Here is a 113,807-nt window from a genome sequence, read left to right on the forward strand (position 1 = left end):
TCCGGCAGAACCAGCGTTGATTGGCCGAATGCTGTACTCTGTATGGCATTCGGCCAATCAACGCTGGTCAATGCATTCCTATGGGAAAAAGTCAGCTCCCGCATATCGCAAGCTGACAGGGATCCCGACCAGATAGAGCCCCAAAGAGCTGTTTCAGTAACATTCCCACTTAAATAAAGGTAATCCCTAGCTAACCCTGCCTGTACACCTGTCCCTGTCTCACAGTCCCATGTTCACAGTCTCATATGACCCGGATATTAAAGCCACTATTCGTATAAATTGGAGGTCACCTGATTTCAGCAGCCAATGGGTTTTTTAAATTTTTTCAATGCCCCCGTTGTCATAGTTCCTGTCCCACCTCCCCTGCACAGTTATTGGTGCAAAAAAAGCACCAGGGAAGGTGGGAGGGGACACAAATCTTTAGTGCGTTTGCCTCGTGGTGTTCGATTGTCATCGAATACCTCGAACGACCTGATATTCGATCAAATATCAATTCGATTGAACGCCATTCGCTCATCTCTAGTTTTTATGTTTTTCTTACACTTGGCTGAGAGATTATCAGTCAGGGCCCAGTCCATGGTCAGAAATCCCCAGACCATAAGGGTCCATTCACACGGAGGAAAATGGTGAGGAATTTGGTGTGGAATTTCAGTGCTGAAAAAAAAGCCTACCATTGACTTCAATGGGTTCCTTTTTCTGCTAGCTACCTGGGGCCTTAGTCTTAAGGTGGTGTAACTGCGCATTTTAGAGGGAATGCCACCGTGAAACTGTGAAATCTGCAGGCAGAAAAAGGAACCCACTGAGGTCAATGGGAGGCTTTTTTTCAGCACTGAAATGCCACACCAAATTCCTCACCATTTTCCTCCGTGTGAGTGGACCCTAACAGTCATTCTCTTCCTTCCTGGTTTCAGCAGCAACCACTGGTCAAGTAGCAATTACACCAGTACCACCACCCACAGTGGAATAACTACTACTACCCCCATCTGGGAAGCTGTATTGGTTGTTTGCTACCTCAGTAACGTTACATCATTTGGTTCATCTGCACAGCTGCCTCCATAATCGTTCCTGTGCTTAATATCAGAGTCCATCTGACCACCATTACCCCGGCTGATGAGTGTGTGTCCTGGGGGAGCTACCACCACACACCACAGGCCCCCTCCGACCTTGCCCCAGCTTGGTGGAAGGCTGGAGTGTCTTGTGTTGACAATACAGCTTCTGCTACTCCCATCCTCTAGTTCACCCCTGTGAGTTGTATGCAGCACATTTGTTTTTGTTTTTTACTGGTGCATTTGAATAGGGTTAGAGAAACATTCACCTATATTTTATGCTGATTGTTGTCAGATTTGATGCAAATCAATGTCAAATCCTGAAAATGTGAACAGACCCTAAGTTCATCAGCATTTGTTTTCAAAATTTCACAAAAACCTGACAAATCTACAATATAAAACAACAAATTTTAGCCAACCAATGTAATGAAAGTGAGAGTTATCCAAAGTTCAACCAGAAAATCAATAGCAGGCTTTATTATCTAATAGAAAGAGATTAGATCATATAGACCACAATCTGGCTCTGACAAGACTGGCATCTGTCCCTAACAGGCAGAAATGACATTTTTTTTAGCTGGCCATGTGATTCTATACTGAGGCATCATGGGATTGATAGCAGAGCATAAAGACAGAAAAATTGAAAACCAAGATGGAGACTGATCAGTAACTGAGGCGTAGCTGGACTGCAGGGATATAGGTACAATGGGCAGCTTTATAATGCCTTATATGCCAATTTTCTTTATTTGGACCACCCTTGTCACTTTTCCGAAAAGGAAGGGGTGAGGGTGTGAGCAGAGGCCACGGTCATCCGGTTCACCAGCTTTATTAAAATTTGCACCAGAAATCTGGCACAAATGTTGCAGTAAATTTTCGCCAGTTCTGAACTGGCATAGATTTCCCTCCAGGAGGCGCAGTCTCTGCTAGTGATGGGGTTATGATAATGCCAGTCTTCCTAAATTTTCCCCATCATATATAACAGAAGAGCAAAGTGTGATACTCAATTAGGTGAGGGATGGAAAAAAAAGCATTTTTGCTGGACTGTTTCTAACTAATTTGCTCTGTGGTTCCTTTCTCCTTGCAAGAAGTCAAGTCAATAGAAGAAAAGTTCCTGGCATGCCTTCTGTGGATTAAAGGGGGTTTCCAGGACCAGAATATTTGTGATCTCTCCTCATTATATTAAAAACAGCTGTGAAATCACTTTATCCCTTTAATGTTAGCTTGAAATAAACAGATGAAGGATCAGCCATATCATGGTAATATATTATAATTTTATGATATCTGTCACTGCTTGGGATACAACCATTCAATAATACTATAATCTGCTATGTGTTTGGGGCATTTGTCTAAATCAGAAGTTGTATCTTTCACAAACACTGGATTATGCTCGAAGATATGATAATTCAAAATGTAACGTAGTAGTAGCAGGACATTACTGTAATGTGTAATTCTGTGGAGCAATAGGCAAATGGAACTATTACATTGGGTAACATGTATGAGGGATTAAAGGGGCTCTGGAAAAAATCATTTTTAACTAAGTACATCCTATGCTATTCCACACCTACCTTTAGTATGTAAATTGCCTCAGTGGTTTCTAAATAAGTCCGTTTTATTAATATGCTAATGAGCTTCCAGCCAGCACAGGAAGTTCCCAGCAGCCTCCTCTCTCCCATTATCTCCTATGTGCATGTGCAAACAGGAAGCTGAGTTATCAGCAGCAGTAGCCTGTGCATAGGAAACAATAGCAAAGAGGGTGCAGCACGATGTATCGTGCACCAGTCTAATTAGCATATGAATAAAAACGGACTTATTCAGAAACCACTGAGGCAATTTACGTACTCAAGGTAGGTGTGGAATAGACTTTCTAAAGGCTATGCAAGGATGTGATTAGTTAAAAATGACTTTTATCAATGATAGAGCCCCTTTAATAAAACCTCAAGGTTTTTATTTAAATAATACCTTAAAATGTAGGTCCCATTTAATTCAGCGGGTGTATGGTGAACAGTTCTGTAATATGCTATGCAAGTAAGCATGAATAATAAATAATAATTAATTTACTTTATTAACCTATCAAACTTTTGTTTAATAGAAAAGAGCATGTAAATCTGTAACTAAGGCTAGGGTCACATCTGCGCTCCATCACCATTCGGGGATTCTTTCCCCTATTCCACTTGAAAAATGCGGAAAGAGAAGTCCCGCAGGCAAGAATTTTCTGTCCGCATTTTTGGGCAGAAACTCGGTGGACCCCATTATAGTCTATAGTTTTTTTTAAGTGGATTGGGTTTCCATTTCTCGAGTCCCCAAGCAGACCAGACGTATGGAAACTTCAACGCAGATGTGAACCAAGCATAAGTATTGCCAGGGAGACGCTGTCTGTAGACCTACTTTTTAGTTATACTATACTATATACTGTATACTACTTTACTACTAAACAGTTATTTTGGGGAATGTCTATTGCTTTGATCTATTTTTATTAAAATTTTTAAGAGAGGTAAAACTTTGGCTCTTTTGATTTATTTCTCGCTGCAGCATTCAATGTTTGGATTTTTTTTTTCAAAGTTTATAGATCGGGTGTTTTCTCACAGAGAATTTTTTAAACTTTTATATGTGTTCTAGGGAAAGGGGGATGATTCGAATTTTAAATTTTTTAAAATATATATATATATATATATTTTTATGTGTATTTTTTTTTAACTGTAATGCATTGCAAAATGCCAGCAGTTCTGTTACAGACTGCACAGAGCATCCTGTAATTGAACAAAATGCAAAACAAACCTGGGAGTCTTGAATAGGCTCCCTGCTGTCATAGTAAAGGATCGCCAGCCCTAGACTCATTACCCATTACCAGGGCTCAGTAACTGAAAATAATATGCACAGAGAGATAAAAAGAATATATGTGACCAGGAGCAGCGACTTCCTCATCATCATGACCACAGAGCTGTTGTAATGGACAGTATTTGACAAATGGAACAAGATAGGTAAACCAATGTTTTGGGTAAAATACTTCAGTTACTTTAAGCTCACATATGATTCTGGAAATGGGAATACTATTTACTTTGAGGAAAACTGGGCATAAATTCTATATTTTCAGGGAACACTATGTAACACAGTGTAAACTATTTATTTGCACGACTTGTGTATAAATGTAATATTTTCAGGAGATACTATGTAGAAATGTCTAACATGTATAAACTGCAGTGAAACCTCTCCAAAAAGGCAATCTCTTTGAACTTGTCCCAGAACAGATGTTATTATTATTATTCCTCTTGACCATATATGTGTGTTATGAGATCAACATCTTCTCAACACAGCATGATTTTGTGAGATTGTATGAGTATATAGGTCTATGTGAGAAAAACATGGCTGGAAGAAGTGGTGATGGTGGTCTGGGCTAAATGGCACAGGAAAGAGAAGGCTGAATTCAGAGATGGTATAAGTGGGAATCATAGAAATGTAGTATGCCTGGCAGTTTTACATTGTTTTTACATTTCCAGCATTGGCGTAACTACCAGGGTAGCAGCGATAGCGGATGCCACAGGGCCCGGGACTTTAGGGGGCCCGGCAACAGCCGCTACCTCTGGATTTTTTTTTTTACAATTAGGCCATTACCTGCCTAACTCCGGCAGGTAACGGGCCCTATTTACTTATCCATCCTGGCTCCTGCTCATGGCTGCCATCACTTCCCCTTCTGCAAAGGCTGCTGTGAGCAGTTGGTGTGCGGTAAGTGAGGCCGTGAGCCGATAAACAGTATCATTATAGTCGGGGGGGGGGGGGGGGGTCGTCTTTACAGACCCACAAGTATAATGATCGGAGGCTCATGAAAAACAGTGTTGCTTACCTCTCATGGCTCCAGGCAGGCTTCAGGCCTACTTGTATGACATCCCTGACGTCACATGGCCCGAGGCATGCTACCTTATGTGTCGCGACGTAAGCCCTGGGTCATGTGATTGTCTCGTCCGTCATTTAAGATGGCTGACATCAGCAGGGACCACACCGAAGCCAAGGAGAGGTAAGTAACAGTGTTTTTTTATGTTTGTATCCTCCCCTGAGTCTCCAATTATTATACTCTAGGGTCTGAAAAGACCACTATGGGTTAGTACTGAGTGCAGGGTTCACTATGGGGCATAATATTGAATGCAGGGGCCACTGTGGGGCATAATAATGTTTTCAGGGGCCACTATGGGGCATCTTACCATGTACAGGGGCCATTATGGGGCATAATAGTGCCCCATAATAATAATAGTGCATGTAGTAGGAATGCAGGGGGGGGGAGGAGGGTTGGTTGGGGTCTTCGGCAGGGGTCAGTTGTTGGGGGGGGGCCATGTCAAAAGTTCTCCACGGGGGCCCTTCCATTCCTAGTTACGGCACTGATTTCCAGACCACAATTGGCTTCAAGTTAAAGTTATATTAGTTGTTGACTGTAGAATGTTGGCTATGTAAAGATTATATGGCTACACTATTAATGTCTGCATGGTTTTGAATGTTTCCAAGAAATTGACAGAATTAGACATATGCTGCCACTTACATATTTGACTATAAAACATAACAAAACGAAAATAATGTAAGTTCAGACTGCAATGTGGGAGATTTTGACCTGTTATTAAAAATATTTAAAGCATAAGTACATTTTTATTTTCTTTTTTCCTAAATCTATAGTGCAGGTGATGGGAATAACCTTTCCCCCTACGCCCAACCAGCAGCACAACTGGGGTATTTCTGCCCTTGTGAGCTGTTAGGACAGGTGGAACTTTTAATTAACTAACAGCTTTAACCCCCTATAAGAGGCCGCAAGACCTCCTCCCCCCTGGATCAAGGAGGCCATCACCTGCTCCCTGCGTGCTCAAAACCTTCCGGTACCTGAGTTTGTTTGTGCCCACGCCACCAGGGCAGTGGTGACATCCTGGGCAGAAAGGCGTTCCCTTTCTTTGGAACAGATATGTGCCGCTGCTTCCTGGAGTTCACAGCTGACCTTTGCCAGGCACTACAGGCTGGATTGGCGTGCGGCGGATTCCACAGCATTTGGACAATCTGTCTTGGCATCAGCCTGCCAGGATCACCCACCCTAGGGTAATAGTGATACTTGCTAAATCCCCAGTTGTGCTGCTGTTGGGCGTAGGGGGAATGGAAGATTATGAATGATAATCTGTTTTCCCTTAGCCCAAACAGCAGCACAAGGCTCCCTCCCAGATCCTTGTTATTGTATATTTTGTATTTTGTATACTTGGTACTAACACAGGGGGGAGGAGGTCTTGCGGCCTCTTATGGGGGGTTAAAGCTGTTAGTTAATTAAAAGTTCCACCTGTCCTAACAGCTCATAGGGGCAGAAATACCCCAGTTGTGCTGCTGTTTGGGCTAAGGGAAAACAGATTATCATTCATAATCTTCCATTATTAACTGTGTCTTTCACTTGCATCTTTAATTCTTATTTCAGAGATTTTGTAGCTACTCCTATATAATCAGATATGCCGATATGTCTATAGTGCAGTTGTATCGCTGCCTCAAGGAGCTCCCTCTTCCTTCCACTTTTCATAGAATTCACAGATTTGATCAGTGGCAGAAGGAGGTAAATAAGATTTGTTTTTTGTAAATAATATAAATTACAAAGTTTATCATCTTTATTTGCACAAGGGAGTTATTAAATCAAACAAACAAACAAACAAACAAACAAAATAAACATTTAGTTCCGGACACATAACTTTTGGGATAACATTTTGTCCTTTCTGGTTAAGCAATCATTGGCGGTAAACCAAGGTTTGGATTACTTATCTTCTATAATTACAATGTGGTTCAGATTAAATTTACTTGCTGAGCTGTTTGGGATTGTGGAGATGTGTAAAGGGATTTTCTGGGAATTCACATGTATGTAAGTCAACATTAGTTTATGAACTAATACGGATGTTAAAGGGAAACTTGAAAGAACTAGGTTATATGGAATATTTTTAGATGCTTGGTAATGCTGCACAAATGGAGTGTAATTTAAAGCTTCTGTTTCCTAATCCATATCCTAAGAATATGAAGCAGGACTTCCCACCAACCATGTGTCATATACATTGTCAAATAATATTGCGTGAATAATATGTGTGACTTAGCCCTATATCAGGGATACTCAAATGGTTGAACATGGCTCGAACCCGGACCGCAGCTGTCAGCTGTTTGGACCCCCGCCTCGTGGCACGTTCATTAAGACAGTGACTGGGAGAAACCTTCACCATGTAATGTTCTTTTGGGCCCCCACACACTGTATAATACTACTTAGTGCCCTCACCCACCGTATGATGCCCCTTAGTGCCCCCACCCACCATATGGAGTTCTGCTTCAGTGAATAAGAAAGTGACCACTGGCAGTTCAGAAGCAGGTCACATGGGTAAGTGCAGGGCAATATATCTACTGAATACAACAGCTAGTAAATTTAATATTTAACTTATACCCCTACACGAAGCCAGCAATGTAGAAACAAAGGTGGGCAGTAAAAAAGTGTAGAGCTAATTTAACCCTTTAAGGATGAAGGTTAGTTCAAACATTAATACTGGACATCTTTTTTCATAGTTTTCTTCTCCACCTTCAAAAATTCCTAACTTTTTATTTTTCTGTCAACATAGTTAAGTGAGGGATTATACTTTGTGTGACATTGTACTTTATATGGCATTATTTTGGGGTATATATTATGTTTTGATTAGCTTTTATTAACTTTTCGGAGGTTCTATGTGAATAAACCAACAATTCTATCATTATTAACTTTTTAAACTTTTCATTATTTGTTTATTGTTTAAACTTTTTCTTTAACTTCCTGGCTGCTATGTCAAACTCTTGGACCCCACCTTCTCATCGTGTGGAGTTCTTAGAGTGTATGGGGGTCAATCAGATGCCATGATTGCTATTGTTCATGGCATCTAAAGGGGTTTTCTTAGTTCCTCTAGTACCACCAACAAGTTCAGCCCCAGTCCCCAGTGGATGCTCTATAAGAGCTGTACGTCCACTAACTGCAGGCTTTTGAATTTAACCTGTTCTACCTCAGAAAACACAACCTTTATTTTGTTTCTCATTACTTGCCTCCTGAGTCTTATTTCTGCATAACCATCATTGGAACTTCAACCACCATCAGGCTCAAGGAGGCCTAAAACTATTAAGATGTGTTCTGGGGGAAAACACTACTACTTTGCCACCAGCAAACACCGTGCAGGACCCTTCAGTATTGTGGCGCCTACGAGGAGAATTAGAGGATCTAGTACAAATTCTTGCCACCATCTTCATTACTACTTCCATCCTCTTGGCCTCCTCCAATGGTTTGCTGCTTGATAAGGCTGTACTAACACAGCTCACCTATACAGTTACCTGGTTTCCTTCTTCCAGAATAGTCTGGATCATGCTTCTCTAGATGTAGGTTATACGCCTGCACCTGTTCTTGGCCTTATAACCTCCTGACAGTCTTAAACACTTACTCCTCAGGGTTTGCCCTGAGCAGCAGTCACTTAAATAGCCCTAATTCTGGAGCCGTGGGGGCTAGAGTTGCGATCTTGATAACATTGTTTTAAATGGAGCTGTACATACTCTCAGCTTTCACTGCAAACAGTGTGCAACATTTATCCCCTTTAGATGCTGTGGTCAATGCTGATCACAGCACTTAAGTGGTATTACAGAAAAAAAATAAAGTAGGCTATTTTTTCCTTTGTTAATGAAAATAAAATAAAAACCATGCCATTGGTAAATGTGTGATATCTCCTTAATTAAGATTAGTATATTATTTATTCTACATAATAAATGCCATAAATCATAAAATTCCTATGGCAGAATTGACGTTTTATGTTCACCTCACCTCTCAAAAACAAAAACTAATAAAAACTGATCAAAAGATCTTATATACCCAAAATTGCAAGGTCTGATGAAGCTACATTGGGATAAAATTTATTTTATGTAAGTGGGAATGCAGGAGAGGGTTAAAATGTTGTTGGGTTAAGGTGAAGATGGGTTAGTTCGTTATATGGTTGGGCCCCAGCGTTTTTTGCCAGTTATATTTTTTAAGCCATGAAATTTGTTAAAGGTTAAAGGGCCAGTATTCACTATATGTCCCTGGTCAGCCAATGCCAGGGTGTCCTAGGTATTTTAAAAATCATTTACATAGGTTTTTTTTTTGTTTGTTTTTTTTTTAACAGTAAAGCCCTTTTGGTTCCTGTTAGTTTCAATGTGCTTGTTCCTGTTCTTCCTGCTTACAACATGGCTGGTGTTCGTGACCTGTCTACTTCCAGTCCTGACCTATGCCTGTTCTATGCTTATAAAAAGAAGTCTATCAGTCTGCCACCATTGACCCTAGTTTGTCCTTGATACTACAGCTTGATGTGCTGCACTCCTATGTGTCAGCTGTTGCTAATACAGACTACATTTCTTGGTGTAGCCCTACACTACATCTGCTGGTAATGTCATTGATCTACATTAGAGATGAGCGAACACTAAAATGTTCGAGGTTCGAAATTCGATTCGAACAGCCGCTCACTGTTCGAGTGGGTTTCGAACCCCATTATAGTCTATGGGGAACATATACTCGTTAAGGGGGAAACCCAAATCCGTGTCTGGAGGGTCACCAAGTCCACTATGACACCCCAGGAAATGATACCAACACCCTGGAATGACACTGGGACAGCAGGGGAAGCATGTCTGGGGGCATAAAAGTCACTTTATTTCATGGAAATCCCTGTCAGTTTGCGATTTTCGCAAGCTAACTTTTCCCCATAGAAATGCATTGGCCAGTGCTGATTGGACAGAGTACGGAACTCGACCAATCAGCGCTGGCTCTGCTGGAGGAGGCGGAGTCTAAGATCGCTCCACACCAGTCTCCATTCAGGTCCGACCTTAGACTCCGCCTCCTCCGGCAGAGCCAGTGCTGATTGGCCGAAGGCTGGCCAATGCATTCCTATGCGAATGCAGAGACTTAGCAGTGCTGAGCCAGTTCTGCTCAACTACACATCTGATGCACACTCGGCACTGCTACATCTGATGTAGCAATCTGATGTAGCAGAGCCGAGGATGCACTAGAACCCCTGTGCAAACTCAGTTCACGCTAATAGAATGCATTGGCCAGCGCTGATTGGCCAGAGTACGGAACTCGACCAATCAGCGCTGGCTCTGCTGGAGGAGGCGGAGTCTAAGATCGCTCCACACCAGTCTCCATTCTGGTCCGACCTTAGACTCCGCCTCCTCCAGCAGAGCCAGCGCTGATTGGCCAATTCCGTACTCTGGCCAATCAGTGCTGGCCAATGCATTCTATTGGCGTGATGAAGCAGTGCTGAATGTGTGTGTTTAGCTCAACTACACCGGTGGAGTAGTTGAGCTAAGCACACAGATTCAGCTCTGCTTCAATCAGCGCTGGCCAATGCATTCTATTAGCTTGATGAAGCAGTGTGCACAAGGGTTCAAGCGCACACTCGGCTCTGATGTAGCAGAGCTGAGGCTGCACAAGGGTGGAGTAGTTGAGCTAAGCACACAGATTCAGCTCTGCTTCAATCAGCACTGGCCAATGCATTCTATTGGCATGATGAAGCAGTGCTGAATGTGTGTGTTTAGCTCAACTACGCCGGTGGAGTAGTTGAGCTAAGCACACAGATTCAGCTCTGCTTCAATCAGCACTGGCCAATGCATTCTATTGGCGTGATGAAGCAGTGCTGAATGTGTGTGCTTAGCTCAACTACGCCGGTGGCGTAGTTGAGCTAAGCACACAGATTCAGCTCTGCTTCAATCAGCGCTGGCCAATGCATTCTATTGGCGTGATGAAGCAGTGCTGAATGTGTGTGTTTAGCTCAACTACGCCGGTGGAGTAGTTGAGCTAAACACACACATTCAGCACTGCTTCATCACGCCAATAGAATGCACTGGCCAGCGCTGATTGGCCAGAGTACGGAATTCGGCCAATCAGCGCTGGCTCTGCTGGAGGAGCCTGAGTCTAAGGTCGGACCAGAATGGAGACTGGTGTGGAGCGATCTTAGACTCCGCCTCCTCCAGCAGAGCCAGCGCTGATTGGCCAAAGTACGGAATTCGGCCAATCAGCGCTGGCCAATGCATCCCTATGGGAAAAAGTTTATCTCACAAAAATCACAATTACACACCCGATAGAGCCCCAAAAAGTTATTTTTAATAACATTCCCCCCTAAATAAAGGTTATCCCTAGCTATCCCTGCCTGTACAGCTATTCCTGTCTCATAGTCACAAAGTTCACATTCTCATATGACCCGGATTTGAAATCCACTATTCGTCTAAAATGGAGGTCACCTGATTTCGGCAGCCAATGACTTTTTCCAATTTTTTTCAATGCCCCCGGTGTCGTCGTTCCTGTCCCACCTCCCCTGCGCTGTTATTGGTGCAAAAAAGGCGCCAGGGAAGGTGGGAGGGGAATCGAATTTTGGCGCACTTTGCAACGCGGTGTTCGATTCGAACATGGCGAACACCCTGATATCCGATCGAACATGTGTTCGATAGAACACTGTTCGCTCATCTCTAATCTACATCTTTTGTTGGCCGTCAGCATACAAGCAGCTATCTTGCTGTATGTAAATAAGAACATGATTTACGTCCCTGTATATCATCACTGTCGACAGCTATTCTGCAGAAAGGTTATTTCCACATATTGATGATTTGCCAGCGACACATCTGCATTCTGCACCTCAGAGAGAAATGTCTCTGCAAGTTCTCCTCGCTGGATACAGGTGTTAAAGCCATGGAGGAAATCCAACAAGAAACTTTTTGTCTCCATGCCATGTTTTCTATTCAGCCAGACCTCTGTTTATTGTAGAATTTCCAGTTAACAGGAATCACTCACAATTTTAAACCCTCTTCATAAGTTCAGTAAAATGAAGATAAAAGGAGAAAGAAGATGTCTCCTTACCCGTCACCTCTTCTCTGCAAAAATGATGATAGATATGAAAATCATTTATTTTTATTGTTTTCCATGCTGTACTCTAAACACTAGATGAGCCCAAGATATAATAAATGTCTGTATACTATGGACTTCTCATACAGGGATGATTGTCAGACACTGAGTTGAACCTCCCACATGACTACCTAGCAGAGGTGTAGCTAGGGGTTCTGCACGGGAAGGGGGGGAGGTAAATATATTCAAGTGGGCCCCCTACCAAGTAATACCAATATTATCTCTTTACAGTGACCGTATAGTGCAACGGTTCTCAACCTGTGGGTCGCGACCCCGCCGGGGGTCGAATGACCAAAACACAGGGGTCGCCTAAAGCCATCAGAAAAGACATATTTCCGATGGCTTTAGCAGCTGAGAAGCCGCACTACTGTTTGCAGCAGGGTAGATCCTAGTGGGCTGAAGGACCTGTGTGATCGGACTCTGTGGGCGGAGCTATTCAGTACAGTGCCGAGTTACACAGGAAGAGCAAGCTGCAGTGAATGGAGACTAGAAGGTAAATTGGAGAGAAGAGACAGCAAATGTAAGGAAGAGGGGAAAGGGGGTTCAGGCTGTGTGTGAGTGTGATAGGGGGGTTCAAGCTGTGTGTGAGCAATGGGCCCCCCCCCGTTCAGCAGATTTTGTGGAAGAGAGCTTTTGTGATTAATCGCTATGTTTAAATGATGTTTAATTTGTAGCAATGAGAATACATAATGCATATCAGGTATTTACATTCCGAATCATAACTGTAGCAAAATTAAGGCCCGTTCACACAGGCACAGAGGGGGCAGATTATGGCGCGAAATCTACGTCATAATCCGCCCCCTCACAATGGAGGTCTATTTACACAGCCAGGCTTGTTTTTTTGCGTGAGCGGCATGCTGCCGCTCACGGAAAAAAATAAGCGGGCTGCCCTTCAGGCGGATTCCGCGGCTCGGTGAGCTGTGGCGTCCACCTGGCAGCAGCAACCTCCGGAGTCGGCCCATTAATTTGAGCCGACTCCGGGGGGGAAGCCGTGACAGTCGTGGCAAGCGTGTTTTGACCAGAGAGTGATGCGGCTCCCCGCGTCACTCTCAGTGCCTAAATCCGCTATAAATCCGCTATAACGTCCCCTTTGTGAACTAGCCCTTACAGTTATGAAGTAGCCATCAAAATTATTTTTTGGTTTGGGGTCACCGCAACATGAGGAACTGTATTGCGGGGTCACGGCATTAGAAAGGTTGAGAACCACTGGTATAGTGGAATATACCCAGAGTTCTGCAGACAGTTTAAGTAAATACATCACAGGAAATGTTGTGACTTACAGGTGACGTCTCTCATTGTAATCTGCCACATTTCTTGTCTCTTCCATCTGGGCCGTTTCTTCAGCTGCAACTTGTCTCTGCAAAGTTTGCAAAACAAATATATTTTGCTCCTTATTTTCCAGACACCTGACCTTCGTTTCTATGCCTATGCAAAGTCCCCATACCGCTGCTACCCCAATGATAAAATACATGATACACTAATTTCCTGTAGACAAATGATATCCTCATATGTATATTGACAATGCCCCTAGTGTGGTCCATTAAAGGGATTGTTTGGGATCAGACATATTAAAGCAGGTAGCAGGACAGAGTTATATATAAAAATGCACTGACACTTACCTGCATCCTCCCCTCTGTTCCTGCACAGGGCCTGCCATCACCTTCACTGCACTCTCTGTATCTGGAGTGGCTGCAACAGTGATGTCAAGTAGAGATGAGCGAACACTGTTCGGATCAGCCGATCTGAACAGCACGCTCACATAGAAATGAATGGAAGCACCTGTGACGCCGGCCACCCCTTAAAACAATAATGCACCAGTCTCCCCTAATAATACTCCTATATGCCTGCTTAAATCAATAATGCCCCTCTGCCCCCTAATTAATAGGGGGACACCTAGTAGCAGGAACTTTACAGAGGGTTTTCAGGAAAAATACAACACCATCACACACTCTTTAAAATTTAACTAATTTCTCTGAAAATTTATCAAATATTTTTAGTTACTTATTTTTGCAAAAATGTTAAACTTTTAATTGTCTACAAATTTAGACATATTTTTTTCCAGGATTTTGGAGCTGATTTTGAGGTGGAATCTGTCTCAGATTCAGGGACAAATTCCACCATGTGAACATACCCTAAGGGTTGGTTCACATCTGTGTTTATATTCTGTCCAGGGGAGTCTGCAAGGAGACCCCCTGAATGGAATACCAAACTCAATTGCAAGCGGTGTGCAGTTAAAGCACACTGACCCCATAGACTATAATGGGGTCTGTGTGCTTTACCACTAGATCTCCGCACAGAACATGCAGACAGGAAAGTAGTTCACAATCTACTTTCCTGTCTGTATGATTCGTGCGCAGGGTTGGACTGGCCCGCCGGGGGACTGGGGAATCCCCCGGTAGGCCCCAGCCTGGACTATTAAGACCTCATTATGGGGCCTTTATGGGGCCCTACCGGACCTCCACTGCCTTTTTTTTAATAGACAGTGGAGGTTCGGTAAGGCATCTGCCCAGGGCTGGTGTCAGCACACGGGCAAGTCACTGTGAGGTATGAAGGGAGAGAGACTCCGTGCTGTAGAGCTTGGACTGAAGGACCTGCGATGATGTCATATGTGGGCGGAGCTACACGAATCATACAGAACAGTGTTACACAGGAAGATGAATCGGCCGGTAACAGTCTGATGGAAGGAGGAGAGAAGAGACAGCATGGGTGAGTAACAGGGGAGACATGGGGGGCAGGCTGTGTGAGCAAGAGGGGAGACATGGGGGGCAGGCAGTGTGAGCAAGAAGGGGGGAATGGGGGGTTCAGGCTCTGGGGGGATGGGCACTGTGAGCATATAATACTGTGGGGGGTGTCACTGGTGAGCACATAATACTGTATGGTGGTCACTATGGAGCACGTAATTCTGTTTGGGGGCCTCTGTGGTGCACATAATACTGTATGGTGGTCACTATGGAGCACGTAATTCTGTTTGGGGGCCTCTGTGGTGCACATAATACTGTATGGGGGTCACTATGGAGCACGTAATACTGTTTGGGGGCCTCTGTGGTGCACATAATACTGTATGGGGGTCGCTATGGAGCACGTAATACTGTTTGGGGGCCTCTGTGGTGCACATAATACTGTATGGGGGTCACTATGGAGCACATAATACTGTTTGGGGGCCCCTGTGGAGCACGTTATGCTGTCCCAGTATTGCTTACATGTGGGGCATTGCGCTGCTTTCTCACCGTATTCTTGATAGCTGCAGTTGTGGGTACTAAAGCTGTATCTCTTTCAGGTATCTGAGATATTGCTTTAGCGCCCATAACCGCCACTATCAAGAATTCGCTCTAGTAAGGGGATAGGGGACCACGGACAAAAGTTTGTACCCAGGCCCACAAAACATTAGTTACACCAATGGCGACTGCTCGGGGCTTGGGCACCGCCATTAATATATCTTATTTTTAACTAGATCGACTGTGCTGATACACAGACGTCCTGCACTTGGATGTAAAGTGAGCACCTCCGTTCATCAGGATCGCAGGAAGGTGAGTATAACTGTTTTTTGGTTTGTTTTTTTTTTAGCTTAGTTTTGAGTATTTTAATAGTACAAGGGGTTGTTTGGAGGGGGAAATTATAATTATAAGGAGGGGGCATTATGAACATAAGGGGGGTCACTTATGTAAGGGTTATTAGGGGACATTAGGAATACAAGGGGAGGTTATATTAGGAGGCATTATGAACATAAGGGGGTGGTCATTGATATTAGGGGTCATTAGGGGTGCAGTATTTATGTCAGGGGGAATCAGGGGCATACTATGAGGGACAATTAATTTAATGAAAGTGGCACTTGGGCTTTATTAAGACTAAGGCCTCACGTTGCAAACTGCAACAAAATAGCGCTGCAGGAAAAACCGCAGCAGCAACGCATTGTGTTTTTTTCCCGCAGCGCTTTTCACTTTCTGCTTCCATTACACCTATAGGGAAACCTTCAGTGTTTTCGTAGGTATAAGTGATATTCCGGCGATCTCCAAAACCCCAACGGTTTTGGAAATCGCAGCATGTTCACTGTACATAATTTTCCACAATGTGTGGATGGGACTTGCTAGAATCCAATTCACATTGCAGGAACTGTCGGGTAAAATAAGATACATGCTGTAATTTCCAAAGCAGTCTTGGTTTTAGAGTTAGACATTGCAGCATGCCTACGGAAATTGAAGCAGAAAATACAGAGGAAAGCTCTGTAAACTTTCTGTGCAAAGGGCTGCAGGAAGAAACGTGATGCGTCATGGACGCGGTTTTTCCCACAGCGCTTTTTTGCTGCAGGACACCACGTGGGGCCTTAGGCTTAAGGAGTTTTCGAGTTCATTTATATTGATGATCTATCCTCAGAATAAATCATCAATTAGAGATAAGTGATCCACTGATCAGCTGTATGAAGGGGCCATGGTGCCTGTGTATATCACATGTTGTCTATTTACAGTATAGTGACCGTGTGGTGTAATTACAGTCTTGTCACATAGACGCTTATAGGACAAGGCTGTAGTTACATGACATCGCCACTATGAGATGTACGACACTGTGTAAGCAGATGCCACGATTCACTCAAACAGCTGATTCATCCCTCATTTTTACACCTCAGCCACGGAGGTGTAAAAATTAAAATAAAAAAAACAACAACACACTCGCCTGTCCCCAGCACCCTGTTGTCCTCCGCCTCTGTCTGTTCGGTCTCATGGCAACACCTCATTTCTGGAAATTCTGTACCCAATTCGTCTTAGTGGTCACATGAGGTGCAGGACTCCCAGCAAGAAGGTACCGGCACGAGACTGAATAGACACTGGCGGAGGACAACGGGTTGCTGAGGACAGGCGGGTATGCTTTTTTATTTTAAACCTCCAGCCTGGCACATGGGTTGCTCCAATTCCTGGACAATATCTTTAAAGGATTTATCCATGTTTCTAATATTTATGGCCTGTCCTTATAAGGAGGGGGCATTATAGACATAAGGGGAGTCACTTATATAATGGTTATTAGGGGACATTAGGAATACAAGGGGAGGTTATATTAGGAGGCATTATGAACATAATACATATTACATCTGTGGGAATCTGACAAACCAGGACCGCTGTAGATGAGTTTTTTCATTACAGTGCGGCTACAGGTAATGGTGACAATTCTAGGAGCCACGCTGCTCTCTTGCCATACCGGATGTAGCAGTGGGTTTAGGTAGTGTAGTGGTGCACATCGTATGGCAGGCGAGCAGCCAGCTCCTGATATTACCTTTAGCCATCCTGTCTCTGTACAACTCATCTACAGGGGTCCTGGCGGTGGGCCCCTAAAAACAATTCCACTGGTGGGCCCTAGACACCCCAGTCCGACCCTGTTCGTGCGGGCAGCATGCGGCAAGCACATGGACCCCATTAGAGGTTTTACTGCACAAGCGCTTGCAATTGCGTTTGGTATTCCGTTCAGGGGGTCCCATGCAGACTCCCCCGAATGGAATACCAACGCAGATGTGAATGAAGGGTAACTCTTAGCATTTTTATTTACGTGTTACAATGATCTAATATTTATACACATGCTAGTGCTATGACTAAGGGGCTCATTCCTTGAAATGCGTAAGCCAAACTAGATCTGATATGTATTGTTTTATGTTTTGTTTTTTGTCTTTTTTGTCATGTGTTTTTTTTTTATTTTTCTCTTCCTTTTGTCTTCTTTGGGATTTTTTGACATGCATGTTTGTGATATCTATTTATATTAGTATTAAAAGTTAAGTTTTATAATTTTTTAACAAGTCTTCATGGTGCTGGAATATTTTTATTGTTTGTGCTTGGTATAAAAAAACTAAATTAACAAATGTAATAAACCGCATAGAAATTGAAAGCAAATTTGGGGTCAGTTCACACTGAGTTTTTTGGCAAGGATTTTGAATCTGAATCTGCCTCAAAACCAGCCTCCAAAAAAAGCTTAACAATAGAACTCTATGTGCCAAATTTCATCCATTGTAAAAATGATATCATCCGCATAAAGGGATATCAAGTGGGAGTGGCCTCCCACTTCTACACCATACACAGCTGAGTCCTCTCTAATTGCTTGAGCCAGGGGTTTCATCGATAGAACAAATATCAATGGAGACAATGGACACCCTTTACGGGTTCCGTTGGTGATGCTAAATAAATCAGAAAAAGTGCCATTGGTAAATACTTTAGCTGAGGGGTTTGAATACAAAACTTCAATTGATCCCATAATGGTCCCACAAAAGCCCATCCTATGTAACACTGAGAAGGCATACGACCAACAAATGCGGTCAAATGCCTTCTCGGTGTCCAAGGCCAGTATCACCGCCTCTGTTTTGTCCAGAGTGATTTGGTGGACCAGGTTAAGGACCCGTCTGGTGTTTTCAAATGGTTGACGTCCTTTCACAAAGTCTACTTGACCATAGTTAGAATAGGAAAACAGTCTGACAGTCTGGTGGCTAACAATTTGGCGTACATTTTCAGATGTACATTTAACAAAGAGATAGGTCTAAAGTTTTGGGGAACAGAGGGTTCCTTGCCAGGTTTAGGCAAGGTGACTATTAAAGCCTCCTGGTTCTCTCTAGGGAGTTTTTTGGAGTCAATGGTGAAGGAGAGAAAAGCTATTAAAGGACCAGACAAGAAAGGGGAGAATGTTTTGTAGTATTCATTAGTCAGGCAGTCAGGACCAGGAGATTTACGAGAGGGTAATGATTTAAGTACCGTAGCCAGTTTGGTTGGGGTTTTAGGGGCATTGAGATCCTCCAGCTGTGCAGGTGTTAAAGTGGGTAGATTTACAGAGCTAAGAAAAGACTCAATCATGTCTTGGGTAGAGACAGTCATGGAGGATCCTTCGCTAGGTTATACAGGTCCTCGTAAAAAGTTTTAAATCTATTCACAATTCCTTTTGGATCATACAGTTTATGAGATCCAGTCTTATCCAATAGGAACGGTATCCTGGATTTGTTATGTTTCTGTTTCAAGCGAGATGCCAGTACTTTACCAACATTATTAGACTGAGAGTAATACATAGCTTTGGTTCTACGCAAATTTTTCTCATACTGATTACTGATGCAAAAGACATTGCAGTGTATCTATAGCTTTGATCTGTTGTAAAAGGAGAGCAGTTTTAGCGAGCCTGCGTTTTTTTTTCAACATGACCAAGACAAATCAAGGTACCCCTTATAAATGCCTTGTGGGCATTCCATAAGGTTGCGGGGTCCGAAACAGAATAAGAATTAAATTGAAGAAAAACTCTCCCAGGTTGCTCTCTCTATTTTTTTTCAGTGTGGGGGTTGGATAAGAGGTAGTCGCTACATCTGCAAACATAATCTCTACTCCTGTCATATCTCTCGCAAGGGTAAGAGTGATAGCTGCATGGTCGGACCATGTGATTTGCGATATCTCTGATTTCATTACTAAAGGTAAAGTAGCTTGGTCAGTAAGTAAGAGATCTATGCGGGAGTAGCTATTATGTACCGAAGAGAAATACGTATAGTCTCTTTCAGACACATGATGAATACGCCATACATAATACATGTCAATGTACCACAAAGTATGAGTGAAATCAGGGTAGCGTGAAGTACACCGAGAGGAGGTGTCAATTTGAGGGTTGGGGGCAACATTAAAATCACCCAATAGTAATACACAGCCTTGTCATTTTTTCTTAACTATTTTCATAAGTTTGTTAAAAAAGGCTTTTTGATGTTGGTTTGGAGTATACGTTATATTGTTCAATAAACAGACAGCTATTACAAACCGACCTTGGGGGTCCGAGTAAATGTCTAAGGGTTGGAAGGCCACATTATCTCTAATGTCTAAAAGGACTCCCCTACTTTTAGAAGAATAATGAGAGTGGAAAATGTGCGGGCAAGCAGGATGTTTAACACGTATAGCATCTTTCGTAATCAAATGAGTTTCCTGAATTGCCAGAATGTCACAGTGTTGGTCTGGAACCTCACGCCACAAAGTAGCACATTTTTGAGGAGAGTTCAACCACATAGGTACATCTTAAGTAACACCCTCCTTCCTTTGGAAACTCACACCAACTTTCCCCAACACTTAATTGCTGGACAAAGAAAAAGTATTTAAATAATAACAGTGGTGCAAATCCAGATTTTTGGAGTAAATGATTAAATTTCCCAACAGTTCTAAAAATATGTTCCACAATTATTTCAATAAGAATACAATTGTTTAAATACATTGACATGTCGGGATTGAATTTATCACAGAACATCAGATCTTGATGAAGGAATAGTCTTCTAAACAAGGTCTAGTGGACTGGTTTTAGGTATAACCATGTGAAAATTAATTGACAAATACAATCACCTCATTTTTTTTTTTATTTAAAACAGCAGATTCACATTATGATGAATTGTCATTTTCATAATTTCTATTGTAACATTGCAAACTGTTCAGCATTTTGAAATGTTTAACTACAATTTCATTGGGGAGATTTATGAAACTGTCTAAAATTGTCCACAGCAACTTATCACATCACAGATTTCATTTTCTCAATGCTGTTAAAAAATGAAAGCTGCACTGTGATTGGTTGCTGTGGGCAAACAAAATATGCCACTATCCAGATGTGCCATTTGTGAAGAGGTCAGTGCCGAGGCTTGTGATTGGCTGCAGCCATGGGGCCTGTAAACAGAAGACTGGACCTGCCGCAGTTGGAAAAGGAGCTCTGGTGACAAAACAGTCATGTTTTTTTAATTTTACTATTCCTATCAGCAGCATTATTAAGTTGTTTAAAAAATGAGTTTGAACACCCCTTTTATTCCAAGTTAAAGATGTTTATCATGAAATTCAAAATTAATAGGATTGGTTCTCCTGTTCAGATGCCTGATCTACCAGACCAAAAGTGGCCACAAACTGTTATGCTTCTTTTTCCTTTGTGGTTGTTTTGCAGGGACTATCAAACCTTACTGGTGGGTTCCCCACAGATTATGCCTAATTGTTAGGGGTTTCAGTGGTGGGATACTGTTAATGGCTTTTTACCACTTTCACCATCCTTCATTCTGGTGCAGTTAGAATTATTTCTCTAGCCTCCAAAGTTCCTAACAAATTAGTGCCATTAGTTTTGGCACCCAATATGGTACTCAGGCTGCTCCAGCTCAGGACTACCCATCTGGGTCTAATTAGCATATTGTGTACTGAAATTAACAGCAATGATTGCTTAGGAACAGGGAGACTAATAAAAAGAATCCAGCTGTGCCAGAATTAAAGTAGTGGCCTCTACTGAAGGATGCAAAGTATTGGAGTTGGTGGCGGTGATGAAAGGTCCTCTTTAAATGATCACTGTCACTTAAGGGGGACCTTTCACCTTCTCCAGCAAGTCCAGCTCTTTACATCAACTAATAGTCACTGTTCCACTGATTCCAGCACAGTAGGATTTTTTTTTTCTCTAGCCCTCACTCTTCCCAAGCAATCAATGATGTTAATTTTATTGTGTGTTATGCATTTAATCGTGTGTACTGTCAGGAGGGCGGTGTCAGGCAGTAACAGACAAGGGGTGTGATTCTGAGCTCTGACATTGGCTGCCTCTGATTGGAGCTCTGAATCACACCCCCTGCCTGGCACCGCCCTTCTGACATTACAGAGCCTAAATAGCACATCATACACCAAAACTAACTGCACTTGTTTCTCAGGAATGGTGGGGGCTAGAAAAAAATTCCAACTGTACTGGATTAAGAACTAGAATTGGAGATGTTGAAAGGTCCTCTTTGAAGTTATAGTAGTATTGCTGGCCACTGCCACTAGAGGTATCACTTCCTTCTAACATAATGTCCACTGTCTGTTGTCAAGATAAATTCTTCTCTAGCAATGGAGACACTGAGACAGAGTACAGGGAGTAAGTTTTTCTTAATGGCTGCCTCTTTGATCATTTTTTCCTCTCTGTTAAAATACATAAGACAACAACAGGAAGTATTTCAGATGAGGTCAGCTTCTCATTGACCAAACATTGAAGTGCAGTGATGGCACCTGGCCGCTATACATGGGATGGAGCTTTCTACTACTGGCTCTTTATTATGTATAGGGTTCTAACGATAACCCATGAAAACAAGCCTGGGCAACCCCTTTATTACATATTGTCATAGTCCTGAGATAGTGAATTACATAGTGAGTTATCTATTCTGGAACAAATACAACTATGCTATATACATCTATGGAAAAATAATAATTCATCTGCATTCAAACTATATTTTTGCTTATTTTTAACTTTCTCTAGAACTCATACTGAATTCAAATACACAACTGATCTAATACAGAAAAAAATCTGTTATCGGGATTGTGCTCTACACAATATAAGGCTTGCTGACTAGGCTTAGGGTCATTTATCCTATAGTACCCCAATGATGGTACAGAAAATAAAATCCTTGATAATTGTTCAAAATTCTTCAAAAGAGAATATTTTTGAAACCTATAAGAAAAGTGTGAGGACACAGTCAGGTACACTCGCATTCACACATTAATAAATCGTCCTCTAATATCAAGATGCATTTTGGACCAGAACATAGAACACAAATGAAATCACTTGCTAAACATTTTACAATGTCATGCTGGTTTTAGTAGTCTTTGTTTTGCCGTATAGGGTTATGTCGCAATTGTACAACACTGGATGTGAAGAAAAATTCCTAGAAGACTAAGTCATATCGCGGTCAGCATTCTTAGGTCCGAACATTCCTTTTTTTATCAGAAGTGCTGGTAGTTTCATCTTTTTCTTTGTTACCTGTAAAAAAATAAAAGTTGAAATATGTTTTCTATTTGATTTAAAGGGGGTGTCCAGTTTCAACAAATAAATGTTATTTTTTGTACAATAAAAAGTTATATAATTTCCAATCTACCTTCTTTATCAATGTGTCACAGTTTTCTAGATCTCTGCTTGCTGTCATTCTGTGTTTACTTCCAGTGTTTAAAAATCAGTCCATGGTCATTTGATGTACAGTCCATGGTCATGTGATGTGCAGTCCATGGTCATGTGATATACAGTCCATGGTCATGTGACGTTCTAGTCACAGCACAGTAATCAGACATCTGTCTGGTGATGAGTAATGAATAATCCTCCTATCCTGATCCTCTTTTCCTATCAGATAAACCCTCTGATGATGGCCAATACTCATCTTGCTACTTGCTAAATATATACAGTGCCTTGCAAAAGTATTCATACCACTTGTATTTTTTTTTTACTTTTTCACATTTTGTCACCTTACCACCACAAACTTAAATGTATTTATTAAGATTTTAAGCCATAGACCAACACGAAGTAGCAGATAATTGTGATATGGAAGGAAAATGATACAAGGCCTATCAAAATTTTAATCAAATAAAAATCTGAAAAGTGTGACATGCAAAAGTATTTGACCTCCCTATATCAATACTTTGTAGAGCCACCTTTCACTGCAATTATAGCTGCAAGTCTTTTTGGGTATGTATCTACCAGCTTTGCGCTTCTAAAGACTGAGATTTTTGCCCATTCTTCTTTGCAAAATAGCTCAAGCTCAGCCAGATTGGATGGAGAGCGTCTGTGAACCGCAATTGTCATGTCTTGCCACAGACGCTCAATGGGATTTAGGTCTGGACTGTGACTGGGCCATTCTAACACATGACTATTCTTTCATCTATACCATTCCTCTGTAGTTTTGGCTGTATGATAAAGAACAGTAGAAAAATATATTATTCTCGGGCGTGTTAAAAACGTACATGATGTAGATTATAGTGCAGGTAATCTTCTTACCAATGGCTGTATCTGGAGTCATTAGGTGAGCCATGTGACTGACACTCTAACTCTCCAACTGACAAAGCATCTTCCTCTATGTGTGGACAGGAAGTCAGTTTCTGTTTTTGTTCCTTTTAGATTCACATTGAAGCCGTCATAGGAATATATGGAGAAACTGACTTCTTGTCCACACATGAGAAACTGTGAAAGTTGGAGAGCCTAAATGTTGCCTACATAACTGAGGACCAGAAGGGATTGGATAAATCAGGGATAAATTAAATATTTGCCTCTTCTACTCCAGTTTTGTCATACTTATAATACATCTCCCAACTGTATACAGTATTTTGGATGCCTTTAAGAAGGTCATTTTACTGCCCTGCCAGCGCTCACTCCTGCTCTTTATTCCACCTCCCATTAATTCCTTTATATGAAATACTCACCATTTACTTGCAATTAGTCTTTCAATAATGTAATACTTGTGGGAAACTCATTTAATGTCTCAGGAGAAAGCGGCTTGATTTTCATTTTATCTTCTTTTGATCTACATTAGGAGTTCAGAAAGAGAAAACAAGTCAGTGTAGAAGAAATTGTTTGTCCCCTGAAATCTTATTTAACCCCCCCCCTATTTTAAAATAAAGCCATAAAAACAGCGGGATTGGTTCAAATCCAGTGTGTGCCCAGTATCGCTTGCCTCAAGGTTGCGAGCGTACTGCCATTGAGAAAAATGGCGCCGAAGCGTGCGCAGTAGCCAATCCCGCCGGAAGAAGAGGACGATGAAGCCGGGGAAGAACCAGGACCGGAGGACGTCGCCGAAAGAAGAAGAAAGGAGAGGAAGGCATGCCAGAAGATGATGTTGGACCATGCATGACCGCCCACCGTGCACAATAAGTATAATTTGCACATATGTTTTTATGGTTTTATTTTAAAATGGAGGGGGGGGTTTAAAATACCATTAGCGGTGCCTGAATAGCCTTTTTAAAGGCTATTCACACATATGTGGGGCTCATACAGCATAATTTTGCTGATAGAGCCCCTTTAACATAGCAAAAAGTGGAAAAAGTAAAAGGGTCTGACAACTTCCCAAATGCATTGTATTTGAGTTTTGACGTTCAATACAGAAAGTCAACAATGAGATAAAGTTATGGGAGCATTCACACTACCGTCGGTGACCGACAGGTAGTGTCCGCTCCTAGTGTCCGCTCAAAATCTGGCACGGACATTAGGAGCGGACACTAGCTGTGTCCGTGACACCTGTCACTCACTTAAATGGATTCTTCTTTGCATGATTATTATTATTATTATTATTAAACAATAATAACAATGATATAGCTTTAACTTGCATTTGTGGATTGTACAACAAACTGTGTTCACAAACACAGAGTGATTTTGATTACCAAATCATGCCTGTTATAATGCACTGCTGCCTGGGCTTATAGAACATAAGCATCCAATATTGACCATTAGCTTTCCCTTGTGCACATTGATTTATCCAGATTGACCATGACTCTTTGATGATATTATGTACTGTAGGTATTGAGATATTCAAAGTCTTTGAAATTTAAAATTTTTCACAGATTGGTGAACCTCTGACCATTTTTGCTTCCGAGAGACTCTGCCTTTCTTCTCTTGTTATGCACAGCCACGTGACAGTTGAAAATTGGCTCACCATTCATTAGTGCCCCTTACTCTTCCAGACTTTTGTTAACCCTGTTGCAACTTTCTTTGTTGCTATATGTTGCTGCCTTAAATTTCTAAATGAGTTAATGTTTTTTTAATTCTGAGATGTGTTCTATGTACTGTGAAGTAGAACTTTTTTCTATTGGGCTTGTACATGGTATGCACATTTATCTGATATCTATCTCTAGTGGGGTCAGTAATTGGCTTGCAGTGGTTATGTGGACATGTCATTGCTGCAGCACAGACCAGTATCGAGCTCTGGAATGGTAGTACTGGAATTTTAGGGGATTTATTAATTGACTATGGGGTCATTTATTATATCGCACAATTTTTTACTATGTAACAAAACCCTTTTCACTATATACAGTGTATCAAATTATAAGAAAATAATAATACTCACGTTAATCTTTTCTTTCTGTTATTGTTGAAAGGTGCACAATTTGCTTTCAGCTCAGGTGAAGGATATTTGTTTAATGACACTGTAAAGAAACCGACATACAGGTATATAGATGTAAGAATTATAAAAGGTGATAAAGCTGACACAAATATTCCACTGATATGTACATGCATGTTTTATCTTATAATATCCTAAATAAAATCACAAAGCTAAGCTTTGGACAATAGGTAAATTAACAATTCTAGTTTCTAGTCTTGAGACAAATTCAGCGCAGATTTTGAGGCTGTGAAACTGCAATACCAAGCACAGTGACTGTACTGTGCAATGTCCACTGATCTGCTTGGCAAGCAGCGAAGAGGACGCGGGGCTTTGTGTGAACGCTGCAGTCTCTTCAGACAGTTTATCAGTGGGGGTGTCAGGTGTCAGACCCCTATGTATCTTATGTTGATGACCAATCATAAGGATTGCTCATCAATATCAGAGTCCCAGAAAACTTCTTCATAGATATCTAGAGGCAATACATTATTGCAGGTCCTCCAGAGTGATGTGCTTTTTGTAGCTGTATAGAGAGATGCAGTAGGAGACTCTTGGTGTGTGAACGTAGGGTCCCAACCCATGACACACTCTACTTCCTTAAGTGCTTTTTGTAGCTGTTATCCATCCTGCCTAATATATGGGGGTCCTATATAAAAAATACTCCCTCTATTAACCTTTCCTGACATCCGCAGTACTATTACGGCGCATGCCGGGTGTGTAACTATGGTGACCGCCCGGGAGCCTGGCGGCCGCCATAGCCGCCGGGTGTCTACTGCTTTACGCAGTAGACAGTCGGCGCTAATGTCTCCGATCAGTCCCCGGACCAATCAGAGACATTAACTCCTCCGGCGCCGGAGGCGCCATTTTCCCGGTGGCGCCGCCATATTGCCAGTGATCACTGGCCCCTGGAGCATGCTCCAGGGCCGACGTCACATTTCCATAACAGCCAGGAGCCTTGTAAATGCTCCCGGCCGGTCTGCTTTCTCGTTCTTTTGCAGGTTGGTCTATGCAGCCTGCAAAAGAAATGATGATTTTTTGCAATGCATTGCAATGTATTAGCATTGTAATGCATTGCATTAGTGATCAGACCCCCTAGGGGGTCTAATAAATGCAACAACAAAAAAAAAAGTTAAAAAAAATATAAAAATTATTAAAAAGTCGCTGTATCAAGGTGTCTGCTGATTATTCTGGGTGCCTGCAGTCTCTTGTGAAGGGCACTGTATTAAGGTGTCTGCTGATTATTCTGGATGACTGCGGTCTCTTGTGAAGAGCGCTTTATCAAGGTGTATGCTGATTATTTTCTGTATTTCTGCAGACAAGCTCAGAAAAGTTTTAGTTCCAATATTTCAGCATATGGTGGTTTTCACTTGACACAAGTACACTGCACCATTAGATTCTTTGCCCAGCTGGCATGGTTACATAACCAGCAGGCTTAATATATAGAATATATAGTGCTTATAGTATTACTGCATATCATAATCCCCACCAACTTGATAGTAAAATGGCGACTGGGAATAAATTCACTCACTTTTATAATATATAATATACTGAGGAGAGAACAAGTGTGTTAGTTTTCTCAAACGTCAAACTACAGTGGGGCAAAAAAGTATTTAGTCAGTCACCAATAGTGCAAGTTCCACCACTTAAAAAGATGAGAGGCGTCTGTAATTTACATCATAGGTAGACCTCAACTATGAGAGACAAAATGAGAAAACAAATCCAGAAAATCACATTGTCTGATTTTGTAAGAATTTATTTGCAAATTATGGTGGAAAATAAGTATTTGGTCAGTAACAAAATTTCATCTCAATACTTTGTTATATATCCTTTGTTGGCAATGACAGAGGTCAAACGTTTTCTGTAAGTCTTCACAAGGTTGGCACACACTGTTGTTGGTATGTTGGCCCATTCCTCCATGCAGATCTCCTCTAGAGCAGTGATGTTTTGGGGCTGTCGCTTGGCAACACGGACTTTCAACCCCCTCCAAAGGTTTTCTATAGGGTTGAGATCTGGAGACTGGCTAGGCCACTCCAGGACCTTGAAATGCTTCTTACAAAGCCACTCCTTTGTTGCCCTGGCGGTGTGCTTTGGATCATTGTCATGTTGAAAGACCCAGCCACGTTTCATCTTCAATGCCCTTGCTGATGGAAGGAGGTTTGCACTCAAAATCTCATGATACATGGCCCCATTCATTCTTTCATGTACCCGGATCAGTCGTCCTGGCCCCTTTGCAGAGAAACAGCCCCAAAGCATGATGTTTCCACCCCCATGCTTTACAGTAGGTGTGGTGTTTGATGGATGCAACTCAGTATTCTTTTTCCTCCAAACACGAAAAGTTGTGTTTCTACCAAACAGTTCTAGTTTGGTTTCATCAGACCATAGGACATTCTCCCAATACTCTTCTGGATCATCCAAATGCTCTCTAGCAAACTTCAGACGGGCCCAGACATGTACTGGCTTAAGCAGTGGGACATGTCTGGCACTGCAGGATCTGAGTCCCTGGCGTCGTCGTGTGTTACTGATGGTAGGCTTTGTTACATTGGTCCCAGCTCTCTGCAGTTCATTCACTAGGTCCCCCCGCGTTGTTCTGGGATTTTTGCTCACCGTTCTTGTGATCATTTTGACCCCACGGGGTGAGATTTTGCGTGGAGCCCCAGAGCGAGGGAGATTATCAGTGGTCTTGTATGTCTTCCATTTTCTAATTATTGCTCCCACAGTTGATTTCTTCAATCCAAGCTGGTTGCCTATTAGAGATTCAGTCTTCCCAGCCTGGTGCAGGGCTACAATTTTGTTTCTAGTGTCCTTTGACAGCTCTGTGGTCTTCACCATAGTGGAGTTTGGAGTCTGACTGTTTGAGGGTGTGCACTGGTGTCTTTTTATACTGATAACAAGTTTAAACAGGTGCCATTACTACAGGTAATGAGTGGAGGAAAGAGGAGACTCTTAAAGAAGAAGTTACAGGTTTGTGAGAGCCAGAATTCATGATTGCTTGTAGGTGACCAAATACTTATTTTCCACCATAATTTGCAAATAAATTCTTACAAAATCAGACAATGTGATTTTCTGGATCTGTTTTCTCATTTTGTCTCTCATAGTTGAGGTCTACCTATGATGTAAATTACAGACGCCTCTCATCTTTTTAAGTGGTGGAACTTGCACTATTGGTGACTGACTAAATACTTTTTTGCCCCACTGTATATGGATGTATTATATGGATGTATTATATGGATGTATTTTAAGCACTTACATTTAACAGCATTCAGAAATGCTTGGGTAAATCTTCTGGCATATTCAAAATTTGGCTTGTGAACTTGCCCAAGATGAAGCAGATGCTGGTCTGTGGGAGTGCTTGGAAGTTGCAGCAGTTCAGTAGCATCATATATTTTACCAATGAAAAGTACATAAAGGGCAAAACCTTTACACTTGGCTTCCAATGAAGCTTCCCTCAGAGTCTGTTTATCCCACTCGCTTGTCTCTCCAGATAATATCATGATAATGGCCTTATTCTTTTTTAGATCTGATGTTTTGTACATGATGTTGTCAAGCATCCATTTCAATGAAAGCCCAAAGACAGGTGGATCTCTGAGACGATGGGTGTTGTTCTGGAGGTGTTTCTTCATAAGCTCTGTATCACTATATGTTGAGAAATCAAACTCAAGGTATGGCTTTCCTTCATTGTCTGGGCTGAAGCCTGGGGCTGCACTACTGACTACGGCCACTCGAGCACCAGTGTTTGGAATATCAAGCCAATCAATTACTGTACCGATTAATTTTCTTGATGCTTCATACTCATCGTATTTCATATGATAAGAGCTATCCAGGAGAAAGCCGACATCCATAGGTGCCTTTTTCATCACAGAATTACTTTCTGCACAGAATACGTCTGGTTTACATGTATCTAAAACCAGAAACAAAACAGAACACATAATGTAGGAAAGCTGTCATGAGACAATAGTTGCATAACAGTGACAAAGTCAAACTGAACAAAAATCTATAAACAATAGAGATGAGCGAACACTAAAATGTCCGAGGTTCGAAATCCGATTCGAACAGCCGCTCACTGTTCGACTGTTCGAACGGATTTCGAACCCCATTATAATTTATGGGGGGAAATGCTCGTTTCAGGGGTAGGCAACATTTGATAAAATTATACTTACCAAGTCCACGAGTGACGGTCGGGCTGGATCCTCCGTGAAGTCTTCTCCTGGTGCAGCGTCCCTGCGTCTTCTTCGGCTGGAATTCACTCTGCCTAGGCATTGGGGCCTAGGCAGAGTCGACTGCGCATGTGAGGGCATGCCCGCGCATGTGCAGTCGGCTCTGCCTAGGCCGGATGCCTAGGCAGAGTGAATTCCAGCCGGAAGACGCCGCGGGGACGCTGCACGGAGAAGACTTCTAAAGGTAAGAGAAGAACCAGCGTTGATTGGCAGAATGTATAGCATTCTGCCAATCAACACCACAGCTACCACAACCGTCTGGTCAATCACATTCCACTATACCACACTTTTGGTTCCACAGTATTGGCATCAACAAAAACAAAGTTACAATGAAATAGGTTCCCACATGAAAAAAACGATGCCAATGCCATATCGATTTCACATTTGTTCTAATTTTTGACAGTTTTTTGTCATGACTCAACTAGGCATACAGCCACAAACTTGTCTCTGAAAGAACAAGACTGCAGCACTTAAAAAGTGATCAAAATGGCTATGTGTTCTGTATAACCATTGCGTTTTGCAATATAACTGTGATGAGTGTCTAAAAAAAACACAGGCAAGCTTGTTTCCCCCCCAAAAAATGTAATTTTGGGACCATTTTAAATATTAAAATGAGTAAAAGCGAGTGTCAGCTTAGTGTATGGCTAAATTCTATGTTTGTATCCACTGCTTAGAGTGTTAGAAACAGGGTGGATAGATTTCTAGGAGCCCTGACAGTGACATACTGTTTGTCCATCTCTAAATCTTCATCTTCAACAATTATCCTCAACAGGATTTCTAGGTCTAAAGTTACTGTGACTAAAGGTATATAGAGTAGACGGAGTGGAAACTAGCAAAATTCTCATAGCTTTGTACTAGTACTTCAGGTGTGTTGTGTGTCCTCGTATGTTGATCTCAAGTGTAGAATCCATAAACTGTGACAAAGCTGACCACAAATGCCTCTGGTGAATGCTAGGAGACACTGTATGATAGAGGTATTCTCAATGATATGTCATCCAACTGAACATGTCAAAAATTAGAGGCACAATACAGTACAGAGGTATAGTAGTATGGCCTCATATACACACATACATGGCCTTGTACATAATTAAATGAGTTTCTAGGAATTGGACAAATTAGAAAGAAGACCGGGAAGGTGAAACATAAAAAAAATTATACTCACCTGTCCCAAGCACTCCTTTGTCCATCAACACTGTAAAGGCCCCGGCGATGGATCCTTTCCTGTGGCAATTGAGGCCAATCAGTTATGTGTAGTGCAGGATTTGCAGTGGCAATGGATCTGTCACGAGGGCCTTTCCAGACAATGATTGCCCTCAGTGGTGACATGTGGCACAGGCCTTGTGGCAAGGGAATGCACGGTGTGCACCTGTACAGACAGTGGTGGTGGACTGTGGAGCGCTGAGAACATGATTTTTTTTTCGTTTATGTTTCACCTTCCCTGATCTCCATCCTCTTTAGTTCTTATTTGTTATATTTTAATTGCGCATCTTACAATGAGCGTGATTTCATCATTTTACTTAGTATATAAATCTTAAAGGGGCTCTATCAGCAAAATTATGTTGATAGAGCCCCACATATGCGTGATAAGGCTATTCAGGCACCACTAAAGTTATATTAAAGGGATTCTACCATTAACACACTTTTTTTTGTAGATAAGACGTCGGAATAGCCTTTAGAAAGGCTATTCGTCTCTTACCTTTAGATGTGATCTCTGTCGCGCCTTTCCTTAGAAATACTGGTTTTTACCAGTATGCAAATTAGTTCTCTCGCAGTGATGGGGGTGGGCCCCAGCACTGGAAATGCAATGGGGGCGTCCCCACTGCTGCTCGAGAACACGATCCTGCAACGCCTCTATCTTCTGCTGGATCCTCCCCTTCTTTCTTCAGCATCACCTCCGACGCCTGCGCAGTTGGCTCTGCCAGTGAGACACTAGTAGAGCCGACTGCGCATGCCGGCCGGCGGCTATAGTTCCGAGGCCACAATTGCATGCATGCTCAGTCAGCTCTACTAGTGTCTCACTGGCAGAGCCAACTGCGCAGGCGTCAGAGGTGATGCCGAAGAAAGATGAAGAAAGAAGGGGTGGATCCAGCAGAAGATAGAGGCGTCGCTGGAGCGGGTTTTCGAGCAGCAGTGGGGACGCCCCCATCGCATTTCCAGCACTGGAGGACGCCCCCATCGCTGCGAGAGAACTAACCGGTATTGCTAAAGAACGGCGCAGCGGAGATCACATCTAAAGGTAAGAGACGAATAGCCTTTCTAAAGGCTATTCCGACGTCTTATCTATAAAAAGAAGTGTTTTAATGGTAGAATCCCTTCAAACTATCCCCCCCCCCATTTTAAAATGAAACCCTAAAAAAAGAATACGGTAATCTTATCTATCGTACACAGTGAGCGGACATTCAGGGTACGACGTCATCTTCAGCCATGCCTCCTCTTCAAGCAATGTGCAATCCGCGAACTGCCACTGATAAAAAATGGCCCGGGTGCATGCGCAGTAGCATGCTGCTACTGCTACTACTACTGCTACTGCGCATGCTACTGGCTAGCTAATGTGACTTACATACGTTTGATTTAATAACAAAGAAAAAAAAACAATAATTTGTGTCTCTAAAAATGAATACAATGTACCCTAGGCATAATTCTGCTGTGATGCATTGTGGGTTCTCACTTCTTACCATAACAAAGGGTACACTTCATTAAAGTTTGTACTTGTGATTTGTAATCCACATTGGCAGTGATCTCAGTCAACCGAAATGTCCCCGAGTCATCAATCTGTTGAAAAATCAAAAAGTTGTTTACAAAACTTTTAGGGTGCATGCACACTACGTAACGCCGGGCGTGTATGAGAGCCGTACACGCCGGCGTTACAGCAGGGCTGCCGAACACTTCCCATTCACTTCAATGGGAGCGCTCGTAAACGCCGCTGTTACGAGCGCTCCCATTGAAGTGAATGGGAAGTGTTCGGCAGTCTGCCGTAATGCCGGCGTGTACGGCTCTCATACACGCCCGGCGTTACGTAGTGTGCATGCACCCTTATATCAGTTTCTTTGTAATACCCCACAAAATAACAGTTTTTTTCTTTTTATTTGTGCAAAATGATCTGAGCTGATTTGGAACAGTTTTCAGTTTTTTGAACCAGGTTATATGTACATGATAAGTACATAACCCTTATATACATTATATGCATCAATGGCACAAGATAAGCTCATATGTACATATATTATTATTATTATTATTATTATTATTATTATTATTATTATGAGTAAAAAGTGTACACCTTATTACATAAATGCTATTGTATCACGCATAAGCACAAAAACACACATAAACAGCCATAGATGGTAACTTGTAAATACCAAAAAGAAGAAAGTACCCAGGTTTTTTCCACGGCCTCCACCTTGAGCCCTAATGTATGTTTCGCCCTTGCTTTGTTAGAGGGCTACACTATCTCCATCATGCGACACCATATGCAATGAGATTTGATCCTATCAAAGCCACCACCTATCTGAGGAGCAAGAGCAGTGCTCCAGGGAGATGAAGGTCCACCTGTTTTACACCAACTCCATGTCTTGCATATGACTTCAAAGTTGTTTTTCTCCAAATCTAATATTGTGATATCCTAGCAAAACCTTTGATGGGCTACAACTCACAACGCAACCAACACTACATGTAGACACATTTGTAATATGTCTTTATGGAACAATATTATGAAATCATATGGGGGGCACTTATAAGTAGGTCCTTTCACTTTATTGTCCAGATTGAAGGGTTCTCTTTCCTGGGTTGGGGGACCTATAAGCAACTCATCTCAGCACAGCTACAACATGTGAACACTGTCCTACTATAGAACCCATTTGACAAATGAACTTTTGGGTAAATGCATGCATATTGCTATCACAAAATACAAACTGGATACTGAAAGACTGGCAAAAACATGCATCACCCAATTACACACTGAATGGTCAAATTCTATACTTCATTACATTGTTATTTGGAATCATTTCCTGTTTTATATCAGTTTTGAACACTAATCATTAAAATATGCCATCAATTTTAGATCCTGACAGTTGGACCCTTGCAGATCAGCTGTTTGAACTCCCAGCATTGTTTATTTGCTGATTATATTCTTGATAACATTAGTTGTAGGTACAATAGCTGTACCCTTTTCAAGTCTATGGGATACCACTGCAGCATCTATAATCACTGCACTGCAGGTATGTGGTAGGGGGCTCTGACTGCCATGACAGACCGCCATGGCAAAAGCAGAGGCTGAAAATGTCAATAATAGCTAAAGTGGCAGTGTTGGGCAGCAGCTCCAGTCAAGAGCAGGACACTTACCGCTGTCTACAGGCAGATTTGGCATGTTGGGAGTGCTCCCAATACACTTATATTGACTGATTTGCAAAGGGGCAGACATACCATTGGTGCAACCTGCACAACCTTGCACAGGGGCCCAGGAATTCAGAGGCCCTATCGCCTTAACAGCAGGATCTAATGTCTATTATCAATGTACATGTTATAGAGATGTAAGGGTTTGCTGTATGCTGAGATATTGGAAAATAATGGACCCATAAGTGTGCTTGCATTGGGGACTTCAGCTGCCCACTCCTGGATTTGCTCATCCATAATAAGGCACTGATCTCTGCATTGCTACATTGGTTTGTGGAAACAAATTTATGTTTCTGCTCCTATTAAAGGCCAGAAAAAGTCATTATTATTGGTTTGAAAGACATGCCAGACCTGAAAGACTCCTTTAAAATTTTTATATACCGGTATGTATAGAAATATATAAAATTGTGAAATTTGCAATAAAATGTATTCTTACTGAAAAGGCTCGTTTCATTGCAGGTGCTGGAGTGAATGAAATAACGGCAGGTATGATGCCAAGGGCATTGTATTCCATGACGGCTGTGCTGATCGCAGCAGGGTCATCCGTACGGCCATTGCTGAAGAACAACGCAATTCTTCTTACAGTCGCTCCTTGTAGAGATCTCTTGAAGACATTTCTAGCTACAAATCTCATGCTTCTTCCAATATTGCGACCTTCATTAGTACTTTCCAAGGATATATTCTTCACTGCATTTAGTAATTTTTCTTTGCTTTGGAAGTCAGAAAACCTCACTAGATACTTGGGATATTGGTTATAGGACATCACAGCCACTCTTGCCCCAACAGGACAGTTATTTCCTCTAATAGTAATGTTACTTATTAAATATGTGACAATGTCTATCATTTTATTGTAGACATCTGGTTTGACATCCTTTGACATGTCCAATGCAAAGACCAATTCCGTTGGATACACAGGGCAGGTGGTTTGCCCTAAAATGGTAAAAGGTTATAACATTGTCAGGTTAGAGATACAAAAGAGAAGCTTGCCTTAATTTGCTCAATTAATTTGTGCCTAAATGAATTTGTTAATTTAATATTCCAATGGCAGATATTCTATCATCGACCAGCATGACCAATGCTTAATAGAAGTGTAAACAGTACATGTGATAAGGTCAGAGGCCATGTTGATGGCCAATTGACCAATAATCCTGGGTAACTGTCATCGTCTTAATTAATAAGACTAAGTGCTAGCAGCAAGGAAATGACACCAGACACACAATTTTGGTGTTAGTCCCTCTCTCAGCCGAGTAGGAAATACACTGACATGCTTTATTAAAGCAACATGGGGTTAATATAGCAGCAGAGAAAGGAAGAGTAATAACTAGAGATGAGCGAGTACTGTTCGGATCAGCCGATCCGAACAGCATGCTCGCATAGAAATGAATGGACGTAGCTGGCACACGGGGGGTTAAGTGGCCGGCCGCCGTCAAAGCGGAAGTACCAGGTGCATCCATTCATTTCTATGGAGCGTGCTGTTCGGATCGGCTGATCCGAACAGTACTCGCTCATCTCTAGTGATAACAACAATGTAAGTCTTGTGTTTGTTCCTGATTGGTTTAATACATCTTAATCACACATAGAAAGAAAGTTTAAGCAGTTCCATATATAGACAGCTACTCCCGGTCTTGCGTGGTATCTCTAAGGAGCCGTCTTCTGGCAGTGAGCTAAATACGTGTCTTTCTTTCACGCAAAGAATCTAACTCTGAAGTGCAGGCACCATCTTGTCACATAACATTATTCTAGTTTCAGGCATAAGCAACCACATCTAGCATTTAGGATAACAATGTTTTTCATATATTGCATGATAACAACCTTCACACATGTAGAGTTTAAGAAACTAGTTGCTGGAGATAACAATTTATGCTGCACATTTATAACATACAGTCCTATGAAAAAGTTTGGGCACCCCTATTAATCTTAATCATTTTTAGTTCTAAATATTTTGGTGTTTGCAACAGCCATTTCAGTTTGATATATCTAATAACTGATGGACACAGTAATATTTCAGGATTGAAATGAGGTTTATTGTACTAACAGAAAATGCGCAATATGCATTAAACCAAAATTTGACCGGTGCAAAAATATGGGCACCTCAACAGAAAAGTGACATTAATATTTAGTACATCCTCCTTTTGCAAAGATAACAGCCTCTAGTCGCTTCCTGTAGCTTTTAATCAGTTCCTGGATCCTGGATGAAGGTATTTTGGACCATTTCTTTCTACAAAACAATTCAAGTTCAGTTAAGTTTGATGGTCGCCGAACATGGACAGCCCGCTCTCAAATGATCTGAAAACAAAGATTGTTCAACATAGTTGTTCAGGGGAAGGATACAAAACGTTGTCTCAGAGATTTAACCTGTCAGTTTCCACTGTGAGGAACATAGTAAGGAAATGGAAGACCACAGGGACAGTTCTTGTTAAGCCCAGAAGTGGCAGGCCAAGAAAAATATCAGAAAGGCAGAGAAGAAGAATGGTGAGAACAGTCAAGGACAATCCACAGACCACCTCCAAAGAGCTGCAGCATCATCTTGCTGCAGATGGTGTCACTGTGCATCGGTCAACTATACAGCGCACTTTGCACAAATAGAAGCTGTATGGGAGAGTGATGAGAAAGAAGCCGTTTCTGCACGTACGCCACAAATAGAGTTGCCTGAGGTATGAAAAAGCACATTTGGACAAGGCAGCTTCATTTTGGAAACAAAAATTGAGTTGTTTGGTTATAAAAAAAGGCGTTATGCATGGCGTCCAAAAAGAAACAGCATTCCAAAAAAAACACATGCTACCCACTGTAAAATTTGGTGGAGGTTCCATCATGCTTTGGGGCTGTGTGGACAATGCCGGCATCGGGAATCTTGTTGAAGTTGAGGGTCGCATGGATTCCACTCAGTGTCAGCAGATTCTTGAGAATAATGTTCAAGAATCAGTGACGAAGTTGAAGTTACGCCGGGGATAGATATTTCAGCAAGACAATGATCCAAAACACCGCTCCAAATCCTCAGGCATTCATGCAGAGGAACAATTACAATGTTCTGGAATGGCCATCCCAGTCCCCAGACCTGAATATCATTGAACATCTGTGGGATGATTTGAAGCGGGCTGTCCATGCTCGGCGACCATCTAACTTAACTGAACTTGAATTGTTTGTCCAAAATACCTTTATCCAGGATCCAGGAACTGATTAAAAGCTACAGGAAGCGACTAGAGGCTGTTATCTTTGCAAAAGGAGGATGTACTAAATATTAATGTCACTTTTCTGTTGAGGTGCCCATACTTTTGCACCGGTCAAATTTTGGTTTAATGCATATTGCGCATTTTCTGTTAGTACAATAAACCTCATTTCAATCCTGAAATATTACTGTGTCCATCAGTTATTAGATATATCAAACTGAAATGGCTGTTGCAAATACCAAAATATTTAGAACTAAAAATGATTAAGATTAATAGGGGTGCCCAAACTTTTTCATAGGACTGTACATATGTGGTAAAGAACACTAAAATTCTTACCTTGACAACAGGCTGAAAAAAACAAACAAATAGTATTAGTGTTAAAAAATAGACGTGTGTTTCACGCAAGTTACATTTATACTATTATGATACAAGTACTGGGCTATAATATTATTTAACATAATGAACAGCAAAGTCAACAGGAACATTCTGGCTACATGCAGTTGGCTCACAAATGCTTTCCCCTACATAGTTTCATAAATGAATAGTACAGGTTAATATATGAAACTTTGTAATATATCCTATTAAATAAATGTGTTTTCTTCTCCACTTTTCAGCCAGTTACTTTCTCCATATGAAGAGAGGAGGGAGGATAGAAAAGACATTCAAATAATTGCTGCTGCCTCCCTCTGCTCTTCCTTGCTTTTTTAGCACTGCTAGGTTGTACTAGTGCACAGAATAAGGCAATAAGTCAATTAACCAGCTAGCAGGAGAATCCTGCTCAACCTCTCCCTATTCCATGAGTTGTATGTGTGAGGCTGAATATGGAGAGATATAATGCAAACAAGCAGAGAAAGGTGCTCTTCTGAGTGTATGGAGAAAGTCAACTTTCTCCATACACTCAGAAGAGCACCGTTGTACTGATGAAGGTCATGTTTTGACCGAAATGTTTGTTTGGATGTCTTTAATAAATAAATTTCTTCTATATGAATATGGCGGAGAGATGCCTTTTCTAAGCACCTGAAGCTTATCATACCGAGTGACAGATCATTATACCCGTGTTGTGCTCAACTCTCATGATGACGTTTTTTTGCTCTTCTGTGATGTCATAAACCCGGGGGTGACAGCTGAGGCCTGTGATTGGGCCACCAGCAGTCAAATAGGCACACTGAGCATCATGACTGCTGAGGTCCAGGCGTAGTGCAGAGCCCGAGCTGATGATTGCACAGAAGAGCGCCAAACATCAACAGGAAAGGCGCAAGAAGGCCAAAAAGAGATATCAAAAGGTTAGTATGAGTGTTTTTTTTTAATCTTCACCTCCCCTGGACCACCTTCTACTATGCTCTGAGGTCTATAGTCAGGCTGACTGACAATAGTAAATCCAGCCATCACAGCACAGGTAAGTAATTGCCTGTGAGATCAGGGGAGGAGGGTCTATCATCAGCATCCCCAGAACCAGGTAAGTAAATTAATACTCCATGAAAAACCCCTTTAAAGAATAGAAAAAAAAAATAGTTATGCATTTTGTCTACCAACTGTATCTGGTATTGCACCATAACTCTATTTACTTCGAATGGCTGAGAACAAACAAGTTGATATGAATGTGCTGACAACCCAAAGAACAGACTGCGGTAATAGTTCATTGTGTCCCGAACAAAAAGTCTGTTAGATGAGACTCAGCTGACCCACACAAAGCTGAACTAAGAGTGCGGACAGCAGGTTGGCAGTCATGTCACAATATTCTCATTTTCAGATAAAAATCAGATGTTAAATATACATTTAGGTGGCAAACATATAAACAACAACTTTTTTGGATGTTGATTTTACTTATGAGAAATATTAGTAATATGAGATATTTAATAAAGGGATCATACTTACGACAAGTTTTACGGATGTAGTCAATTAGGTCACACGGCTATACAACAAATAAAAGAAGAAGTGTTGACTTATAGATGAAGTCTTTATTTAAAGGGGCTCTATCATTGAGAAAAGTCATTTTTAGCTAAGCACATCCTTGCATGGCCTTTGGAAAGGCTATTTCACACCTACCTTTTGTATGTAAATTTCCTCAGTAGATTTTGAATTAGTCTGTTTTTATTCACTTGCCAATGAGCTTAGACCGTGCATCGGAAGTGTCTGTGTGCACTGTCTTCTCTATGTGTATGTACAGCAGAGACAAGTCATCAGCACAGCAGCCTCTGCTATGCATACACATAGAGTAGACAGTACACAGACACTTCCGGTGCATGGTCTAAGCTCATTGGCAAGTAAATAAAAACGGACTTATTCAAAATCTACTGAGGAAATTTACATACAAAAGGTAGGTGTGAAATAAACTTTCTAAAGGCAAGGTTGTGCTTATCTAAAAATGACTTTTCCCAATGAAAGAGCCTCTTTAATACATTTAGTAATAGTAGAAGCATGTTTTGGGCCTAAAACCTTATGGTTTATTGATAATATGTGTGGATTCAATATAAGTGAATGTATACGGCACTAGGAGTGAGGAGTATTTTGGGTACTTTAATAGGGTTCCATTTCAGATATCTTCAAAGAATTGTATCTTTTTGATTGATTTAGGATTATTTGGATCATCTTGTATTGCTTCTCAATGGCTATTTCATTAATATTGTAGATTTCAATTACACTGCACAGAGTATAAGAAGGTTGACTGGGCTGAAACATCACTATCTCCTCTATAATTGATGTATTTCTTAAATAAATAAAATAGGTCATGATCCTAAATATCTTACATGGTGCACTGAAGTTTATTCTTTGATGTGTAGATTCAAATCACCTGATTTGATATGCCAATATATGTGTATATATAGTACTGTATGTGAGCATTGAATCATTAATGGATGATGGTCTGAATCTACACTAGGTAACTCCGACCATGTCATGCTCTGAATGATATACTGTACATATGTGTACACACATAAATGGCTCCAGTTATGGAAATCATTACTTTTTCCCATAGTTAACCCCTTCCAAACCTCTCTCACATACAAATGTGTCCACCCATAGTTTAGCTTGAATTTGGTGAAGGACTCCTTTTTCTCATGAAACAAATTTTACACATTTAACAACATGCTAACAAAACACCTTTGTAGTCTGCAACAAACAGCATAGTCACTAGTCACTGAACTCTAAATTTTAACCCATAAGGCTGGTCTTACATGACTGTAGTTTTACACCCAACCAAACAGTAACATTAGGATAAAAAATTATGGCAAAATTGTCTAGACATAAATGTTAAAAATAAAAAAAAATGTAGCTAGAAAAAAACCATGATATTACTTTAACTGAATAAACTTAGATTAACATTAGACAGTACATTTGTTATATAGTACTTACAGATTGATCAATTTGGCCAGAAGTTCCTTTTTGTCCCTAGAAGAGAAAAAAATGGTGAGATATATAATAAACTGAAGATTATTCAAAGTGCAAACAACTACTCAATACTGTTCTTCAATCTGTACCATGTTAAGAAACATTATATATTCTGAGTTAGATGCTTAGGCCTTATCTAAAGTCATGACTACATTAGACATGGCATCTCTGCCCGCTAGTGTCTGGTTATTTTGGTACTTCTCGCCATATAGCACAATAACAATGCTGCAGTCATTTATATTTAGAGTCCTGAGTTATTCTCATTAATATACTGTATATGTGGGAGAATATCTGTAACTATTACAATATCTGTTCACATAAGTATAACACTACACATACAGCATTGTACATAATATGGCATAATCCAATGACTCCATGACAATGTAATGTTAGTCTTACCCTCCTGCCACGAGCTCCTGGTAAACCTGGATCTCCTACAGCACCTTGTTTTCCATGTATCTGTGGTAAAATAGTCACATCATTTAAGAAATGTGAATAAATGTGAACACAGACAGTATTTCTATAGTGAAGGTTTTATAATCTCAGTAAGGGGTAAACTGCAAGTGCCACACTTATAAAGTTACTGTATTATTATTATTATTATTTATTTATATAGCATCATTAATTCCATGGTGCTTTACATTTGGGGGTTACATACAGTACACAGAATACACAGGTAGATATAATACTAACAATGACTGACTGGCACAGTGGGGTAGAGGGCCCTGCCCGCGAGGGCTTACAATCTATGAGGGAAGGGGGGGTAGAGACAGAAGGAGAGGGGGAGACCGTACAGATGGCAGTGCGGTGATAGTGTTATTGGAGGTTGTAGGCCTTCCTGAATAGGTGAGTCTTCAGGGCCTTCTTGAAGCCTGTGATTGTGGGGGTCAGTCTTATGTGTCGTGGTAAGGAGTTCCAGAGTATGGGGGATGCACGGGAGAAATCTTGGAGGCGGTTGTGTGAGGAGCGGATGAGAGCAGAGCGGAGTAGGAGGTCGTTGGAGGATCTGAGGTTACGTGTGGGCAGGTAGCGGGAGATTAGTTCAGAGATATATGGAGGGGACAGGTTGTGGATCGCTTTGCATGTTAGCGTTAGTAGCTTGAACTCAATTCGCTGGGCTATAGGTAGCCAGTGGAGGGACTGGCAGAGGGGAGCAGCCGATGAGGATCGGGGGGTGAGGGTGTTGGCTGGGAGGCCATGGAGAAGGGTGTTGCAGTAGTCTAGGCGGGAGATTATGAGGGCTTGGACAAGCATCTTGGTAGTTTCAGGGGTGAGGAAGGGGCGAATTCGGTGGATGTTCTTGAGCTGGAGGCGGCAGGAGGTGTTGAGGGCTTGAATATGTGGCTTGAAGGATAGGTCAGAGTCCAGGGTTACCCCAAGGCATCGGGCCTGTGGGACAGGGGTAATTGTGGTTTCATTAACTTTGATAGATGGTTCAGGTGGAGGGGCCATACAGGATAGGCTGAAGATGATAAACTCTGTTTTCTCCATGTTGAGTTTGAGAAAGCGGGAGGAGAGGAAGGAGGCTACGGCCGCTAAACAATCTGGAATTCTGGCCAGCAGGGAGTTAATGTCTGGTCCAGAGATGTATATTTGGGTGTCATCGGCATAACGGTGTATAACTGTATATAACTGTATATTGCCATACGTTGTGTTGTAAAGTACTGATCAGAATATTAATGTGATCGAAATGTAATAATGATGTAATTATTAGAGATGAGCTAACACTGTTCGGAACAGCCGTTCCGAACAGCACGCTCCCATAAAAATTAATGGACGTAGCCGGCACGCGGGGGGTTAAGCGACCGGCCGCCGGCAAAGTGTACGTGCCAGCTACTTCCATTCATTTCTATGGGAGCATTCTGTTCTGAATGGCTAATCCGAACAGTGTTCGCTCATCTCTAGTAATTATAGATATATTGTATTACTTATGTTACTAATGTCATTATTTTCCTGCTGCTCAGTAGCTGCAGTCTGAGCAGTGTCGCCATACCCGTGTTACACCAGGTATGACATTTCTGGATACCATCTTGAAGGAGAAGGTATCAGTCTGGAGACACTATTTTCCTGATGCCCCAGATTTGACTTGGCAGTGGATATTGTGGCACAGTGTCTGTAGGTGGGTTATTCATACACAAATGTTTCCACAATTAACTTATCTCCAATTTGTTTAAATATTTAATCAACATGACTTGATAACAAAAAAGTTGAAAGGCTGCAATTCACCCTCCCCCACTAGGTGGTCACAAATAGACAAAAAAAGCATTACACTAGGGGTGTAATGATCGTGGTCAAGTTTTTTGGTGACAGAATATAAAGTGCAAAATATTGACTCTAACTCAAGATATGACACAGTGCTTTTTTTTTTTTTAGTTAGCTGAATATAATTGAATCAATGGGAGACAGATTTCGGGTGTTTTTGGAGATGATGTTGAGACAGAAAAGATATCAAAATCAGCATCAATAGGTCAGAGTGAGCTCACACTTAATGTTTCTGTGTGTCTCTACTCTCACTGCTGCTCACTCCTCTCTCCCCTACTCTCCATAGACTTCTATTTGAGCTGTAATATGACACCTGCAGGATGTTGTGTCCACTAACAAAACAGAATTCAGGCAAGTTTGCAATGTGTAAATCATTTTTGCAGGCAGGAAGTTTCTCATATATGCTTGTACTTTTGATTTATGCAAAGTTTGCTGAAAAGGAAGTAACCATTTAACACTTACACTGTTTCCTGGTTCTCCTTTGTGTCCATGCTCTCCTTCTACACCAGGGTCTCCTTGCTCTCCCTGAAGATGTTTCGAAAATAACATAAGTATCACCTTTTTCATATTAACACAATATATTTACAACATTCCAAAATAAATACAGGATTCTCTAAGATGTTCATAAGGAGTTAATATATAAGTTTATACAGCCACATATACAAAAGTATTGAGTAATGGTTTGGAATTGCAAGTGGATACTACGAATAAGAGCATTGTCAATCAATGGTTCTACATTTAGTGAGTATTCGCTGATTGGAGAAGAACACCAACTGCATGTCCTCCTCAAAAGGGAACGGGACTCGCAAACAATCATTGTATGAAATATTCATCGACTTATATATGAAATCCCTTTTTTCAATAAAAGCTGATGTGACAATCTTTGGACAATGTGATACACAGTCCATGGTCACGTAACGTACAGTCCATGGTCATGTGATGGACACAAAGGCGCGCAACTTGTTATAGTCACAGCACAGTAATCAGACATCTGCCTGGTAATGAGCTGTTCACCGGTGTGTACATCACATGATCATGGACCTTAAATCACATGACCATGGTCAGAATTTTAGACACTAGAAGTAACAGAATGAATGGCAGCAAGCAAAGATTTAGAAAACTGTGAGGAATTGATACTGAAAATATATTGGAAAATTGTACAACTTTTTATTATACAATCAATAATAATTGTCTCTCAATATTGATCTATAAATGGACAACCCCTTGAAGCTCTGAATGAACTACAGTTTATTATAAATATAAAGAATTTAACATTTCTTAAGAATAGACAGCATGTCATATGAAGGTATCTAGAAAGATGGCGTACCTTGATACCAATATCTCCTTGCTGTCCTCGTTGCCCCTAATGACAAAGCAAAACATTTTTATTAACATTTAGAGTACTCTCACTGTTATTTACACTTAAAGGGGTTGTCCACTTTCAGACCAATAGACCAATGCTATTGTTTTCAAAATAAAAAGTTGTACAGTTTTCCAATACTCTTTCTGTATTAATTCCTCACAGTTTGAGAATTGGGACAGAAAGTATATTGGAAAATTGTACAACTTTATTATACAAACAATAGCATTGTTCTTTCAATATTGTTCTGAAAGTGGCCAACCCCTTTAGGTTTTTATTCATTTTGTAAACAAAGGATATGATACAGATTCAATGAAAGTATACAAAAACTGGTAAAAATAGAGGTGATTAATGAACATAAATGTCAATTTGTTAAGCTATTAGCAATTATTTCAGCTCTGTGTCTCCTTCATAGTTTTCCCTGCACAGCATCACTTCTGGCCATCTATATAGAAGGCACAAGGGAGACAAACAATATAGTAAATAATAAAATAACATATAGTATGCATCTTTAAAATGAATCCAAGGTCATTTTTATAGCCCTAATGGACCCTGAGATACGGGGCTCCAAATTGTTTACCTTCAGAGTCAGGCCAGGATTATACTGCAAGTATACTGTGACTCAGGAGTGCTACAATTGGCTTTAATGAGATAAATATAGAGAGATGAGTGAAATAGTTCAAATTGAGCGGGGGGTTTGCTAGAAATTTTGAAAAACATTTCAGGTGAAGCAGAACCCAAGATTTTTGCACTTGCTACCAATCAATCATTATTATAGTCTAAGGCAGGGGTGGGCATTAATTTTCCCATGGGGCCACATAAGAAATTGAAACTATGCTAGAGGGCCACGCCGCCCAATCCCAATCATCTTTTCATGTGCCCCACACAGTGTAATCCTCCTACAGTCACCCGTAGACTATATATCTTCACATTATAATGTTCCCTTCCCCACAGTATTAAGTCCCTCTCCTGGTGCCCCAGTTTAACCTGTGGGAAACTAGAGGGGACATTAAAATCGGGAAGCTGGAAGCAGACATTAAACCGTAGGGGTAGCTGGAGGGTGACATTAAACTGGGGGCAACTAGAGGCAGACAGGTCCCCCTCCAGCTACCTTCATGGTTTAATGCCCCCTCCAGTTGTCCCCAGTTTAATGTACCCCCAGTTTAAGTGCCCCCTTCATCTACCCCCAGTTTCATGTCCCCCCTCCATTTCTCCCTCAGTTTCATATCCCCCTTCATCTGCCCCATTTCATGTCCCCCTCCATCTGTCCCCAGTTTCATGCCCCCCCCTCCATCTGCCATCTCTGCCCCAGAATAACATTCCCCTTCCATCTCTGCCCCTAGGTTACTGAGACACACACATACAGACAGACAGACACATATAGACACACACACATACACACACATTCTCCACCCTGCATCTCACATTCCCCTCTCAGAACCATAGGACCTTAGGACCCACACCACATGTCTCCATCTTCTTGCACTGTCCTGCTGTCACTAAGACACGCCTCCCTAGACACGCCTCCCTAGTCAAGCTATGCGGGCCAGACTGAATCAGTCAGAGGGCCAGATATGGCCCGCGGGCCGTGCTTTGCCCAGGTCTGGTCTAAGGTCTCTAGGGTATAATAAGTAGAGGCCTGGAGGAAGTGTGGAAACAAACAAACACTAATACTCACTTTTCCTCACCTCTGCCAAGTTCAACACCCCACATGACTGCTGATTAGAGATGAGCGAACAGTAAAATGTTCGGATTCGTTTTGAGTAGCCCCTCAATATTCGACTACTCGAATTGAATATCGAACCCTATTATACTCTATGGGGGGAAAATGCTCGTTTCAGGGGTAGGCAACGTTCGATCAAATTACACTTACCAAGTCCACGAGTGAGGGTCGGGCTGGATCCTCCGAGAAGTCTTCTCCGTGCAGCATCCCCGCGGCGTCTTCCAGCTCTGAATTCACTCTGCCAGGCATCGGGCCTGGGCAGAGCCGACTGCGCATGCCCACACTACAAGCGAGCAAGAATCTGCACGGAGAAGACTTCTAAAGGTAGGTGAAGAACCAGCGTTGATTGGCCGACTGTATAGCATTCGGCCAATCAATGCTGGTTCTGCATCGAACTTTTCCATTCGAATAGTGAGTGGTACTCGATCGAGTACGAGTATTTCGAATGCTGTAGTATTCGATCGAATACCTACTCGATCGAATACTACTCGCTCATCTCTACTGCTGATGTGACCCACAAGACCACTGAGACCCAATCCTAAGCCTAGGCAATGATCTGGTGCCAGTGATCTCACTTGGTATATCGGAAGGTAAGAGAAGACCAGACTCCATGACATAGAGCTAGAGAGGTGAGGAAAGGTGAGTAACAATGTTTGGGCAGTTTTCCACACCTCTCCCAAATCTCTGTTTATTATACTCTGTCTAAGGAATTCTTTGAGTATTTTACTAACATGGTCTGAACTGAAACTTGTGGAAATCCTTGCTAATATTAGTGAAACGAATCTCACAAGGTTCACCCATCATTAGTTAAATACGCTGTTGCAACAAACCTTACCTTGACAAAACCTTGCAAAACTCAAGATCTGTATAACCATAGCACAAATAAAATCACATACCTGTAGGTGAGGGTCTTCACATTCATGTCATGCAAGATCGACAAACTCACCTTCTTTCCTTTTTGGCCAGGTTCTCCATAGCCATCTAGACCATTTTCACCCTAGTAAAATATAGTTATATGAAAAGATTTTACTATAGAAGTTACTATAAAATGTGTCTCTCATGCACTCAGTTGATTATGAGCTTAAATGTAGTAATACACACATATATATATATATATACAGTCCTATGAAAAAGTTTGGGCACCCCTATTAATCTTAATCATTTTTAGTTCTAAATATTTTGGTGTTTATAACAGCCATTTCAGTTTGATATATCTAATAACTGATGGACACAGTAATATTTCAGGATTGAAATGAGGTTTATTGTACTAACAGAAAATGTGCAATATGCATTAAACCAAAATTTGACCGGTGCAAAAGTATGGGCACCTCAACAGAAAAGTGACATTAATATTTAGTAGATCCTCCTTTTGCAAAGATAACAGCCTCTAGTCGCTTCCTGTAGCTTTTAATCAGTTCCTGGATCCTGGATAAAGGTATTTTGGACAAACAATTCAAGTTCAGTTAAGTTTGATGGTCGCCGAGCATGGACAGCCCGCTTCAAATCATCCCACAGATGTTCAATGATATTCAGGTCTGGGGACTGGGATGGCCATTCCAGAACATTGTAATTGTTCCTCTGCATGAATGCCTGAGGATTTGGAGCGGTGTTTTGGATCATTGTCTTGCTGAAATATCCATCCCCGGCGTAACTTCAACTTCGTCACTGATTCTTGAACATTATTCTCAAGAATCTGCTGATACCGAGTGGAATTCATGCGACTCTCAACTTTAACAAGATTCCCGATGCCGGCATTGGCCACACAGCCCCAAAGCATGATGGAACCTCCACCAAATTTTACAGTGGGTAGCATGTGTTTTTCTTGGAATGCTGTTTCTTTTTGGACGCCATGCATAACGCCTTTTTTTTATAACCAAACAACTCAATTTTTGTATCCAAAATGAAGCTGCCTTGTCCAAATGTGCTTTTTCATACCTCAGGCAACTCTATTTGTGGCGTACGTGCAGAAACGGCTTCTTTCTCATCACTCTCCCATACAGCTTCTATTTGTGCAAAGTGCGCTGTATAGTTGACCGATGCACAGTGACACCATCTACAGTAAGATGATGCTGCAGCTCTTTGGAGGTGGTCTGTGGATTGTCCTTGACTGTTCTCACCATTCTTCTTCTCTGCCTTTCTGATATTTTTCTTGGCCTGCCACTTCTGGGCTTAACAAGAACTGTCCCTGTGGTCTTCCATTTCCTTACTATGTTCCTCACAGTGGAAATTGACAGGTTAAATCTCTGAGACAACTTTTTGTATCCTTCCCCTGAACAACTATGTTGAACAATCTTTGTTTTCAGATCATTTGAGAGTTGTTTTGAGTAGCCCATGATGCCACTCTTCAGAGGAGATTCAAATAGGAGATCAACTTGCAATTGGCCACCTTAAATACCTTTTCTTATGATTGGATACATCTGGCTATGAAGTTCAAAGCTCACTGAGGTTACAAAACCAATTTTGTGCTTCAGTAAGTCAGTAAAAAGTAGTTAGGGGAATTCAAATCAATAAAATGATAAGGGTGCCCATACTTTTGCACCGGTCAAATTTTGGTTTAATGCATATTGCACATTTTCTGTTAGTACAATAAACCTCATTTCAATCCTGAAATATTACTGTGTCCATCAGTTATTAGATATATCAAACTGAAATGGCTGTTGCAAACACCAAAATATTTAGAACAAAAAATGATTAAGATTAATAGGGGTGCCCAAACTTTTTCATAGGACTGTATATACACACACACACACACACACACACACACACACACACACACACACACACACACACACGCACACACTGTATTACAGTACCTGGAGTCCTCTCAGTCCGACTTCCCCAGGCTCTCCTTTCTGTCCAGGAACTCCAGGTTCCCCCTGTACAGAACAAAATGTGTTTGTTGGCAGTATTAGAATTTAATGAGACTTATGCAATGTCCTTATAATATATCTAATCTTTACAGGGTGTACTATATGGATTAGAGATGAGCGAACAGTGTTCTATCGAACTCATGTTCGATCGGATATTAGGCTGTTCGGCATGTTCGAATCGAATCGAACACCGCGTGGTAAAGTGCGCCATTACTCGATTCCCCTCCCACCTTCCCTGGCGCCTTTTTTGCTCCAATAACAGCGCAGGGTAGGTGGGACAGGAACTACGACACCGGTGACGTTGAAAAAAGTAGGCAAAACCCATTGGCTGCTGAAAACATGTGACCTCTAATTTAAAAGAACAGCGACGCCCAGCTTCGCGTCATTCTGAGCTTGCAATTCACCGGGGACGGAGGTTTCCGTCCAGTTAGCTAGGGGTTAGATTCTGGGTAGGCAGGGACAGGCTAGGATAGGAAGGAGAAGACAACCAACAGCTCTTATAAGAGCTAAATTCCAGGGAGAAGCTTGTCAGTGTAACGTGGCACTGACGGGCTCAATCGCCACAACCCAGCTTTCCCAGGATCCTGAATGGAATACACTGACAGTGTATTCCCGTATATCCCATATATACACCCCAAATCCCCGTTCCAACGGTGTGCCCCCCCACCTTCACCCCAGAAATACCCTGAAAGTCCCCTAGCAATAGAATTGGGGCTATATACACCCACTATTTTTGCTACTGCCATATAGTGCCATTGTCTGACTGGGAATTCAAAGAATATATTGGGGTTATAAATACCCTCATTTCTTGCTACTGGTATATAGTGCCATTGTCTGACTGGGAATTCAAAGAATATATTGGGGTTACAAATACCCTCATTTCTTGCTACTGCCATATAGTGCCAGTTTCTGACTGGTAATTCAAAGAATATATTGGGGTTACGTGCACCCACAATTTTTGCTACTGGTTTATAGTGGCATTGTCTGACTGGGAATTCAAAGAATATATTGGGGTTACAAATACCCTCATTTCTTGCTACTGCCATATAGTGCCAGTTTCTGACTGGTAATTCAAAGAATATATTGGGGTTACGTGCACCCACAATTTTTGCTACTGGTATATAGTGCCATTGTCTGACTGGGAATTCAAAGAATATATTGGGGTTACAAATACCCTCATTTCTTGCTACTGCCATATAGTGCCAGTTTCTGACTGGTAATTCAAAGAATATATTGGGGTTATAAATACCCTCATTTCTTGCTACTGCCATATAGTGCCAGTTTCTGACTGGGAATTCAAAGACTATATTGGGGTTATAAATACCCTCATTTCTTGCTACTGGTATATAGTGCCATTGTCTGACTGGGAATTCAAAGAATATATTGGGGTTATAAATACCCTCATTTCTTGCTACTGGTATATAGTGCCATTGTCTGACTGGGAATTCAAAGAATATATTGGGGTTACAAATACCCTCATTTCTTGCTACTGCCATATAGTGCCAGTTTCTGACTGGTAATTCAAAGAATATATTGGGGTTACGTGCACCCACAATTTTTGCTACTGGTATATAGTGCCATTGTCTGACTGGGAATTCAAAGAATATATTGGGGTTACAAATACCCTCATTTCTTGCTACTGGTATATAGTGCCATTGTCTGACTGGGAATTCAAAGAATATATTGGGGTTACAAATACCCTCATTTCTTGCTACTGCCATATAGTGCCAGTTTCTGACTGGTAATTCAAAGAATATATTGGGGTTACGTGCACCCACAATTTTTGCTACTGGTTTATAGTGGCATTGTCTGACTGGGAATTCAAAGAATATATTGGGGTTACAAATACCCTCATTTCTTGCTACTGCCATATAGTGCCAGTTTCTGACTGGTAATTCAAAGAATATATTGGGGTTACGTGCACCCACAATTTTTGCTACTGGTATATAGTGCCATTGTCTGACTGGGAATTCAAAGAATATATTGGGGTTACAAATACCCTCATTTCTTGCTACTGCCATATAGTGCCAGTTTCTGACTGGTAATTCAAAGAATATATTGGGGTTATAAATACCCTCATTTCTTGCTACTGCCATATAGTGCCAGTTTCTGACTGGGAATTCAAAGAATATATTGGGGTTATAAATACCCTCATTTCTTGCTACTGGTATATAGTGCCATTGTCTGACTGGGAATTCAAAGAATATATTGGGGTTATAAATACCCTCATTTCTTGCTACTGGTATATAGTGCCATTGTCTGACTGGGAATTCAAAGAATATATTGGGGTTACAAATACCCTCATTTCTTGCTACTGCCATATAGTGCCAGTTTCTGACTGGTAATTCAAAGAATATATTGGGGTTACGTGCACCCACAATTTTTGCTACTGGTATATAGTGCCATTGTCTGACTGGGAATTCAAAGAATATATTGGGGTTACAAATACCCTCATTTCTTACTACTGCCATATAGTGCTAGTTTCTGACTGGTAATTCAAAGAATATATTGGGGTTTTAAATACCCTCATTTCTTGCTACTGCCATATAGTGCCAGTTTCTGACTGGTAATTCAAAGAATATATTGGGGTTATAAATACCCTCATTTCTTGCTACTGGTATATAGTGCCATTGTCTGACTGGGAATTCAAAGAATATATTGGGGTTATAAATACCCAAATTTCTTGCTACTGGTATATAGTGCCATTGTCTGACTGGGAATTCAAAGAATATATTGGGGTTACAAATACCCTCATTTCTTGCTACTGGTATATAGTGCCATTGTCTGACTGGGAATTCAAAGAATATATTGGGGTTACAAATACCCTCATTTCTTGCTACTGGTATATAGTGCCATTGTCTGACTGGGAATTCAAAGAATATATTGGGGTTACAAATACCCTCATTTCTTGCTACTGGTATATAGTGCCATTGTCTGACTGGGAATTCAAAGAATATATTGGGGTTACAAATACCCTCATTTCTTGCTACTGCCATATAGTGCCAGTTTCTGACTGGTAATTCAAAGAATATATTGGGGTTACGTGCACCCACAATTTTTGCTACTGGTATATAGTGCCATTGTCTGACTGGTAATTCAAAGAATATATTGGGGTTATAAATACCCTCATTTCTTGCTACTGGTATATAGTGCCATTGTCTGACTGGGAATTCAAAGAATATATTGGGGTTACAAATACCCTCATTTCTTGCTACTGCCATATAGTGCCAGTTTCTGACTGGTAATTCAAAGAATATATTGGGGTTACGTGCACCCACAATTTTTGCTACTGGTATATAGTGCCAGTTTCTAACTGGGAATTCAAAATGCGCAAGGCTCCCGGAAAGGGACGTGGACGAGGCCGTGGGCGAGGTCGGGGGAATGGTTCTGGGGAGCAAGGTAGCAGTGAAGCCACAGGGCGTCCCGTGCCTACTCCTGTGGGGCAGCAAGCATTGCGCCACTCCACAGTGCCAGGGTTTCTTGCCACATTAACTAAACTGCAGGGTACAAACCTTAGTAGGCCCGAGAACCAGGAACAGGTCTTGCAATGGCTGTCAGAGAACGCTTACAGCACATTGTCCAGCAGCCAGTCAGTCTCTGCCTCCTCTCCTCCTATTACCCAACAGTCTTGTCCGCCTTCCTCCCAAAATTCCCAAGCTTCACAGAACAATAACCCCAACTGTCCCTGCTCCCCAGAGCTGTTCTCCGCTCCTTTCATTGTCCCTCAACCTGCCTCTCCACGTCACGATTCCACGAACCTAACAGAGGAGCATCTGTGTGCTCAAACACTAGAGTCTCCTCCATCTCCGTTCGATTTGGTGGTGGATGACCAGCAACCCACCCTCATCGACGATGATGTGACGCAGTTGCCGTCAGGGCATCCAGTTGACCGGCGCATTGTGCGGGAGGAGGAGATGAGACAGGAGTTGGAAGAGGAAGTGGTGGATGATGAGGACACTGACCCGACCTGGACAGGGGGGATGTCAAGCGGGGAAAGTAGTGTGGATGTTGAGGCAGGTGCAGCACCAAAAAGGGTAGCTAGAGGCAGAGGCAGAGGTCAGCAGCTTAGGCGAAGCCAGGCCACATCCGGAATCTCCCAAGATGTTCCAGTTCGTACCCAGCCCCGAAAAACTCCCACCTCGAGGGCACGTTTCTCGAAGGTGTGGAGTTTTTTCAAGGAATGCGCCGAGGACAGATATAGTGTTGTCTGCACAATTTGCCTCTCGAAATTGATTAGGGGCTCTGAGAAGAGCAACCTGTCCACCACTTCAATGCGCCGTCATTTGGAATCCAAGCACTGGAATCAGTGGCAGGCAGCAACGGCAGGACAAAGGCCGCCTGCCGTTCACGCCACTGCCACTGCCTCTGCCACTGCCTCTGCCTCTGCCACTGCCACTGCTGACTGTGCTGGCGATGCACTCCAGAGGACGAGCCAGGACACCACTTCATCTGCCTCCGCCACTTTGTTGACTTCTCCCTCATCCTCCCCTGTTCCTGTCTTATCTCCTTCTCCTGCACCATCAAAGGCACCATCAGGCGCTTCTTTACAATAACCCACCATCTCTCAGACATTGGAGCGGCGGCAGAAATACACTGCTAACCACCCACACGCGCAAGCCTTGAACGCCAACATCGCTAAACTGCTGGCCCAGGAGATGTTGGCGTTCCGGCTTGTTGAAACTCCCGCCTTCCTGGACCTGATGGCAACTACGGCACCTCGCTATGCCGTCCCTAGCCATCACTACTTCTCCCGGTGTGCCGTCCCCGCCTTGCACCAGCACGTGTCACTCAACATCAGGCGGGCCCTTAGTTCCGCGCTTTGCACAAAGGTCCACTTGACCACCGACGCGTGGACAAGTGCATGCAGACAGGGACGCTACATTTCACTGACGGCACACTGGGTGAATGTAGTTGAGGCTGGGACTGCTTCCCAAACTGGCCCGGTGTACCTCGTCTCCCCGCCTAACATTCCTGGCAGGGACACGAGAAGAACACCCCCCTCCTCCTCCTCCGCCACCGCCTCCTCCTCCGCCACCGCCTCCTCCTCCGCTGTTAGATTGACCCCAGCTACGAGTTGTAAACGTTGCAGCACTGGCGTTGGTAGACGTCAGCAGGCTGTGCTGAAGCTGATCAGCTTGGGGAACAGACAGCACACTGCCTCCGAGGTGAGGGATGCCCTCCTCGATGAGACGGCAATATGGTTTGAGCCGCTGCACCTGGGCCCAGGCATGGTCGTTTGTGATAACGGCCGGAACCTGGTAGCAGCTCTGGAGCTTGCCGGACTCCAACATGTTCCATGCCTGGCCCACGTCTTCAACCTAGTGGTGCAACGTTTCCTAAAGAGCTACCCCAATGTTCCAGAGCTACTGGTGAAAGTGCGGCGCATGTGCGCCCACTTTCGCAGGTCGACAGTAGCCGCTGCTAGCTTAAAATCTCTCCAGCAATGCCTGCATGTGCCACAACACCGGCTTTTGTGCGACGTCCCCACACGCTGGAACTCAACGTTTCAGATGTTGAATAGAGTGGTTGAGCAGCAGAGACCTTTGATGGAATACCAGCTACAAAACCCTAGGGTGCCACAAAGTCAGCTGCCTCAGTTTCACATCCATGAGTGGCCATGGATGAGAGACCTTTGTGACATCCTACGGGTCTTTGAGGAGTCCACAAGGAGGGTGAGCTCTGAGGATGCGATGGTGAGCCTTACAATCCCGCTCTTGTGTGTTCTGAGAGAATCCCTGATTGACATCAGGGATAACTCAGATCACACAGAGGAGTTAGGGATAGCATCCGATCCGTCACAGCTGGAGAGTAGGTCCACACATCTGTCCGCTTCATCGCGTTTAATGGAGGAGGAGGAGGAGGAGGAAGAAGAGTTGTCCGATGATGTGATGGTGATACAGGAGGCTTCCGGGCAACTTCAAATCGTCCCATTGTTGCAGCGCGGATGGGTAGACATGGAGGATGAGGAGGAAATGGAGATTGAACTTTCCGGTGGGGCCAGAGGAGTCATGCCAACTAACACTGTGGCAGACATGGCTGAGTTCATGTTGGGGTGCTTTACAACCGACAAGCGTATTGTCAAAATCATGGAGGACAACCAGTACTGGATCTTTGCTATCCTTGACCCCCGGTATAAAAACAACATCTCGTCTTTTATTCCGGTAGAGGGGAGGGCCAATCGCATCAATGCTTGCCACAGGCAATTGGTGCAGAATATGATGGAGATGTTTCCAGCATGTGACGTTGGCGGCAGGGAGGGTAGTTCCTCCAGTAGGCAACCAAGTTCTCACCGGTCCACACAAACGAGGGGCACACTGTCTAAGGTCTGGGACACCTTGATGGCACCCCCTCGCCAAAGTGCCGCCACGGAGGGTCCTAGTGTCACCAGGCGTGAGAAGTATAGGCGCATGTTGCGGGAATACCTTTCCGACCACAGCCCTGTCCTCTCTGACCCCTCTGCGCCCTACACGTATTGGGTGTCGAAGTTGGACCTGTGGCTTGAACTTGCCCTATATGCCTTGGAGGTGCTGTCCTGTCCTGCCGCCAGCGTCCTATCTGAGAGGGTGTTCAGTGCAGCCGGTGGCATCATCACTGACAAGCGCACCCGTCTGTCAGCTGAGAGTGCCGACCGGCTCACTTTGATAAAAATGAACCACCACTGGATAGAGCCTTCATTTTTGTGCCCACCTGTGTAAAGCACCCCAACATGAAACTCCATGTCTGTACTCAACCTCTCCAATTCCTCCGCATCCTCATACTCATCCACCATAAGCGTTGCACAATTCTGCTAATACTAGGCTCCCTCCACCCTGATTTCCCCCAACTCTGCTGGTTAGAGGCTCCCTCCACCCTGATTTCCACCAACTCTGCTGGTTAGAGGCTCCCTCCACCCTGCTTTCCCACAACTCTGCTGGTTAGAGGCTCCCTCCACCCTGCTTTCCCACAACTCTGCTGGTTAGAGGCTCCCTCCACCCTGCTTTCCCACAACTCTGCTGGTTAGAGGCTCCCTCCACCCTGATTTCCACCAACTCTGCTGGTTAGAGGCTCCCTCCACCCTGATTTCCACCAACTCTGCTGGTTAGAGGCTCCCTCCACCCTGCTTTCTCACAACTCTGCTGGTTAGAGGCTCCCTCCACCCTGATTTCCACCAACTCTGCTGGTTAGAGGCTCCCTCCACCCTGTTTTCCCACAACTCTGCTGGTTAGAGGCTCCCTCCACCATGAATTGGTCCAAACTGGGCTGTTTAGAGGCTCCCTCCACCATGAATTGGTCCAAACTGGGGTTTTTAGAGGCTCCCTCCACCATGAATTGGTCCAAACTGGGGTTTTTAGAGGCTCCCTCCACCATGAATTTGCCCAAACTGGGCTGTTTAGAGGCTCCCTCCATCATGAATTGGTCCAAACTGGGGTTTTAGAGGCTCCCTCCACCATGAATTGGTCCAAACTGGGGTTTTTAGAGGCTCCCTCCACCATGAATTTGCCCAAACTGGGGTGTTTAGAGGCTCCCTCCACCATGAATTTGCCCAAACTCTGCTGGTTAGAGGCTCAATCCACCCTGATTTTCAAAACAAATGTTGGTGCCAACCTCAACTTACTATAAGGGCCAAATTCACTGCTGGTGACAAGCTCTCCTCACTGCAAGTGCCAAATACACATGTTTCAAGGTGTTTTCCTACTGTCAGAGAGGTGGTATTGAGTGTGTAAAGTGTGTAGTTGTTAGGCTGTGATGTTGGGGTAATAGAGGGTCTTTGGTGTGTTAGATGCCCCCAGACATGCTTCCCCTGCTGTCCCAGTGTCATTCCAGAGGTGTTGGCATCATTTCCTGGGGTGTCATAGTGGACTTGGTGACCCTCCAGACACGGATTTGGGTTTCCCCCTTAACGAGTATCTGTTCCCCATAGACTATAATGGGGTTCGAAACCCGTTCGAACACACGAACATTGAGCGGCTGTTCGAATCGAATTTCGAACCTCGAACATTTTAGTGTTCGCTCATCTCTAATATGGATGTGACATAACATGCACAATGAATACTAATACTATAAAAAAAGAATAGCAGGATATATAATAGCAGTAGATGATAAAAAATGTAAAATACATTAATTTTATTTCTATACATGTCCATAACTTTGGATGTTTTGGCATATTTTTCATCTGATTTAACTTTATTTTTTATTTTTTTCAGGATACAAGGGGCCCATGGTATAGCAAGTAAGCCACTTTTAGTCTAAAGCCCTACGTTGTGAAAACGCAGCTTTTTTTGTTGTAGATTTTGCAGTGTTCTTTTTTTTTTAGCCAAAGCCAAGGGTGGATGGAGCAGAAGGTAGAAATATAAGAACTTCTTACATATTTTCCATTCCCTTTATAGCAACTCTTGGCTTTAGCTCAAAAAAATGCAAAACAAATTCAGTGTTTTTGTAACATGGGACCTCAACCTTATGCTAGCCTTTATCTTTGTTGTTAGCTAATCATTAACCTATTCACTAATGTAAACTTGGCTGAAATATTTCTGTTATCCATGACCTCCATAGACCACAAGGAATCTTAGATATAAACCCTTAACCCTTTGAATATTATATTGAAGGGAAGAACATTATAGTAAAGGTCAATCCAGCTATTTGCTGTTACGATATACTTACTCAAATTATTAGAATTGGGTGCCTAGCAATAAAACAGTGTATTGATACAGTAATATGGAACAAACCTTTATTCCTTTTGGTCCAGGACTGCCTGGGTCTCCTTTACTGCCTGGAATGCCAAAGGGACCCTGTGTAAAAAGTGTTGTGTGAAAATTATATACATGTATTTATATATATACATAAGATATAATTTATTTAAAATGAATTATATCCGACTTTACCGGGATGCCATCTGGACCACTTCTTCCATTTTCTCCCTTGATTCCTGGGATCCCTTTATCTCCCTGTAGGGTCAGTAGACTGATTTTACTAACTACATACATATACATATACTAAATAAGAAAGCCACAATAGATGAACATATTTTTGTAAAGAATCAACACATAATCAACACATATAACCCATACATAGGATACATGGTAATTGTCTGCCAGGGGTCTCACTGGTGATTATGAGAATGGTGTCCAATGTTTGAATTAGGCAATGGACATGCATGCACACTGCTTCTACCTTATATAGCTAAGACCCCACTAGGTGGCAGGTAAATCCATTCCACAACATTATTGACAGGTAAATGAATAATTTACTGCAACCCATTTTCCTTAAAGCAAAATAATGATATAATATTCCATCCTAATATGCACACTATATCCATCAGCCCCTTGCAATTTTAATGGATTATCAATGCGCATTTACAATTGCAACACGAATAAGACAGGAGATAATGTCCCCCAATTCTTGTCATCAGTAGGTATCCCAGAGGTGGGACCCCTAACAATCACCCACGTATCATGTATCTGGAGGACAGGCGATAACTGTTGCTTATGGGAAAACCGTGTTCATAGTAATGAAGTAATCTGTTTTCTTAGGAACCACTCTCAGCATCTCACATCATTTTGGAGCATTGTTGGCCAATTCTGTTAGATTTATTGCACCTGTTCAATGATGTTTGTGGGTATTCCTTTATGTCCTCCCAGCTAAAGCTCCATCTAGCACAGCAGCCACATAGAAAGTGTATAGACTTTATTCAGCACATGAAATAAAGACCACAAGGAGTGTGGTTAACCTGTACTGTAGATGCCTACATGTTTTGGAGACACATTAGGTGTCCTTAATCTTGGTATTCTTATATGCACAGCTCTGATAACATAGAATCTCAGTGGGGTTCTTCCTTCTTTAGCCATATGTTGATGTGCTGGTATAAAGTGATATTTTTACAAATATTTTAAGTGTCTCTTGAACTGTGAAAACTTCAGCATCAGAAGCAGAAATAATTGAATGTGAACAGATCAATTACTGGTATATGAAATTTTTTTAGATTAAATATACACAAAGCAGTCATACAGCCGGTCATACTAGATAAGATTACATATTTCTTGTAAATGCATATCAGGAAAGAAGATGAAGGCGAGCCAAAGCTCTTAAATGATTCTTTTTGGCAGACATAAAGCATTTTCTGAGCAGTAATTAAAATACAGGGTATTGGAACTGGTTGACATTCTATAGTGATACATACAGTTAAAGGGATCCTATCATTTAAACTCAATTTTTTCTGCCTATCACGCAGGAATAGCCTTAAGAAAGGTCTTGCAAATGTATTATTGTAGTATTGTGGCCGGCAGGCATGCGCAGTCGGCTTTGCCCTAGGTCCGAGGCCTAGAAGTTTGAAGCCACCGCCGGAAGAAGACGCAAAGAAAACCCGTTCCTGAAGAAGATGGAGGCGGTGCTGTAGAGTTTTCTCGCAGCATTGGGGACGCCTCCAGTACTGTTTGAGTGCTGGGGACCGCCTTCAGTGCTGCGAGAGAACTCATTTGCATACTGACGAAAAACAGATTATATACCGAACGGCGGCACGGAGAAGACATCTACAGGTAGAAGGCTATTCCTATATCATAGGCAGAAAAAACTGAGTTTAAATAATAGGATCCCTTTAAACTCCTAGGAACCTGAAGAGCCATCTTACATAGCTATAGTTACAAACAAACTCAGATAGGTTTTGCTTTATTTAAGTAACCTTATGATTTCATATTATTCCATATTCACACCACATTTGGGGTGTATATATTGTGGGGGACGTAACTCGGTAGCTGCAAAGGTGAGGACTCGAATAGTCAAAGACAGGAGCACGAAATATGCAGCAAACTGGTTTATTTAGAAAAAAAACCAGGAAAATAAATAAACCTTGACTTACTGCACAATATGAGCAAAACAAAATACAACCTTAAGTTCCGTAACAAAAAAAAAATCCTGCTCATCTGAGTGATTATCTAAACAGAAGTGATAAACTAACTATACATGTGGCTTACTACCAGTCTCCAGTCTCATGAAAAAAACAAACACAATCTTGTCTCACTGGACTCAGGGTTAGAGAACCATACACCTCCTTTCACCTCATGGATCTGAACTGCAATGCAAGAGCTACAGCCTTTTTCTGGCCCAGTAATGAGCCAAGGATCTACACCTGGGGCTGAGGCCTACTCAAGACCCGCACTGGACCACACATACGTTAAAAACCTGCGAGGGATATAGCGTGATTCCAGCACTCTGCCTGTCACCTTCTCACAATATATATACCAAGAATGATCCCATCTTACAATACATGCCGAACATATTCATTGTTCCTCACATGCCGCATATTGTTCATTAAAGACCCCATATAAATTTTTTCCAACATGAGACAGTAGTTAGAAGACCCCAATTCTTGAAATCCTGAGATGGAACTTGCATCTATCGGGCATTTAGGAGATATCCTCAGGATATCAAGGATCCCACAAAATATGTGTGTCATGGGGAATACTTTTTTTTTCTTTTTACAGTCGTAGTCAACCTTTGTATGTAATTGCATGAAACATAAGATATACATCATGGTATACAGCAGGGCGATGTATGAATGTGTACCACAGCTGAAAACCACCTTGGTGATGTCATGGAGGAATGGAAGATGATTCCAGTGGCAACCTGTGACACTCTAGTGAACTCGATGCCGAAGAGGGTTAGCAGCACTGCCTTAACCCTCATTGGCAAATATTGACACGTGGGGCACAATTTGTCCATTTTCACTTACGGGCATACTCACTTTTGTTGCTAGGGGTTTAGATATTAATAGCTTTGTTAGTGATTGTGATGGCCAACAAATTGACATTGTTATACAAGCTGTACACTGACTACTTTTGATTGTATCAAAATGTCATTTGTTTAGTGTTGTCCCATGAAAATATTTAATGAAATAATTACAAAAAATGTAAAGAGCATACTTTTGTGATATGCTGTATCTATTTGTAAAAGTAGGAGTTTACTATAAATAATCTGAGACATCTTGGGCTGCAGTCACTGTATGTATATGTATATTAGTATTCTGACCGGAATGAGGAGAATGGAAAGCAGAAACATAACTAAGGAGTAATGTGCTTTAGGCTGAGGCCCCACGTTTCAGAAATGTAGCCTTTTTTGTTTTAGTTTTTGGTTCTTTTTTTGGAGCCAGAGCCAGGGGTGGATTGAGCAGAAAGATTTATATTCTATGTATAAATATATATTCCTATAATTTCCTATATATTTCTCATTCCTTTTGTAGCAGCTATTGGCTTTGGCTTAAAAAATGCAGCAAAATCTGCAACAAAAAAGTGCACACTATGCAGTTGTTGTTTTTGAAGTATCTTTTTCTTTAAAAACAAATCCAGATGAAGTAAAAGTCTAGATTCACATGCCCATGCCACTTTTCGAAGACCTGACGTCTTTGAAAAATGGACATGTTGATCCACTTAAGGTTTTATTCACACGGCTGTTTTAGAACCTATGAATATCTTTGGGTCTAATTACATGTCCTTTTTTATGTACGTGAAAATGGACATAGATAGAGAATGTAAATTTTTTGATGGCAGTGAAAACCAGTCCACCAAAAGAAGAAACGTGAATAAAGCCAAAAACATTCATGGGTTTTAAAATACCTGTGAGATGGCCACACAAACTTTAGTCACTGTCATGGAAATAAACCCTAAATCCTCAAGCACATAGCCATAGATGAGGTTGGATGAAGCCACAGGTCCATCAAGTCTCACCTATAACCCTACAGTCTAGATCCAAAGCAAGGTAAAAATACCCATGACATGTATACCAATTGCCCCATTTCAGGGCAAAAATAGTCTGACAATCAATACAAAATCCTGAGGAATTTGGAGCAGATTTGGGGGTGGATTCCTGAGGAATCTGCCCGGGATTTGGGGATCAGATCCCCGAAATCACAGCAGGACGTGGAAAAAAAGAAGCGTCCTGCTCGATCTTGTCGCGGACACTACGGCTGATTTAGGCACGGAGTCTGAGGCTCAAGACTCCCTGCAGACTAGGCTTATTCATCTGGGCCTAATCAGCAGCAGGATGCTACGAAGGAATACCAATTAAATACATCAGCAACTAGACTGCCGTGAAAATGCCGGTTGCGGAAAATGAAGAGGAATTCCATGTGAACATACCCTTTTTTTTTTTATAACTCAAATTTTTTATTGAAAATTTTTTTAAACAATAAGAAAAGAAAAAACAATTACAAGTTACAAGGCGAACACCCGCCCTGCGAACAGAAAAAGCACACAGTGCAACACAAAATACAATCAGAAGAATAAAAATGTGAACATACCCTTAACGTTTTTAATGTTATTCTGGGTTCAGGAGACAAATGAAAGGTAAATTGAGAAATATTTTGGCCAACGTTTCAACCACTGATTGTGCGTTCTGGACTGTGCCATATTCTGATTGGTGAGGCCCTAGTAGATGAAGGAATGATCTAACTAACCAAGATTCTACTAATTTCAAAACCAACAGTTTAGGAAACAATGACAAAACCACATTTTTAGTAACAAAGTACATTTCTTTGAAATTAGGTGGAAACCAAATCAAGGATTATTTCTGCCATGCTTCAGCTGAAATAGAAATCTGAATTGTTTATTGCACAAAGTAGGAATTCCTATAAAAGTTCCAACATCTCTCCATTAAAGCCACATTGTTCTAAAGGAAATATTTTTCCTGAGCATGGATCTGACATATTGTTATAATCCAAGGGTAACATAATAGATGAAACCATATTTCATTTTATAGATCAGAAAGTCCTGCTGAGGTGGCATTTTTATGATCTCAGAGGGCATTTGAACTTGTAGTTCTGATCCCAGAAGAAATGTATTACCGTATTTTCCGGACTATAAGGCGCACATAAAAACCTACGATTTCCTCAGAAATCGTAAGTGCGCTTTATAGTCCGGTGCGCCTTATATATGGATGGAAGCGGCGGCAAAGTCTGCGTGCCGCTTCCATACATACATAAAAGGCACCGTAAGGGTGCATTCACACTACGGAACGCCAGCGTGTATCACAGCCGTACACGCCGGCGTTACAGCAGGGCTGCCAGACACTTCCCATTCATTTCTATGGGAGCCGGCATGCGAGCGCTCCCCATAGAAATGAATGGAAAAAAGCAGTCCATTCATTTCTATGGGGAGCGCTCGCATGCCGGCTCCCATAGAAATGAATGGGCAGCCCTGCTGTAACGCCGGCGTGTACGGCTGTGATACACGCTGGCGTTCCGTAGTGTGAATGCACCCTTAAAAGTTATATTAAACTACCCCCCCCCGTTTTAAAAATAAAACCCTAAAACAGAATGTGAAACTTACCGAGCGGTGCAGGGTGGGCGGGCGGGCATTCAGGCCTCCTCTTCCTCCGATGTCCTGACCACTTCCTCCGGCGCTCGCGAACTGATAATGGCCTGGGCGCATGCGCAATATCATAATGCTTCTACTACGGCTACTGCGCATGCGCCCAGGCCATTATCAGTTAGCGAGCGCTGGAGGAGGAAGACGGAACATCGGAGGAAGAGGAGGTCTGAATGCCCGCCCACCCTGCACCGCTCGGTAAGTTTTACATTCTGTTTCAGGGTTTTATTTTAAAACGGGGGGGGGGGGGGTAGTTTAATATAACTTTTACGGTTGGGCTCTATCAGCATGATTTTGCTGATAGAGCCCCTCCTCGCCTGCCGAGCGCTTCCAATAGAAGCGGCTGGCACACGGGGGGTTAAGCGGCCGCTGGCAAAGTCTGCGTGCCGCCGCTTTCAATAACATATAATGCGCACCGGACTGCGCCTTATAGTCCGGTGCGCCTTATATATGAACCGAGACGGACTATAAGGCGCTCATGGGCAATGTGCCTTATAGTCCAGTGCGCCTTATAGTCCGAAAAATACGGTAACAAAAGAGTATCACGGCCTAAAACTATTGTAGATTATGTATGACACTATTACGGCAAGTCATATAAATCACCCAGTTATGTTGCTTAACCAGAGATTGGCGCAACTACAGAGAGACATACTCTACTCTACTCATACCTTAGACATACTCTTCTCATACCTTAGACATACGCTAATCTACTCATACTTTTGACATACTCTACCCTACTCATACTTTATATATACGCTAATCTACTCATACCTTAGACATACTCTACTCTATTCATTCTTTATATATACACTAATCTACTCATACTTTAGACATACTCTACTCTATTCATACTTTATATATACGCTAATCTACTCATACTTTAGACATACTCTACTCTATTCATACTTTATATATACGCTAATCTACTCATACCTTAGACATACTCTACTCTATTCATACTTTATATATACGTTAATCTACTCATACCTTAGACATACTCTACTCTATTCATTCTTTATATATACACTAATCTACTCATACTTTAGACATACTCTACTCTATTCATACTTTATATATACGCTAATCTACTCATACTTTAGACATACTCTACTCTATTCATACTTTATATATACGCTAATCTACTCATACCTTAGACATACTCTACTCTATTCATACTTTATATATACGCTAATCTACTCATACCTTAGACATACTCTACACTATTCATACTTTATATATACGTTAATCTACTCATACCTTAGACATACTCTACTCTATTCATTCTTTATATATACGCTAATCTACTTATACTTTAGACATACTCTACTCTATTTATACCTTAGACATACTCTAAAGCACGTACCAATAACTTGGGCCACATCCCTAGCGAGGCGAGGCTCTAATTTTGAGCCATAAAGTCATCACGGTTATGTCTTAAATATTTATTATTGTAAGGCCTTCTTCACGAACAAGGTTTTTTCATCCATTTTTTAATAATTGTAAAAAATGTCAAGTGTTTTTCATATTGGTTTTTACAGCCAATTTTAATGGCATGTTTTTAATTAATTACATTTGTAAAACAAGCACATTTGCAAAAAAAATTCACTGTGGATAAAAGCCAAAAAAGCCAACACTGCAATCAAAAATTCTTTGTCTTAAGTGTGTTTAATTCTTCATTATAAACTTAATAAAATTTGCTGCATAAAATCTTTAAAAAACGCATGTCAAGCATGTAATATTTCTGAAAGAGTGCTGAGTATGAAATCAGCATTTTTAACCAGCAATTTGTTAGAAATTGCTAGAAATATATCAGCAAAAATGATGCAGAACTTTTAGGACTTTGTGAGATAATAAAGATGAAATGCTAAAGGAAACTACAACATATAGTGAGGAATTATATAATTATATCACATTAATATCATATATACAGTATATTACATAGAGTTTGGATAGATGGGAGTCTAATGGGACAACAGGTGTTTACTGATACCCATTCTAACTAATGAGGGGTTGGGGCCCCCATTACCCCCATATGGGACCACCAGGAGCACTCATGCCTGATTATTACGGGCAGCTGTGCCATTAGACATCACTATTTTATATTGTCAAACACAATAGTAAGCAAATTTTGGTGTGTCTGGTTCTGCTTAGTAATACAACGTGTGCTAATGCTCATAAACTCTAAGTTGCATGTTTATAAATTGTTACAATATTTTATTTTAGTTAATTTAAGGTTCTCTTTATACTTGTCATATCACACACTTTGGACTCAATAATGAGCTATAGATTTTTAATATCATTTAATTTGACAGGCCACAACAAAGAAATCTACCAAAATTCTTCTGAAACCATTGGCCTGTGAATTGTGCCCATGGGAAATTATTAAAATGACAAAAAACATTTGTCTCCTGTTCTGACTTTTCTGGCTGAAGTAGAATGAGTAAAATACAGCAAATATCTTTACAGTAAATAAGTGTAGATAAAGTGAAACCTCCGGTATGACTAATGCAGACACAATGCCAGTAAATTAAAAAATGGGGGAAGGCGATGGTTAGTTGAAAAGTTCAGATATCACAGCGAGTCAATTGGTCATGTTTAGTAAAGCGTCAAATAGAGATGGAGATATAATTCAGATGTTTTCGAGGTCGGTGTCCTTTTTGCATATATATATGCATATGTTGGCAGTAATATACATTTTACAATGAACATCTGTATATAATCAATGCACCATAAAGATTAATACTATAGTGTGTGCGCATAGGGGTGAGGAGGAAGGTGAACGTCAAAGTGCAGATTCATCCTGTTAAATGATGAGGTAAATATTGATAAATAATCCATATGTGATTTTTCAGTGTCTTAGCTCTATATTCCTTGGAAGCAATGCATGATGTAATAAACATCTGTATATATTTAGTGTATGTTTTGTAAGGCAGTACGTAAAGAATCTTGGTGATGCATCATCTATCAATATGTCCTATACATTTTCTATCATGCCTTAGTAACATTATAGTGTTATGGGGGTTTCTCACATATTCTGTCAAACCACATTCTAACAAATCTATGTGTGCATTGGAAAGGAGAGGCATTTCATCTTTCCTATGTATTTCCCCCTCTTTACTATCCATAACTTATCCACAAAAATGCATCAACATGACTTATGTGAAGACCACCCTCATTAGTTCTCTGCCAAGTACCCCCACTCAAATAAAATTCACATGTATCAGCCCTTATCTTGAATTTACTTAATGACTCACTTCTTGTGAAACCAATTCAACAGAATATTGCAACATGCTAAAGATATAGGAAACAAAAAAAACCCAAAAACAATTCTATAATACTGTACATCTGCAACAACACAAGAAACTGCAAATAAAGATATAACAAATCATGCTCATAATGTAACCCTTTGGCATGTACCTAACAAAAAGATCCAGTATGTCTCCTGAGTTAATAATGCATTATCTCCTACCTCCTCCTCTTGTTTGATAAGTAACACTTTCTATATTTAGCACATATTTTCATGGAACCTAAGTTACCATTGTGGACATAGCTTCTTATGTTGTTGCAAATGTTTACTATTTTACTGTGTCTTTTTGTATCTTTTATCTTTATTGCGGTGATCATCTGATACATATATATATATATATATATATATATATATATATATATATATATATATATAGCCTAATGATACAGTATATCTACATCTATGAGTAAGGACTAGACAATAAAGTCTAAATCACTTCAGATGTTTTTTTCTTTTTATAGATGTCCATCTTTGTTTTTATCCTGATGTTTCAATAAAGGGTTTGATTTTCTTTTATCCCCATCTTTTGGTTGTGTGCTGGAACCACCACCATATTGTTTATTTGGTATCCACAGAATTTGGTCAATGGGGCTGGACATTTGGATCCCATGCTAATTAGCTCATCCAGTTCCCATTTTGCTCTATAAGATACTTCTGTGGACTGGGCCTGAAACAGTAATGGGGACCCACCTATAACTACAGCCGGAGCTACTATAGAGAAGGCAGACATGGTTTATTTCATTTAGCGTTGTGTACACTGCTATGGGAGCCATCATGATGTCTGGTGATGCATGGTGATGTCATCCACCAGGGACCGGAGACTAAAAGATCTGCTGAGTCTTAAAGGATCCAGATCAACTCTGTAATTATGAGCAAGAGTAGTTTACTGTTTGTGATTTCAGCCCTGATCTCACACAGGAGACTACACTTTAGCATCTGTAGCAACACATGTAGAAGGTGCCCCAGCCCTACTCCCCAGAGTCTACCTTTATGGACCTTATCCCATGACCTGTTGTCTGTATTTGTCTACATTATGGTCTCCACAAATCTGACCAACCGGGCTACTATGCACATTCTTTACTCTTCATAATTATAAGTGCCTGACGAAGGGAAATAACCCAAAACATTGTAATATTTATGTCCACCATTAAAAGAAGCATAACCATTTTTGGAATGCAGTTCTTCTTCCTCTTGTCCATGTGATTTTGCGTGGAGCTCAGCCTCACACCGAACATTCACATTGTTTGCATTTCGGCCCTGTTTATACCAGACCCTATCCTGAACTGATCACTCACACAAAGTATAAGTTGAGTGACTATTGCCCCATATAAAAGACACTTAATTTCTTCATATTTTTGCCTCCATTTTGAATCCACTTTAGGAACCACTTTTGGTGTCGACTACAAATGATGCATTAAAAACCGCACCAATCTGCCCTTTGTAAGCCCAGTCTTGTGCATGAAAAGAGAGATACATAAGCTTGAACTTTGTGTAGCCTATTAGGAAGTTAGAATAAATCATTTATAGCAGATTTCCTATTTAGCAATAACAGATTTTCAGTTGTTAGCATGTTTATTCCCAGTAATCCATTTCAGTAATGTTGTATTTGTATAATGATTTAAGCATTGTGTTTGCTTATAGTAACGCCATTTATCTTTCATTACATTGCTATCCTGTCCGAAGCTGCCAATAAATGTTTGGATGTTTTTCACTTGCTCGTGTATTTACTTTATTACTATACTTGCGATGATATGTTTAACATTTAATGTTTCTCAATATATATAAATATTGCTAACAATGTGCTATTGATTTATGTTACAAAAGCATGCTTTTCTTTGAAATAAGCTACAGTATGCTATAACCCAACACCTCCTATTTGGAGCCGTTCCTGATTTCCCTTAAGAGTAAAATATTATGCAGCTGCCTTATATGAGCCAGGTAGTGAATAGAAAACTGACCAAAATATCATAGAAGGTTACATGTAAAGAATAAGACTCTAGTAACAGTGACCACAGCACTGTCATCCCCTTTATATATGGCCCATATCACAAAAAGAAAGAAGGGAAAGGAAATACGAGTGTCCTGGGAGATGTTATTAATCTCCTTCTCCTTCTTACAGATAAAATGTGTGACTAGAGAAAGAACTCCTCTGCTGATCCAGACCCTTAAGTTAAGAATGGCCTCTCGTGTTATCTGTAGCCAAATGGGGTTTAGTAGGAAAACAATGTCCTGTGAGATTTAAAGAATTTGTGAAGTTTTGGAGATTGTCAAATACTAAACATTTAAGAGACTTATGGTAAGAAAGTGTTATGTTTTCTGTTGAATTATTATTGTAATTTTGGTGTTATATGATATTTACTGTATATTGTAGGCAATACAGGGCCCTAAGTCATATCCATGACCTTCCAAGGAAAATACAGTATAAAAAGTGTCCATTATCTCATAAGCGTTTACTTGTGAAGGTCAAACAACCAAAATAATCTACCGTAACATTTGGAAAATGCTAATTTAAGTGTAAAAAATGTTCTGGATTTTGTGCTAACACAACTTAGTTATGCACAGAAGGATAACCTTATAACCTTCAAAACACCCTGAAATACACACGACGCCCATACTTATAACACAACATGGACAATTATTAATGCGCATTCATTCAGGTCCATTCTCTGCTCTTTAGCTCTCTCTTAACAGCTGTGGTGTCCTGGTAAAATATCCATCACTCTGACTACAAAAATATTGCTACAGGCCTTTTTTTTTAAATTTGATGACATATGCAATGAGGGCTCTTGAGAAACATTCCACAATATTATTATGGGACTGTGGATCAGGTGGCATATGGTTTAAACGCTAATCTAGTGAATATGTGGAGAAACTTTAAGGGTTGTACCATGTTTATAACTTTTAAGTGAATATTAGGCTATACATGCTTACTGTATAGAAGAGGGTGCCCTGATGATTTGATTTGCAGAGAGCAGCTGGATGTCTCAGTCCTCAGTCTTACCTGCCAATGCTCTGATTCTTAAAAACATGACTGACTATACACTACTTTATGTATATGCAGCCAGAGTAGAACAGAGTTGTGACACTGCAGAGAGTGAAGAAGAAGACTCCTGTTTCCCTGCTGTGGTTCTGGATCTTCTAAGCACATTTATACGCTGCAGTAATTAGAAAAACTAAAATAAACAATAGCCTGCGGAGCCCAACTGGACCCTGAACCGCAGGGCACCCTGGTGTGAACAAGACCCGACAGTTAGCTTCCTTGCTGGGCTATACCACCAACTGAGTGCTCCCTATAAACTTAGAGGGAGCTGCCTCTGCAGCACAGAGCAGCGGCAAATGAATACTAAAGTATTAGCGGTTACTTCACTGCTAGAGAAACACAAGCAAACTAGGTCCATGTGCTCCCAGTAGCTTACTGGGCTGCACCCACCACAGCCACCTGCTGTGCAGCACTACAGATAGCAGAGAGAGCAGGAGATACCCACAATACTAACTAAGGGAGGAGATTCCCACAATTTTATCTAAGGGAAGAGATTTCCACATGTCTATCTAAGGATGAAGATTCTCACTACCTACCTACCTACCTAAGGCAGCTTGCTGCCAAAACTAATGTCTTGCACAGATGTGCACCATTTGGAATTGAGGCTAGAGCACCGGGCTACCAAACCTGCCACCTTAAATGGAGGGAAGGCGGGCCTGAACAGCCAGTCCAGGTGCCCAAGCCAGGTGCACATAGGTTTTATAAGAGTCTAGTTCTAAACAGGAGAAAATAACACCAATGTGCTGCCCCCATACTGTCGCAAGTAGTTTCTAAAAGCTGAAAATAGGACAGACTTACAGTAATTCCTATAGGATAAAGCTTGGATAGTTCATGTGAATGGGAAGTGCCTAGTGGGGCTGAAATATTTAGGCCTTGGCCTGTGCTTAAAGTCAGGGGAAGGCTGGAACATCAGGGGCAATGGTTGACTAGAGTCAAGGAATGGCTTGCCCATTGGAGAGATTGGTGGTAGACTGGAGGTTGAGAGGTTGAGAGATGTGATGTGTGATGTGAGTTCTGAAGAAAGAGCTGTAACCCGGCGTGTAGAAGAGAGTGTCTGTAGTAGAGTGGATGGCTGCTTCACTAAACAGTGTCTGGGTGTCATGAAAAGATATATACTTATCACAGTTGAAGAAAGCTTATGTCCATCAAGTTCAACCAAGAGATGAGAAACAGCATGACTGGAGAAGGGGCCACTCAAGAATTCTCATTTTAGAAATACTACTGGGTCCTGGGATCCCTTATTCCCACAGTTGTTGGACCTCCATCAATCAAAAATATATCTAACCAACAAAATTCATTAGCAGAACCCCCATTAAATGAAGAAATATACATGATTAAATAGTTAACATGGTAAAAATGTTTCAGACCTAAATGTTTTTCTTGGAAATATTTGTATTAATTTAGCAATAAGTTTCTTTAATTGTTACACTGATCTAGTTACCCCTTCCCTTCAAGGAAACAGAAAACTGACAAGAAAGCCAAGTTCTATCTTAATTGTACAGGAAAGAGCTAAGACTTTGTGTCTGTTTCTGGCCTCTTACTTGGTGAGATCATTTACAAATCAATGTAACCAAGTGTAATTGTGCGTAAATTTTTATCTGTTCTGTGTTTCCTGACCAGTTATGTTGTCATCCATCACAATTACAAAATTCAAGACTACTTAATCCTTTAATAAAAGGATATTATATCCAATTACACAAGACACAATTTATAAAGCAGAAATTGTTTTAGAGAAAGTAATATTTCCAAGATGTTCATATACAATAAATGAAGATAAATGGGTATTACTTAATATTACAATATAGTGTAATGTATATATATATATATATATATATATATATATATATATATATATACAGTCCTATGAAAAAGTTTGGGCACCCCTATTAATCTTAATCATTTTTAGTTCTAAATATTTTGGTATTTGCAACAGCCATTTCAGTTTGATATATCTAATAACTGATGGACACAGTAATATTTCAGGATTGAAATGAGGTTTATTGTACTAACAGAAAATGTGCAATATGCATTAAACCAAAATTTGACCGGTGCAAAAGTATGGGCACCTCAACAGAAAAGTGACATTAATATTTAGTAGATCCTCCTTTTGCAAAGATAACAGCCTCTAGTCGCTTCCTGTAGCTTTTAATCAGTTCCTGGATCCTGGATGAAGGGATTTTGGACAAACAATTCAAGTTCAGTTAAGTTTGATGGTCGCCGAGCATGGACAGCCCGCTTGAAATCATCCCACAGATGTTCAATGATATTCGGGTCTGGGGACTGGGATGGCCATTCCAGAACATTGTAATTGTTCCTCTGCATGAATGCCTGAGTCGATTTGGAGCAGTGTTTTGGATCATTGTCTTGCTGAAATATCCATCCCCGGCGTAACTTCAACTTCGTCACTGATTCTTGAACATTATTCTCAAGAATCTGCTGATACTGAGTGGAATCCATGCGACCCTCAACTTTAACAAGATTCCCGGTGCCGATATTGGCCACACAGCCCCAAAGCATGATGGAACCTCCACCAAATTTTACAGTGGGTAGCAAGTGTTTTTCTTGGAATGCTGTTTCTTTTTGGACGCCATGCATAACGCCTTTTAGTATGACCAAACAACTCAATCTTTGTTTCCAAAATGAAGCTGGCTTGTCCAAATGTGCTTTTGCATACCTCAGGCAACTCTATTTGTGGCGTACGTGCAGAAACGGCTTCTTTCTCATCACTCTCCCATACAGCTTCTCCTTGTGCAAAGTGCGCTGTATTGTTGACCGATGCACAGTGACACAATCTGCAGCAAGATGATGCTGCAGCTCTTTGGAGGTGGTCTGTGGATTGTCCTTTACTGTTCTCACCATTCTTCTTCTCTGCCTTTCTGATATTTTTCTTGGCCTGCCACTTCTGGGCTTAACAAGAACTGTCCCTGTGGTCTTCTATTTCCTTACTATGTTCCTCACAGTGGAAACTGACAGGTTAAATCTCTGAGACAACGTTTTGTATCCTTCCCCTGAACAACTATGTTGAACAATCTTTGTTTTCAGATCATTTGAGAGCGGGCTGTCCATGTTCGGCGACCATCAAACTTAACTGAACTTGAATTGTTTTGTAGAAAGAAATGGTCCAAAATACCTTCATCCAGGATCTAGGAACTGATTAACAGTTACAGGAAGCGACTAGAGGCTGTTATCTTTGCAAAAGGAGGATGTACTAAATATTAATGTCACTTTTCTGTTGAGGTGCCCATACTTTTGCACCGGTCAAATTTTGGTTTAATGCATATTGCGCATTTTCTGTTAGTACAATAAACCTCATTTCAATCCTGAAATATTACTGTGTCCATCAGTTATTAGATATATCAAACTAAAATGGCTGTTGCAAACACCAAAATATTTAGAACTAAAAATGATTAAGATTAATAGGGGTGCCCAAACTTTTTCATAGGACTGTATATATATATATATATATATATATATATATATATATATATACACACACACACAGAGGTTATAATGGGGCAACATACATTAATAACAATAATATCTACTATGTCTTCAATTAGAAATCATCTTAAGGGTGGAGACACATTCTTCACATGTACAACATTGTGCACTGGCCACCATGGATGGGCAGAATTTCAGCCCCATGTGGCTTCTGCATTATGGCTGCTATGCATGTAGCTCCATCTTAAAAAATAGGGTTTGCCTTTCAACATTTCAAAATGAGAAATATTTCCTAAAACATTTTTAATTACAGAACATTATTTTTTAAGTTATTTACCTGAGGACCTCTTAAGCCTTGTTCTCCTGCAGCGCCTGGGACACCATCTTTACCTTTAGGTCCCTGTGGAGAAATATTGATGTTGTTTACACTTGATACAACACATTTAGCAATTCTGCCTATTCTATTGGCTTCAATGTGAAAAAAGGGCCATAAAATGAGCACCTCTACAATGTCGCACTTTAATAGCTAAATTAATTGTCCGATTTCTTGTGAGTGATAACAGATACCACAAACTCCCATTGGAATCCACAGTGACTTATTTTTTTTGTGGGAGTGTTTATTGGCGTTTTATGTATATCAGTACTATGTTTAATGCATATCAGTGTATAAATGTCTAATATATATGAGTACTATACTACAAAATATTAAAAAAGTTGTTTAACAGGAATATGTTTCAAAAACAGGCTCAGAACGGGGTTAACGCATAAAAAGCGGTGCTCACGTCGCCAATTCCCCATCAACTCTCCTGTTACAATGCTTAGATGGTCCTTATTGGTATCTACTTCCTGTGAATGGAGAGTCGATCATGCAAGTGCACTGTCCCTCCATTCACAAGGAAGCCTTTTGGGAGACTTTAAGTCCCCCATCATTCTGATCACTGGGGAACAAGTGATTGGACAGTTATCCCTTGTTTTTTGGAAAGGGGATAAGTGTTCATAATGGGACAACCCCTTTAAGCCTGGTTGAACAACCTATGATAAGCATACCTCTGGGCCGGTATTTCCTCTTCTACCAGTAGGACCCTGAAATATAGAAAACAGCTTTTTATTAAAACAGAACTATTTATCAGATTTATATTCAATGTGTATGGTGACAAGTATATCAGACAGAGCTCAATTGCTAAGGGACTGCTCTCTATTCTCTGTTATTACAAACTTAATCGAACAATATTCATATTAATCTTCTCTTATAGACTTATAGAAACTTCTCTTATAGACCTATGGTTCATAGGAGGTAATACTGCACAGTTCTTACATCACGTCCATTGGGCCCAGTTTCTCCAAAGACTCCTTCTACTCCAGGTTCACCCTACAAGAGTATTAAAGATATAAATAAAAACAGTTCTTAGTGAATACATGTTTCTAATGGCTGTAGATGGTTAGCGATAACTCACATGCAAATTAAAATGGGGAAAACATTCATTAGAATATAATTATAATAGAGCTGTTCTATTTATACTCCCCCTATCTTCAGTCATACAGTGCAGGGATGATAACCACAGTGGCAAGACAATATAGATCTTTCCCATGGTGTTCCTCCTGTACATTTAACCTATGCATATGTTGTATAGACCCATATTTCACCATTTTACCTACTGAGGCACAAAGAAAATTCTTTGGTCTCAGTTTGGCAGTATCTGGCAAGGGATTGTTTTTTTTTTACTTGTATGGAATTGCATACAGCCTGCACTAACCTTTAATATATATAGGATTATGTAACATGAAAAGCCATTATGTGGGTAACAAAAACAGAGACAAAGCCTGTTATCGCTTTTGCCCCCCCCCTTCCCCAGACCACTGTAAGGCTGCTAACTCTGCCTCCATTATTGTTATACCCTCAAAGATAGCTTGCTGTTAAATGGTCATGTCATGTTATTTTAGGAAATCCACTTTCTAATTACTTCCAAATACTCTTTTCCAGACTGTCTACGCCCTAAAGGGGATGATTTCAGTTACTCGAGCGAGCAGAAAGTCTTAGACTAGTCATATGTTCATTGCTTAACATATGGTCGCCAGCTATATCTCCAGAGTCCCTAATACACTATACGGAGTGTTTTTAAAAGGAAGAGGGGAGAACGCTGCTGCTAGACACCGAGAGAGCCTATGTTCTTTGAGAACATATGAAACCCACCTACCTATTTCTCAGTCCTCATGCACATTAGATGGTTGGCTGATTCTGCTGAAGCATTACTGTATGTTCATCTTCATTATAGATAAAGTTATATGCTAACTAGAAGCCACACTGTACAACTCGACAGTAGTAGTAACTAGAGATGAGCGAACACTAAAATGTTCGGGGTTTGAAATCTTATTCGAACAGCTGCACACTGTTTGTCTGTTCGAACGGGTTTCGAACCCCATTATAGTTTCAGGGGTACGCAACATTCGATCAAATTCTTCTTACCAAGTCCATGAGTGAGGGTCGGGCTGGATTCTTCTCCCTGCACAGCGTCCCCGCGTCCTCTTCCAGCCTTGAATTCACTCTGCTAGGCATCGGGCCTGGGCAGAGCCGACTGCGCTTGCCCACACTACAAGCGGACATGCGTAGTCTGCTCTGCCCAGGCCCGATGCCTGGCAGAGTGAATTCAGAGCCGGAAGAGGACGCGAGGAAGCTGCACAGGGTGAAGACTTCTAAAGGTAAGAGAAGAACCAGCGTTGATTGGCAATGTATAGCATTCTGCCAATCAACACTGGTTCTGCATCGAATCTTAACTTCGAACAGCTAGTAGTACTCGCTCATCTCTAGTAGTAACCCAAAATGTACTAATGCTAAAGCGGATAATAACCTCTATTCCTGGTTCTCCTTTAAGTCCCGGTGGTCCAGGAACAGTGCTGTCTTCTCCAGGATTTCCCTGAAGGCAAAGAATAAAAATATACATGATATAGTATTTTTAATAATTGAAATTAATTATATGCATGATTATGAGATATATCATAGTCATATGTGCTGAAGACAATATTGATGTGACCAGATACCATAGCAAGTGCAAGAACTGCACCAATGGGGTAGAGCTGTTTGATATTATATATCATTATATTATATTCAATTGGTAGTGGGTATACAGTTTCCTTTACAACATATGGATATAAATATAGGTGTAGGCTATATTATGTGTATTATGTTGAGGTGTATACTTGATGCCAGAATTGTAATTACAATTTTATGACTTATAAATTGTATATACCTTAGTAAAATTATGGATGAATAATAATAAGTTGTAGACTTACCAGGTCACCCCTCTGGCCTTTAAATCCCTTATCACCTTTGGTTCCCCTTATTCCAGATTTGCCCTGTTAATGAAATGTATTAGAGTTCCATCATTTTCTGTACTTTTGTTCAGCGTTATTATACTATATAACAGTCCCAACATGGCCGGATAAATGAGCAGCACATACAAAGCAATTGAAGTACACAGGTCACATTCCTTCCAAATTCACTACAATACAAAATTATTGTTAATCCATTAGATATTTGCATTGCTATAACAATACTATATTACTATAACATTGGAAGGTTTAAACTTATTGGAAATATATTAGTCTCAATAAAAAATATTGTACCTTCATAGAAATATAGTGACATTGCCCTCATATTCAGTCTGCTGTCCCCATAGAATTGTAGTGTTCGTATAATATCACTCCTTGAGGCGTATGGAGACTTACAAAGCCATTTTCGCTCCATAGACATACATAGTGGCTCTGCTCTTTAATATAGTCTGCTGACACCCCACTCCCCACAGTAATAACATGTAGAAAATCCTACTCTCCATACTCATCTACCACAAATGATCCAATAGGGTGGGAAAGAGATGTCTCCACTCCGAGACACTGCACCGTGGATGACATCTTTAAGAGTTGCTGGTGTGCTTCTCCTTCAGTCCACTCTCTGCCTCAGGGACTGCATGTTTGAGACCCCTGGTCTAGAACTAACTAGCTACCCTTCTAAGACTGTCAAATTTAAAGGGTTTTCTCATCGGCAACATATTTAACCTTGTTGCTTAAGCTCATTTAAGTGTTTTCCCCAATGCAATGCTTTATCTAACGTTCTCTGTTTGTCAGATACTGCTGAGTATGTGTCCTCGGTGTTTATAGCTCAATGTCTAGGTTTCAGACCACTTCTCTTATCTACCTCTTTGGGATTTTTCGTTCAGTCTTGAGCTGGAACAAGATGGATATATTCTCATTGTAGTGGCCAGGATGGGTTACAGCAGATCAGAACTCATTCACTTGAATGATAAATCATAGACCCTTTAAGTGTAGTATACTATACTAAAAGAATCTTACTGGTTCTCCTTTTTCACCCTTGCCTCCTTTCATTCCTGGAGGTCCTGGCTTTCCCTAAAGGTAAAATGGAACAAAAATGGTTATTGAGGCTTTTTTGGAATTAAATTGGTCATATACACTGATCAGCTATACCATTAAAATCACACAATTGGGTTGTGACCACGGTAAACCTTGGGTCCAGTTGTTCATGTGGATTTTACTTTTACATGTATACCACATGTCTAAGCATTGTTACAGATGTATCATGGCAATGGTAATCTCCAATGGCAGTGGTGCCCTGCAGCAGGAATATGCCCTGCTACACTGCAAAAGAATAGTCAGGAATGGAGGAACATTATCAAAAATTCAATTTCCCAAATCTCAAGTCAATCAAATATCTGTAGGATTAGATGGAAAAACAAGCTCTACTCCTGGAGGTGTATCTTGCCTGTTAATAGATCTAATGATTATAGGATTTGGACATTTTCAGGGGTCCTGTGGAGTTCACACCTTGGGTCAGAGTAATTTTGATTACATGAACAGGACCTACACAATATTAGACAGGTGGTCTATATGGCTATACGGAAGTTAATAAACAACATACCTCTTCTCCATTAATACCATCAAGTCCATTTTCTCCTTCTTCATTCTACAACACAAATAGAGGAAACAAAATATATTTCCTCCTATTATTTTATGCACCTTTGTTTTACCATATGTCATTGTGCATGCAATTGGAACTTTTGCATTAGTAGCATATATTTTGGGTGATTCTTACATATATTTTTCTGTTTATAATAAAGATAATATAGGGTACAGGTAAATAATGTAAAACTAGTATCATATACACGTTCACAGTCCTTTATAATATCTCAGAAGAGTAAACAGGCCTTTCTTATGTATTGTGTCTAAGTAGAGTCAAGAACTTTGGAAAAGCGACAAAGATTCATCACCATACAATATCTCATTACCCTTTTTTCTCATGACACTACAATCTGAAGTTTAATATCCAGACTGATTCAATACTTGATGAAAATGAATGTGATGAATGTCTCTGTGGTATGTCTAATATTCATCTAGAAGGTCGTGACACATCTAGATCTTGGCCAGTAACCTAATTGCTTCTCATTAAGAAACTATTCAGAGGATGGGAAAATGAAGTTAAAGAATATAATCTAAATATTCTGCAGTTAGACTATCTATACTCAAACATCAAGAAACATTCTTGGATTCAAGTCATTTTCCTATCTAAGGGTATGTTCACAAGATGGAGTTTAAAAAAAATCAGTTTCTGGATTTTGAAGCAGAATTTTTCTGCTTGACCAAATTCTGCTGTTGGAATTTGCTACAGAATTTACAAATTCTGCACCAGCCAAGTCAAATTTTAATTTCCCCTGGTGAACTTGTAAGAATATTAAATAGGTAAATAGATTTTCTTCTGTATTAGGCAAAATCACAAAATATCAATAAGAGAATTGATTCTATTGTATTGATACAAGATACGACATACAGACACAGATATACCAACCTGGTCTCCTGGAAGTCCTCTAGTCCCCTAAGAAAGAAAAACACAGAAAAACAAGAACAGTAAATATAAGTACTATCACTATTCACAAGTTCCTAGTTTTTTTTGTTTGTTTTTTAACTACAATGTCTTTTTATAAGCCTTTCAGACAAATCCAGCAATTCACTATTCAAGGTGTCAGTAAAAATCTTCTTATTCCTGTGAATTTGATGTTGTTGTCATGTTCCCTCCTTCCAGTATTCTGTTGTAAAGTGATTGCGGACTCGGCATTCTGCTTCTCTCTAGAATAAGGTTTGCCGCACCAGAATCTTGCAGTTTTGACTCTTCCTTTTCCCTAACATCTTCTGCAGCGTCATACACATGAGATATTTGGCGCGTTAAGCCAATGCTCATATAATGTTTACAAGCACTTTGCAATCTTTGTGGCTTTCAGCATCCTGTATACAATTTGGACTACTCTGAATAACTACCAGAACTGATCTGACCATACTATCATATGGCATGTGATACCTGGGAAAGGCATCACAGCACATTTGGTTAACAGAGTTAACAGTGAGTTTTCAAGACGGCAACCTTGCTACCTTCTTTGGATTGTGACCTCCCAATCATTTTTTACATATAACCATGTTTTCTAGAGATGAGAGAACACTGTTTGATAGAATATCAGGCCGTTCAAGGTATTCGATTCCAATCGAGTACCACGAGGCAAACGCACAAAAAATTTGATTCCCCTCCCACCTTCCCTGGCACGTTTTTTTGCACCAATAACTGTGCAGGGGAGGTGGGACAGGAACTACGACAACAGAGGCATCGGAAAAAAATAGGAAAAAGTAATTGGCTGCCGAAATCAGGTGACCTCCAATTTATACGAACAGTGGATTTAATATCCAGTTCATATGAGACTGTGAACTATGTGACTGTGAGACAGGGATAGATGTACAGGCAGGGATAGCTAGGGATTACCTTTATTTAGGTGGGAATGTCACTCACCCAGCTCTTTGGGGCTCTATCTGGTCAAGATCCCTGTCAGCTTGTGATATGGGCAAGCTGACTTTTTCCCATAGGAATGCATTGACCAGCATTGATTGGCCGAATGCCATACAGAGTACAGCATTTGGCCAATCAACGCTGGTTCTTTCAGAGACTCGTCTGTGAAGAGGCGGAGTCTAAGATTGAACCAGAATGGAGACTGCTGTGGACCGATCTTAGTCTCCGCCTCCTCTGGCAGGACCAGCATTGATTGGCCGAATGCTGTACTCTGTATGGCATTCGGCAAATCAACGCTGGCCAATGCATTCCTATGCCGAGATGTAGCAGTGCTAAGCGCACGGCCAGCACTGCTACACTGGAGATGTGAACCTTGCTGCACACTCAGCTTTGCTGCATCAGTGATATAGCAGAGCTGAGTGTGCGCTGAACCCTGCTGCACACTCAGCTCTGCTGAGATACAGCAGAGCTGAGTGTGCAGCAGGGTTCAGCGCATCTCTGATGCAGAAGAGCTGAGTGTGCAGCAGGGTTCACATCTCCGGTGTAGCAGTCCTGGCTGTGCGCTCAGCTCGGCTGCATCTCCAGTGTAGCCGAGCTGAGTGCACGGCCAGCACTGCTACATCTTGGCATAGGAATGCATTGATCAGCGTTGATTGGCCGAATGCCATACAGAGTACAGCATTCAGCCAATCAATGCTGATTCTGACGGAGGAGGTGGAGTCTAAGATCAGTCCACAGCAGTCTCCATTCTGGTCCAATCTTAGACTCCGCCTCCTCACAGACGAGTCTCCGGCAGAACCAGCGTTGATTGGCCGAATGCTGTATTCTGTATGGCATTCGGCCAATCAACGCTGGTCAATGAATTCCTATGGGAAAAAGTCAGCTCCCGCATATCGCAAGCTGACAGGGATCCCGACGTACTACAGTGAATTGGGCATGTTAGATGCCCCCAGGCATGCTTCCCCTGCTGTTCCAGTTGCATTCCAGGGTGTTGGCATCATTTCCTGGGGTGTCATAATGGACTTGGTGACCCTCCTGAGTCGAATGGTGGGATCCCCTGAAAAGAGCCTTTTTTCCCCATAGTCTATAATGGGGTTTGATATTCGTTCGAATAGTCGAATATTGAGGGGCTATTCGAAACGAATATCGAATTTCGAATATTTTACTGTTCGCTCATCTCTAATGCTTTCCTTATCACTGATAAACTCTACAACACATAAGCAGCTCAGTGCGATTGTTACATCAGGGTAGTTACACCATGACAGTATGATATGTTATGATATGATATTTTTGCATATATGAGAAAAACCGGTAAACATGCCAGTGTCATTTGCCTACTCTATAATATTATATAAGTATGGAACATATGTCAGCCATTTCCTCCATTGCTTCTACTCTAAAGTATTGTGTTTTCATTTTATATAACTCCAAAAAACAACAAGATTATATTACATGCAAAAGTTGTAAATGTATTAACGCTTTATTCCAATTTTGAACCTTAAATGTACATTCAGTGTCACAATTTTACAGTACCTTGGGACCTTTAACTCCTTCACATCCTTTGTCACCTCTCTCACCCATGGGACCAGGCAATCCTCTGTCACCCTTAAGGAGATAAAAAGCAAATTATAATTAAAACAGAATTAGGGTTGAGCAATCAGGTTCGGAAAAGATCGGATCCCGATCGGCGATCGAGTAAATTTCACGATTGTGATCGGGATCGGCTGGAAAATGATTGGAATTCAGATTTTGAAATCTCAAGATCGACTCAACCCTGAAAGTGACTTTTCAAAAAGAGAAGCATTGACTAGGGTTGAGCGATCGGGATTGGCTGGAAAATTATTGGAAATCGGAATTTAAAATCGATCCTGAAATCTCAAGATCGGCTCAACCCTAAATAGAATACTATACTTGTGACCCCCTATCACTATATGATGTATCACTATGATATATGTACATATTTACATAACATATATAGTTAAAAAGTAATATAAACATTTAACATTCATTCCATACAGTTGTCAACTCAGTTAATCAACTATTCATTCATTCATTCATTCATTCATTCATTCATTCATTGTTCACGTATTTTACGGTATATTAAGAGTTACTGCATGTTTGTCAAACTCTTATAAGAGTTCTGCTTGCAGTTTGTGAAAAGCACATTCTTTCATAAATCCAAATGCTGAAAACCTTGTCTTGATCATGTCCAAGTGACAGATACAGAATTCATCTTGGGATCAGTTCAATCAGTTGTCCCAGGATTCTGTAGCATACCATTGACTCAAAGTAAAGGTAACTTGCCCCTTTCTTGGTGAACTTGGACGACAGCACTGTTGTGAGATGCCCTTTAATTAACTGGGCAAGAAACGCATTGTATTGGGTGTTTATATGCATTAGGAGCGCCCTTGTTAGGGCAGGAGTTATATGCAAGGGGCATAAGGATTGATATAGGTAAGAGAAAACATAGTTCCACACCCAGTGCAAACTACTTTAAACTTGGAGAATCCCTAAGTAATGCCCTTGAAATTTCTTTGACGCCAGTATGATGGTTCTAATTTTTATACACATTTGATATTTATTGAGATATCTTTTGAGTTATTCTTTATCCTTAATGGGACCGATTTTTAACATTTAAAATTAAAAGTTATCTTTTAATAAGATCCTCATTTGCTTTAATATATTTTATCCTGGCAGTTAACAACCTCAGTTACCAAGGATGTACAGATGTAGCAAAGTAACTGACACTTGAAGGGGTTGTGCAGGATTAGGCCGGGTTCACACGGAGTTACGTGCCGCGAGATTTGGCACGTAGACGCCGCGTGACCCTTTGCGTGCCGTACACGCTCCCATTCATTTCAATGGGAGCGGGGAGCGTATGCGCCGCGCTAGTTTGCGGCCGTGAATAAATGCACGGCCGCAAACTAGCGCGGCGCATACGCTCCCCGCTCCCATTGAAATGAATGGGAGCGTGTACGGCACGCAAAGGGTCACGCGGCGTCTACGTGCCAAATCTCGCGGCACGTAACTCCGTGTGAACCCGGCCTTAGAAGTGTCTGCTTTTTCTTCTCAGGAAGTGGCTTCACCTCCATTAGTAACATGGCGCAGCTACAGCTCAGTCTCATGAAAATGAATGGAACTGAATGGCAGCATATCCTTGTGGCCAATGGCTGTGATGCCACTTCCTCATAAGTAGAAAGCAGACATTTGTACAATCCTTTAAGAAGTCAGTAAGCCAAACTTCCAGCTCCTCTGTTCATCTAGACAACGACACTGACTCCTACTCCAGCATTGCTTTTGGATTAATTCTCATCTATACTGAAAGAATTCACCTATGTCCAAGCCAGAAAACTGAGAAGTAAAATCAATTTTGAACCTTTTAGAATCTGGTTAGAATGGTAAGAAATAATAGAGAAGTGTGCCAGTTGCCCAGGCAACTATCCAGAAAGCAATTGACGATGTCTGGGGCTTCCAAAAGAGATCAAAATAATTACATATTGGCTAGAGGTGGCAGCACTTAGTACACAGGACTGGCGGATGCTAAGGAAGCCGAATTATGTCTGAAAGAACATCTGACACTTCTTAAAAGTGAAGACCAAGTCAAGGATGAGTCCAGTGCTGAAGCCATATCACACGGACACCTCATTCTTGAGCTTATTCCATTTAAGTGTGGAAGCTTGAAAACCAGACTCAACAACAGGATCCTCTACATACAAAAAAGTCAGAGATTGCAGCATTAACAAGAGAGAAACAGACCATAGAAAAGAGTTTATTTGCCATCAATGCCCTCCTGATGTAGAAGAAACCAAACAAGACCCTCAGATGAAACCACACAAAATCAAAGCTGTGCAGAAAGAGACAGAAGCTTCTTATAAGAACCTCCGACAGCTGTGTGAGAAAAGGAAGAAAGCTTAGGAAGGAAAGGTCTATCCATAACAGTTTTATAAGGGAACCAGGAAATTAGATATATATATATATATATATGCAATTAACATTTTTATATGTAACAATCTGTGCATTTAACCCTATTTTATAATATTAATAGTGTATAGTCAGTTTCGGTACCTTTTCACCAACACCAACTCTAACAACCAAATACTGAGCCAACCCTATGACTTTGACTCTGACTCCATGGTTCTGAACAGCACTATCACACAGAAAGTCTCTACTGTACCAATACAAAAACGCCAGTGCTTCCATAGGTATAAATGAAGTGAACATTTTTGAAATCGCATTATTTCCTCTGCAAATATTTTTCTGCACTGTGTTGAAGGGATTAGCCAGAATCCAATCCACTTTGCAGGTAATATAAAATGCCCCGTTCCTTCCTGCCACTTTTCTGCCGTGGCCAAATCACATTTTTTAGACTACGTGGGGCCCTAGCCATATGTTGTCTTGTTGCAGAAGTATTAGAAAATAGATAATCAATTTTACCATGATAAAAGCTGACCAGAAATACAATTTATGTGAGGACTTATTTTAGGTAAGGTTTGCTATACGTTTTCTATTTGCTGTAAGATCTTTGTACTTTTAACAATGGTGATGTTATCGCAGTTATTTATATAATGAGCACTAAAGAAGAATCAAAAACTCACATCTCCTCCTTGCTCTCCTGGATGTCCTGGATCTCCTTTTCGACCTGGTAGTCCCTATATAAATGAGAATTATGTAGAATTTGGGTTTAGATAGTAACTGTATTGGTTTGAAAGACATGTAAAGCATGTCTAAAACTTCAAAAAATGTATAAGGACACTGCTACGGAATATGCCAGTACTGAGGGTAATGTAGCATGAATTACATGTATCAAAATGGGACATACCAATCAAGACAATATGTGACATTTACAGGGGGAAAAGAAAGCCAACCAGTCTTGGTTGATCCCATTCTGTTTGCAAGTGGGTGACAAAGGACTGGGGAATTGGTTTAAGTTAATATTGCATTGTATTATATAGCATATGTATTCTTTAGTACTGTTTCCCCATGTTGACCAAATGCCAGCAGACTACTTTACCTGTGCCCTTATAAATAAATGCCTGAAAAGCAAAACTCCAAAGTAACCAAGCACAATATATACACAACTGATAATCGCAACTGACTAAATGATGTATGATATACATACCTCCAGCCCTTTAGTTCCATGAGTTCCAGGTGGTCCAGTTTGTCCAATGCATTTACAGAATACGCAGCAACATGTCTTCTCATTGACATGGGACTAATAGAGACATAAATATTTATTTACGTTAATGAATTAATAACTAATATCTAGATGGCATTTTAATATTTTATTACCATGTTACTACTGCTGTATCATTGACACATTCCTACAGTAATATCAGTAATGGCTTATCTGGGACAGTTTATAGAATTCAATTGATTTTTATGCTGATGGCACTCACCTCTGTCTCTCTGGCCCAGATATTACCTCTCTTCTACTTAGAATTCCAAAGTGTCTACCTCCTTTGCTTTCTAGAGCTCAACATCAAGAAAGCTGAATACACAATCTTTCTGCCATCTCACTTTCTTCCTCTCTCTTTCCAGCAGAATTATCAATCACAGTTAAAGAGGACCTTTCACAGATTTGGGCACAGGCAGTTCTATATACTGCTGGAAAGCTGACAGTGCGCTGAATTCAGCACACTATCGGCTTTCCCGATCTGTTCCCCGGGTAAAGTGCTATCGGTCCCGGTACCGTAGCGCTTTACAGTCAGAAGGGCGTTTCTGACAGTCTCTCAGGACCGTTCTTCTGTACAAGCAGCACCAATAGCGCTGTGCTCTGAGACGGGGAGGAACACCCCCTCCCCTCCTGATCATACTCATCTATGGATGAGCACTGTAAGCAGAGGGAGGGGGCGTTCCTCCCCGCTCACACTCTACAGTGCAATAGGCGCTGCTGTGCAGAAGGGCGTTCCTTACAGAGTGTCAGAAACGCCCTTCTAACTGTAAAGCGCTACGGTACCGGGACCGATAGCGCTTTACCCGGGGCACAGATCGGGAAAGCCGATAGTGCGCTGAATTCAGTGCACTGTCAGCTTTCCAGAAGTATTGCCTGTGCCCAATCTGATGAAAGGTCCTCTTTAATAACTCTACATTTCTCCAGTCTCACAAGTCTGTATCCTTGATTCTGTCATGTCTTTCAAAATGCACATACAAGCCCTTACCATCTCCTATCACCTTCACCTTCAAAACATTTCTTACATTTGCTCTTTCCTAATTATCAATTCAACAAAAAAGATGTATTCTCTCAATGCCTTCCATTATAACTACTGCAACATCCTTCTCTATTGCCTCCAATTTATGTCACCATTACAATTTATTCTCAACTTTCAATTCATCTCTGCACTCTCTTCTCCGACTCTATGCCAATACTTTCATTGGCTACTCAACACAACACCTAGCTGATTCAATGTCATACAAGGCGCCCATAACATGTGCCATCTAACCTAATCTCCCAATGCCTAGCTACATGTAATTGCCGATCTTCACAAGATCTCCTTCTTTCCTCTCTTCTTGGCAGCTCTTCAAACAATAATCTCCAAGAAATTCCATATGACTTCACTAAGGTCTGGAATTTGCTACGCCCACTTTCTAAACCTTCATAAGCGACATGAAAAGCCAACTCTTCAAGGAACTCTATAACCTACAATAATCCCGCTTCCAGTATATGTATTACCATATGAGTAGTTTCTACCCTCAGTTGCTGCTTTCTTTCCCCTTCCCTGTAGACTGGATATACCCTTATAGAGTGTAAAGGACAAGCCAATACTAGGAGATAAACTTGACTGGTGATAATAATATTACTTACACTGTGTGCCAGAAAGGTTAGGAAACAGAAACTTAGCAGAAAGAATGGGATGAACTCACGGTTTGTCTGGCTAGTCTGTCTCCAATATCTGGCATACCAATATGCATCTGATAGTTGTATTCAAAGCCTCTACCAAACTCTATATGTTTAATGTCATCGTATCCATTGGCTCCTTCTAAAGCAACAGTCACTAGAGCAGTTAACCCTAAAACACATATAGATGGAAATATTATAGAATTTGTTGTAAAAAATGGCAACATATTTACAGATATCTGAATTAGTCAACTTGTATAGAACTTGCCAATAGTAATCTATTGACAGTAGATTAAATCAGTGCTGTTATCTTCTGACACTAGTTTTATCATGGAGAGGAGCCTACGGACAATTTATCTCTATGCCACTGTGCCAGAAGCAACTTGTCTCCGAATTGCCCACTTATCTACCCTTCCTGAAAAAATGAATGAGTAGCCTTGTACCTTGTCTTCGAAGATCTTCCACTGTTCGTTCAAGGTCTTTAACATTTTCATCAAGACCATCAGTAAACACTAGCACCATCTACACAGCACAAACAGAAGATATAAATTAAAGAACAGAACTTTGGGCCATGTCAACCATAAAGACTCCCACAATGACTGCACTTGCCTTTGCTCTTCCTGTAACATTGTTTTGAAATTTACTCCACATTGACCGAAGAACAGATGATGTTATATAGGAAGGGTCATTGATATAACTGTCTTTGAGGTTCTGAGCTAAATCAGGACTATAGGTGTAAAAGAGAGAAGAAACTGATGTATTAGTATTCGGCAAATAAAAGGCTACACTGATTTGAGGTTTCACACCGGCGTTGCAGCTTGGACTTCTCAAGTTCATCATGCTGTCTAAGATATCAGCAATGCGAGCTTCCAGAAGGTTTTGGTCGCTGAATAATTTTGTATTATTGGAATAGTCTGAAATATCAAATCCCACTATGACATCAACTGAACAGTCTACAAGAAGAAAGACAGAAAATAAAGGTGCATATGAGCATATCATGGAGTACAGCATGAACAATTATTCTAAGAGCACTGGTTTTAGCGTAAATGCATATTTACTTACAAATATAAACTAGACTGCATTCTATGTAATGTAATCAATTTTTATTGAATTTTCATAAGAGAATAGAATAACTTGCACAATACAGAATGTAAACAATGGTGAAAAGATCGTGGTAACGCTTGTGCAGATGGACGTATAAGTCCAAAACAGATGAACAGGGGGAAGGAAGAGACAAAAGGACACCGGGAAGCACACAGACACCATAGGGAAAAACAAGAAAAAAAGGGGGGGAAGACGTGGAGAGGATGGGGGGGGGGGTAAGGAAGCACGAAGAGTCATGAAAATAGGTTAGAGAATCCGGATGACTCCCAAAACACCACCCATGGCCGCCAGAGGGTCTCAAACTTGGAGGAAGTTGGGGAATCCTCCGCAACCAGAGCCTCCATTCGCCTAATGAGGAGAAACTCCTATAACCTCTCCATCAAGGAAGAGGTTACTGAACTATGCTAATGTCACGGGATAGCCGTCCTGGCGGCCGTGAGAAAGTGACGGAGGAGGTTGCCCTTCACCTGAGATATCTGACTTGGACTGAGAGAAAGGAGAGCCAATTGAGGAGAAGGGACCACGTCCCGTCCGGTGACTTTAGTGTAAAGAGAGAACATGGAAATACCAAAAGGCCTAGATTTCCCCATACTCCCACCAAATGTGGAGGAGAGAGCCCACAGCGGAACCACAGTGTCAGGCACCATATGGAGGAGAACTGGACATCGGTACCAGCGAGTCAAAATCTTAAAATTTTTCTCCTGAGCACTACAAGGCAGTGTTAGTTTATGCGTGACCAGAAAAGAATGAGAGACGAGAGGAGAGAGGTGCGACTGAATTCAATTTAAACATACTTTTAGTAGACTATCCATCTATAAAGTCACTTTGGTGACGTACAGTGAAATATATTAAGTTTTATAAGTCTTGTTACCAAACAACCATTCTTTCTGTGCAAGTCTCTCTTAGGATCAGCAAACACAATTGGAAAACCTTAAATTATAAAACAATTCCAAAAAATAATTTGTGAATTTCTAAAAATTTAGATCATACTCACTGTTAGACGTTCGCGGTTCACAGATATCTCTGACTACTCTCTTTTTAATATTTTTTAATTCACCAAAATTATGAACTGAAAATCTTGAGCTTGGAGATCCAGCAATCTGAAGAAGCTGAGTGTCAGACACATGTCCCACTCCCACTGCATACGTATAAACACCTTTATTTCTGAGAGCTTCTGCGGGTTTAGCCACATCATCAGCTGAGACTCCATCTGTTATCACCAGTAATATTTGCTGTACACCTTCATTAATACGACTGTTATTTGCTTGACTTAATAAGGCTGCATCTGTTAGTCTCATAGCATTTCCGATATAGGTGGATCCGCCAAGCTTTGCAATTGCGTTAACATTTTCCTTTAAAGTTTCCTTATCCAAGTACGTTTTGAGTTTAAACTCTGTTTTAAATAAGTCACTGTATTGGGCAACGCCAACGTGAACCTTGCCAGAGCCAATGTCAAAATCTTCAATTACAGATACCATGAATTTTTTCATTTCAACGAAGTCTGTGTCTGAAATACTAGCAGAACCATCTATTAGAAAAGTTACATCTGCTTCTTCTCTTTGACATTCTGCAAAACAATAATGAAATAATCAATAAACAAATTGTAAATGCAACATTCAGAATAAAACAGGTAAATCAAACAATCTAACCTAGAAAAGCATACTCAAAAAACTTACTAATGGCTGAAAAAAATTGATCATCAAACTTTGAGCCAAATATTTCCTATATTTTGATATCAGTCTTTGGTATAATTATTTTTTAGTTATTGAAACCTGTTTGTAACGTCTCTACCTGTTCGGGTCTTTGCGACAACCTCCGCTCGCACGCTGAGGCGCAGGAGGTGTGTTCAGTTTGATTCTTTTCTTAGAGATTTTCATTGCACTGTGTGAATACTGCTCCATTATCTATCCTTTGTAATTGAATTTCCACCACACCCATCTCCTGCACCTTGTTTCCCTCTGTTCACCAAATAGTTAATTCTAGCCTTGCCTGTGTGATTGACCAATCAATCCTAGGGTTGTCCTGGGCTTCCTATATACAGGCCATCAGCCCACACAGGCTTGCTGACTATTGTGACTCTGTCCTTAGACTTTGTCCCTGCTAAGCTCGTCTTTCTGCTCTTATTATATTACTGATCTCTGACTCTTGGCTTTCCTTGCCTTGACTACTCTTTGGATTACAATTTTACACTGCTTTGTCTCTCTGGCTTTGACCCTTGGCTTGCTGACTCCTCTTCTGTGTTGTTTGTCTTGTCTGCGTTCTGTGTCTTCACATATATCTAGGAAGGGCTTGTCGACCAGTTGTCCTCTACTACCTGAGGGAAGTGAGACAAGCAGGTAGGGGCAGTGGTGGGTTCAAGCTTAGGGCTCACTGTCTTGTTTTGCCCTTCTTTCCCAGGGTTCACCATCAGCTACTGGGGAATTGCTCCTATAGCAATTCCCTACACTGTTCTTTGAGGAACAAAAATAACATAATTTGTGTTACTTCAAACTTATCAAACTTCAAGGACAAATGGAAATTTGTTATTGTTTTAGATGATTTTGTAACATGATATTTGATGACCAATCCTAAGGATATGACATCAATATCATAATCTCCGAAAAGTCCTTTTATGCTTAGTCTATAACTCATTATACATGGGAAGAATATGCAAATATGTCTCCCAAGATGTAAACAGGGAGACAGTCCCTCTGTTATGCCGCCCTCTATGGGCAGCACCCTGAACATCATGCCCAACTTTCCCAGAAGTCTTTACTGCATAATGCGGGGTTATAACCAAATCAATTTCTCAGCTACGGACGGCACCGTTTCTGTCTGGTTGGACTTCATCAGCTATAGAATTAATATAGTATTATTTGTAGTCACGTCTGATTTAAGCCATCCATTTATAAATTTAATCTCATAATTTTTATCATCATATCTCATATCATGATGTTTTGTATAAATAATCAATTATTATGTATTTAACGTCATTTAATCATGACAAGGTGAAATACTTACTTTATACTGTGTGTCAGATTCAAGGGACTGTGAACTACCTTTTACACTGAAACTTTTAGAATAATGTTAAGCCGTAGTAAATTCTGTATCTTGTGAAAGATATTATAAAAATATGACTGACCTGTTCTTTCACATGCATCATCAGATATATTCTTAAAAATGCCACTTAATCCATCAAAGTTCTCAACAAAGAACCATTTGCCCTTAGTTCCAGCCATTGTTTTCAGCTCTTCTGTCTGGGCTTGGGCTACTCCAATGGCATATATGATGATCCCAGAATCTTCAAGCTGTTTTGAGGTTTCATCAAGCTTCGCACTATCATGAGATTCACCATCAGTTATAACAATAAGATACTGAGGGACCCCTCTACGTTGACGGCTGCCTTGTTTTTCTGTGAAATATGTTTTTGCAAATTCCAAGGCCTCGGCGGTGTACGTGTTTCCTCCAATTGCTGGATCATTTTGTATATACGTGATGATTTCTTGCTTGTTGTAGTGTTCCTTAAGATAAAATAGTTTATGAGGGTCATCTGAATATTTCAGAGCGCCAAACTGAACATTATTTGGCCCGACAACTGATTTATCCACAAACGATGTAATAAACTTTTTCATTGTGTCATATTGCTCTGTACTAATACTCCCCGATGAATCCATCACAAAAACAATATCTGCAACTTGTATTCGTTTACATTCTGTGAATATAGAAGAGAACATGGAAATCACGTAAAGCTTTTCATTTCAAATATTAGAAAAATATGAGTTCGACAATTACCGTCATATATTTCTACTTAAGATTATATTATATTGGAATATTTTTTTTTAAAAAAATTAGATACTCTTTATTGAGTTATCGTAGTACAAGTATCTTGTCTATTAAGAGGAATGATCGACTCAAAAAGAAAGAATAACTAATGCATAGAACATCATGTTAAACTATTACTTGTGTATGATACGGTACGTACTTCTATGGGGTGTATACATTTGTATATACTGACCTTCAGGGGGATTGCAGATTCCAAAAATTAGCTCATCTTCAATATTTTTCAATGCTTCAAAAGACTCTAGATAGTGCACTCGTTGTTTGGATCCACTTATTTCTTCTAGTTGGGTTTTATTAGCATTGAAAATGCCCACAGAGATTATTTTCACACCACTATTCCTTAGAGACTCAGACTGATTTTTAACATTGTCTTGTGATTTCCCATCTGTTATAAGTATAAGGAATTTATTCACTTTGGGTCTGGCACCTTTTTCCGCTGTGAAGTATGGAGCTACATATTTTAGCGCTTCGCCAGTATATGTCCCCTTTTTCAAATATCCCATTTTTCCAATGGCTTCCCATATACTATTCTTGGTTCCATTCTTATTTAGTTGTAGCACCTCCTTGCTGTCAGAACTGAATTGGACAATACCAAACTGTATTTTATTTGGTCCAACTTCTGTTTTGTTCACTAGGTTTTTCATAAAGTCTTTCATTTTATTAAAGCTACCAGTGCCTATACTTGCCGAGCTGTCAACCAGGAACATTACATCGGCCTCTACATTATCACAAGCTGAAAAGACAGAAATGCAATATTTTAGACTGTGCTTGCTCAAAACATGTCAAGGTATAAACAAAAAGGTTTCACGAAAATGGGCCCAGAAGTGGTCTAGACAAATTTTTTAATAACATAAAAAAATTGTTTGATCTTTTCAGATTTGCACCAAAAATTGGTAGCGTTTCAGCTTTGTGCGATTATCCTGATACAAGCACATGTAATATGTAGTCCTTAGGCAGCAATAAGATATTGAAAACTATAATTTAATGCGCCTAATAAATATGATGGCTACATAGTTTATTAAATGAGGATATTAAGGTACAGAAAAGTATTGTAAAACAAGAAGCTAACTAAATTAGACAAAATTTGTTGAATGGTGAATTATACGTGAACATCTCCTTAGGAGTAAAGGAATTGACATTTGGTCCTACTATATCATGAGCAGAAAGAAGGGGCCATACTCGTGTAACCACATTCAATATTAATTTGTAAAAATACAGCTGTCATATAAAGTCCATAAAACACCATTATCTGTGACCCCTGAACCCAATGTAACATGTTACTTTGACATTTATATAAGGATTCTGAATCTGAAATTGACACTATGGATTACATATCACTGGGCAAACTGTACATTCCCATCTTATTTATGAAAACTCTTTCCATATTCAGTTTCCCGTGCCAATATATGACATTAAATGATATCTTACCTTTTGGAGAACAGATTTGCAGAGCGATTACATTTTTTATGTCTTTCAAAGAATCAAAGTCATACACATAATGGACTCTTTTAGAATCTCCAGCTATTTCCAGCAACTGAGTCATGTTAGCTTGTTTAACTCCAATTGCATATACATTTATTTTGTTTTCTCTGAGAAACAGAGCAGCCTCCTTTACACTGTCTTGAGATTCTCCATCTGTAAGAACAATAAAATACACAGGCACATTCCCTGCCCTGACATTTCTGGGATCTAATATTATATTACGGGTGTCATTTATAGCTGCTCCTGTGTTGGTTCCTCCACCTCGTTGCCTGATGTTCTGAATAGCCAGTTTTAAGTCGGTTTTACTGCGAGTAATACCAATCTCAATCTCCTGTTGACTGACATCAGAGTATTGTACAGCACCAAAGCGAACCTTCTGGGGCCCTATGTCAAACATTTCCACTAGCTCCACCAAAAATGTCTGCATGGCTTCAAAATCCTGAGGATAAATACTTCCAGAACCATCAATGAGCAGATAAATATCAGCAAGATCTGTGTTGAGACATCCTGCAAAAACCCCCAAAAACATTCAGTTAATAAAAATGAAACAAATAAACATTAGCATTATAATAATTATTATAACATTATAATAGAATCTTACTATATAGTTACTACTATAGATACATTTTTTATACAATTTTACAATTTTTTTGATTGCCATAATAGACATAGGTATATGAAACACTTGTATATATTATGCAGGTGTCCTAGAAGGACCTTCTTGTACTTAGTTATTTTGTAGAAGCGATGTATCTAGTGGAAAATAGCTTCATAATATATACCTGATGGAACATTCAGACTGCACATTAAACAGAAGCCATGGGATCCCATAGACTTCCTCTGATGCTAAATTACTGCCCCATACACATCAGATCTAGTATGGAGCCTTATTACAGTAGCGTGCCTAAGGGTCCAATCTTATTATTTAAAATCCAACTTACAGAATAGAAAATCAAATATCAAATTTGGATCTTTGGGTGTTTAATACCGGTTGGAGATGTGTTAGTGTTAACTGGATATTATTTACAAAATATATTTGCAAAACTTTTTGTTTTCTGTATTAAAGAATGATTTATTTTATCATTCAGAGATGTAATAATTTTTTATTATAGAACTTAGAACATTTAGTCATATCACCCTAATTTAAAGGGACCCATCACATTGACCACATAATCCAATCTGCAGGTAGATTGTTAGAAAGCAGGAGGAGCTGAGCAGACTGATAAATGTACTTGCAGGAAAGTTTCAGTATTACTAGTAATTTTTTTATTTAAAGGGATTCTACCATTGAAATGAATTTTTTGGCGATCACACGTCAGAATAGCCTTTAGAAAGGCTATTTGTCTCTTACCTTTAGACGTGGTCTCTGCTGTACCATTCCTTAGAAATACCTTTTTTACCGGTATGCAAATTAGTTCTCTTGCAGTGATGGGGGCGGGCCCCAGCGCTGAAAATGCGATGGGGTTGTCCCCACTGCTGCTCGAAAACACGCTCCAGCGACGCTTCTAACTTCGGCTGGATCCTCCCCTTCTTTTGTCATCTTCCTTTGCGTCACCTCCGACGCCTGCGTAGTTGGCTCTGCCAGTGAGACACCAGCATGTCGGCCGGTGGCCATTTTTTGGAGGCTGCTCCTGTATTGAACTACAAGAGCAAGAGCGTCCTCCAAAAAATGGCCGCCGGCCAGCATGCGCACTCGGCACTGCTGGTGTCTCACTGGCAGAGCCAACTGCGCAGGCGTCGGAGGTGACGCAAAGGAAGACGATGAAGGGGAGGATGCAGCCGAAGATAGAGGTGGCAGTGGAGCGTGTTCGAGCAGCAGTGGGGACGCCCCCATCGCATTTTCAGCGCTGGGGCCCACCCCCATCGCTGCGAGAGAACTAATTTGCATACCGGTAAAATCCGGTATTTCTAAGGAACGGTGCAGCGGAGATCATATCTAAAGGTAAGAGACGAATAGCCTTTCTAAAGGCTATTCAGACGTGTGATTGCCAAAAAAATGAATTTCAATGGTAGAATCCCTTTACATAAAAAAATTACTAGTAATACTGAAACTTTAAATATTTGTTCCAATCTGGGTTTAGGTTTCCAGTGGGTGGCCATAGTCAGAGAATGACAGTTATCCCTGTAAAGCACACAGTACAAGGAATGCCATGAATGACTATGTAGGACCACCCACTGGACTCCTAATCTCAGAATGAATAGAAGGTTCAGTGAATAGAGGCAGCATGGTGGCTCAGTGGTTAGCCTTACAGCCTTGCAGCGCTGTAGTCCTGGATTTGAATCCCGCCAGGAACATCTGCAAGGAGTTTGTATGTTCTCCCCGTGTTTGCACGGGTTTCCTCCCACACTCTAAAGACATATTGATAGGGAAAAAAAAAAGTTTTGATGAATAAGATACTGACATTTTTCTCACAAATATGTATATCAATCAGCTTAGCTCCTCCTGCTGTATAACCTGCTTCCAGCAGATTCTACTGCATTTCCATTGTGATGGGTTCCCTACGTCACAAGTATTTTGTCATGTTAATAGAATTATGAGAATTCTACCTTGTCTGATTTGATCTGACTGTGCTGGTGAGGTCACATCTTGATCAATAATGTTCACAATCATCTTCAGTAAAGTGTCTGCTTTGTCTGAAAGATCCGAAAATGTCTTCACCTTGATCTGAAATTTGTTAAATGGAACTGATGAAATCTCATTCATTTGTGTTTCATTAGCATTGGAAATACCCACAGTAAACACTCTGACATGTTCTTGTTTAAGTAGAGCAGCAGCCTCAATTACACTATCTGCAGAAGACTTGTGAGTGACCACGATTGCTATTTGCTCTAATCCCTGGTTCTTTCTGCTTGCCATAGTATCACCGAATATTTCACTCCTTGTAAAATTCATTGCACCACCAATATTTGCAATCTTTTCAGTTGATATTTTCAGTCCACCTATAAATTCCTCCACAATAGATTTGCTGGTTCCTGTATGAAGGGAAGCAATTAATTTTGCTTGGCTGTTGAATTCTACCAGGCCCACATGGGCACAGTGGTCACTTATCTCCAGATCAGTCAAGGCATTAGTTAAGAAATTCTTCAAGTCTTCACTTTCTGATTTTGTATGTACTGAAGTGTCCACAATGAGCACCAGATCAATCGCTATACTTTTTTCACAGTCTGTAAAGAGATTAAAAAAAAATTGTGAAAACCATTGAAAGATAGTCACCACTTAGAGTAAGTTCACATAGTCAAATCAAACCTGTAAAACAATAACATCATAATACTGAGTTTTATCATTTGGTTACCTACAGTCTGTCCATTTATAAGGAAGCACTCAAGATTCTCATATTGTAGGAATTCATAGAGAAACTAATTTTCTGTCAAGACAGACACATGTATCTTTCCTTATCTGTCCTCTGGATTGAACATATTCAGATATGTATATCACAAGTTAAGGAGGTTTTCTAAGAACAATGGGGAGTATTTATTAAACGTAATGCTGACTTGTCCTGGAACGGAAAGTAACAAGCTCATTAAAAGTCATAAGTAGGGTTGAGCGATCGGGATCGGGATTCCAATCGGCGATCGAGAAAATTTCACAATCGCCATCGGAATTCCGAACACGATCTTTTTATGTGGGATCGAGATTAGTGATCTTTTCCCACAATGCTTTGCTTAGCCTTCACACTGAGTATATGCTGTATACTCAGTGTGAAGGATCCGCTGCAGTTCCATAGGAATGAATGGAAGCAGCCAGCACACAGCTTAACCCCCTGCACGCCGGCTGCCTCCATTCATTGGAATGGGAGGCTAAACTAACATCTGTAGCAGCTACTTACCTCTAGAGATGGCTGCTCCGCTGCCCTCCTTCTTCTTGCCTCGCTGCCCCGCCTCCCAGGTTAGTGTTTAAAGCGCTAGGTAGGCGGGGCTTGTGGCTTAGGAGAGTGTGGGCGAGTTCTGGGAGGGGAGATGTGACGTCTCCCCTCCCAGTACCCGCCCACACTCTCCTAACCTGGCAGGGAGGGGGCAGGGAGCAGCGTGGAGCGGTAGCGAAGCAAAGAAGAAGGCACCGGACACCGGACCAGCCATCTCTGGAGGTAAGTGGACACCAGGGGGGACTAAGTAGCCAGAGTATTTTAAAAAAACTCCTCTGGCTACTTTAGTGATTCACTACACAGCGTGGATTCTAACAATTGTTAGATTCCATGCTGTGTAGTGAATAGGATTGCTTTTAAAATCCGATCTCCGATTAATTAAAAAATCCCATTGACTTGCATTGGGATCGGAAATGGGATCGAGATCGGGTTCAAATGAAAAATGATCAGAAATCGGATTTTAAAATCGATCCTGAAAAGTCAAGATCAGCTCAACTCTAGTCGTAAGATGTTACATTTTTATTTCCAAAAACTGATCAAGTGCAAAAGTGGCAGGGGTTTCTCCTCCCGGAGCTTCTGTGATTTTCTCATCCTTGTCAGGTCTTACATTTTCATGGAGCTAAGGCTCTATGCACACGTGCAGCATAGCCAATCTAGCACACTGAAATTATTACCTATAGTCCTGTAAATACACCCATGTAATATCATGGGTCCATATAAGCGCCATGACCTCAAGGACAACACTCAGGACAGCTGCTATTCCTGAGTTCCGTTTTGCAACATGGCTCAAAGAATGAACATTAGTGTGCATTTAACCTAAGGTCACAGGTCAGTGAAGAGATTTTCTTATATGGTTGTTATGCCTCCAGCAGGTATCTCATATTACCTGTCATAGCTCCATCTAGTGGCCATTGTGCAAATTACAAACTACCATACCTTTTTTTATGTGTCCCACTAGAGTCACCGTAGTTCCCGCCCACAACTTGGTGTTTTCACCAGGCTACACTGTAATTAGTCCTTTTCACTTCAGGCATAGACCCTGCCACACCATCTTATACCTTCTCTAAGACTTGGGCCTTAAGTAGCATCGTTGGTATGTAATAGCTATACCCAGCACTATACCTTCATGTATTACATATATTGTTATGTTTCCACACTCCCTAGCATAATTTCTATATGTAGTTCTTCTAGCTAGTAGACCATGCTCATTGAGCCATACCCCGCTCCCAAGCAACAGCAGACCCTTTGAGACGAGATCTCACATCTCAGCAAGCTCCAGGAACTCAGATACGTCAGTGAGTAACTCCATGGCCGCCAGGACCCGCGCAAAGGCTGAAGCAGCCAAAATACGCGCAGCATTTGCAGAGAAGGAGATGCAAATGGAGATAGAGAGAGCACGCCTGGAAGCAGCCACTGCAGAGCAACAACTGCACATAGAGAGAGCACGCCTGGAAGCAGCCACTGCAGAGCAACAACTGCAACTAGAGAAAGCACGCCTAGAAGCTTCACTGAAGAAGCTAGCACTAGATAGGGAAGTAGCAGCCGCTATGGCAGAAGCAGAAGTCCTAGAGGAAGCAGTAAACCTCACAAGTAACAGACCCGGCAGCATACTTGGACCCGAACCTAGCCGCCATGACAGCATGCAGCGTACCTCAAACTACGTGCTAGGACATGTCAAACCAGAAAGCATTCTGCACACTGGTCCAGAGACTGAGACCACCCCGGTTGATGTGTCCCTGCCAGATCCCGTCACACAACAAACACCTTCAGCTTACCATCGTCTCCCAACGCAGCCTGTACCCAGAGTGAAAAATGCCCACAGCGCGGTCATATCTCTTAAGAGAGAACGGGAAGATGCCGGCTACTACAGAAACAACACATTCTCAATCGGCTACGGCCCACCACATCCCCTACTCAACGGCTCCACTCCAGAAGTGGCACCCCCAGATCCTACGGCGCCTAGCTTTTACCAGTTCTTCACGCGACGTGAACTGGTAACCAAAGGACTCACAAAGTTCGATGACCGTCCCGAGAACTTCAGAGCCTGGCGAGCCTCATTTGAAGACACCATTAAAGGTCTAGGTCTTTCGGCAAGAGAAGAGGTGGGCCTCCTGGTCAAATGGCTAGGGGACGAATCAGCAGAGCACGCTAAACGCCTCAGAAACATCAACGTCAGGTACCCAAGCACCGGGTTGAGCATGATATGGGAGAGACTCGAAGAGTGTTACGGCGCACCAGAAGCAATAGAGAATGCACTCTTCAGGAGGATTGACGCCTTCCCCAAAATTACCAACAAAGGCCTCCATAAGCTGAGGGAATTGACGGACCTACTGTTAGAGCTCCAATCTGCCAAAGTTAGTGGAGACCTGCCAGGCCTTGTGCTCTTAGACACGGCACGTGGCATCAACCCCCTTGTACAGAAGCTGCCTTATAATCTACAAGAGAGGTGGATCAACCAAGGTTCTAAGTACAAACAACAACATAAAGTTCCATTCCCTCCTTTCTCCTTCTTCGTAGACTTTGTGCGTCAACAAACGAGGGCTAGAAATGACCCCAGCTTCGACCTCGCAGCCCTCGACACCACCTATTTCAGAACTGGTAAACCTGCAGCGATCGGCAACTCGAAAGCCATACCGGTTGCTGCATACAAAACCAACGTGTTCCCCGCAAACTCCTCACGTGAAACTTACCGCACTGTAGAGACCTCAACGGAAGACCCGTGCAGAGAATGCCCTCTGCACAAGAAGCCTCATGCACTGCTAAAATGCAGAGGTTTTAGAGAGAAGTCCATTGCAGATCGCAATGCCTTCCTCAAGGAGAATCACATTTGCTACAGATGCTGTGCATCAGCTTCCCATCTTGCAAAAGACTGTACAGCCAACATCAAATGTGCAGAATGTGACAGCAGAGAGCACAATACAGCCTTACACCCAGGGCCAGCGCCATGGACTCTCACACCCTCAGACCTGGGCACAGAGCATGGCGGGGAGGAGGTAGAGACAACACCTCCTGAAGTGACAACCCAGTGCACCCAAGTCTGTGGGAGAGGGCTTAACGATAGATCTTGCTCCAAGATCTGTCTCGTTACAGTTTATCCCATTGGCTACAAGGAGAAGGCGGCAAAGCTATATGCAGTCCTCGACGAACAAAGCAACAGGTCGCTTGCGAGCTCATCCTTCTTCAACATGTTCAAAATTGAAGGACACAGCTTCTCATATTCACTCAAGACATGTTCAGGTGTGAGTAAAGAAACAGGAAGAAGAGTCACCGGCTACCAAATCGAATCTATTGATGGCGAGACATCCTTACCTCTACCTACTCTGATCAAGTGCAACCATCTTCCCAACAACAGGGAAGAAATCCCTACACCGGAGGCAGCGCTATGCCATGAGCATCTCAAACCCATAGCACCCCTCATCCCTGCCTTGGACCCAGAGGCTCAGATAGTGCTCCTGCTCGGAAGAGACATCATAAGGATCCACAAGGCGAGAGAACAAATAAACGGCCCTCACGATTCCCCATATGCTCAGAAGCTTGACCTAGGGTGGGTCATTACGGGCAACGTTTGCCTAGAAGCTGCGCACGCATCAACTACAGTGAACGCTCTCTACACAAACTTATTGGAGGTCGGACCCCCACCTCCTTCCCAACCATGCCCCAATAGGTGCCTCATAGAAGAGGAGCCCGCTAGCATAACTCACCCTGAACCAACAGAAGTCAAGAATAGAGATGAGCGAACAGTGTTCTATCGAACACATGTTCGATCGGATATCAGGGTGTTCGCCATGTTCGAATCGAATCGAACACCGCGTGGTAAAGTGCGCCAAAATTCGATTCCCCTCAAACCTTCCCTGGCGCCTTTTTTGCACCAATAACAGCGCAGGGGAGGTGGGACAGGAACTACGACACCGGGGGCATTGAAAAAAATTGGAAAAAGTCATTGGCTGCCGAAATCAGGTGACCTCCATTTTAGACGAATAGTGGATTTCAAATCCGGGTCATATGAGAATGTGAACTTTGTGACTATGAGACAGGGATAGCTGTACAGGCAGGGATAGCTAGGGATAACCTTTATTTAGGGGGGAATGTTATTAAAAATAACTTTTTGGGGCTCTATCGGGTGTGTAATTGTGATTTTTGTGAGATAAACTTTTTCCCATAGGGATGCATTGGCCAGCACTGATTGGCCGAATTCCGTACTCTGGCCAATCAGTGCTGGCCAATGCATTCTATTAGCTTGATGAAGCAGAGTGTGCACAAGGGTTCAAGCACACCCTCGGCTCTGATGTAGCAGAGCCGAGGCTGCACAAGGGTTCAAGCGCACCCTCGGCTCTGATGTAGGAGAGCCGAGGGTGCACTTGAACCCTTGTGCACCCTCAGCTCTGCTACATCAGAGCCGAGGGTGCGCTTGAACCCTTGTGCACACTCTGCTTCATCAAGCTAATAGAATGCATTGGCCAGCGCTGATTGGCCAATGTATTCTATTAGCCTGATGAAGTAGAGCTGAATGTGTGTGCTAAGCACACACATTCAGCTCTACTTCATCGGGCTAATAGAATGCATTGGCCAGCGCTGATTGGCCAGAGTACGGAACTCGACCAATCAGCGCTGGCTCTGCTGGAGGAGGCGGAGTCTAAGATCGCTCCACACCAGTCTCCATTCAGGTCCGACCTTAGACTCCGCCTCCTCCGGCAGAGCCAGCGCTGATTGGCCGAAGGCTGGCCAATGCATTCCTATGCGAATGCAGACTTAGCAGTGCTGAGTCAGTTTTGCTCAACTACACATCTGATGCACACTCGGCACTGCTACATCAGATGTAGCAATCTGATGTAGCAGAGCCGAGGGTGCACTAGAACCCCTGTGCAAACTCAGTTCACGCTAATAGAATGCATTGGCCAGCGCTGATTGGCCAATGCATTCTATTAGCCCGATGAAGTAGAGCTGAATGTGTGTGCTAAGCACACACATTCAGCACTGCTTCATCACGCCAATACAATGCATTAGCCAGTGCTGATTGGCCAGAGTACGGAATTCGGCCAATCAGCGCTGGCTCTGCTGGAGGAGGCGGAGTCTAAGGTCGGACCTGAATGGAGACTGGTGTGGAGCGATCTTAGACTCCGCCTCCTCCAGCAGAGCCAGCGCTGATTGGTCGAGTTCCGTACTCTGGCCAATCAGCGCTGGCCAATGCATTCTATTAGCCCGATGAAGTAGAGCTGAATGTGTGTGCTTAGCACACACATTCAGCTCTACTTCATCAGGCTAATAGAATACATTGGCCAATCAGCGCTGGCCAATGCATTCTATTAGCTTGATGAAGCAGAGTGTGCACAAGGGTTCAAGCGCACCCTCGGCTCTGATGTAGCAGAGCTGAGGGTGCACAAGGGTTCAAGTGCACCCTCGGCTCTCCTACATCAGAGCCGAGGGTGCGCTTGAACCCTTGTGCAGCCTCAGCTCTGCTACATCAGAGCCGAGGGTGCGCTTGAACCCTTGTGCACACTCTGCTTCATCAAGCTAATAGAATGCATTGGCCAGCGCTGATTGGCCAGAGTACGGAATTCGGCCAATCAGCGCTGGCTCTGCTGGAGGAGGCGGAGTCTAAGATCGCTCCACACCAGTCTCCATTCAGGTCCGACCTTAGACTCCGCCTCCTCCAGCAGAGCCAGCGCTGATTGGCCGAATTCCGTACTCTGGCCAATCAGCACTGGCTAATGCATTGTATTGGCGTGATGAAGCAGTGCTGAATGTGTGTGCTTAGCACACACATTCAGCTCTACTTCATCGGGCTAATAGAATGCATTGGCCAATCAGCGCTGGCCAATGCATTCTATTAGCGTGAACTGAGTTTGTACAGGGGTTCTAGTGCACCCTCGGCTCTGCTACATCAGATTGCTACATCTGATGTAGCAGTGCCGAGTGTGCATCAGATGTGTAGTTGAGCAAAACTGACTCAGCACTGCTAAGTCTGCATTCGCATAGGAATGCATTGGCCAGCCTTCGGCCAATCAGCGCTGGCTCTGCCGGAGGAGGCGGAGTCTAAGGTCGGACCTGAATGGAGACTGGTGTGGAGCGATCTTAGACTCCGCCTCCTCCAGCAGAGCCAGCGCTGATTGGCCGAATTCCGTACTCTGGCCAATCAGCACTGGCTAATGCATTGTATTGGCGTGATGAAGCAGTGCTGAATGTGTGTGCTTAGCACACACATTCAGCTCTACTTCATCGGGCTAATAGAATGCATTGGCCAATCAGCGCTGGCCAATGCATTCTATTAGCGTGAACTGAGTTTACACAGGGGTTCTAGTGCACCCTCGGCTCTGCTACATCAGATTGCTACATCTGATGTAGCAGTGCCGAGTGTGCATCAGATGTGTAGTTGAGCAAAACTGACTCAGCACTGCTAAGTCTGCATTCGCATAGGAATGCATTGGCCAGCCTTCGGCCAATCAGCGCTGGCTCTGCCGGAGGAGGCGGAGTCTAAGGTCGGACCTGAATGGAGACTGGTGTGGAGCGATCTTAGACTCCGCCTCCTCCAGCAGAGCCAGCGCTGATTGGCCGAATTCCGTACTCTGGCCAATCAGCACTGGCTAATGCATTGTATTGGCGTGATGAAGCAGTGCTGAATGTGTGTGCTTAGCACACACATTCAGCTCTACTTCATCGGGCTAATAGAATGCATTGGCCAGCGCTGATTGGCCGAATTCCGTACTCTGGCCAATCAGCACTGGCTAATGCATTGTATTGGCGTGATGAAGCAGTGCTGAATGTGTGTGCTTAGCACACACATTCAGCTCTACTTCATCGGGCTAATAGAATGCATTGGCCAATCAGCGCTGGCCAATGCATTCTATTAGCGTGAACTGAGTTTGCACAGGGGTTCTAGTGCACCCTCGGCTCTGCTACATCAGATTGCTACATCTGATGTAGCAGTGCCGAGTGTGCATCAGATGTGTAGTTGAGCAAAACTGACTCAGCACTGCTAAGTCTGCATTCGCATAGGAATGCATTGGCCAGCCTTCGGCCAATCAGCGCTGGCTCTGCCGGAGGAGGCGGAGTCTAAGGTCGGACCTGAATGGAGACTGGTGTGGAGCTATCTTAGACTCCGCCTCCTCCAGCAGAGCCAGCGCTGATTGGTCGAGTTCCGTACTCTGGCCAATCAGCACAAGGCCAATGCATTTCTATGGGGAAAAGTTAGCTTGCGAAAATCGCAAACTGACAGGGATTTCCATGAAATAAAGTGACTTTTATGCCCCCAGACATGCTTCCCCTGCTGTCCCAGTGTCATTCCAGGGTGTTGGTATCATTTCCTGGGGTGTCATAGTGGACTTGGTGACCCTCCAGACACGAATTTGGGTTTCCCCCTTAACGAGTTTATGTTCCCCATAGACTATAATGGGGTTCGAAACCCATTCGAACACTCGAACAGTGAGCGGCTGTTCGAATCGAATTTCGAACCTCGAACATTTTAGTGTTCGCTCATCTCTAGTCAAGAACTGTTCCTGCAACAAAGGTACGGGCCACTTGGGGTGTATGATCCCCCAAGAGACTAAAGAAGATGATAAGGTAATGCCCTCCAATAGAGACAAAACCTTCTTAAAGATAATGGAGGAAGTTTCCTTCAAACGTGAAACAAATAGTAGAGCCACACCGCCACCTCTCAGGCCATGGGGAGGCCATCTCCCCAACAATAGAGATCAGGCACCAAAGTGTTCTCCTTCACCCGGATCCAACTCTCAAAAGAAACCAGAAAGGAAGGGACGTCTCCCCTCATCCATGAACCAGCGACTAGAGCACGGCCGCACAGAGGTGACTTCACCCCCAACAGAAATAACATCAGGCTACAGCCACAACGAGACTATGAGACCTTACGTCTACGCGAACGATAGACCCCAAAGAGGTAGAGAGTCAACAGTCTTTCACGACCCAACGAATAGACCTCCTTATGAAGACCCACGTGGACAACTAGAGCCAGAATCCGACTCAAAGATTCGGCCTCAAGTTTCCACAGTCACCACGACAGTTCCCAACGTGCCGCTTGGGCCCAAACGCCCTACCAAGCTCCCTGTCTGGAAGTTGTTATGCAAAAACCTATGGCGGCGAGTGCAGAACTTGGTAGTTACCTTCTGGAAAAAGTGGGGGCTACAATATACCCATACTTTACAGGCAAGGAACAAGTCGCAAGCCAGCCAACCCAACACGAGAGTTGATAACATGGATCTTCCAAAAGACTCTCAGTCCAAGAGAAATGAAGAGCCTCTGGGACTGGCGACCAGAATGTTCCCAAGTGAAGGCGGGAAAGCCCAGAAAATGGAACCCAAGGATTACAGGCAAAGTGCACCTAGACCTCTCTTCAGATCAGTGACTGATTCAATCTCACGGTTCTCCCCAGAGACATCTTAGTGTGGTACCCTCGGGTACCAGGCGGGGAGTGTTATGCCTCCAGCAGGTATCTCATATTACCTGTCATAGCTCCATCTAGTGGCCATTGTGCAAATTACAAACTACCATACCTTTTTTTATGTGTCCCACTAGAGTCACCGTAGTTCCCGCCCACAACTTGGTGTTTTCACCAGGCTACACTGTAATTAGTCCTTTTCACTTCAGGCATAGACCCTGCCACACCATCTTATACCTTCTCTAAGACTTGGGCCTTAAGTAGCATCGTTGGTATGTAATAGCTATACCCAGCACTATACCTTCATGTATTACATATATTGTTATGTTTCCACACTCCCTAGCATAATTTCTATATGTAGTTGTTCTAGCTAGTAGACCATGCTCATTGAGCCATACCCCGCTCCCATTTCAGACCACATGTAACCATACGCCTCATAGATGTCTATTACCTCCCCATTACCACAATGTTACGTATCTGATGTACCTTCCAGCAAGATACATGTATAGTTTGTGTCATAGTGTGCTGTTATGTAATAGTAATGCCTGCATAGCCGTGTCATGGAAGATTACCACATGCCCATTGTAACTGCAATGTACTGTTTTCTGTTCCCCAGTTTCACCCTATCCCTTGTAATAAAAGCAAAGTTCGGACACCTCTCCAGAGTGCATGAGTTACTAGGAAGGAGTTTAGCTGCCTGTCAACCTATACCCCACACACATAGGGAGGACAGAACAATGGTAGTTGTAACTGCTGTAACTGTACATTTAACAGTTAATCTGTTAATATTTGGCCACAAAAGATATTTAGGATATATCTACAGGATATGCCATAAGTCTCTAATAAATGTAAGTTCCACCTCTGGGACCCGCACCTATTGCTAAAGTGAACAGCCCAGCTCCATTGCTACTACTAAGTAAACATCATTCGGTTAGACTCAATGATGTAAACACTGAAGAGATTGCATTCCCTTTAAAAAAATGAGAGCTAAGATGTAGTAATGTCACCTGGCAATGAAGCAATCTGTATAGTACAGACATCTGACACAGCCTCAACTGATCCGTGTCGCCATAAAAAAAATCCTAGAAAACCCCTTTAAGTTTTTTTTTGTTTTAGTAAAATGCACACTTTCTTGATAAAATATAGGAAAAGCAAGGCAAAAAATGACAAAATCAGTATACAGAAATGAGACTACCATGGAATATTACCTATAGTTTGGTTATTTATGAAAACGGGTGGGATGACAGTTGGTGAGGATGCTGTAGTAAACGCTTTGGTATCTAAAGGAAATAGTAAAATAAAGTTATATATTACAGGCAAAGTCAAAACTTTTCTTGTTAAGGTTTATTAAAACCCATCACCTTGAGTGTAACTAGGAACAGCAATGTACAGTAACTTTCATAATATATACTGTAAATAGTAAAATCTTAATGACAGTGGATAAAAAAATATAGTTCTAACCTCTATGTTATGTAAGGCAGATAATGTTTAATTCATGTAGTTCAGGGGTCTTCAAACTTTTCAAACAGGGAGCCAATAGATTATATGCTCCACAGTAGTGCTCCCCACAGTATTACATACTCCACAGCAGTCTCCCACACAGTGTTATATGCTCCACAGTACATCCCCCACACAGGATTATCTGTTCCTTAGTACACTCCCCCACACAGTATTATCTGCTCCTCCATACACCCCCCACAGTATTATATGCTCCTCAGTACGCCCCCCACAGTATATGCTCCTCAGTACGCCCCCCACAGTATTATATGCTGCTCAGTACGCCCCCCCCACAGTATTTTATGCTCCTCAGTACATCCCCACTGTATTATATGCTCCTCAGTACACACCTACACACACACCTACACATACATACATACACATACCCACACACACACCGGATTCCCTGTTAGTGAGCGATCCGGGCGACTGCGCACAGACCACATGCGGCGGGTCGGACAAATGTCCTCGGTGGGCCGCATGTGGCCCGCAGGCTGTAGTTTGAGGACCCCTGATGTAGACGTAGTAAGTATAAAGGTTGAGAATAAATGTTTGTAGCTTTTTATTTGGTTTATTATTGCCAGGAATGTTTCTTGAAATGAGTGAATTTCTATAATTTATCTGCAGTAACTCCTATGTGAAAATAACACAGGCTGGGGTCAGATATAATATAATTGTTGTGGATTTGTAACTGAGTACAGTACAATGCAAGTGAATTGGGTTTTATAAAACAAATTCTATCCGTATGTGGTGTACTTGTTCAAGATTCTTGACCACTTAACAATTCAGAGAGTAACGTTTGTGTTAACAGGTTCTGCGGCAAAACATCCCCAAAAGGAATATGTAACCTTTAAACCAAAGCTCTTTAAAAAGTTTAATCTGGATAGTTATGATAACAATAATAAAAACATTAATATATTTTGTTAATATGGCAATAGATATATATATATATAGAAATAATGATACATTGTTATTTCACTATTTGTCTTTGCTAGTTCATGTGTCCATCAGTAATGTTAATTTATACATTATTACTTTAAATCTGTTAAAATACTTTTGTTATTTTTGACGTGCAGTAAAAAAATTCATGTCCAAAAAGACTTTTTCTGCTTTGTTATATTGAAGGTTATAAGACTTAGGATTAGTTAATAAGTTTAGAAAAGAATAACAAGTAGGTAATACGTTATGGGTTAAAGCGTGAGACGTGAAGGTACATGCTCTAGTTTTATTGGACTTGTTAATGTTTTAATGGTCCTATTTATGTTCTTTCCAGTAGTCTGCCAATCCATCAAAGATGAATGGGCATATAAAGTATAATAGTTGACTTTCTCTCACCTGGTGTGCTTGACAAATAATAATTATTTTTAACCACATCTTGGATTGTGGCAAACATATCCTTCGAAAATGTAGTTAGGTCACGCACATTGTTTATCATAAAAGCAAACTGGGGAGATGTGGCCATTGCTTCCAGCTGAGTTTTAGAGGCGTCCTTTAGTCCCACTGCAATAATCCTGATACTTTCCTGTTTTAGAGCATCAGCTGATTCTTGAACGTCATCAAGAGAAGGCCCCGACGTGATCACAACAAGAACTGGCGGATACTTTGATTTGTCTCTTATATTTATTTCATTAAATATGGATTCCTTTATTTTGCCAAGGGCATTACCTGTCATTAAAGACCCGCCTTCGAAATCAAATTTATTTTTTATATAACTTATTATTGGGTTTTTTGCTTTGTAGGTAGATAGAGAAAAATCAACCTTTAGATCATCACTGTAATGTGCTAAACCAATCCGATACTGATTAAGACCTATTTGCATTTGAGAAACTGTTCTTGATACAAAGGATTTCACTTGGTTGAAGATGTTTTTTCCCATATTATTGGAACTGTCCACCAAAAATACAAGATCTGCATATTCCGGGACTGAAATAATAAAAAACAAATTACAATGAAATAAATCCAGGCGATAGCTTTGAATTTATAGACCAATATTTTGCATTGATAGACTTACTGGTATCTTGACCAGATGATAGCTCCAGCCAGTTAGCCATCGCAAGTAAGTAAAATATAAATTTCATTTTCAGAGCACCGAAATGTAGTTATTGATGGGGTCTAAAGATAAAAAAAATAGTATAGTAAGCAAGGCAAAATAAAAAAAAAAACATAATCATGCAATATACAATAAGCATCTTCTAATGGTGGCTGCAGACGGCCAGCATGTTACCCTTTATTTCTACTTCTTTGCCGATTTTTGGATGTCTATATCATATAAACAAAGGTGTGACTGTTATACAGATATATGGAAAAATACAGTTGCTATCAAAATTATCCAAACTCCATTATAAATTAGGGTTACTTGCAAAATTTACAACTTGTAACAGACTGCAATAAAACAATCCAACAAGAACCATTTAACTAGTTCAACATAACTAATATAGCAAGTGGTTTCTCCAAATTCTGCACAAAATGTCTAAGAATTGTTCAACCACTTCAGAAGAAGCATCTTTACTAGAGATGAGCGAACAGTAAAATGTTCGAGATTCGATATTCGTTTCGAGTAGCCCTCAATATTCGACTACTCGAATCGAATATCGAACCCTATTATACTCTATGGGGGGAAAATGCTCGTTTCAGGGGTAGGCAACATTCGATCAAATTATACTTACCAAGTCCACGAGTGAGGGTCGGGCTGGATCCTCCATGCAGTCTTCTCCTTGCAGCGTCCCCGTGGCATCTTCCAGCTCTGAATTCACTCTGCCAGGCATCGGGCCTGGGCAGAGCCGACTGCGCATGCCCAGGCCCGCACTACAAGCAGACATGCGCAGTCGGCTCTGCCCAAGCCCGATGCCTGGCAGAGTGAATTCAGAGCTGGAAGACACTGCGGGGAAGCTGCACGGAGAAGACTTCTAAAGGTAGGAGAAGAACCAGCGACTGTATAGCATTCGGCCAATCAATGCTGGTTCTGCATCGAACTTTTACATTCGAATAGCGAGTGGTACTGGATCGAGTACGAGTATTTTGAATACCGTAGTATTCGATCGAATACCTACTCGATCGAGTACTACTCGCTCATCTCTAATCTTTACCTATTTACCTACACTAAAGTGTACCTATTCAGTTGACATTTCAGGATAAGCTGTCCTGTATATGTACATGGAGTAAGGAGTAACACTATGTATGGCCATTGCATTCATCTCTGCGGGCTCTATCTCTAATGCTCAGTTGTCTCTGGAGTAATTGTCATGTCTCCTATAGATAACACATGGAGAAAACAGGAGATGATATTACTTTCTAAAATGTATTATTGGATCCAGCAGCCCTTGTTTGCCTCAGCGGCGATAGTCCATTTCGAGATAGGTTCAGCATAGATTTCAGTGTGAGTTTAGTGTTCAGGAGGGAGCCAGAGGCCATTTAACTTTACCAAGTAAAATAAAGGAAAAATATATATATTTTTTTACAATTCTAAAGACAGATTTACACATTTTGGGCTATTCAATTTAGAAGAGAGGACAATCTAATCACAATGTATAATGCAAATGAACAATTTTCACTATAAACTGCAATTTTGCTGTCAAACATTGGTTAGGATTTCTTACAAGTCCTTTACCTGGTATTACTATAGACGAGCATATCAGGACCATGGAGAGCAGCATAGTTCTCATACAGAATATTGCCACATGGTATTAATAAATAATGTAGTTAATTATATCATTAGTTTAACATTCTAACCAAATCATAACATTCATTTTCTTCATTACTGTACTACAGCGCAAATGCAGGGACCCCCACTGAAACTAGAATGTAGACCCGTACCCATGGCCATGACATGACCTGAGGCAACAGTTTCTGGCATTCTGAGGATAGCAATTATTTTTTAACTACCTATTGGTTTAGTCAAACACACTCCTGTCCAGTATAGCCTCTGCTTTTTCTCCAGAGGGTGCTGCAGCGTTTTTCAGCATCCAAGCCCTGGAGGTAGAAGCAGAGACCAGACACAACAAGGGATCAGTGAGTAAACATTGGCCACTACCTGTTGGGATAATCCAATACATAGTGGCTAAGCTTGTGAGACAGCATGGAGTTTGAGAAAATAATAAACACCTTCACTCACCTCTCCTTGGTATCCAGCAGCCTCTCGGGTGTCCACTTCTGGCCTGCACCTGATATCACGTGCCCCAGAGCCACCTTTGATTGGGCCCTGAGGGTCATCTTCATAAATCTCCCCTAAGGAGTCTTCTCCAGACACAAGTTTTCTATCATCCATGTGGCTGATTTATCAAGACGGTATCTTTTACATTAGCTGTGATAACCCCTATCCTGCCAAAGTTTGCACCAAATTTATGGAGATGTACACACCTCATCATAAATTAGGTGTATTCACCAAGGTCCATGTTCCTAAACAGAAATGTATGTCAGCTACTTGCTGGAATAGATTTCCGGCATCATTTACGCCAGGATGGGGATGATAGCCCAACTACTACCATGTCCCCTACAATGCGTCTTCTGCATAAAAATGACTACTTTTTCATGGCTTTGGAAAAGTTTTCTGTCGTATAAGCCATGGAGGAAAAATATCACCATCATCTGGTCTACAAGGCATAAAAAAGCCACATTTGTTTGCACAATCATGGTTTTTGCACACACAGTTGCGACTTATTTATCTTTAACGCCATCCTCGTCACTTTCCTGAGAGGGTCCGTGACATTGGGTGTGATGTTTGCAGATCCACAAATTTCTCCTGAAGTCTACTAAAGCTAAGAGTTGGTGTAGATTTTACTGCAGGCCCATGGCTCCAATGGAGAACGCGTCTGATCTATGGGCAATACTGCACTGATGTAAGAAAAGTATGAGGGCTGATGTTTAAATACACAGATATTAGAAAATGAATGGAAAACTAAAACCTGTAATACCGCAACATAGGAATGTGCTGTGCATTAAAAGTTATAGTCAGATTCTACTGAGAAATTGTAAAATATATTACTGCACACTTAAACTGAGGTTAGATCAAAACATACAGATATAGTCAAATATTACATTGTCTAATTTCATTTTCATGTTATATTCTTTCTACATTATACAATGTTATTATTTCACCTATACGGATTAAATACTCATAGAGCTCTGTATATTTTGGCCAAGTTAAAATGACATGTATTTGGCCATGAAGTTAATCTGCGTTCTTTCTATCCTCTATCACATAAAATAAATACTGGCAAGGGAATGCTATTGATTTTATTCCAAAAATAGTACTGTGAAGTTACATTTCTATTTCCACTGTAAAGCAGACATGATCTTTATTATACAGTTTGTTTATTTACACTTTGTCTCATTTTCTCCAAATTTTTGCCCTGGTGCCAAGTGACTTTTAGCACACCCAATCTACAGTTCATTTTACTTAAGTTCAGCACGCTCTATTACCTCTCTCCACTCGTTCTGCCATATGCATACTGTACAGAGAATGTTACATGTGAGGGATTCTGTTGGAATCCATAGTAACTTAGTGTATATACAACTGAAGTGGAGGTTCTTATTTTTTTTATTGTAATTTTTATTGAAATTTCACAAGGTTTATAAAACAATTTAATACAAAGAACTTTCTAATCTAAAGAAAGATGAACAATATCCAATAGAGAAAATAAAGTGTAAAATGACAGCAGACTAGGGTAGAAACACCAGGGATAAAGCATAGGGGCGGGAGGTGGAGGAAACCATCAAAGACCCCACAATGTGCTACACATACCCCACGGATCCTATATGGATTGGAATGCCTCTACCGTATTATTCAATGCTGCAGTCAGGTTTTCCAAACTATGAATAACTTTCATGCGAGCCAGAAGATCAAAAACTGAGAGGGGTTAATCTTTTTCAAATGCATTGCTATTAGGGTGCATTCACATGGAGTTTTGTAGCGCTGTTTTTGCCACAAAACTCATGTAAAGTAGCGCTGTAAAAACAGAATCCGACTGAGTTCAATGGGTTCCGTCTTACATGCGCTACACATTGAACTCAATGGGAGGCTTTTTTACTCATTGACTTCAATGTGAACTGAATGGGATTTTGTTTTACAGCACTGCTTCTTTACATGAGTTTTGTGGCAAAAACAGCACCACAAAACTCAGTGAGAATGCACCCTTAGGGGCTTAGCAGCTGAGAGATCAGTCTGAAAGATTTCTATCCCAGTTACCTAGGGGTAAGTAAAGCAAGTAAATAAGAAAGGGGGTCAAAAGGGATACCCTGTATAAAGAGATCACTAGTCATCTCTTTCACTTCGAACCAGAAGTTCTGTATAAGTGGACAGTCCCAGAAGATGTGATAGAGTGTGACCATTGCATTATGGAATCTCCAACATAATCTGAATGTTGGAGATGCCATAATGCAATGGTCACACTCTATCACATCTTCTGGGACTGTCCACTTATACAGAATTACCAGGTTTAGACAGTGAAGGAGAGCTGGAGTGAGATACCAGTACATCAATAGTTTGAATTGTGTCTCCTTTAAGCTCACATGCATGGAGGAATTAAATGCCAAAATAATCTGCCATTGATCTGGTGAGATTGTTTGGCCCAATGTATTCTCCCATTTGACCATATACCTATGAGTAGTTGGCTCCCATAACTTTGGGGAAGAAAGAATTTGGTACATAGTGGATATCAGACCCCCTCATGATGGTAAAGGCATGGCATAAGACTGCCAAATAGTCTAGAGAT

The 113,807-nt window shown here is 41.4% G+C and overlaps 1 protein-coding gene across 1 annotated transcript; it reads right to left on the reverse strand.

Moving 5' to 3' along the window:
* Positions 1–22,624: 22,624 nt before the first annotated feature.
* On the reverse strand, positions 22,625–109,175 carry COL6A6 (collagen type VI alpha 6 chain). Its single transcript, XM_075271928.1, has 38 exons — positions 109,109–109,175; positions 108,433–109,020; positions 106,809–106,880; positions 95,896–96,513; positions 93,295–93,855; positions 92,042–92,599; positions 91,169–91,738; positions 89,042–89,614; positions 87,553–87,896; positions 87,387–87,465; positions 86,970–87,115; positions 85,228–85,320; positions 84,704–84,757; positions 81,642–81,713; positions 79,125–79,151; positions 78,201–78,245; positions 77,618–77,671; positions 76,562–76,624; positions 76,120–76,185; positions 74,589–74,642; positions 74,321–74,356; positions 73,611–73,673; positions 58,014–58,076; positions 57,858–57,920; positions 49,099–49,161; positions 47,232–47,282; positions 44,530–44,565; positions 43,665–43,727; positions 41,340–41,399; positions 40,905–40,940; positions 39,429–39,465; positions 37,890–37,901; positions 34,823–35,316; positions 32,673–32,769; positions 29,031–29,681; positions 25,751–25,829; positions 24,150–24,214; positions 22,625–22,686 (listed from the first exon to the last, which is right to left on the reverse strand). The coding sequence occupies exons 1-38, from the start codon at positions 109,173–109,175 to the stop codon at positions 22,625–22,627; spliced, it is 6,735 nt and encodes a 2,244-aa protein (XP_075128029.1).
* Positions 109,176–113,807: the final 4,632 nt, after the last annotated feature.

The sequence above is a fragment of the Leptodactylus fuscus genome, chromosome 4 (genome assembly GCF_031893055.1).
Source record: "Leptodactylus fuscus isolate aLepFus1 chromosome 4, aLepFus1.hap2, whole genome shotgun sequence".
NCBI classification, from domain to species: domain Eukaryota; kingdom Metazoa; phylum Chordata; class Amphibia; order Anura; family Leptodactylidae; genus Leptodactylus; species Leptodactylus fuscus.

Bases quoted from the DNA above. Each gene is read 5' to 3' on its own strand.
- COL6A6 (XM_075271928.1), bottom strand. From the start codon at position 109,175: ATGAAATTTATATTTTACTTACTTGCGATGGCTAACTGGCTGGAGCTA. The intron at 78,246-79,124 runs GTTGGTATATCT...TTTGTGTTGTAG, and splicing joins GAGGACTTCCAGGAGACCAG to AATGAAGAAGGAGAAAATGG. The intron at 40,941-41,339 runs GTAAGACTAACA...TTTCTCTTCTAG, and splicing joins CAGGAGCTCGTGGCAGGAGG to GGACAAAAAGGAACTTCTGG.